Source organism: Pholis gunnellus (assembly GCF_910591455.1).
Source record: "Pholis gunnellus genome assembly, chromosome: 11".
NCBI classification, from domain to species: Eukaryota; Metazoa; Chordata; class Actinopteri; order Perciformes; family Pholidae; genus Pholis; species Pholis gunnellus.
Genome location: NC_136538.1, coordinates 8,763,258 through 8,907,134, shown reverse-complemented (window position 1 = coordinate 8,907,134; position 143,877 = coordinate 8,763,258). Strand labels below are relative to the sequence as shown.

Below are 143,877 nucleotides of genomic sequence, written 5' to 3'. Positions count from 1 at the left end.
GCGTGCGCGCACACACATCCATATGCAGACTGAAAGGGGTTACATAAACAACGGCAAATGCAAAATAGTTCTGCATGCATAGGCTGTCATAAAAATAGTGCGCATGAATGAATAACATTAAACGAGTGGGGCAGATAAGCTACCCCCTTATGTGCTCGCCTCAGATTCAAATTTAGCTTTGCGTAGGGAATTGATGAGACACAGAGCTCAAAGCCAAAGTCTTCAAAGACCTCGGTTACACAAGATGCAAGGCGTCAAGCGCACTTTGTAGTTCTCGGGTGAACGAGTGGGTTGTAGCTGCCGAGCCGCGCTGGGTGATACGGCAACAGAGTTCTGCGAGCCCGAGAAAAGATGATAAAATGCAAAAAGTTACAGCAAGGTTACATCGCGTGAAAAGGGAGAGCAGAAGCCACCTTTTGTTTTTCTTGTTTTTCTTTTTAGTAGATTGTAGTTGTGGGAGTTGGGGTTGCTCTATCATGCTTCAAGGTTAAGCTCCCCTTTATCGTCGCCATAAAACCCAGCAGGTGTGGGAGAAAGGAAAAAAAGGCGAGGGAGCGCAAGGGGAGAGAGAGAGAGAAGAGAATGACACGGAGAGATAAGGAGAGAAATCAAGGGCTGATGGTATAATAGTGCAAGTGAGGTTTCATCACACTCAAATCAAGGCCCGCTGAGGGAGGGGAGCCATAAAGGAAATGAACGACTTTTGGGAAAATACAATTATCGCATTCTTAATGAGAGTTAGATGAGAAGAGCTATACCAGACTGTATGTCGGTACGCCAAATATGAAGCTACGGCCCGCCGCAGTTAGTGTAGCTTGGCATAAAGACTAGAAACAGCGAGCCAGGCTCTGCCCAAAGGTAGTAAAGTTGGCCTACCAGCACCCGGCCGCTCAAGATTTGGGAACAGCAAACAGACACACACACGCACACAACCCCCATAAAAATTGGCATTTTAACACTTTGTTTACCTTGTTAATTTGGGAGCTTAAGTGTGTGTTCATAAAAAACACAAAGCAAATTCTAGAGGCGGATATGAACGCATACAGTCAATGGAAAGACACGATTAGACGCAAATTATCCTGAGGCGGCACAAATTGAAGCATCCGTGCAAGATGCAAATGTTTTAACTTGAGTGAAAAACTGAGCATGTAGGAATCTGCTTAATAAACAGAGAGACCAGTGGAGTATCGGTGCAGTCGGAGGTCGTGATCGAACGTCCTTCCAGTGAAATCTGCACAAAAGGATGCAAGGTGAAAACTTGCTTCGCTTTCTGTATGATGGTGGATTTTGCTACCTTCAAACAGAGCCAGGCTAGCGTTTGTTTTTTTTCCTGTTTCCAATCGTTATGCTAAGCTAAGCTAACTGACTGAGAAAGAACCATTTCAGTCTAAATCACTACGTGGAAACTAACCCCGAGATGAATCTGACTATTGTCTTGTCCTGCAAACTGGAGGACGCACGCTTTGCTCCATTTGACTCCCACCCGGCCTGTTGTTGAAATCACATTTCACATTACTCACATTTATTAACGTTGCCTTCTTAATGGAAGTCTGCTGCAGCAAACTATTTGTCTTGGTAACACTGAGAGCACTAAGCGGAAGTAGAGGATTGCTACATTCTTGCGGAGGGCCCCCACATTCCCCAGAGCACCACAGCAGGGTTGTTGTAGCTCGTACAGTTCTTCCTCCGCACACCCCCCCCCCCCCCCACCCCCCTCCACCCCAGCAGCCAGCTTCCTGTGCAGCAGCATGGCCGCTCAACCGTTCCCTTTCCCTGCGCCGAGCTCGGTCAAGCTCCAGCTCCCTGTACCCCGCAGCTCCAAATACATTATTTACACTCCCCTCCCTTCAGCTCAGCTCAAAAGAATCAGGGCAGAGGGAAATAACACCGCTGCTCAACCCTCCCCTCCCCTCCCTCCCCTCCACCAGCACCACCCCACCTGCTCGCTCTTTTCTCACTCTGCGGGATGAGAATACAGTGCAGGACTGGGGCTGCGACAATGGGAAACTGTGTGAGGGCCCCAGCCCTCCCATTAATCCCCTCTGACATGCCTCCCGAGGGCAGGGATTTGCTACAAGTCAATGCAGGAGACCTACAGTATGCAAAACAAGCCTGTCTGACTCTCTCATGATTTTCAAAGCCTCTGCACTGCCTGTGAGACAGGAAGGCAGATCAGAGAGAGAGAGAGAGAGGGAGGGAGGGGTGGGGGGAGAAATAACTGTGCACACAGTCTGCTTAGTTAACCCTTTCTTCACCCTCCTGCTCAGTGTACGTGTCACTTCCCTCTTCTAGTTTCACTCCTAGCCTAGATTGCAGCGATAACGCTGATGACAGATGACAGGATGAGAACCGAAGCTGTGCGAGATATGTTTTTTTTTTCTTCTCCTTCTTCTTCTTCTTCTCCCGCTCAGCCGTGCCGCCTTCATCCTCTTTGTTTCCCTTCATGACAAATTCAGCTCCAAGAGAGAGGCTTGTTACCAGACGGGGTGGGGGGGGGGGGGGGAATATGAAAAGCACACAACGTAAACAGGAATCCACACAGGTCACGTGACGCACTCACTGTTCTCGGGCAGAGTAGTGCTATTGAATTTCCGCCTAATCGTGAATCTCGTGATGAGGAGATAGGTGGAGGCTGTGGGTGGGGATGACATTAGAGGGTGTTGGTGTTGGTGGAGGAGGAGGAGGGGGGGGGGGGGGGGGTCGTCTGTCCACACCCTGCAGCTTACACTCACTGGGAATGTAAACAACAGAGCTGAATAGACAGGCTGGCTTTTACACACGGAGGAGGGAAGAAACCTGCATGGAGGAAGGGCAGCAGAGTTACTGCGGGGAGAGCAGCTGAGAAATGGAAAACAAACAAAAAAAAAACAGTTGACAGTAAGACATTGCCCAAAAGAGGGAGAGAAATCCGCCAGGATTTGTAGCCTGCTTTAGATTCACGTGATTGGCTCCACTGTTGCCCCCCCCCCCCATCCCCCCATCCCCCCATCCCTCATCCCATTCCACCCCTTCCCTTTTTTTTTTCCACCGGTCCTTTGAGATGGAAAAATGGGTCATTTGTGTGGAAGTTAATACTCTGAGCACGTACAGTGCTGCTTTATTTTAAGGACGTGCCTTGGAAATGTTTCTTCCTTCACCCCCCCCCCCCCTCCGCTGGTGAATGACAGAGAAGGTGCTGGGTAATTAATACGCCGTGTTGCTGCCGTGCACACAAGTGGCAGTGCGGAAGAGTTCGAGCAGCAGTCTTTATTGTAGACGCGTCTCATGTTGCTCACCGGTCTGCCCTCTTCTTCCATGACAACGTACAGTAGTAGGCTGCAGACTCTCACACCGCAGCCATGACATCAGGCCCAGACTCATGAGCATCGTGTGGGCTGCAGAACATGTTCCAAAACACACGTGGGCCTCTGTGGACGACCTCCATCTTAACAGTCAGTGATCAGCAGGCTATGGATGGCAAACACCTCCCCGGGAGGTTATGCTGCTCGGAGCCGGTGCAGCACAGCGTGCCGGTTCGCAGGGCTACGTGAAGATGCTATAGCAACCCCATACAACATAGTTATTTCTGTCCGCCTTTAAAACTCCCAAACACAGCTGCTCCTACATAACCGGACGTCTCCACACGGCCCAGATACCAGATCTGTGTACGGTATGGCTTTCGGTATTCAGAGCGAAGTAATCGAGCTTTTGACATTCAAGCTTTGCAAACTGGAATAACACAGCAAAAGGGTAATTACTGCTGTGGATCATTTTTGTTGACAGGATTTCCAGTAATGAGTTGTGGAGCTCAAGCGATTATAAAATTCCCAATACAACGTTTGACATACGATCGGAATCGGTGCAAACAGATTACAATGGCAGTCAGGCCGCTGTTTGCTCCCCTACGCCTTATCCTGGGATTTTAATGTTGCCGTCAATAACAGGTTATTTCCTGCGCCTGTAATGAAGGAACAGGCCGCATCTGTCATCGTGAGCACATTAGGAAAAAGGATTACAAACTGTTAAAAAAAAAGAAGGAAGAATCACCCCTCCCGAGCACATGGTCTCTGTGCTGCAGGCACCGCCATTGTTATTGCTGTCAACTGGAACTGTTTTGCTCTCAGCTCTCTCCCATTCAGTTGTCCTTCAGTGGCCGTCTGCACACACACACGCACACACACACACACACACACACACACACACACACACACACACACACACACACACACACAGACAGCCTGGAGCAACAGTTCCCCCTACCGCACAACAAGAGGGACTTTATTTATTTTTTTTTAAAATTGTTATTCCCCTGTCGGCTTCATCAGATATGAAGAGCTGACTCATAATCCATTCATGCAGACTCAAATAAGAGCACGGGTGCAATAAAATAATTACATTAAATTAAGAGAACAGCTCATTGATTACACAACAGGTCTACTCAGGATTAAGGCAGACTTTGTTTTAGATTGAACAAAAAAAAACCCTAAAGATTTGCTGTGTCATCCTGAACTCAAAAACACAACGTCATGGCTTCATGTCAGGCCGGTTTCACTTGATTTATTGTATGATGGCACGCTTCCACGGCAGACAGTATACCGGTCTGGTATCCTTCATCGACCCAGATGGACAGAGTGTGTGTGTGCAGTAGAAGCAGGCCAGTGGTGCATAAGGGAGGGGGGGGGGGGGGGGGACCACAGCTCCGGCTTGACCTCCAACACAGTCCGTTATTTTTCTCCTCCGCCTCCTCAAAGGACAGATTAACAACGAGTCACTTCTTCTGCACACGCACTCGGTGCCAGACGACTCTGCAGGCCTCTCGACGGGCTTCTCCTTTTCCACCAAAATGGCAAAAAAATAAGCACGAGTGCTGAAGGAAAGGCTGCAGAGTGAGTGCATGAGTTCATGGAAAATGGAACACCGTCTACTATTTAGTCTTAACTCGACATTTCTGGGCCGCCGTTCAAGTTTCATTCCTGATGTAGAGAAACCATTTTCGCCCTGCTCTTGTTTCCTGGCAACCTCCAGGCCCGCGCTGCTCTCCGGCCAGAGCCTTTTGGAAAACAGCAGCAGACAGGGATAAAAATAATTACGGGTCCATTTCTCTTCCAGGAGACACTTTAAACCAGACCCACTCCCTTCCCCAACGACCTGCTCCACTTTCGCTCCCCTGCACGCACAATAAAGCCATTCACAATAAAGACACGGCGGCTCATGTGTTGGACACAGAAATACTGTACTGCCAAAATGGCAAGGCAACCGTGTTCCTGCAGCGTCTGCATATTATTAACGGTGAAGGGTTCATTAACACGTCGGCTGTCAACACTTATATGTAACGTACCTTCCTCCGTGTTTTCTTTTGTCCTGTGGTATTTTTATTGAATCTTGAGGAATATTTGTCCTCGCCTTCTGCACATAATTTCTATTCATCAAAATTAATCTCCAGCCTCCCGGACACATAATAACTGCCCCTACGCCACATTTCCAAACTGTAACGGCTTTACATTTTCCTGTGCATTGCTACTGCCATCTACTGGTGAGTGAAAACACAGAAACTAAAAGCGTGTTTTCATGTTTTATTGTAGGATTTTACACACACAAATATTTCCAGATATGATAGACTGGAATATAAAAACAATATTTTACTCGCATTGGAAAAAACAAATTTGAAAACTTGACAATAGGCCACAAACAGATGTCACACTTCATGTTTAAACTGTGCAGCAATATGTAACAAATCAATTACATAAAAATGTTTTAATATTAAATACATATCAGCCCCCCCCCCCCCAAATAAAGCACAACATTCCATTTGACAAAAATTAATAGAACAAACCGATGGGAATATGATTAGAAAGATGGAATGGTTAACATCTCCCAGAAACGTTTATTTAACCTCAGAGTGCGATGATCGAGGGAATCATTGTCCCCTAATGTCCAACGGTTGAGCTCTGTCATGTCCTCATGCAGACAGATACTGCAGGCACAACCAGACAGTGCAAAAAATATCAGTGTCGGAAATGATCAAGGCGGTCCGAGTAGCAGTTTCCCATCTTACTCGCGATTGCACACAGTCGTTCCACGTCATCTTCTGTTAAAGACAGCCGACGATTCTCTGAAATACAGAAAACAATATATTTCAGAGGTTATGCCAAACGTGTATTGAAGCACAAACTACAGAACAGCTTAACTTGAGGAGAACGTTAGTATTTCTGTCTTAGAGGTGAAATAGCCAAGAGCTACTGACACATGGCTCTCAGCTTTGGATAATTCTAAGGTTGATCTTGCACCCTTTCTTGTCCCAGAGACCACAAAAAGCAACCGGGGGGTTTATTAAGGATGCTCACACAGAAATGTAAATGGCGGATGCAGGAAATCCTCACCGTTCAGAGTTCCATCTCACACACACTCATTCGACGTCGTCTTCTGTTAATGGCTGAGAGCCGACGATTCGCTGAAAAACAGAAAACATTATGCTTAAAACGGTACGTGGAGGCACAAATTATAGAATAGCTAAACTTGATCTTTCTTAAATCACACTGGAAATCAACAACCAGCTGTTTTTAACGATAGTATTTCTGTCTTAGAGGTGAAATAGCCAAGAGCTACTGACACATGGCTCTCAGCTTTGGATAATTCTAAGGTTGATCTTGCACCCTTTCTTGTCCCAGAGACCACAAATGGCAACCAGGGGGTTTATAAAGAATGCTGTGCAAAATAAAAAAAACTACACACTTAGATTTTAATGGGGGATGTAGGAAACTCTCACCTGGCTGATGGAGGGCAGTTTGGTGAGCAGCATTTGGAAGACTGGAGGCGGCAGCGTCTGCTGGAGCACCTGAAGAAGCTGCTGAGGTTGACCGCAGACCGCAATGGCGTTGGTCAGGTGGTCCACACCTTTCTCAAAGTCACCTGGAATGAGGGTTGGGAAAAGTTTAGAAAACAATCAAGGAATGAGAAGTGAGTCAGGAAACTATAAAAAGGAGGTGCGGGTTAGTCATAGATGGTTAAAGTGTTTAAGACTTTGTACGAGTGTGTATTTGAGTGAAAGATCGAGAGTGCCTGGAGACATGAAGTGCAGCACAGGCTGTGTCCCTGAATGATTCACATGTGTATGTATTATTTGCTGCAGTGATCTCTAAAGCTCTTTGAAGCGTCTTCTAAGTGTGCATCATGCACATACGCGAACATATTTTATGCATGAGTAAACTGAGCAGACACGTGACTAACCTGTTGCCAGGAGCTCCTCGCCCAGCTGGATTTCCTCCAAAAAGAATTTCTGAACAGCTTCCGCGTCCTTCAAGTCAGGTAGCTTCAAAGTCAAACAAACAAAAAAAGTGTCAGAAATGCACATTTAGGCCCCAGTGAGCCGCCAAAATCTGAAATAGATTTTGTCCTACCCTTGCCACTCCAGAACTTTCACTAGAAACGTTTTGCTTTCTTCTACCTGCGAAACAAAAGCGGCTTTAGACTGTGCTGGTGCGTTTGGTTTGCTGCGGTAACGTTACATGTCGAGAAACACGTGGTCTCAAGTTAAACTGTTAGCCACCGCATGTTTCTTGCGTAAGATATCTATCCTGGGACCTAGCCGAGTACAATTAAATCACCGCTCGTGTTAACTCTTTCTACGCTGTAATTAATTCCCCAAAACAACAAAGCTTTCTCTGTTAATACTTCTGTGTCCTCGTGGCTTTTTTTGCCGCATGGGAGCTAAAGTGCTAAGTAGCCCATTAAGCTAACGCTAACTTAGTCTGCTCCCTCCAGCTCAAATACTTACGTTCGCGTAGCTTGTCCTTGAAGAGAGGGTCGCTCCGTCGCTTTCTGTCAAAATAAATACAGTATGCGAGGAAAAGGGCTCCACACGCCCCGACAACTACCGCACTCGTCTGTCCGCTCATCATATCTGAAGCTACTGATGAGCGAGGCACGCGGCACACTAACTGGTTAGCAGCTAGCACGATGCTAAGGAAGTGCGGACCGGAAGTACGTACATCGTGACGCATTAATGATGTCTCGTAGTTCAGTTTTAGCTTTATGGCCCCTAAATAACGTATTCTTTAAGAAAAACATGATGTAAATACCAAAGTGTAAAATGCTCTGTTGCAAGTACACAATAACTACCGTGATGCACTTTAAGTAGCAAAAGCAACATTTGTTATAATGTTGAACGCTTTCATGTTGAAGCAGCATTTTAATGTTAAATTTAACCACTTTTAAATATAAATGTAACTTTGTATGTACTGTTGGCTAGGTAATCTTCGATGCATCATATTTTGTAAGCTTATCATGTTTTAAATGTAGTAATGTAGTAACAATAGCAAAATAACACTTACAGTAGTTAAATGCATGTAGTGGGGTAAAAAGTGAAAAATGTTCACTCCGAAATTAAGTAAAGGTAAAATAAACTAGAAATGAAGTAAAGTTGCACTACCTCAAAGTTGTACTTTACAAATAAGGTACTTTCCACCACTGAAGCCCAGAGACACACTGAATACTTCACAAACTATGGCATTTATTTCAAACAGAGGCTTCTGCTTAGCTTACATTTTTACAATAAATTACACAATGATCATCTTCAGATGAGCCTAATAAATACTATTGAGCATTTTTCAACAAGCTTCATTACTTTCTCTTAATCTATAATCCAGACTATTTTCCATATACAGGTTCATACAGACCATGTACAGGTCGGAAAATAGTTCAGCCGCGTCCAAAACCACCATTCTTCTCCTACAAGCACAAGCTATAGAAAAATAAAACAATACAAACTAAAGAAAAACATGACGTTAAAAAAAAAGGGAAGAAAAAAAAAATAAAGTATTCAAACTTATGAAAAGAGGCAGAACAAAACAACATAAATGAACTCAAATAAATCTGTTCCTAGAAGAGAACAATGAGGACAAAGGGGAGAACACATGCTGTAACCCTCAGTATTTACACTTAAGCTGCAGTTAAAACCGTAAAACTGTCTGTACAGAAAGGTACATGTTATTAACAGTGCAAGATATTAAATAGCTTGACTCAAAACACTTCTCAATATACAAATGTATAACAAAAGCATACAATTACATACAGGTGCCAAACAAAATGTAACGTCAGGTTATCGTACAGTAGGGGGTCTATACAAAGGAAACACTGGAGATGTCTTCAGAAATGTATACACATACGTCACTTTATGATATAAATGTACATTTACAATATCTTTAACCTTAATCTTGTCATAGTACAGGAAACAGAACCAAACCTTTTTTGTAGGGATGAGTGAGAGAGAAACCTTTTTTGATCATGAGTACAACTAGAAAGATGCCAAAAGAGAATGCGTTGCTTTATTTAACGAAGCAAAAATACACTTGATTCAATACCTTCATGTGTGTTTAAAACACTGCAAAATGTGGGATTCAGCTTCATTCATGTGTTGCGCAGTACCGAGTACACGCTGTGAATACCTCCTATGGCTGCCTTCACGTTAACTTGATCCAGAGAGTGAAGACAGCGGGACAGGAGGGGATTAAATGGCTGATGGAAACATAATCAAATAAAGCAGATGGGTTTTTAAAAAGGCTGAAGAACTGGAGTAATGTGACCATTGGATTCACCACCTCCATCATTGCACATTTTATACTGCCAAACTTTAACAGCTGCACCCAACCTGGATGAGAATTCAGTAGTAGATTACAGGTGATCCAGTATACGTCACAATTATACTTTTTAAATATCACCTTGCGCTGATTAAAACCATCGTTATCCGTCAGACGCAGCCCTTAACTGCCCGCTCACTCACAGGGCATTCTTCAGTCTTTTGTAAAGGGACACGATATTCCGGCTGACCCTCCTGATTTGAGAAGAGGATCAGGGGGAAAAAGAAAGTGTGTCCCTTTCTCAAAGTGCCCCATGGAGAAGAAGAAGAAGGCACTACAGTATCATTCCACATTCATCCACTGAGGCCGTCAGTGGACCTATGATGGTCTGAAACCCAATCCGCCAACACCTACATGACTCAATGCAAAACATGTGCAGCACCACATGCCTGTACGCGAGAAGAGCATCGTCAACCACATGAAGGCCTTTTTTTTGAACGATGGTGGACAGAGAAAACGCGGCCAAGTTACATTTCGTACGCTCTTAATGCCAATGTGGCCGTGCTCCTCTGGGTTCAACATGGCAAGCACAGGCTGTACCTCGATAAGCTATGAGCACAGAGGGGTCTTCACTGGAAATCATCCCTTACCAATAACAACTTTATCAAATGGAAACGGTTATTGCTTGCAAAAAAAACCAATTCTTATAAATGTTCAATTAAGCGGAGCGTAAAAGACAATTTTGTATTTTTTGTTTGGACAAATGTTTTCCCCCCTACACAATCTTCATAAAAGTGCACTTAAGTGCCATTAGCTTGCCAAGGAAACAATTGTCAATAGAAAATAGTGCTTGTTTCTTGTTTGTCTCTGGTCTGGTTTTTGGGCCCCAGTAGTTACAGTATGTAGGTTGACTTGTCCGTCCTGGTGGATGGGAATGGGGGCAGTGACCCCGGGGTGCTGGTTAAGTGCTTAGTGCGGTGGCTTTTCGCTGGCTCGTCCTGTCACCTGCACTCCACGGATACCCCAGAGTTCTGAGAAGAGGAGGATGAGGATGACACCGGCGGGTCAGCCAGGGTCAGCATGACTGCCGCAGTCAGTGAGCTGGAGGACGGGGACGAGGACGAGGAGGATGAAGAGGAAGCAGCCACCGTGCCTTCAGAACAAACGGAAAGAGGACTTGGTCATCGTCAGCTTAGAGACACGTATGGTTTTAATGGTGCAACCAGATCTTTACACACAGGCTTAAGAATTTAAAAAACAGCTGAGAGCAACACAGGCCTGGTAATCAGCGATGTTGAGGTCACAAAGAGTTGACTCACTTTCCCGTTCCTTCTTCTTCATGCGTTTTCGCCGCCTGTCGATGGAGGCCACCTCAGACTTGAGGGAGAGGTAGTGGTTCCTGATGTCCTGCAGCTTCTCCTGAAGAAACGAAATTCTCTCCAGACTGCTCATCTTTTCCAGGTCAGCTAAGTGGAGCGAAAACAATGCATTTTAGGATTACAGGATTAATAGAGCAGAGACATGAACGCATATACATCTCAGCTTTAATGAATAGGATGAAAAATAGTTGCTAAATTAAAGAATAAGTTCATCCAAATCCCCCCCCCCCCCCCAAAATGCACTTTTTAAATATTGTTGATGTTAACACCTAAATAGCCTGACATAACAAATTACCATACAAAAACAGCTTAATTGTGCTCCACTTACACATCTGGAAGCTCCACTTGTACACGCGTGACGATCTTCCATGGTGGTCTCGGTGCTGGGTGTGGTCGGCGTCACTCTGCTTGTGGTACTTATGGCTCGAAGGGGGAGATCGTACGTGACACTTGGGCGAAGTGGCGGCCTTCACGTCTGGTGCGTTGTTCTTCGAGGCGGTTGATTTGGCAGTGCCCTCAACAACAGACTGGTCCTCGCTGTCACTGCTGTTGGCTGGAGGAGAGAAGACAGCTGAAGTGAAGAAAAGAGAAAAACGGGAAATGATCAGGCAACGAGCAAATATGAAATGGAAAATTCCACAGCTGATAAAAGTGCTGCTGGCTTTTGAAATAAGAAGGCTAGCAGGGCGACAGCAATGCCTTACCTGTTTTCCTATTCTTTTTGGGAGGCACACCTAGGCTCTTGCGGTTTGGCTTGTGTTTCTTTGAGGGTCCACCTGTCTGTGGTTCCTTCTGTCGCTTCTGACTCACAGAGGCTACAAGGAAAATGCAAGAAGACGGTGAGGATGCAGGCGGACTGTGAAATGAGTTGTCAGCGGGTGTTTATTCAGTATTCCATCATAAAGAAAAACAATGACTTCTGTCAAGGAAAAAACAACAAAGAGCGGAGTAAATTGGCTATTACTTGTACCTTTGGACTTCAGCTCGCTCTCCTGTTGGCTGCTGCTGCTCAGCTCTAGACTGCAGCTGCTGCTGCAGGAGAGGCTGACGTCGAACACCTTCGAGGGGGAACCCGCCCCCTCATCCTGAGGGAGGTCCTGCAGCTCCCCGCCCAGACTCTCCACCTCCACTGTGCTACTGTCCGTCTCACTGCGCCCACCTGCCACTTCCTCCTGCGTGGGTCCCGGGAGAAGAGCGTCAGGAACCGGCTCTGAAGGCAAGGCGGGCGCTACGGACGGTGGGGGGGAGGAAGGCTGTGCCGGGCCGGAGTCCTCCGCGACACTGCCCCCCCCTGAGGGCGACTCGGGCGTTGTCGGCGGCGTGTTGAGTACAGAGTTGCTGCCGCTGCTCGGAAACTCCTGCAGCTTGTCGTTCTCCATCTGCTCCTCCGAGGCTTCGTCCTCGGGTCCGGCATCCTGTTCGACGCTCGGCTCCTCCAGACACGGGGGCACAGGTGGAGGGGGAGAATTGGCGGCCTCTGTGTCCGAGTCGGAGAACAGTTCTTTGAGAGTCTGCTTCGGCCACTGGGCCTGGATGCTGGACCACACATCCTTTTGGCCTTTAGAGCGGACAGCAGGCCTTTCCTCTGCGTTCCCGGACATTTTGGCCCTCTTTTCAGGGATCTCCCAGAACCCAGCTTGTCTGCCACCTTTGGTCTTCTCCTTCATCCCGTTGTACTTCTTGGAAGGCGAACCTTTGGGTTTTGGCCGGCTTCGCTCACTTTCCTCAGCTTGGGACTCGGCCAGCGCTGCGCCCTCATCGTCTGAGCTGCTGCTGGACGAGGCCCCCCTCTCCTCCCCGGGACCAGCAGTTCTCTCCTCCAGTTTCCTGGGAGAGGCTCCAGGCAACCAGTCGGCACTCCTGGTGCTCCGGGTCTTAGCTTTAGATTGGCCTTTCGGGGTCCTCTCTGCTGCACCGTCAGATTTTCTCTTCCTGTTGCTCTGCTCTCCCTCCAACTCCGACTGGCTTCGGCGCTTCCCGACATCTGCGCTCTCTGAACCGACCGAGTCCTGGTTCTTTCCTGAGACCGGAGGGGGTTTGGATGCTTCAGGAGGGGTCCCGCTCTCCAAGCACTCCGATGTTTGCGGGGTCTCCGGTGGGGCCTTTCTGGGGCTGCCTCTGCAACCGGGGCGATCCTCCTCATTACGCTCTCCCTCCTCATCATCGTGCTCGCTCTCGTCTGTGGACATCTCCGAGGCTGAGGTAAACGAGAAAGAATTTCCGTTAGTTTCAGCAGGATATCAACAGCATAATTAAAACCACTTCAGAGTGACACAGTCCTAAGCTGCTGTAAGTGCATTAGGACTACAGGCTAATGAGTGTTGCTACCTTGCAGGCCATTGAGGATAGAAGTAATTTCTATAGACTTGACTGGAGACTGCTGAGTCCCTTTGTCCTCACCCTCGTCCATCTTGGAAAAGACATCCTGACTCAGGCCACATTTGGAGCGCGGGAGGCGGTGAGCGTGGGGCGAAGGGCCGAGGACGTCTCTCTCATTGAGCCTCTCCAACCGGTCCCGCTCCCTCTCGGCTTTGTTCTGTCAGGATTTAACACAGTCAGTGATTCTGCTCGTGACATCAAAACCGGACTTAAGGTTGAAAAGTGATCGCTCTCCAGTCTCGTACCTTTATCTTTTTGCGGTGCTTTATTTTTGGTACATTCTTATTGGCTGGGCGCACAATCTTGTCTGCTTTGATCCATTCATCATATCTAAAATCGAGTGCAAAGACAAAGAGAGAGTTTCATCATTCAGATCTTTGAGAGGAGCCGAAAGAATCCTCCTCTCACACCACACAGACCAAACAGACTCTACTGTCTGACCCCAAACATGTTGCTGTGACACAATAAGCCTCGACAGCAAAAGGAAGAAACCCCATGGTGTTTAGTGGAAAAAGACAAACCTTTACGATGAAGAAAGAAACAATATTAACACCGACCACCACACAAATCATATTCAACAAAGTTCCAACAGTACCAAGGTTGCTACTTGGGTTGTATGAGGAAAATGAAAAGTTTCACGACATCGCACACGACAGACACAATGCAGAGAACATCCCACTGTCTTTTATAGAGTGCTAGAGGACCACACAACAACATTGAGACAATGAAATGCTAGTTGCACTAGTTAACCTCTGTGTCATGGTACCCTAACACTCTACTTAACACTGCATTAACCCTGACCCGCTGGGGAGGGGGGGGGAGAGGGTTGAGAGGTAGAGGTGAGTGTAGCAGCACTTTGGTTGGCCTTTCAGAGATCCAAAGGGGAGCTCACATTAAAAATCTTATCATCTTGTAGGATCTAAAAAAAAAATAATTGTTTAACCAAAGCCACTGGTTGGCTATGCCCAGAGTCAAATTGGTTCAAATTTAGCCTGTCTGTGGATTTAGTTGAGAGACAGACAGCCGGGGGACAGACAGACAGGGGATTCAGTCAAAACTGAGTGAGGGAAGCTGAGGAGTGATCCACATCGACCCGACACTCAATTCTGTTTCTGCCACTAGAGGGCCCAGTGTTCTCCATGATCAGAGTACTGACCATGGGACTGGATCAAGTGAAGCAGAATTGCGAGGAAGGGATGTATCTGTTATTACTGAGGGGATACCCATGTAGCGGTGATCCCTTTGCGCTGAATTGAAAGTTAAAAGATGTATTTTTTTTTGCTTTTTTCTTTTTTTTTAGGGTGAATATAGACGTTAGGTGATTTCTCCCCAGGTCCTGTCTTACCTGACGTTCCAGCCACAGTAGTGCACCAGGTAGAGCACCTCTCCCCCCTCCACGTCTGCCTCTTTCACAGTGGCCTCGTACGTCTTCAGATTGCGGGCTCGCCCATACCTCACCTGCACCTTCATCCCCGGGGGGTAACACTCAAACTCCTCCCCTTCCTCCCCCTCCTGACTGCTGTCATCCCTGCAAGAAAAACAGTTCAGCACTTCCTGGCCCTAGGCTGCCCCAATGAGCACCACAGAACCCCGCCCACAGCCGCCCGCCCAAACTCTGCTACCTGCTGCTAGGAAGCCTGTGTTCTAGTCTATTTGCTCCACCCTCGCCTTCCCTGTCCCGTTACAACACTAGGAACTCTCCTATACAGAAACATAAACTTCCCATTTCTGTCCTTCCTTAACTCTAGTCCAGTGTAACCTACAGCAAACTGCAGTATAAACAACTGTTCATTTACAGTATGCCAGTCAAAAAACAGTACATGGGAGTGTACAGTGAATAAAACATCATTCTTTCATGGCTAAAATCAAATCGTCTTGCATGGGAAATAACACTACTGTAAGGCTATCTAACCCTATGTCCACACACAGCAACATACTTGGGATTCTCACTCACACTGACACACACACACGCTGTAAGAAACAAAGCAGCCACAAGGAGGAGCTAGTGGGAGACAGTCAGGAGATGTCGAAGCTGGAGGGTATACGGGCGGTGCAGGAATGCCAGTAAGTGGTTTAGGGCGCAGGGGCCACAGGGGCAGGTTAGCACAGCAAAGCACAACTTGGCAGGCAGCGCAGCAACTTAAAGCAAGACCACAGCGCTGAGAGGAAGCACGGCTACCAGATCCAATTTGGTCTGCCGCCACAAAACAACGGCGACGACACAGTACTCCACACAATCCCTCTCATACCGAACTGCTCGGAGCGATGTGCCTTCTGCTGGCAGCTAATTTACACAAACACACCACAATGAAGAGAGATGCACTTCTTTGTGCAGCAGTCCAAGTGTGACAGCCGAAGACGCCGCCGCCGCCGCAGCCGCCGACTGGGGGACACGCTTCGACTTCAAAATGCCAAATGATTTGAAAAAAAACACGCCGCACATAAATCAATTCCACAGACCTTTTCCACCTCATCAGTGATAAATATGGTCACGGAAAAAAAAAAAAAACAAGTACAGGTACGGTGTCAAACACTGAGATACAACACATTAAGAGATGCAACAATTGGTCGAATAATCAGTTAGTCAAGCCAAAGAGAATAACTAGCAAGTATTTTGAAAATTGATTTATCGTTCATGTGATTTTTCAAGAAAAATGCCAAACATTTGTTGGTTCCAGGTGCTCAAATGTGAACATGTGCTGTTTCTTCTTGGTCTTAGATGATAGTTAATTGAATATTTTGGGGGTTTGCACTGTTGGTTGAACAAAACAAGACATGTTGTGACTCTAGGAGCTTGTGGTGGGCATTTGTCACTGTTTATGATATTTTATAGACCAAACGATTAATCAAAAAACTGCCAGAAAAGTAATAAATAATCAAAATAATCATTAGCTGCAGCCCGTGACAAATGATATTATCCAAAAGCATCCCTTTGCTTCAGGACTTGCAATTTCCTCAAACCTGCGGAGTTCAACTTCAGTCAATGTGCAAGATAGTATGCACTCCAACATCAGCAAAGAAAGCCTGGAGCACACGTTTCAATAGAGCAGTTGATTAGGCTTCATCAAGGGAAAAAAAGGAAAATAGCACTTAGGCAGTTACTTAACAATCACTGTTGAGTTTCCTTCTGTTTAATCACTTGCTCTCCCCCCCCCCCCCCCCCCAAATGTCCCATTTAGGCTCATTGTAAACCAGCCACACTACTACTACTACTACACATGGTCGGTGCTGCTGGAATGAAAATGTGCTCCACACACACGCACGCACGCACACACACGCACACACACACACGCACGCACGCACACACGCACGCACACACACACGCACACACACACGCACACACGCACACACACACACTGCACGTCCAGATTACAGGCTGTAAACAGTGAACAGGTCTGATATCATCAGGAAAGATGAGATAAGCCTGCAGGTTGTCTGCTGTGTGAATCTGTAAACCCTCACGCTGCCACGTAATCTGCAAGGACCACTGATCCGGACAGAGCTAAAGGATCAGGGACCATCTCGAACCGTCAGAAAATCCACATGTGATGGCAATCAGCACGATCGTACTGTCGCGAGCCCACGGCTGATTAGAACTACAGAGAGGGGGATAAGAAGTTGTGCAATCCCTTTGACCAGACACAGAAAAACCTGTTGTTTCTAGCCCAAACAACCCTAACACACGAGTCAAGGGTGGGTGGTGGAAGGTGAACAAAACAGGAGAGTGTGATCTAGAATGCTCTGGACAGCAAACAATAGCTGACTGAGACCAAACCGTACAACTTCCCAGAACTATTTGTCATTTTTCAACGCTGAAGTCACTTTTTCCTCTCAAAAGGTTACTGCCTCTGAAAGCACTCTATTGCATCTAGTGTGCTAATGCATCAGTGACAACACTCACACACATGGAACATTTAATAAAGCTGAACATCGAAAAGCCAAAAAAGAATGAGAGAAAAGATAGAGAGAGAGAGATGAGGAAACGGTAGAAATCGAGAAGAGCGCAGCCATGTTGTGTGCACTGAGAGGCTGGCTGCTGTCAAACAATCCCAGAGAGAGAGCGAGAGAGAGACAGAGACAGAGAGAGACAGAGAGAGAGAGAGACAGACAGACAGAGAGACAGAGAGAGACAGAGAGACAGAGAGAGAGAAAGAAGGTGAGAGCGAGAGAGAGAGTGAGAGAGCACAGCATGACATGCCAGGTGAAACGTAGCAGTCTGGCTTTGGTGCTCTAAGATGTCTCTGCCAGCTGATGCCGACTAAGCCACGAGAAATAATAATAGCACAGAGGGCAGTGGGTGAGAGATTAGAGAGAAAGAGAAAGAGAAAGAGAGAGAGAGAGAGAGAGAGAGAGAGAGAGCGTGAGAGAGAGTGAGAGAGGGGAGAGCTTTCCTCTCTCTGGTTAGCAGGTAGAGGTGGATTGTGGGTATACTGGGTATTAGTGTCATTAAGGTCAGAAAGGTCGCTGCTCCTCATCTGCTAATGGTCTTTTAGATTTCTACTGCCACCAAGGAAAGTGAATGCCTCAGGTCCTTTAGTCTGGTGAAACTTTTAGGTGTTTAAGGTCCGATTGAATATTAACACAGTTCCACCATGCAGGGGCCCTGCACGGAGCTTGTGTTTGTGCCATGAGGATATTTTTACCACCCTGGTGGAGGGACCATCCTTTCAGACCACCTACCCAGAGTTGTCTTTGCTCTCCTGCTCCTCGTCGCACTCCTCCTTCACGCTCTCGGCTCCGAGGCGAGACGTCGACGAGCCCTCGTCTGCGTCCCCATTGGGGGGGCCGTCCTCCTCGTCGTTGTCCTTCCCGCTGTCATTTCCCTCCGTTTGTGATGGTTCAGGCTCCGTTTTGCTTCTTGCCAAGTCAGGCTTCTCGTCCTTCGAGAGAGGGATAAGTTCATTATAATTATTATAATCAACAAGGGAGGCCTGGAGGGTAATTAATCCAACATGCAGTTTGGATAAATATCAAACAAAAAGGACAAAGATATATTTAGGAGAATGCACCTTGCAGACTATGGACTGTGTGCCACAAGGGTCTCCATCCACCTGGGCTTTCTGCTCCTCCGAGCCGGAGGAGGTGACAGGTGCTCCTCCTGCCTCCCCCTCAGACTTCACCTCCCCCTTGGGAGCCTGCTTCAAAGGGAGGTCCATCCTGAAGGTGATGGCGGTGGAGGTGCAGTATTCCTCAAATCCATTGAGGTACCTGGGTGATAAAACATTACTCGTCAACACATCCTGAAAAGTCTTATTTCTCTGCTCCTCCTCTTACATCACGCACTACGAAAACCTAATCTTGCAAAATATAAAAGTTGAGTTTACTCTTGGGGGGGTTGGAAAAAGGAGGCTGTGAAAGTAGGACAAAAGACATCCAGATGAACATTAAAAGAGTGGAACAGACTACAAACTGCTTGTCTTGGTAGAAAAACAACTACTAAAGAAACAAAAGCTGCATCTGCCCAACAAGGTAAAAGCTCCGAGCAGCTGAGGAGGCAGTGCCTGTACGTACTTGCGGTAAGCACACTTGACATTGTAGCCAGCGGCTGAGTTGAGCACAGGGATTCCCAGGTCCTGATAGACTTGCTTCCAAACGGAGCCGCTCTCAATCTGCTCAAACACGGGACAACAAGGGACGACAGATCCAGAGTCAGTCAACGTCGCGCGAGGCCAGTGTGACCGAAAGTCACGCGACATTGCGGGCTGTCGAGGTGGCACTCACCTTCTCAAAGCCTCCCAGCTTGTGCACCAGCCTGTAGAGCTTGAACAGGTTCAGGTTCCTGTAGCCCAGAACAGGCCGTTTGTTGATGGGAGTTCCTGAGGAAGAGGAACACGTCACGGTTGAGATGGTAGACAGGAAGTTACAGTTTAAGTAAAAGATGGCTGGTTAACCTCAGTCTGCATCACAATGCATTTATAAAGCAGTGTTTAGATGCTTTACTTAAAAAGAAACGTAGCAATACTGCAAAATAAAAATACTCCCTGTATGTATGTATGTATGTATGTATCATTTTACATACTTTTGAGCTGTTAAATGACTTTTTATTTTCTTTCTTTAATAACTTTAATAACAGTACATCATACTTTATAAGCTGATCATATGTTTTTGTGTAAAATCTTGACCTGATAGGCGCTAAAGCTGTCAAATAAATGTAGTTGAGCAACTATTGCCCTCTGAGTAGAAAATGGAAACATCCAAGTAAAGTACCTCAAATTTGTACTCAAGTACAGTACTTGTATTTAGAAACATCCCGTCACTGGTTTTCAGATCATTTTAAGGAGATCTTGAATCAAGGTGGCGCTGATGACGGCTGCCGTGTCTCGAGCTCCTCTTAGATTCTCATTTTGCTTTCATTTGCATGATTTTCTTTTTCTATGTACATATTTAATGAGCATTGCTGAAGGGGGCCTACAGAGATATGATAATAAAGAACTTGAATCTTGAAAGAGATATTTATTGTTGTAAAAAGATAATCAAAGTTTCAGCTAACTTTGAGCTCTCCCTTGACCTTAAAGTGGGAAGACTTTGTCACAACTGGTACTCGAGTCTAAAGCTGCCCCTTGAACCTTAAAAACAAAATGTTTGTTTTAAGGAAACCCTGAAAACATCGATTGTATCTTCACCTCTGTCTTCCATGAACTTGTAGAGCTGCTGCAGAAAGTTCTCCCGCTCCTCTGGGAACGGCTCCACTTCCTCCTGCAGACAGGAAACGAGACAGTTTGAGGTTTTTTCTTTTTTTTTCTTTTGTGGGGATAAGAGAATGTGAAGGGTTCCTTTTTTTACCTCCTCTTCGCCACTGGCATCTTCTTCCTGCCCTTCCTCTTCCTCCTCGTCCTCGTCCTCGCTGCTTGAACTTTCTTCTTTCACTTCCGTCTTCCAGGTGCTCGGCACGACAAACTGCTGCAGGAACTCCAAGGCTGCATCCAGTGCTGTCAAACACACACAGTGGTATCACATTAACACGATTTACACGATTATAACCCATCTAACGAGTATATCATGTCATGCTAAATGAACAGGGATAAGAAATGAACAAATGTTTCTATCAGATCGCTCTTTAAATCTTGTAGATTAAATAAAAACAACAATTCTTAAACTGGTATCAATGGAGTCAATAGAAACAAGGCAAATAATCTAAATTCAAACTGATCCTTCTTTAACCTCATAACATCTGTCACTTGGTGTTTGGAGCGTATGAGGATGTGTGACTCCCTTAGTGTACGGCAAATGGAGAGAAAACAGTTATTTGACTGCAGCGAAAACGCCAACAAATATGGATTGAAATAATATTTTGATAGTTGTGACTTTGGGATATGATTACATCTAACCTTTTTCAATAAATTTAGACTTCTCAACGCTCTGGGGTTATTGGAAATGTTCGGATGACACGAGTCAGACACAATCCTACGCAGCCACCACTGGAATGTCATTATACAAAAAGTATAAATATTAACAATATTGTCGTAGCCTGATCTTTATCTGCAACTGTGCAGAAACACCGTGTTTGAACAGAACGAATAGACAAAAAGAAGCTGCGCAGCATCAAATGTTGATTTAGAATCTGAATGTCAACGTTATGAATGAAGCTAATATTCGGTTCAGCCCTGGCACTGAGGCAATCAAACAGTGTATTATACTGCATGAAACCAGAGTATCAGAGTTTTTACCATCTTAAAACAATAGACCCGTATACAAAAATAGGACAGAATAAAAATAGAATTTGACATAAACATGACAAAAAGCAGCCGTGGAAAAAAAAAGAAGCAGAATGAGAATCTGTCGGGCGCATTCACAGTGACGCAGAGCAGCAGAGGCATCCAGCCACAATGTCACAGGTGGCTATAAGTAGCATCCAACCACCATGACAGATGCTTGTTTTTACGCGTTTGTAATGCAGAAAATGTCACAGTTGTGAGTCAACCACCTGTGAATACTAAGACTGGGATCATACGAAGCGGTTTCCTAACTGTAATTATGAAAGAGTGAGAGCTCTGCAGCAGAAAATCGGGGGCACTGTATAAAAAGCCTGGTGAGGACTTCAAATAAAAATAGACTCGACAGTGACGGGAGCTCTCAGCCGCCGCATTCTCCCAGAACGAAAAACAAAACCTCTCTCGCCTCAGTCTGTCTCGCTGCAACTCACCTCTACGAGCGCTTTCTGCCAAATGTGTCGACATCCAGGCCAGCCCACAGATGTCGAGGTCTGGCTACGTGCTATGCATCAGTTCCGTGAGAGTCACCTCTCAAAGCTTTACTTTCAACTCACCTGGTTTGAGCCCTGCGTCGGCCTTTGGAGGACAGTCACCGTTCATCTCGCGGACGTCCTTCCGCAGCACGGTGTTACTGCAAAACACGGAAAAAATCGGATTAATGTGTGACAACATCAAGGTTCAGCCACACGGTGTGACTCTAAGTTAAGCCAACCATGTAAGTCAACCAAAATCTAAGCAAATGTTTGTTTTCCCCGAGACCAATTTAGGACTATAAAAAAAAACAACCCTAAGGTCTTGTTAACTAAACCACTGGCAGGGGGGAGATTTTCATCTCACAGCAACAACAAATGTCTGGAAATCTGAGCAGACGTGACTGCATTCACAGCCTACTTCCTTACAACGTCCCTGCAGCAGCTGGGCAAAGTGCTGGTAATTTGGCAGATGTATGGATCAGTGGAGCTTGTAAGCTGAAAGCAGTCAGAGGCTTGGCGAGTGTGCCAGAGAGACGATTTGCTGTGGTATCTGTAGGCAGCTGATCCAATGACTAGATTTGTCATGGAGGGAATAAAAAAAAAAGCAGCTAAAAGAGCTCATAAGAAACAGACACATTGGTTTAATGATATTTCCTTTATCTTTTGTTTAAAACAAATGTATTGGGTATGTCACTAGCATTGGTTCACCCACGTACGACTATTTTCATTGAGAATATAAAAAAACTAAAATAACAAGACTAACAGCTCTGTGAGGCTGTACTTAAACACAGCGGTGCTTTAAGCTAAATTAAAGTTACTAAAATAAGTTACCATGTTCGCCACCTTAATATAGCATGCTGACTTTTGCTAATTAGCTAATCACCAAAGTCAGTAAGATTCATCCTCTGGGGACCACGAATGTCTGTACAAAATATTGTGACAATTCTTGTTGTTTAGTGATTTCAGTCCGGACCAAAGTGGTGGACCAACCGACTGACGGGGCATTTCCATCCCTAGAGCTGAACCGCTAGCATGGCTAGAAAATAAAGGCCACACATGGAAGTGCTGCAGACACTCGTACTGAATAAACGCAACACTTTAGTTTATTGTTTATTTAAAATTTGGTGTTCTAAACTGAAACTAGGGCTGGGCAATATGACCAAAATCTTCTACCACGATATAGGTCACATCATATCTCGATAACGGTATGTATCACGATGTAGCATGTTTTCTTGTGGTGCAGTAAATAAATAGTCTACACATGAAATAACCACATGGTAAAGCCTATTTTTTGTAAACCCTGAATTGACAAATGAAAAGCCCCGAGTATTTTCTCATTTAATTAGGAACTTTAGTGCAAAAAAACATTTTTCACTGTTAAAAAAAATGATTATGAATAAATATTTACAACTGTACGCTGACTATTTTTACACTGGTGCACACAAATACACAGTCATTTGTGTGCATGCGTGTTATTATCAATTTAGATGACGTAATTATAAATCAAGATATATCAATATACTATCTGAAACTGCTCCACTTCACTGCTTACTGGCTGATGTGAAGCAAGCAAACTACTGAATGAATTTTAGGTTACAGAATACAATATTTACAATGTACACCTCTCGCTCAGTTTCTTCTTAAAATATGTGTAGAACATTTATATCAGCCATTAAGATCATTTAAAAAAAATATTACGGTATATCAAAGAAGAGTCATATACTTCAGAACATAGCTGATTTTATAGTATATACACTCGTTTTGTCAAACCAAAGTTTTAGTTAAAAACTAGTCACAGTGATCAAACTCTCGTTTTTTGCAGCCAGTCGGACGAGAGAAACCCCCCCAGAAATGGCTTCTGTTTCCACTGTTACTATGGTAACCAGATCTGACTAAATAAGAATAGCCACTTCCTGAAACCCCCCCCCCCCCTTTTTTTGGAAGTGACCTTGCTTTCCCTAAAAATGATTTGGAGAGCCATTGTTTTTGAAAGGCGCGTTGAATGGTCATCACGACCAACAACACCAACGCCTGTGGAGGGAAAAGGTCACATGGCTTCTGGATGTGACCCCTCTTCACACATCACACAGGGAGCAGCAAGTTAGAATAAACTCGCTATGATAACAGATGAAAAGAGGCTGCCATGAATGATAAAATGTACAATAACAAACAATGACGAGTGGAAAAGGAAAGCGGTGCAGCAGTGAAACAGCCGCAGCGTTACTGAAAAGAGGGTACAGTCGAAATGTGGTGTTGATGCATGTGACACTTTTCAAATTTCATCACACTGCAAGATCTCAGCAATGTGGTCAACTCTGTGAAAAAAAAAAGACTTAGCAGCGTTGATATGCACTTCTCATCTTTGCTATTCCATCCACGTAATAAGCAGGAAGGATTGGAGGGAAACAAACCTGAAAAACTCGTTACGGATGATATAGATTTTCCGACTCCTACATTACCATTTGTTGCGGGTAGCCGTGGACACACTGTGCCGATTCAGTTTTTCGATGTAATTTGCAACAAAAAGCCATCACAGGGAGCCGCGTTCAGGGAGGAAATACTTCCCGAGTATATGACTTCCAGGTCTCCTCTGATTTATCATCTCTTATCGCTCTCATCGGCTCCACCTGACTATTAGCCAAAAACATAAACGATAAGAGGGACTCTTCACACCGCGTCTGCTGCAAATGTGTCTTCAGCTGCAGATTAAGGTTCGTGCTGATGAGTTACGCAGGAATCCATTTAGGAACGCAGACTCAAGGCTGCTCCGTCATCAATGCAACTCAAAACAGACAGAAAAGTCGACTTTGGAACGGCGAGCAAAGACCGGATTAATTCATGTCGAGTGTCGGCTGTGTTTCTACCCACACACACACACAAACACACACACACAGAAGCTGCCGTTTTCAAAGCACCAGCAGAGTGCCAAATCCTGACAGGACTTCTTCCTCTCATTGCAGACAAAACAATCTGTGCTGTGTGGTTCCGCGCCGAGGGGAAGGCTGCAGGGAAGCTACTCTACCTCAGCTGGCCGGTAACTTACAGCCTTAGGACAAATGACATAACAAAGGCAGGGAAGGCCCACAGCATCGCAACTCTTGTCGGGCCACACAATAAATGGGTCATTTAAAAACGTGCACAATTAACTGGTCGAGAGGAAGAAATGTCATCTGGCACAGCTCCCTCAAATAACGGGAAAGGGACATTGCAATAAATAAACAAAAAGGCATGAAAAAGAAGGAAAAAAGGCAGTAACAAAAGTAACTGAAATATTTGCAAATATTATGATTATATTGTGCAGCCACATCTTACAATTTAGTGCTCGTTTTTTTTCAAAGGTTCACTGCACATATATCCAATTAAAACACTTTCATCTCCTGATGAGGATGTCTTACAGTGGTACTAGATGATTAACTGATAAATCAAGAGCGACTTAGATCATTTATCAAGTGAAAATGCCAATCACTTACTTGTCTACTTCCCCAATGAATACTTGGTTTAACAGCATTAATCAGTAAGCAACGCTAAGGCCCTTAAGAAACGTTGTGCAAAGCCAATGACTTTTTGTTGACATAATAATTACTCCTAAACATAATTGATGTACATCAATAAATACGATGTATGAAATGACAGTGAGAATGTCTGATGACTGATAATCACTGCTGCAGGTCTAATTAACACGAGGTGTGACTCACAATTTCCCATCCTTGAAAGAGCGGACGAAGATGTTGTCCTTCTTCACAGTCACGTCATCGTGGCAGTCCGGGGAGATGACCTTGTTGTACAGAAACAAGAGACAGTCAAGAGGTCAGAGGAGGTTGTATTGTGTGTGTGTGTGTGTGTGTGTGTGTGTGTGTGTGTGTGTGTGTGTGTGTGTGTGTGTGTGTGTGTGTGTGTGTGTGTGTGTGTGTGTGTGTGTGTGTGTGTGTGTGTGTGTGAGACAGTAAAGCGGAGGAAAGGGGGGGGTGTCAGAGTTTGAGTTAATGATTTCAGGAAAAGGCCACGCTGATGGATGCTGTCTACGAAACGAAGACAAACAAGCGCGTGGGATGAGCAGCGATGTGCACGGGGTGCGCTGCTGCTGTTTACTGGAGTGGAGGAGCACAACAGTGGGAGTTGTTCCAGTGCCGGGGTCTAACCCACGGGAGGCAGCGCTGCCAATATGGAGATTTGATTTCCATCAGGACTCTGCCTGACGGCTCCTGCTCTCTCTGCATGTACAGCACACACACAGACAGGCCTGCGGGGTGGAGGCTTTTTACTTAAAACACTGTGCTGCTTGCTGTGTCATTTCTCTCTGTGACACATGTGCTGCACTGCAGACGTGCAGATGTAAACACGTGTTTCTTTTGACTTTCATTTTACCGTGCCTCTCAGGAGCACATCGTTTGTTACAGCCGTGCGTCATCTGTTGCATGAAACATCTCGCAGCGTACTGCTCCACCCCCTCTGCCATACGCTGCCGGTGTAAACAGTGGTATGCGACCGTGTAACGCACTTCTCCTGGCCGTCACAGGGAGGCAGCATTGAGCTCAGTCGACAGCAAGCCAAGAACAACAAACCCTGGAGGCGGGGCCCCGCTGACTACACAGTTAAAGGGACAGATTTCCCCACCCTCTCCCATTCTCCCAGTTCCACTTGCAACACTTACAAAAACAAACAAGGCCTGTCACCAGTTCACTGTGCCTAACGCTGCCTGAGAGTTACGGGTGGGCGGAAACAAATGGATCGGAAAGGACTGAAAAACATCAAACGAGTGTTTTGTGCTGCATTATTGCACACATCAGCCATAACTTGTTCTCCTCCAAAATAGGAGCTGAACTGTTTTGCTTTCTGAAATTCTTTAAACTACAGAAGGCGGGCAGCTACTGCAAAACGTCTCACTGAAAGGAATCAGCTATTTAACCACAGCATCGTGCACATTTCCAATATTTGACGATTGGTGTTACGCAATAACATAATCCCGCTGAGGTTACATAAGCGGGCGTTCAGATGAAATGGCACAATGCTGCGAGTGTGCTGGAAGACCAGCAGCAGTGGTTCCTGTTCCTGTTTCTTCACTGCGATGGAGCAGAGAGCAGTGAGTGAAGGCAGACTATGAGCTCACCAAAGCAGGATACCACGTGGTCTTCTTTTTGTCCCCGGTGGCGACCCCCTCCACACAGACCACTTTGCCGAACAGATCCTCATTCTGCCGCTGGTTGCTCTCCTCTTCTTCGCTGGAGGATGAAGACAATTCTTCTTCTTGGCTGTGGGAGATAAGGGCAGTTTACTCAACAGACAAGGCAATTTAAGGTAGGCACGGTGAGCACGTGGCTTCTCATTTAAAAAGCATTCGTCACGTCTGGTTGACATTTGATTGAGAACATGTTGTGCTGTCAATTTGTCGCACTGCTGCTTAAAAAAGTAGAAATAGGTTCTGGTTGCTGATAGAGCCAGAAAGATGCTGGCATTTCATATTTAATGAGGTTAGGAAAACAACATTGTGCGCGCTGGTCTCTCTCGATACAGGCAGAGGATTCGTGCTGACCAATCATCTTTCCATTTAACATCAAAAAGCCTCCAACTAACAATCCGCAGCACAACAAAGCCTTTCTAGTCGTGCCGTTGTGCAGCGGAGCAAAAACATAAAGCCAGCTTCACTGACGAGCTCCCTCATTAGGATCAGTGTATTGACGAGGCGCCTCATTCTGACCGCGGCCGCGCCTCGGAGTGAACGTGCAAAGCAGCAGCAGGCGAACGGATCCTCCGTCCTCTTTTTATACTCTGTGCTCATGTGCATGCACAGAGTTTGGCACCATTCAAGAGCAGTAAATCAGCCGGTCTGTTACTACTACTACTACTACGACAACAACTAAGCTGTGAATCTAAGTCACAAACAAAGCACTTTAGCCACTCAATGAGGAACACAGCGCATTTCCCAAAATGTCAAACTTTTCCTGTAAAATTACTTTTCTTTGTGGGCGTTAGATGAGAACCAATCTCATATCTGTACACTGAATATGAAGATAGGGCCAACAGCCGGTTAGCTTAGCTTAGCAAAGCAGAGAGACTGGAAACAGGGGTCAACAGCTCGCCGAGCTACGTCAAATGTTAACTTCCTTCCAGCACCTCTAAAGCTCAATATATACACATTAAAACGCATGTGCTTAATACTCACAAAGAGCATAAAGTGTAAAAACAGCAAATCTGAGAGCAGTAACTTCTCGCTGCTTCCCTGGAAACTAACTTAATTGTGAGATTTAGAGGTACCAATCAGTTGATTATTCTACCTCTTAACACAGCCAGGCTAGCTTTTCTTTTCCTGTTTCCAGTTTTTAAGCTAAACTAAGCTAATCCGCTGCTGGCTGTAGCTTCATATTTAGCATACGGGGACGAGAGAGGTATCAATCATCTCATCTAACCCCGAGCAAGAACGCAAATAGCCGCTATGCTCTAAAAATGTTGAACCGTCTCATTTACAGAAGAAGAAATCGTACGACAAGGAAATGTAGCGGTCTTCTTTTTCCAGTGACGTCAATCTCCACTGCCTCGTTGTTCAAGAGTCAAGAGACCATTAGCGCGCAGGAAGATAACAGGTCCATGGTGTCAATGCGCAGCTGGGACAATATTACATCAATGTTTGGAGAAATATTGACTTTTCTCCGAGTGCCATTAGCAAAGGGGTGTGAGAGAGTGAGATTACGTAGCAGAGTGTCCTCTTTATAACAGAGAGGAGCCACAATTATATCCAGCGGCAAAAAAAAAAAAAAGCCCTCAGCACTTCCTATTCCCTGATGAGACCCATCAGAGCACAAAACACCCACTGGAACATTTGAGTCAAAGCAAAAGAAGATAATATTCAGCAGGACCGTCCCGCGCTAACACTGCCTCTGCATCCCGTTGTGATAAAGGAGCTGGAGGAGGAGAGGATAGGCTCTCTAGTTCCAGGTCTCGGGCTCTGTTTATGAAGGGATGGAGATTCACTTCAACTGCTGTCAGCATACTTAGAATGGGGGAGCCTGTTACAGACGACTGTGGGTTAGTACAGGAAATCCCTCGCCTCCAGCAACACCGACCTCCTGATATATTAAGTTTGACGTGAGCCCTGTGGGATGTGCAGAGACGGAGGGCGATACTCACATCGGGTTCGACCGTCTGCCGCGGTTGCCCTTCTTGCCGATGACAGGCGTGCCGAAGTGCTCGGGGTTGGTGAGAGGGAGTCTGTCGAGTGTCTGCAGGGGAGACAAACAACAGCAGTGAGTCTCAGTGCTGCTTTGTCAGACAAAAAGATTCATCTTTTATACCTGGAAGAAATTCTCTTTTGTGGGATTTAAATCAGTTGCAAACGGAGGGATTTAACCAGCGCTTTGTTTTTGGCAAACTTGCCGCGATGTGCCTGGAAATGCATCACAACTAAAACTCTGAATGCCGAGGTGGGAGCGTTTGTAAGCGGCGTTTTAATTTGAGCACCACGAGTAAAGATGTGAGATGGTTGGTGACAAAATGAAATGAAATATGAGCGTTGCTTTCTCTAGAAAGCTGAGAGACCGAGGCCGGTATGAAACTGCACAATACTCGCCTCGCTCTCTGCAAAGTGACGCGCTCCTTTCAGGCAGAGAGAGGAACGCCTCAGGGTCTTCTCGTCGCCGTCGTCAAACACTGCAGAGATGAGAGACTGTTAGGCTGCTGTAGGTGGGACGGGAGTCCACAAAAAACACACACTTAAGCACAAATAAACTCCGGTCTCGGTTACAAACTGTCTGCTTGGTTTATGATATGTGTGGAATTATGCCTGTGTTTTCTTTAAGGCTTAGATAATTCCTCCGGCAGGCAGCTCACTGCTTTATTACAGCTTCAAGGACTCTCTGTCAGACACAGAGCGTACACATGGTAGAATAAAAGAGACGTAAGGGAAGTGTCTGAGGATTTACTGATTTCATTTATTTATATATTAACTGATATCAAATCCCCCGCGACATAATATACATAATATTACAGATCTCAATCAACCAGAAGTCACAATGCTCCCAAAGATCACCCACATGTTTAAATCATGAAATCCCATCAGGCACTGCTCGCTCAAATATACTTGGCGACAGCGATGAAAGAAGAACACTTGAGGTAACTTCAACAGTGACTCATGTTTTTGTTGATGAATGAAAATGTGCCACGCCGAGTGTTTGGAGACGGGGACAACTCCGCGGGCTCTCTGAAGTGACGAGCAGCCGCTGAGAGACGACAGATCTGAGCAGCAGTCTGTGTGCTCGGTGTACTGTGGATGATTTGGGAATTTAAAAAAGTCCAGCTTCTAAAATATGACAAATATGCTGCTTTCACATTTGTAAATACATTACGTTGGTTGGACAAAACAAGCAATTTAAGGAAGTCAACTTGGACTTTGGAAAATATCAATTACCTTTTTATTATTCACACATTATGGACTCAACAATCAATCAATTATTTGAAAGAAAAATGAATCAATAATAAAAGTTATCTTGTGTTACATTCCTACATGCAGCATTTATCAGCACTGCCTTTTGGAGTTCCTATTACACGAGCATGTTTTGTAAGATCGCTGCAGGGAGAGTACAAAGGGGGAGAGACACCGTTTGCTCCGGACTTACCAACAGTATATATACTCGCATCGGTCAGCTTATTGATCGTGGCCTCCTGGTAAACTCCATCCTGATTCTTCACCTCTACAACAGCCCCCACCTGTGGGACGGACACACCGCTGTTATGTGGCATCCTAATGTGCTGCTAATGATGAACGGAATGGCTTTTTAAGTAATGAGACAAGAACATCGCTGACACAAGAATCATGATTGACTGAAATAAATGTGCAAAGCAATGCCTTTATGGCTCATTATGGTCTTATAGTCTGAGCTATAAAAAAAAAGACTAAACAACAGTAATCAATGGTAATTAAGGACAACATGTGTGTGATGACAACGTTCCATCTCCTCCGTCTTTCCTGCCTTACCTTTAGAGGTCCTTTGATGTTTTCATCATGAACCTCAGCTGTGGACAGATCTGGTTTAAAGGTCACCTGCGGACGGGGGGGGGGGGGGGGGGGACAGAATCAGTAACGAGGATAAACAAACAATTCCCCAAGGGCCTGACCGGGCGCCACCATCCTCCAGTTCACAGAGGCAGCACGTCTCTGCACTGATTACAATGATGGACTCTTTCACGCAGGTGTGCTGCTTTACATCGGTGTGGTTTGAGATATCATTCTAGTAAAAACTGGCAAGCAGCCGTGTGTGAATATTTAATGCGACGGCTCATTTCTGGCATCGCTGAGTGAGTGACTGACCCCCCCCCCCCACACACACACACACACACACACAAATTGGCAACTGTGCCACATCTGTTGGAGCCAACTGCGGTGGATTCCTGTTGCGATTGTTAGGGCAACACTAACTGACACCACCCCCCCCCCGCAACTGCAGCCTCCCCTAAGTGAGCCACAGTAGATCATAATCTGATCATGCTGTGGTAATCTTGCATCTGCATGGCGACCTGGCAACGCTGAGTGACAGAAAAGAGCACAAGGCAGGCAGACGCGCACACACACTTTGTAATCGTCACATATTTTCCAGGGAGCGTGTGCGTGGAAAGAAAACGCCCCTCCCCGCTTGATATGTCAACAGGCTCGTGTGCTTCCTCCTCGATTACCTGAGGGAAATTTCGCTCATTTTGCGAGTAAAATAGTGACATACTTTTAATGGAAAACTGGCTTCGCTTTTATCGGCTGATTTAGTTTAGAATCAGCCGCCATACGGTGGGCAGAGAGAGACGTTAAGCACCCCATCTCAGAAAAAAACAAGCCTGCCGGAAACAAATTCAGACGGCTTTCCAACAGCAGAGACGAGCAATCAAAGTCTCGCTATGAAGGCGGCATCAAGACAATGAATGAAAGAAATACATAGTGTAAGATGCTGTTAAATTGTCATCTCATAAAATTAGATGGCAGAGAAAGGAATAAAACGCTTCCTGAGGCTGAATTTCACCAGTTCTGGGGATAATAACAATCCCGCCCATCAGAATAAAGGACTCCCTTTGCTTCTCAGAGACGAGGCGTCCTGACATTCTCATAACTGTGAGCCTGGTTGCCGCACGGTTCAACAGAAAGTCTGGAACCGCACACACAAAGTGTGCAGCCACTTAGACGCAACATCAAATATTGGAATAAGATATGAAGCCATATTTCTGATAAAATAGAGCCTCGAGCAAATGTATGAGGTGATGTGAATAGGTTTGTCAGGAGCTCACAGTCCATCACGTTAAAAGATCCTTTCTTCCAATAAGCCTTCAAATGTTACTGAGCTGCAGCAAGTTTCAATGCACTGAATTCTAAAGGGGGGGGGGGAGCGAAAATTCTCCAAAATTTGAAAATGCAAACAGTGAAAGGACATGATGCCCAGCTAACAACACACCTCAGTAATCCTTTGGCCGAGGGACACCAGCTGAAAACATTTGGAACTTTAGCGTATTCGCCTTCACTTTGTGCATCTCCTCACCTCCGCACTCTGGATTTCCACTGACTTTGTTTGCATTAATACTGCCTCCAGTTAGGGCTTTGTGCCACGATGTATAATGCAACTAAAGGGAATTAATCCCCTCATTTACTTTCAAGAAAACAGAGTGTGGATATCACTTTTTTCGAGTGGTCCGGTGGTGAACAACAAACAGTACTCTAAAACTTGATTGAAATGGATGCGATGTTTTCATTCAAGCGATTCCTTTATTTACATTCTGCAGTGAAATCTAGAATAAAAACTGCTAAACATGCACTATGAACGTTGAATATATCACGCATCGCTCTGTTTCCAACACAGTACTTGTTACTGCACCACAGTCTTGACTGATTAAACACGTGCCGAACATGTCCCAGTGAGTGATGCCGACATGGTGCTAAATGCTAGTGCGGATCGTCGTCATAAATAAGAATGCCATACGGATCTTTTACTGGGCTTTAAAAATCACTGAAAACACACCAGCGCCATATGCTGCCACCGTCGACTCTGTTAAACAAGCAGACCGGGATTAATGAACCAAAGAGCTAAAGAGGAATCCATTACAGCGGGATATTCAGATTCACAACAACCGCTGAATAATTGCCATGTTCTCCGTTTGTGTAACAGAGCCTCACATTCATATTACAGCTACTCAAACGCAAACCCACACTCGGGCCAATTAGCATGGTAATTAATTAATTTATGAGATGAGATGAGACTACCCTATTAGCTTCATTTTAGTCCACAATATCTAAACTAAGGAAATCACATGGTCCAACATGGCATGTTGTTTTGTCTCCGTCCGTTAGACAAAAAGTCCTCTGATGGTTTCAGCTGGAGCGCCGGGATGGCAGCACATCGCTGCTCTTTTGTCTCTACAGGGGGAACTACGGTGCATTGACACACAGTGAGAAACAGCCAGTATCTAATCTTTGCTCCTCCCACACACTCCAGCAGAACGAGAGACGAGCGATCCGTCTCTATTGTATTATCCAGATGCTTTAGCCCCACTGGGAAATGAGACACTGTACTACGTGCATCACGCAACGCCTTCATCGGCAAGGCATCAAACCGTCGGGGGAAACGGCAATCACGCCGTCCCCGCGACAAAACATGAAAGCAGTGGGCGGGCGCGGGGGAGGGGGGGCCTGAGGATGTGACTGGTACCTGGTGGGCCAGGCCAGACGCCTGCATCTGTCACATCTGGGGCCCCCCGATCAGTGTTTCAGCTACTTGAGCAGTACTAACAACCTAAAGCAGGTGGTAGAGCTCGAGCATGCAGGCAACACAGCTGGATTTTGTGCAACATCACAGACGAGAACATTATTTAAATGCACTATTGTGAGGAATTTCTAATCATGTTTTGGAGGGCATCTTTTAAATGTGACCATCTCCAATCCAATCCACTCAGATTGTACATTAAAGCTGAGTTGCATGATCTTCATCGTTGCACCTTTCGCACAAAGACAAGAGCCCTGTCGCCCTGCTGCGATCCACTTCACACACACACAAAACACAGGCAGATTATGCATTTTTAATTGTGGATCATGAGCACTTTGAAATGTGACTTACCTTGGCCTTGACTAGCCTCTTGGCCGTCTTGATCTTGGCCTCACAGAAAGCCCCTCGGTACTTGGCACTAACATCCGTCCCTACCGTCAAGTAGGGGGGCTCCTCCAGAGTCTGAGGAAAATAAAAATAAGAAACCAGTTCAAAGCCTTTCTTTTTTTTTAAATATAGTTTACCGACACAGGTGTATTCTCACAGCTAAGGCGGGAGGACACACATTAAAGCTTCACATAGTGTAGGCCAGCTATGCAAAAAAAACCACCCGCCTCAGTGATTCATCCACAGAAAACACATACCATCTGCTCTGGGTGTTGGAAAACAAGCCTCTAAGGGAGCAGACAAAAGGGCCACTTCACTACTGCTTTGATGACTACAGAGAAGAAGCTATTCGAAACAAATAGCACCATCCTGTGTCATCATTGGATGTTTATCAAACATTTTTATTCTTTTTTTTAACCCCCCCTCAAGAATGGATTTGCGGAGGGGTCGGGTACACAGAGAAAGAGACTTTCAGAGTGTGGATGAGGGCAGAAGATGTTTGTAGTTCATGTAGTGTGGAGATGGATTTACTGAGGGTGTTTCTCTAAGGCTCCACTAACATAGCGGAGGTATATTTAGACATCTTTCTCGAATAAGACCCAATGTGTGGGCATGCTTCCTGTTGACAGGAGACCAAATGCAACATGTCATATTTGCACTCCACTTGGCCGATACGTTTGTGTGTTACTTAAGGAAAACATCAGCTCCTCTTCTATAAGCAAAACTGCAAATGTACATTTTAATTGGGAGGATGCACCGACCCGACTTTTTCAGTCCGGATACGGACACCTGGGCTTTGGATGTGAGCCGATACAGAGTACCGCTCTGATGCCAGGGTTTGATTAATAAGCGGTCTGCCTCACTGTGTGGAAGTGAGCAACATCAGATTTGATTTAAATTGCTTTACCAACTTTGTAAAAGAAATTGTAACATAAATACATGGATATAGATGTACTGAATTGCTATTTATCATTAAAATAATAAATGGTAGACCAGCAACAAAGGAATAACAGGAATTACAATTAAAGTGTAAACCTTTTTCCAAGTATATGGCATATAAACATAGAACTGTACTGAATAGATCGGCCCTATTGTCACAGATATCCCATCCAGCCATTGAGTCATTTGTCGGCCTAATATCGGTTAAGGTGCATCCCTGCCTTTTTGTAGCAGCACTAAATACAAAAACACATCTTATTTTCTGAATGGATGAATAAAATGTACTAATGCCCAGTGGATTGAACAAGCTCCCTAACAACTTAACATCAAATTAGCTACAAAAATCCCCACAGAAAGATGGCTCTGTTCATTTAGCACTAATTTCTCCAAACACTTTATGCATATTCAATTTCATACTACAAGTTAATTACTTGTAAGACTATGTCAGATTTCTTATCCACAGAGATAAACATAAAATACATAAATCTTTATTTCTAAGCACACAACAGCTGTTCATTGTTGCCATTCCAACTACCAACTACACCAGCGATGTAAACTTAACGCTGAAACCAGCTGCAGAGCTTCTTGGCAGGACCGCCACACTTTAAGGACTGAAACGGTAAAAGTCCACAGCTGTAGATTTGAGCACTTTGCCTTTCTTCAAGTGTTTGCAGGTTAAAATGTTCTTTCTTCCCGTAAACCAATATGCTGGTTTTATCCTCTTCATCAATCCTGCTCCTTTGTCTATTGTAACCCGTTAGACTCTGTGTACTCAGAGATGACTTACAGTACTGCCTTTGTGTGAACGCGTAAGCATGTTCCTAACGTGTGGCACGTGAACGAACCCTTGAATGGCATGAAAGAAATACATAGTAGCCAACAGTTTAAAATGGGGAGTTCCAGTTAACAGAGAAAACAGCTGATTTGACTCCTAAGTGCTAGAACTGATTGAATACTGCGTTTGAAATTGTGTATTTGTGTACTCTGAATACTGCTCATACCTCAGTCCTACAACCATTTCACACCTACACTCCCCTCTGCAGGGATACTATACATACTGTCACATGAAGGACACAAGTGTATTGGATGTATTTATGTACATTAGAAGTAGCTGTACAGCTGTTTTATGTAGAAAAATATAAATATTAAATCAGGATTTTCAATGTCGGATGTCTCAGATCAGTGTCAAGGTCACATAAACATGATCTGGAATCTGTGTCCCTGAACTGATAATGATGCTCGGTGAAATTCACTGCATATGCATGAGCATCATGTTGCCCCGCTGATAGAAGAGAAACAGGTGAAACAGAAATAAGGTTAAAAATACCCACCGTCCAATTATCCAAATGAACAAAGGGTTTCATGTCCCTCTTCAATTTATTTGTTACCGGAGGCTAAATCCTACATTATCTTATCCGACAGACACCGGAAACGTGTAGTGATTTTGGGCCACAAACCACAAGACCAAAATACTAATCTTATTTAGGAGACATGAACAGAAAGATTATCTGGATCGGCAAACTAGAAAACTTTGGGTTCTGAATCCCTGGTTCTTTGAATACAGACTGAGGTTCGTCACTTTAAAAATAAGAAATCCAACCGCTTTTAAATGAACCCTCAGCCAAGTATTCATGCAGAATAACCAGAGTTTGGCTGTTGTGCTAATAGGATGCTTGATATCAAAGCAGAAGTACAGTGTACTGTATCCTACAGATAAGCACAGTGATGTAACAACCCAGTCCAGCTTTGTGAGAAAGTGGTAAAGATCCTCTGTTGACTTAAAAGTAGTGTTTCAAAAATAGTCAATGTTTATTATCTATGATATAAAAGTGCAATAAAAAAAACTAAATAATTTTGAGATGCAACACTGCAAAGAACATTTTTAATAAATCAAACACCCAGAAAAAAAAATTATTTGAAAACTCAACTCAAACTGACTGCAAATACAAAATTAGACAAGAAACAAGTTTTTTTAACGGATGGACAAATTGCGTCTTCCGTGTTAGGGAGGCCGTGGCTCAGCCAAACCAGGACAGGGCGCCTCTCCTCCGGTGTCTCATGGATTCTGACGGATGGGATTCAGGGGCAGAGTCCAGAGCATCTCAGCCTCCCCAAACTCTCGGATAAACACCTCATTAGTCTCTAGTGCGGTCTGGCCTCAGCACCAGCTGCCCCAGCCAACGCCAGGTTTACATTCCCACGAGCGAACCAGCTCTCTCGTCAAAGCTGGACTGCTACTCTGTACACACCACTTCTATCTCTCCTCCTTCACGCCGATACTTCTCCTATACGTCTAGTGCGTCTCCTTTTGTCTTCCCCCTGCTCTAAGCCTGTTCCTTTCTCCTCTTCTTGGAGGACGAGTCATGCTACCGACTCATGGAGGGGCAGCTGGGGTTATCTTGACAGCTGCGGCTGCCAAACCACCCCAGTTTAACAAGACAGGGGTGATAACACACTGCTGAGGCCAGATTTACATTTGTCATGCTCGCATGCCGACACAAACAGAGAGCCGTTTGTCGTGTCCACTGATAATGCCCCGCCTCCTAAATCTATCCATGGATCAGATCACACTGGAGAAAAACACATCACTCCTGCAGGCACTGATCGACAGACACGCTCAGAAGAACAACCAATCAAGATGACTAAGCTCAGGGAGGCGGAATTCCTGTGCCTTTGTGAGGTGTAACATCCTTTCACCGACTAAAAATAAGCTAGAAAACACGCCACACACACACACACACAGACACACACACACACACCTCACAGGCTCTCATCCAAGATGCTGCCACATGAAGAGCAGAGCAGTATTCATCACAAGCGCTGCTTCAGCTGCTGCATGCAAAAGTCACCGTAACGGTAATAACAGGGGTACGATCAAAACCAGCTCTGTGGCCATTCACCTGGTGCCACTGATACGGAAAGCGCTCTCCGGGCACATGTACTTCATTAAACACACACAAATGGGAGTTTGGCATGGGGCGACAAAACGCAACTGCGGCTGGCACGGAAAGACACAAACCTAAAGTGTTCACAGAAGTGCAGCTCCACTGAAGGATTATCGACTTGGATATCAGTCAGACGCGCACAGATACCATGTTAGAGAACAACTTTTATCTGTGTGTGTGTGTGTGTGTGTGTGTGTCCCATCCACAAAGGAACGACCTAAAGTAAATCCCAGAAGTTGACGGTTAACCGGTGTTGTTGTCCGTATTTTACGTCTCTCTAGTCGGGGAACGCAACAGATAAAGCTGCTCCATCAAGTCGCAGCTTTGAAATCATTCAAAACTAAATATACCGGGGTGACACTGGCAACAGCAGAATGAGATCAGTTTCGGCTCAATAAAAGACTCTTGGGTCATGAAAAATGTAACAGCCAGCTCCGCCGAGCGCCAGTTGAAAATAAACTGCTGCTGCTGCTTATAGTGCATTTCTTGGACAGCTTGAGGGACTATAGCAATTTTATTCTACAACTCAGTAAAAAAAGACACTCTCAGTAGGTAAAAAAAAAAAAAAGAAGACGAATACCGATAGCACATTTGTGGGGTGATACATAATGTGCTATGGTGTTCGTATCGTCATCGGGGAGGGGCTCAAGGGATCCTGGTCATTCTCTCAACAGACCACTGGCTGTTTCTGGGAGACGGTCCCGTGGGAGCATCAAGAAACCCATTAATAATCTAGTGAGACACACTTGCACCAGTCTTTGCAAATAGCCCCGCTTTCGCTGATTAGCTCCAACTAAAGCCAAAGTGATGGTCACGTCTACGTATGTGTTTCAGATTCAGATATGCTGCACATTCATCAGTCAAAGCCCACCGTTGCTGAACTGTTACCTATAAAATCTGCACAGTCAGCCAATGTGTTGTAATGAGTCCTATGGCTTGGAGAGTGTATTAGTGGAGCAGTCATTTATTCTAGCTCCACGTAGTCCGCCGTAATAGACCGCGGTAGACAACCAATGATTGCTCAGATCATCATTTCCAGAAAATCTCCAGCCGACCTGTTAAATCTTCCCTTTCTGGTGTGAAGTGCAGGACTTCATACTGGACCCAATCCAAGTCTGGCCCACCCATATTTTTGATACAAGCATGTTGGAAATGTTGAAGTGATGCCAACTACTCCACTCACATTCCACCACCGGGGTATTTGTCCGTAGCGATGTAACTAACTACATGTACTCAAGCGCCACACTTCAGTACAATTTACTGAAGTGTTTCCATGTTATTCAGCTTTTTACTTACTACTGTTATAATGAAAGGCCAACCTACTATCAACAACTTACTGTGGACTTTCACTGACTATTTCCCATCGTGTGTATGAGTGCATCGTCTTGTTGATTCTTGTGAATCTCCTCTTCTGGCACCAGAGATCCGCCTACATTACCATGTGTGACTTCCACTTCAGAGCAGAGTTTCACTTCGTGTCGTATTTTCACACCAATGATTTATCTCACTCTCGCTGTATTCATTTTCAAAAGGAAATCTGAGGTCACTACTGTTGCCATTGTCCAGGATTTCATCCAGATGTTGTGTCCTCTTAAAGCTAAAATGACACGTGCTGCTGTTAGAATGGATGTGTCACTATTGTATGTGTCAAGTTGCACGACAGTGAAAAATGATGTGAACATAAATGATGTGAACATAAACTGGTTAATATTCAGCTGCACCAGGTGAGGGTGGTGTAAACACAGGGTGACGTAACCGTTAAGTGTCTGTATCAAGTGGACCAAATCAAAGATCTTCAGTCTAGGAATTACAATGTAAGACATACAAAACCGCACCTTTAAGAAAATACTAGTCAGGCACTAATCAGCATTACGGAAATATCATAAACGACAGTTTCTGACCCATTTTATTGTGCTATAATGAACAGGCGTGTAGGCCAAACAAAGGAACATGCAAGAGGCATGCAGGAAAGAATTAAGCTCCCTCCCGGCCGAGCTCACACGTACAATAATCCTGCTGTGAATCACCTCTTTGTCCAAACCAAAGTCACCACAATTCCAGTGACTGGTGCTTTGGCACGAGTTGCCTTGGCAATGCCATGGCAGCTTTAAACTAAAAAGAAAATCTTTATACCTTTTGTTTACCCACTTATTCCCCAAAACGCAGGGCTGACCAGCAAATTCACTCCCCGGGTATCACAAACAATTCAAACCAAGTACACCACTCTTAACATTTTACATTTTCACAGAAGCTAATGCCCTGACCACTCACCAAACACCAGGACTTCAAAGCACGGACAGCTACAAAGTGCAAATTCCCAATGTTTGCATATGCCTGCTGAATGATTTGTAGCCGTCTTTTAAGCCTTTCAATATGGCCTCTGTGGGGGTTTTAGTAGAATATAATGCTGATGTGATACACATACATTCAATTCAAAGCCCCCCCCCCCTTCCTTAACAAAGATGTTTACAGCTCTACATATGGTCACGCTTACACACTCTACACGTTACCCATCTCACGCTCGTCAGTCAGGACGCCGTACGAGAGCAGCGCAGAGCAGCCGTGAGCTAATCGGTGGGGCACGCTCACGTGCACTAAAAGCAGCGAGCGCTATGTCAACAAAGCAAGGAGAAGCTCTGACAACAACACACACAGAAGAAGAGCAACTTTATCCTCCGCTCGGGTAGACACCACTGCACTATATCTTTACATAGCAAATAGTTGTTTGCCGCTATGTTAATGTTTAGAATGTTAAACACAGCTCCCTTAAAGTACTTGGTCTCCATCTACAGCAGCTGACCTGCAGCGGGTCTCTTCCCAAATGCTTTAAGTACATACAGTACCGTATCACCACAAGCTGTCAACTCATCTAAATGCAGATTAACTTAACTAAACACATTTCACTCCCGCAGCGCAGCAATTTTCAGTTTTCATCAAAGACTGTCTGAACAGTTCCTGTTTTGACACATTAGAGCAACTTTGGACTGACAATTACAGTTAAAAGAGCACCACAGCAATTTAGTAACGCACTTCCATAAACAAAATGGTCAAAAGTGAAGCAGCAGGCGCAGATATATCGTGAAATTTAGTCCCTAAAAAGGCTGAATTCTACATTTACCTAAAGACCTCCCATGCCTCCTACATGCACACTTCTTACAAACCCCACACCTCCAGTCTGTTAACGCATATATTCCTTATGTTATATATATACATCATATTACAACAGTGTGAGAGTGGTCCTTTAACTTAACTAGGCAGTAAATAGTCATATATACATTAAGTCACCATTTTTGTTATCACTGTTAAGTTTTAGAAGTCACAGGCACGTCGGCTACACATTATGCTTAAATCTGATATTGTAAAATATTTAGTGTATTTATTAAATCGTGCATTAGCTGAGTGCATCTACCAGACTGTTTTGCTCGAGCGAGGACTTTCTTCATTCACTTTTAAGCAAATGTATTTACATATTAAGTTGATTTCAAACAATTATCCAACACATTAGTCGACTCTTAGGATGTTTATCTAAGTGTCTTATCCAGCACACAGTGTTAAAGCAGTGTGTGTGTGTGTGTGTGTGTGTGTGTGTGTGTGTGTGTGTGTAGTTGATGGAGGATGGCTGTGGACCATAAGCCAGAGTGACATGAAATGGTAAGTGGTAAGTGAACATAATGAAAAAGTTGTCCCAGTTACAGAGCAATCTACAGTTACGGCATTGAGCAGATGCTCCTGATATACAGAGCAGTACAACAAGTGGGCAGTCCTCAAGCACCGATAGATCACGATGAATCTGAGCACTATGAAAACAACAAACGCTGCAACATTAAACCAGAAATGTCAACGTGAAAAACATCGCTCCCGTCAGCGGTTATGACAATTAAGCAAGTGCAAACACAATCGTCATCTAATAACAGGCTACTGCTATCCAGCTGGAGAGAATAATAACTGCAGAATGGTCACGGGCCCCAACGGCAACAGTTTAATGAACTTTCACATATTTGGCTTATTTAAAGAAGACAGTATGAAATTAAGCAGCAACGCTAGCCTACGGTGTGAATTGGTTTCTATATAATCCCGGCCTGGATGCTCTCTGGAATGCATTTCTTGGCATGACAATCAGAACTCCATTGTCTTCCTGTGGCACAAACTATTTATTACATAACCACGAATCATCATGCAGTTCAAGTCGGCGCTCCTAGTCGGACAAGCAGGAATGCAGGCAGCAGAAATGATTCAGAAGCAGAGACAAAGCCTCGCACCAGATCTAAAATGATTTTTTTGGTTGATGCTCTTGGTTGCATTGCAATTGGCTGCTTTGGTAGACTGCTAGTAGTGGGTGGTGGTACAGTGATTAACCACAATAAGCACAGCATGATTAGGGCCAAAGTGACAGACTACAAATCATTACGAGACCATCTTTTAATTCTTCCACCACCAACTCTCCCATCACAGAGCGGCTGACATCTTGCATTTGATTTAGTCTTTCCCCATAATCCGGTTAAACTGCATACAGTCTCTTGTCAAACTTTATGTAGGTCATAAATGTAATCAAAAAGTGAAACACACATGCGTGTTATGACTCTACGTTTGGCTTACGTGGCAACAAATGACACAACGGCAGCCTGCAGGCATAACAACAGCCACAACTGTGTTGATCCATTGGATCTATAAGAAAGCGAGCACCGCAGAACATTTACCAAACAAAAGAAGAAAACACTGTCAGAGCTTTTGAGTTGTAAATGTCACCGCTTTTCATATATCATCAGTCATTCAAACATCATTTCGCACCACACCTTGAGCTCTCTATGAACGTAGTTTATAAAATGAAATTCACACATGTCACTACATGCCCAGGCCCCATCTCAGCATGTAATTCAATAACATTGCATAACAAAGCGCAACATCAACATTAAATTTCCAAATATGCGTTTGCGAATACAGCTTGAGACACTCAATGTCATACTTGTGAAATAAATGTTTTACTTTGGCCAGTGTCCAAAACACTTGCCTCGCTGTGTTTGAACAAGACCAACATTGACATTTAGTAGAAGTTCACACCAGCTTTATTCATGACAACAAAAGGATGGAGCCCTGCATATCAAATAATGATATTACATTTGTCATTTTATGTGCCTGGTTAAAGCTTGCTTATGCGGGAGTTAAATGAAACTGGGCTAAGAATGCAGACGTGGTAGTGCTCCAGTGGCGTTAAACACATGCAAGAAAGGGTAAAGAACATACCTTCATCTCTCGATGAGTCCTCTAGGTGACCCGTGGAACGAAGCGGAGGCTGAAACAAGAGGTGGAAGAAGCTGTTGAGACATTACACAGAGTGCTAACTTCAGTCTGCCACGACAAGGCACGGTTATGTTATGATGACATCACTTCTTCTGCTGGATGCCATGAAAACAAAATAGCAGTCTGGGCGGCAGACCCTCACGCTTTAACATCGTCTCCACACATTAGATCTCCCTTTAGGTTGTAAATTGATTTAAGAAAAGTTTAAAGATAATTTGCAATCCTGGCTAATGCATTGTGTTGATGGTGTCTGTGCTCGAGATTTCAAGCACCCCCCCCCCCCCAAAAAAAAAGATATCTGTGTTGCAAAGTAAACCGTGGCAGGCTGCTGATCACTCTCATTCGCAGAGCCCTTAAAGCCGTTTATGTAACGCCTCTGTAGTCAGCAGCCACAGTTTGCTTGTGGCATCGCAGGGCGAGCGAACACTGAAGTAACTAGTTACCAGCCCCTCAAATGCACGGACGACCAAGTGGTTTATGGGGTAAAGTGATAGATTTACGGTGATGTCCTCGCTTCTTTAGGGCACGGCAGCGTGGTGCTCGCTGTCTGTCTGCGCTGCACCGACTAACCCAACACCACAGCAGAGGATGACGCCATTTCTGTAGCGGACAAGTCGGCAAAAAAAAAAAAAGGAAACCGAGAGACTTCAGCGAACAAACAGTGGAAATTGCGGGAACGGTGGTCGCCATTCACCTGCAACCCGTGAGAGACTCGAGTCTCTTTTGTTTTTACGGGAAAAACTGCCCCTCGAGACCGTTCATTTTCGTTTTCGCTTCTCTCCCCTTGTCTCTCTCTCTGCGGAGAGGAGCACGCACTCGACAGCGAGGAGAGAGCGATAGTAACATTACGCTTTTAGCCGCTAAACCAACACCGTTATAGAAATGCCACACGGTGCTAATAACAGCGTCAAGTTGAACAAAGTGAGTATCGGGCCGTGCAGCTAAAACTCACTTTCTATCCTCCCACAGTGTTCTCCTCATCCGCTGGTCTCGTTTCGCTGACTGCTCACTGAGTGACGAGGAGTGAGGTCGCTTCTGACAAAGAAACAAGTCGATGATAAACGGCTCGCAACAAGGTCAGGGCTCGAGGAGGACTCGTAACGCAGCGAGATCGCGTTAACACCGAGTAGGTTTCATCGTTAAAGCAGAAGGTCGCAGCCCTCGTTTGTGGCTGAATGATCGCGGAGGATACAATGTCACCCGCCCAGACGAGCTGCTAGACCAGCCGCTGCAACTCAATGATTGACCACCACCAAGAAAATAAAAATGCACATACACCGCCTGAGCCTCGGTCGTCTTTCCCCGCTGTTCTTCAAGCCTGGTACCGTAGTTAACTACAGCATCGAGTCCATTTAAACCCTCTTCAGTACGCAGTCCTGCCCAGACAGTTTGTCAGCGATGGGGTTGCCAGTTACGGAAATGTGCAAAATACTGGTCACGCACACACACACACACACGCACTGAGAATAACGTCCTATCCAGCAGGGGGGAACTAGTCCACATCGCATCTGGTCAGATAAACGCGTGAATTCCTCCGTACAAGATACAAGATAGCCCGTCTGGTCCAACCTACACTGGACGAGTATTTAGTGAGGAGCTAATGGTACTGGTGGCACAAAAGAAAACCCTGACGATGCAATTTACCTGTTAAACTACACCGTGTGGTCGCTGGTCGACTAATCTCATCCTGCAGCGATGTCGAGTGTATATACGGGTCTCTGGTGGTTTCGTGTAATCTCACTTCAGACGGCTATAAAGAAACACCATGACAGGCTCGTCGAGGATTCCTCCGCTCAACAACACAACACTCCGGAGAAACTATTCAGCCCCGGAGCAGCGCAGCCGTTCACCGTGCTCATCAGATTAATGTGGCTGACTATAACTTTATTATGCATCTGACTAAGTTTATTTAGTAATCCCGGCCGTCCGTTTTGTGCTGTCGAGTCTCCTAATTCATTCATTCCACAAAACCCCCTAAACACATCACAGCATTAGTTAACAAGTTAGCTAGCGTCAAGGTTGGCTCGATGGCAGCAGGGACGCAAGCTAGTAAAGAAAATGTCCAAAATAGCGATGGCTTTGCAGAACAAAAGCAGGCTTACCTATGCTGTCAAGTTGAGAAACACCTCTGTTTTTCGACGAAGGTGTATTAGTAATCCATAGGAACATCTATGAGAGACATCTGACAGGTTTTAACGTCGTCTGTAGGTGGATGTTGATGGTAAAAGTGGTTTCGCAGAGCGCTGCTGTTGTTGAGTAGCTCCTCGAGCTCTTTCTGTGATGCCCCGCCCCCTGATCATGATTGACAGTCGTATAATCCCGCCTCTCCTCAAACTACACTCGCCCATTGGATTGCTCAGCGAGGAGGAAGCACCTAAGAGGTTTATGATTGGCTGATCGAGGAGAAAATATCCACGGTAAAATGTACGAATTCGTCCTACTGGTTTGGTCTCACAATACAGAGAGAAAAACTACAACCCCCAGCTTTATAACACGTGTGTGTTCGATATGTATTACAGGCCGTCCCGACAGGACGTATGTGTGTTTCTCCTATTTTATCACAGGCCGGAAGCTTTTACCGGGCAATGTAGAAATACAACTGCAACACACAATGCACGAGGCACCCCACCTACTCTGCGCGTGCTCTGTTCCGACACCGAAGCATATATAGGTAGCTCATTACAACTAGCTCGTGTTAAAAAGTGTCTGTACAGTGCGTAATAATAGCGGCGTTAGCTTAGCATAGCATCCGGTGAATTGGTCAGTAACACGGACCTAACAATAATGTGAAAGTGTGGATTTGACAGTCATATCGCGTGCCTTAGTCATCCAGCGTTGAGGTGGAAGTTTTTTATTTTGAAAAAGAAAGAAAGAAATGTGGTTTATTGTCGCCTTTATGTTAGCCTGCTAATGCTAGCTAACTAGCAGCCTGGCTAACAGGAAAACAGCACCGGCATCAGCAGACTGACAGCGGCCAGGTGGGTGGAGTTAAGAGCTCTGGAGGGTTTGTTGTGTTAAATGTTTCAGCAGCATTTTAGCATTAAAGCTCCGCTGTGTATGTGTCACTGTAAATCAAAATTATTTAATTTTGTCGTTCAAATTCAGAATTAAAAGTATGCACATTGTCAACATGATGGGAGAACTTGTCCCTCCTTTTGAATTTAACTTTTAAATCTACATTACCTTTTTGGTTGAATTTCAATATCACAACATTTTGAAGTATGAAATATGCATATAATTGATCTTAGTAATGGTTCTATTTAAAAGTGAAATTGACATATAAATAGGAAAGAACCTAGGTTATCATAATTCTAGTTTGGCACTTGTTGCAGACAATATGACGATACAAGTGTTTATTTGATATATGTGTTATATTAATTAATGTAAAAGGTGTAATTATACTGTGCACACAATTACCAGTTGCAGGGCTCTGTTAGATAGTACAGTGCCATTAAATGAGTAACTATCCACATACTATGGTGTCAGCTATAAGCCACGATGACTCAGTAAATAATATGTGACGTCTTCCTCATATACCATTGTACCGTCTCTTGGTTGAAATGAATTGCAGCATTGTGTTGTATGATGGAAACTTTCTTTGCAGTCTGATAATTTGATTATAACGTGAGGCTTCACATCAGCATTTGTTCACAAGCAGAGCTACAGTGAATGGTAACGTTTTATATATGTCATTTTCTCAAGGTAGAGGTTTTACACTTTTAATGATCTAATCTGGGCCTTTTATACATATACATACATATACAACCCCTGGGGATGAATAAAGTATCTATCTATCTATCTATCTTTTTATGAAATTAAACCTCAACCGCTGTCTTATGCAATGAATAAGTGGTTTTTATTTGAGTGATTGTGAGTGAGTCTTCTTATGATGATCACTAGCTGTCACAGACGACCCAACCTTTCTATTTTTAATGCTACATCACGAGTTTCTGTGATTCACCAGGAATGTGATTGTTTTAACTTATCCAATCATGTGATAAGTGCGTCACAATGCATACGGGGATTTCGTTGCTCAGCACATGCGTCTGACACACATTACATCATGAATCAATTCTTTTTTTTTTTTTTAGATTTGTCAAAACCTTTTATTTTCTTGTTTTGTTGATGAGTTAGTATTCCTTTTGCATTTCCTGTGTCTCAATGACGTGCTTATTTAAAGGAAAAGTAACAAAGTAAAACTACTAATGCACTAATGAATACCCAAACAGTTCATGTGTATTACGCTGCTAAGTGTGTAGCAGCATTTTGCAGTTATGTCTCTGATGTCATTTACACTAAGATACCCTTCAAGTCTGACATTGTTCCCGTCAACTCTCCTTTCTGCAATATTGTTAGTTGAGACAATGTCAATTGTTTAATTTTGTATGTTCTTTTTCCTCCAGTACAGATTCGTGTAAACCAGAAGAAATGGATGGCAACTCGGAAGCTGCTTCTGAGCGAATTCTGCTGGAACCATACAAGTACTTGTTGCAACTACCAGGTGAGTCTTTCTCCATGTCAGTGACTGCAGAGAGGTGGACACTACGCGTGTGGAGGCATGCAGACATGCAGCTAAAAGGTCATTGGAAGCAATATACTGGTGATGAGTCCTAGAGCTACACTGAGCCCTGACCTGCTCAATTACTGTTAGTCACATAGTATCAGCAACATGCCTAAAGTGATGAGTATGGTGAAAGGCTTCAGTGGACACACAGCAGACGTGCAGTGCATGCAAGATGAAAGTTTTTCATCATGTTGATCCATTCTAATACCTGGTGTTATTTACTTCTGTGGTATTAAATTCCTTCATTTTTGATGCATTCAGTTCAGTTTTTAACCAAACTACTTTATGTTTTACACGGTGCATTTTAAACACGATCACGACAACTGAGCAATGTAATACTTATATTACAAATGTCTAATTTGGGAGCAGCATATGTTCTCACTATGTTAAAGGTGCAAAATTCGATATTCAGAGCCGAGGGATTACCTCCCACAGCTTCAACATGGCGATGGCTGAGCCGGCAGCTCTGAGCTAACAGTGCTGACGGAGCTAACGGTGTTTACCTGAGGGGGAACCGAGTGTGTCGGTCGGGACGACGTTATCGGCTGCAACCGCTGTTTGAGCTCAGTGCTAAGCTGCAGCTAGTGGGGCTCGCTCGCATGCACTAAAATAATTTAAAAAGATGTTAGGCTACATTGTTCATGTCTAAATAATATGGTTTCCATGTTATTGCAGATTTGGTAGGCAATGTTTTTAAACATTCAGCATATTAGTAATCGATTTGTCATATTGGTAATCTAGTGTTGTTATATATGAGGTGGTATTTCACACATTTATGATGCAACATGGTAATAAAATTAAACTGTTTTAGAATTTTAATACCCACAAATCCGCAAGCTGTGAATCATTGTTTAAAATCCCTTTCTGTGTAATATCTCCTGAGTGCACACTCGCTGCTGTTTAGGAGACTTCTTTATTTGGTTCTTGAGTTTTGATTGGTCACTTTTTGTCAGTGGAGAAGTGACTGACCTAACATGAGAGTTTAATTTTGGGTAAATAGGACAAGTCCTTAGGGCAGGGGTGGCCAACCAGTCAGAGACCAAGAGCCACATTTTTTACTGTGTTACCGCAAAGAGCCACATCATACACATGGGCACACATGAACATCACCCTATCCCTTCCTCACACACACACATACCTTTGCTCAGCCAGATTTATTGTAAATGTCACACACCAACATGATAATGACAGAAATTGACTCCTACAGTACTAAGACCACAGGCCAGTCATTTTCAACAATGAACATTGTGTACACTGTCTCACACAGACAAACTCTCAGTTCAACCAAGTCCACAAACAAAAATATAATAATTTACAATAGTGTTTTTCTTTTACTATGCATGTTACTTAGTGGGACTTCTGGCATTCCTTGCCTTGAACAATCCTCTTCAAATCTGGCTTGTATTCCGTTGTTGCCACTCGGAGCAATTCTTTAACATGGGTGTCAGTCAGTCCAGATCGATGCTTTGATTTCACGTGTTTCAGGGTAGAAAACACAGACTCGCAGACGTATGTTGACCCAAACATTGACAGTATCTTAAGCGCAGCCCGTTTGACATTGGGGTATTTTTTCATTGGCATACTTTTCCAGAACTCAATGGTCCCGTCCCTTAAAGCAGGTTTGAGTTGGTCCTCCTCACAAAGATCGATCATCTCCAACTCAGCCGCATCCTCATCTGTGACTAGCGGGGCTTTCAAACAGTCCGTCTCGGCGTTAAATGGGTCGACGAGGAACGTAATCTGTGGCCGCACATGCGCGTTTGACGAAAATACCGTATTTAATTCAAGCGAAGCGAACACGCACATTAAAAAAACACAAATACAAACTTCGATATGAACGTAAGAGCCGCATGAAAGCGGGCAAAGAGCCGCATGCGGCTCGGGAGCCGCGGGTTGGCCACCCCTGCCTTAGGGTCTCCGGAAGTTTGGATGTTTCCTCTTTATCAGTGTCACAGTGCCATTCAGGCTCATAAGATAAGATTATTTAAGCCTTTTGTGTTTTTGCTACAGTTTTCGCAAACGTATCTATAGGACAAAGAAGTTTAAGATATTATTTAGACTAAAAGACACATTTTAACTAACAAATGTTTATAAATGGCAGACTTTGATTGTGTAAATCAGAAGATTTAAACTGTCACTGCCCATCTAGAGAATGATACATCTGACTTAATTACACGTGTGTAATCTATTAAATGAAAGTGTTGCTTAGAGGATGTTTTTATATTTATTTTTTAGTCCGTTTTTTTAGTCCGTTTCACACTGTCGGGGTTGCAATCAAAAGAATAAAGCTAAAATATTGTCATCGACGCCATAATAATACATCCAAGCAACACTCACTTAACGGAATACACACCTATACTTAAAGTCAGATCTATCACGCTCTCGATGAAGCCGTGACATTAGAAGTCTGTTAATTCACACAGTCAGTGATTTCATTTTTCGCCAGCTGTCCTTTCTGCATTTGTCAGTTTAAACTTTGTTGCTTTTAGTCTGGATAATGTGTTTAACTTCTTTGTATTTGTGTAACACTGTAGCTTTCTCCTGGTTTGTACAATGTGCCGCTCTGCTGACAGCAGACTTGTCCATGTTTGGGATTGGTCATATGCAGCAAACATCGCCCCCTCTTTATGTGAACGCCCTCACGGCCAGAGTGAGATTGGTCAGTTGACAATCAGCTTTGTAGGACGGTTTGGTGGGATCTCCATTGTTAACCCAAAGAGACCCTGGTTATGTGGAACTCTCTTTCTAGTACAGGGCCAACAGAACACTTCCTGTGCTTCATTGAGACCAGCTACAGGACCTTTCTTCTTTATTTGACTTCTCAGTTACTCTCGTCAGGTCAAATCTTATTTCCACTGCTGCCTAAAGAGAGTCGTGTGCCTCAGGCCGACCTGCAAGTTCACCACAAAGTTGGCTCTGCGAGTATAATAAACCTTTTAGAAAACTGCCTGCAATAGAAATATGTTTTACAATCTGTATGAGACTCTTTAAGTCTCATTGTCTCTTGCAGAGCGCTGTCTACAGCAGTGAGGGTGATATCAGTGTAAGGTGATTACTTTAGTTATAGCGGCAGAAATTATGACAATAAAACACAGATTCTAAAACAACGTAGTTTTCTTTTTGGTTTGTTTGGTTCGGCTTCTCTTGGAATTAGGTCCCACCCACCAGCTGTTAATATAGACTTCAACAAAGTGTGTATTTGAAATATCAGTGACAAAAGCAACAATAATCATTGTGAAGGATGCTCTTACTTTTTCCTTTGCATACTCGTACACATGTCTTTGACTATTAAAACGTACACGTTTGTTTTTCCGCACTCTTCTCAGGAAAGCAGGTGAGGACAAAACTATCACAAGCATTTAACCACTGGTTGAATGTTCCAGACGACAAACTGCAGGTGAGGAATCGGTCTTTTCAAGCCTCTTAACATTCAGCGTTGTCTGATGTTTGTTGTTGTGGACAAGTCCAAAAACGTGAGTTCATGCTGTGCTCATTCTGCACGGGCAATTTATTCTGTAATGCAACCAGAGTTTGTGTCAGATGAGTTGTTTCTAACTGAATGTTACTGTAAAGCTTGGATGTAGAGCTTAGAGCATCCATGATTTATTACAGGAGGTTGTTAATGCATTGGGGGGGGGGGGGGGGTAGTTTAGTTTGTTGCTGAACTTGTCCGTGGTTTGGTGCTCGGCAGGTTGTGAACATTGGGTTGTTTTTTTGGTCCAAAAATGTCTACTTGCTGCTGCTGCAAACAAGTTTAAGACTGAAGTGAGACTGAGCCATACAGTTAAATTGTGAGCCCTTAAATCAAGATCTGGCTCTGTTACTACAGCACTAGTGACCCCATTATCATTACGTGTAGTCAATCGATTAACTGTTTTTAAAAGATGAATCTGAGGTTTGACTGCTTAAAGGCACAGTCCATCTGCCCTCTGAATAGCGGCCCACATCACTTATTTTGTAAAGCAGAGCGATCAGAAAAGGTCTGGTGTTGCTCTGGCTTTTTAGCCATCTGGAGGAACAACCGAGTCCTTCACAGGCTTTGCATGTTTGGACTAAAGTTGATGTGAGTAACAATACCACGCTGTGTGAGATCAGGGCATCTGATGTTGTCTTCTTCAGTGTTTCAGTCCTCATAGCGATACGTGGTTTGGGTTTTGGGTACCGATCCCATACCGGTGTTTAATTAATAAGCTGTAATAACTTTATGCAAGTCACTGGGTTCATTCTTTTATGTGTAAGGCAACATCAGGCTTGACTTAGGCATCGCTTTCCTAACTTTGTAACACACAATTCTACAAATATACTGTAGACATGGGTACACGGCCGCTGTATGGATCTTTATTATCAAAGTAATAAATCGTACACCAGCAAACTTGGTAAAAGTTTAAATGAGAGGCACAAAAAGGACATCTTGTAGTTTGCCCCAATTTGCAGTTGTCAGTATAACTTCCACTGCTGCTTACAAAGTTGGACATTGACACACCGATGCATCCGCTCCTGTGCTGCATGTAGATAATTTAATATTTCACAGTCTGTTGAAGACTGTTTCCCTACAGTGTTGCAACAGAATAAACACACCTGTGATTAAGTGTCATGTAATACAAAAAATCCCACACTGTGAAAAAGGATGTGGCTCTAATGCTAAACACCACATTTGGAGATCATATCAAAAGAAAACCAATGTTGGGATGGCTCCATCATATTTTGTGTAGTTATGAATACTTTGAATCAATAATTAATACGTAGCCTAAAACTCAATTCCTTGTCTTCAACAAAAGACAGCTTTTGGGGTGTAAAGTGCATTATTCTATCTTTTATTGTGACCCAGAGTACATCTTCAAACATCTGGGAGCATCAGATCAGCACGTGAATGCAGCATAGCTGCCGGCGACGTCATGGAGTCCGTTTAGCGAGCAACATCAGAAGCTATCTCCCCCCCCCCCCCCCCCCCCCCCCCTGAATAAAGCCTGGAACAACAGAGCAGTCTGGTCCTATAGATACAGGTTGCTTCTAGTTATGATGGAGTTTGCCTCGACTGTGGTTTGTTTTGTTTAGTGTTTATAATATTGGTGTGTTTTGACAGTTTATAGTGTCCATAACTAAAATAATTACTTGTTTTGGTTTTAGTGACAGGTGCAAAATTATTTTTAAAAAATGAATTTGTGTAAAGCTTAACTGCCAAAATGTGTGTGGCCAAATTGACTGAATACACTTCACAGTATTTTCATTCATATCAGCTGCTATTTGTTTGAGTGCTCACATTGAGTTTCCCAGAATCCCATTAGGTTTGCACTTTTAAGTTTGATCGAAAAAGGAAAACACCAACACGATGCTAATCACTGCATACAAAATGACATCCGTTGCATTAGCTGTTGTTTCTAATCCAGTGAGTATAATGGGGCTAGTTACCAGGAGATTTAGTTCATTGTGTTCTTATATTATTACATTTATAATTGCATTCAACACTGTGTTTGGGAAGTGGGATGCTGCTGCTGCAGTGAGTATGATGACCTGTGTAGCTTTGAAGAAAGCCTTAAAATCAGTATTCAGCTTTAGCTTGTTGAATGAGAACGTGGAGGTCATGGCAGCACATCTTTTACTGTAAAGTGTATTCCAGATGCTGGGCTGAATGGTACTGAGAGGAGAATATCCAGCAGCATTTAGGGATTGTTTGTTTGTGTATGTTCAAACGTAATCCACCGTACCCACGGAGACTTCATGTGTTCCTGATCACCTCTGTGAGCAAAGGATGAACAGACGGCTTCCCAGACAAACGTACACCTCCACTCAGCCGTCCATTACAGTGGTGTTGTTGTTGTTGTCACACATTCTTGGATGCTGCCTAATTAGATTCCAGCAGACACATTGAAGTGCATGTACAGATAGCGGACTGATTGGCATTCCTGCGTTTCCTCAGCCAGATTAATTTCAAATTAGCCATTTAGGATTTATTGGTTTTATTGAGCAGGACCCTCGCCAGTGTCACCGTAGGGAGATCAGGCCATTGACCTTATTATACTGATAGCATTACAGTTGCAGTGGCTGAACACTTGTCCAGTCATGATAGGATGGAGACTGTATTTTCTGAATCTACATGCCTTTTGCAGTGCAGAATGCTAAGTGCTGAGCCTGTCAGGTCTCATTAGGTCTCCTGTTCAACAGGTTTCCCTTGGTCCTGAATGTTTTATAAACCCTCCCCGAGCAGAGGATTCATAGTCCTGCAGCAGAGCTCAGAGGTCACACTCTGTCTCCTGTGGTCGATTCACCTCCCAGCGCACAATAACATCCCCCTCTGAGACGACTGGTGTCAGTCCTCAGCAAAAAACAGACTAGGTGTGAAGTTGTCAGTCTCTTCTGACGAATTATTTAATATTAATAATCGGTTCTGTCATGTCACATATTTAATCACAGCCTTCGCTCTGCTACCAGCACAGTCAGCTGTGCATCTTCAACTGAATTAAATCAATTTGCAAAAGGAATAAAAGGAGCGACTCGGCATTCGTTTTTGATTATTTTTGCTACGTTTCTTGTCTGTGAAGTGCTGACATTTTCATTTCAGGAGCACATGTGCTCCCCGAGGCTAGAGAAGACTCCTGAGAGTTTTGAGTTTGACTGATCAGTTTCTGATAAGTTGGCAGTTCATATGGCCGACACTAATGTGCAGATTGTAACCAAATCCCCCAAAAAACAAATTCATCTTCAGACAGAATTTCCTCGTTTGGCATATCAAAGAGCTTTCTCCCCCTCTGTCTCCCCCTCTGTCTCCCCCTCTGTCTCCCTCCATGTAGCAGCTCTGTAAACTCCCGCTGAACCCGTCTCAGACTGAGGGCGCTCCTCTTGTCATCATTAGCACTTTGCTGCCAAGAAGTCTCCGCCATGGAAACAACCGTGCCTTCAGATAGATGGAGGCAGTAGCAGTGCCACGCCGTCTCATTCAGTTGACAATTATTATTATTTTTTAAATCACACTACAGAGCTGTTAGTGGAGGTTTGGGGAATTCAGTGGCCTTGAGACCTTTAGCGGCTTCCTTCTGTTCTCTGTGACGATGTGGAAAGCTTTCATGTACTTTTATATTATGTCCTCTGTCTTTCACCTTGAAAACACGAGTCACTCATGACAGTGTCTGCTGCCTCAGGCGTTTGTTTTTATTCTCACATAAATCATATTATTCATTACGGTTTGCATGAATACATAACATACGACTCAGTGAAACATAAATAGACAGTAAATGAAATAGAAAAATAAGGTGTTAGAAAAAAACATTTCTAATAAATAATAATAAAAGTGACCTAAAAGAAACACAGAAGTACCTACCAATTGGATTCATAGCAAGTAAAACTAGATTGGATGGGTAAGTTGGTGTTATCAGTACATGAACGAGCCCGTCTGGATAGTATAGTAGTTCTAAATGCTTCGGTCAGGCCACGAGGTCGGCTCATAAGAGGACTCATCTCTTAACACATTTAATCTTTTGTTACCTGAGAGAGAAGCTTATCTCTCCATCTCCATTTTTGGATCCACACATTGTGCGCTTGTGGCTCACAATGATTTCACCAACCGATAGAATAGTTGCTCTCAGTCATTGCTGTAGTGATTAAGATCTGCAGTGAATACGTCTTTTGTGTTTTGTTAAAAATAGCTCAACTGTAAATACTTTTAGTTTTAGGGAGGATAAATCATTTTCTTAATTGTTGAAATGGCTTTCAATTATTCCAATCGCACAATCGGTGAAGATAATTGAGTTCATATTCTGACCATCTTTTGAATCTTATAGTGTCTCTAGTTGGGAGGACGTGAAGTTTCCAATTGAACCGATGCTTGTCAGAGGAAACTTTCTTTCTGGTTTAGTTTATTATTTTATTATTTTGAAATTGTTCCAGAGGTAGAGCATATTCACATGAGTGACCTGGAGTATAAGCCAGTGTTTTTAGTGAGCATTGTAACTGCCACACGTTTAGTAAACTTACTTAAGTTACTCATGTGTAACACATCACACTAACAAGGAGTTTGTGTGTAGAGGGGGTCTGTGAGTTAAAGAAACATAGCGGTGCTAATGATGTCTAACAAGAAGAGACCAGGTGACGTTATTGTACCGTCAGCAGTGATCGGTGGAGACTCCACCTGTAATGAAGCTGAGATACTTCATCATGAGCCCTGCATCATTTTAAAGAGGAGGAATAAACCTGGAGTTAAATGTGTCAATACTAGGCTTACCGGTACATTTCAGTCTTTTTTTTTTTTTAGAAGACCATCTTGAACGGGAAGCCAGAGGTTGCCGTCATTGGCTTTATTTCAATGTGAAGCCGTTGTGTATCTGTCGGTTCACTGATCCGTGCTGGCAGAGCTTATATCTGCGCCGGCCTTTAGTAATGTCTCAGAATCAGAATCAGTCCTCGTCCTCCTGCAGTTTTTAGAAAGAGGCAAAGTTTAGTTTGACTCTTGGACATTTCCCTTTCCAAATGAATCTAGAAAACAATTGGTCCCATTTATCAAATGTGGACTTTGGTATCTGAAATGGACGGATCATACTGAAAGGTTTGAATGTGACTCTAATGTAGCTGCCTCCATCAGAACATAAGGAGAAACTGGATTGTAGGGTTAGCACTTCAAATATGAAACAGAGCAACTCATAACTGCTGGATAGTATAATAATACAAGTTATCCCTTTTTAAACCGGTCGAACATCTGGATACAGCCTGTAATGTGACGGTTATTGTTACACGAAGCAGATTAAAAGTTGTGACAACAGCAGTGAAACCTGGACCAGTTTAGACGCTACATTCTTAATACATTTCTATCACAGGGGTTTCCCCAGGAAACGGTTTAGCTGCAGTCGTTAGCAAGACAGGTCCTGACACATCATCGCGTGATTCATTTAGTTAGTATATGAAATTATAAACAACACTCATTAAATATAGGACCTTGCTGAAATTGCTCCTCCTGTTTTATTTCATCAAAATAGCAAACATACATACAGGACTGTCTCAGAAAATTAGAATATTGTGATAATCCCCATACGTGTGATTTAGTTTACTGAACCAAGCTGAGTGTTTTTCAAGGCTCAGGAAACCCTTGCAGGTGTTTCGAGTTAATTAGACGATTCAAGTGATTAGTTGAATACCCTACTAGTATACTTTTTCATGATATTCTAATATTTAGAGATAGGATATTTGAGTTTTCTTAAGCTGTAAGCCATAATCAGTAATATTAAAAGAATAAAAGGCTTGCAATATTTCAGTTGATTTGTAATGAATCCAGAATGCATGACATTTTTGTTTTTTTAATTGCATTACACAAAATAAAGAACTTTATCACAATATTCTAATTTTCTGAGACAGTCCTGTATATATATATATATATATATATGTTTGTAGTTTTATGATGACTATGATTATCCTGGTTTCCCCACACACCATCAAAAACAATACAAGTCAGTTGATGAAGACAAACAGGGACACAGCATCGACAAACAAGATTTTAAATAACCATAAATCCCAAATTCAACTGGTAGGACATCTGCCATATTTAGCTGTATTTGTTCTTGATGAATGACACAACCCAGTAGGTGTGGTGGTGTATCGTGTCAAAACCTTGGCCAGACATCAACAGCCCTGCAGTGTGACTAAGAGGGGTGTGTGTGTGTGTGTGTGTGTGTGTGTGTGTGTGTGTGTGTGAGTGTGAGTGTGAGAGAGAGGCGGGTTTATGCACATTACTTACTTGTCTGTTTCAGAGTTGTTCCCCCTCAATAGATTGGACTCGGTGCACTTGTTTGTTGTGAAGGAGTCCCTGCTTTCCTAATGGATCACTGATTGTAGCTTCGGCAAACAAAGTGAGTTTCTGCATCAGTTACCGCTGGTGATAATCAATGAGGTCTTGCGGAGCTGTAAAGGCACTCGGCACTTAAATGGCGGCATTATACAGCGACAGTCTGACTCGTTTTCTTTTACTTGGAGACACTCAATGTCCAGAACTTAAAGAAATGCTGCTGCTGCTTGTCTTTAGGTTTGACAACTGCTGTATTTATCTGATGATTGTGTCCTGGCAGGGAATTGTAATTCATAGAGACCACTTTTTGCAATGAGCCGTTGAATCCTTGAGTACGTTTTTGGCAATATTCCATTTTCCCCTTCATGTGTGCATTCATTGTAGCTTTACCCCCCCCCCCTCTCTTGTAAGTGGCTCACTGAGGTTGCAGGGTGAGCAAGTGTCGGGACCCTGCCGAAGAAAAGGTTGCGTTTGGCAGATAAACTGCTCAGCTGGCCCGGCCTTGGCCATCTGCCGGACCCACTGAGTCTCTCTTTGTGCTGCCCGGCCCCCATACAAACAGCTTTCATTACCAGGCCACACCACTTGTCTTTTAAATCAGCAGCGCACTACAGCAGGCTGCACGGCCAGCTCAAGACAGCAGACCCTGGCTGTTTAGTGTCAGACGTAGACCTGAAACAAAGCCATTTTTTGGATATTGAAAGTGGCTTCCTGCTGGACACTAACCATGGCTTTACTGGTTTTTCTGAACAAACTGGTTTACCAATTTGTTCATTGTCAGCGTAGCCTTTGAGGGTCGTACTGTAATAAAGCTTTTTGAGCTTGTCAATACACTCGTTATATATGGCTACGGAAAAGTACACAGCCCACATCAGCCTCTCTTTGGAGGAGGTGAAAGTGCGCTAAGCTTAGTGTTGTCACCTGTGATTTCTTAACTATGTGAATAGTGAAAAGTGTCGCTCTCTCTTGGGCACGACATCCGAGTTGTGAATGTGAAAGAGCTCCAGTCCAGAGTTTATCTTTGCTGAACTCTTCATTCTCTCCGATTGACTGCCTGCTTTGTTTCAACAACATTTGTTTCTGCTGACAGGAGTGTACACATGGCACCCTCTGCTGTATACCAGTTGTAATGCATAATTTACTCAGAGCTCCCAGAGAACCTGTTACTGTCTGTCTACTAGTCAGGAGTAGGAAAAGGAAGTTTTTTTTATCAGCATAAGCATCGTTGTTGCAGTTCCTAAAAGTTTGCACAGCACAACATGAAGGCATGACTTACTATGAAATGGAAAAGCGGATGCGAATGCACACTAATTCTCAAACTACGTTGTTAATTTCTGGCGTAATGATCACATGTGTTTTTCAGGTGATCATCCAGGTGACTGAAATGCTGCACAACGCCAGCTTGCTGATAGACGACATCGAGGACAGCTCCAAGCTGCGGCGGGGCTTCCCCGTGGCCCACAGCATCTACGGCATCCCCTCCGTCATCAACTCCGCCAACTACGTCTACTTCTTGGGCTTGGAGAAGGTGCTGACCCTGGAGCACCCCGAGGCCGTCGGAATGTTTACCCGGCAGCTGCTGGAGCTGCACCGTGGTCAGGGCCTGGACATCCACTGGAGGGACACCTACACCTGTCCCACCGAGCAGGAGTACCGCGACATGGTGCTGCAGAAAACCGGCGGGCTGTTTGGCCTGGCCGTGGGCTTGATGCAGCTCTTCTCGGATTGGAAACAGGACCTGAAACCGCTCCTGGACGCGCTAGGCCTGTTCTTCCAGATCCGCGACGACTACGCCAACCTGAGCTCCCGCGAATACAGCGAGAACAAGAGCTTCTGCGAGGACCTGACCGAGGGCAAGTTCTCTTTCCCCACCATTCATGCCATAACGTCGCATCCGGAGAGCACCCAGGTGCAGAACATCCTGAGGCAGCGCACGGAGAACATGGACATCAAGCGATACTGCGTGGACTACCTGGAGAAGGTGGGCTCGTTTGCCTACACCCGTCACACTCTGCGGGACCTGGAGGCAGAGGTCTACCGCCTCATCCGGGAGTTTGGGGGAAACCCTCAACTGGAGAGCCTCGTCAAGCACCTCAGCAAAATGCACCGGGAGGCTGAAGCCACGGCAGAGTCCAGTAGTGAGCCACAGTCCGGCCAAATCCCCTGACCTCCTCCAGCGTTCACTGCGATACGACTCACATGCTAGCCCTGCACACTCTGCTATCACAGAAGCTTTGCTAATACACAGATGCAGATATTCCCCAAAAAGCTCAACACACATACATGTATGTTACATTCACAAAGTACTTAATGATCCTGGTAGACAACGTTGGCTGCATTCAGCAGCTACGAGACCCCAAAAACAAATGTTGCCTTTCTCTCTTTTTTTTTTGTGCTCGATGACGTCCTTTGAGTGTTATTTGTACTTAATAAAGTACACATCTCCAAATTTTTTTATCTGAATTGTAGCTGTTCAGTCTGTAAAATGAATAATAATAAAAAAAGAAACCCACTTCCTACGTTGGTTGTATGTCTGCTCTTCTGAAAAAGATTAACAAGATGGCAACAAAGCTTAAAAGCCTTCCTTTTGATGTTCACTGCAGTGAATATAAATGTATTCTTTGTGTTTTGACACCAAATGAAGACTGTTTATCTAGAACCGAGTGAATGCTGGGTGTTTTTTTTATTTATTTTTTATCTGAAGTCCCTGTTTAACATAAGACGTCTCCAGTGTATGATGTTTGATTTGGAGACCCTCAGTCATTAAGCCTCCAGAGTGCCAATCCCGTAGAACAGACTTCTGCAACTCGATTGCCTGCTTGTTATGTAACGTGGTGGCATTATATGCAAAGCAGTGCTAACGCTGTCGATGCTCGGCTTTACATGAATACTGATTCAACACAGCTTTTCACATGCATATCATCAGGGTGACTTAGTTATATTTGTGAGTAGGATGCTGTAAAGACCTTTTTTCATCTATTGAATAAAAAACCCTGAAAGATAACCTGTGGACTTGTCTAACTTCTTGGCAACAAGCGGTTAAAGATGTTGGATGAACTGGACATTTTCTATTTGGGGGGGGACCCTTCTCCAGAGATGAGCAGCACCATCTACTGAGCTCATGGGTGTACTTGTTAATCATGTTACGGTAGTTCTAGGCTTCTTCCCCCACTGGACCTGATGTCTTTATTTCTGGTCAGGCTCCCACACATTGACTCTAAACACACACACACACACGTGGCTTCACCATTGCAAAACATGAGTCGTCATGATCTGCAGTAAGTGTAATCACAAGCTTTCCCCCTGTTGCAGCAGATGCATGTTTATTTTTCAACACAACTGATACTTGTGCCACTCCATGCTGAATAGTACAGGCTTGCTGATGCAAGTTATTGCACAACCCTCCTTTTGAGGAGCCCTGCCTGTGTGAGCGCTGATCGGTGGCTGGTGTTTGGTCTGAAACACAGGGCGCTATCTTAAATCCTGTATTATTATCATCAGCCGCTTCTGTTGAGTTGTTCCTCAGCTGCGGGAAAAGAAGCGAGTGGACGGAGGCTATCGGCCCCAGACAGCTTTGTTGACTCACTGAAGCTCTTGACATCTGCAATTCAATTAATTATGTGTCGCTCAGATTGAATTGTGGCTTTCTGAAAATGCATCTATTCATCAAAATGTCAAATGTCTTGGAAAAATCTGTGGAACCGGTGCCTCTGCTAATTTTCAGCTACAAGTGCAGGAGAATGTGACGCAAATGCGTTTTTGGATTTGATAAACAGCGGCGACGTATGAAGTGGCTTTGGCAGAGCTGACTTAAGTCTATTACAATAATCAAGCCTCTCACGGTGCTCATGGCTTCCATCTCTAGGTTGACTCGATTGGTTTGTCTCCGCCCACAGTGTCTGAGTTCTGCTTGAGAGTTAAACAGAAGAGCGACACGGCTCACTGTCTCCCTCATCGTCTGCGAGCTTTGGATTATTTATCACGGGGATGCGCTTTTACGCATTTGTTTTGTTTGGGAGCGCTCGTATAGATATTTCATAAATATGCTTGTGGCAACAACAACATTTTGAAATCCTTCATTGCTGAGAATGGAAATCGATGCGGCTTAAGATGCGGGGTTGTGCTGAATTGATATATTACTGATTTGGGTTTATTCTATTTTCTTTTGTTTTGAATGTTTATTTGGGTAGAGTTAGATTACTGCACCTTGCTTGTCAGTCACACATATTGGAAATGCCACAACGCGTATATTTGATCCTAATAACCTCTGAAGTAAACCCTGAAGAGGAGCTGCTGCTTACAGAGCGCCTTAAACCGGTCTACACATTGAACCGATGATGCTCCGTGACCAGATGTTTTAAAGGACAATCATTTGCTCCCAGCTACATTTAAGAAAAAAGTCGCGAGTTTTTTTTATATTTTTCTCATGAAAAGACCAAAACCTACTTTCGCAACTCATAAATATACACTTTCATGTTTAACGAGGCTGAGAAAACTGCTGGATACTTGTTGGGGACAATTTTCAGCTGTGGATTCGTGCTAGTGAGTAGTGAGGATGAGGTGCAAGCAAATAATATGAAATAAAACACAATGCTCTTGGTAATGAAGCAAAATGTCACCCATTGCAACAGTGGGGCACAGAAATGTTTATTAAATTCCTCTATAGTCCGGAAAAATAAGCAAAATCAGCTTCAATTCATTGTTGGTTTGGTCTTCTCGTGGCATTTGTTGACAAAAATAAAAAATATAGAATATCGACAGACTTGTCTTTGAATATCACTTGATCCACTGGCTTAATAAAAAGCTCCCTTCAGTTTATAATATTCATGCCAGTGTGGTTATCATATTCATGTGACTTTTCCCAGAATAACACGTTCTCATGCATAATTCTGCCAGCACTCACTTGTTTATAAAAACCTCAGTGCGCCCTCATGTTCCATTGGGGATAAAGAGGAACAACAAAGTACTCACTTGTTTCCACCTGCAATCACTGTTGGCTGCATGAAACTGTGTTCTTTGAGTTTATTAAAACCCTGATTAAAGGGGAACACCAGCTAATTTACCCATTACGTTCAGTTTAGGCATCATCCAGAGTACTAAGCCTGTGACTACAGTTGTATGATATTGTTAGGGCTTCTATTTAGGCCTTTATTAGTCCAGCTGGAGGATGACAGGAACATGGAGGTATTGAGGGGGGATGTCATGCAGCAAAGAGCAGCGTTTCGGCATCGAACCAGAGCCGCAGCCAGGACCCAGTCTACATAGAGAAGTCTACCTCTAGACGTCATCCCACTGAAGGAACTTCCTAAAGCCTGAGTAACCCGGATGATGTCAGCAGGGTTACCTCGGCTTAGATTTAGTGCTTCCAAACGAATAACAGAAATACTGTAACACAAACTGGGACATTTAGTTTAAAAGATGCAGATCATTTACCAGAATCTAACAACAGATGCTTTTGAGTTGCATTATGAGACACGTTTTTCTAACTTCACCCATACTAGGGAATAAAAGTCAGGACATCTCTGATGCATCCATTGTTACCATTCTTTTTAAAAATCGCTCTCCCAACCTCTTGCAAGTGCAATGCCAAATGGCTGAAGTAAAACGCTGCACTGGGAGCAAATGGATTACTTAGCTGACATTATGACACTTCTTCCATATATGGTGTTGCATCAGGTTACATCAGATGATTGAGTGGTTTCCAAGAATCTCATCATCAGACCAGTGAGCTAATTCATGATCCTCTTAAAACGGAATGACTGTCAGTAATGGTTCGGTAATAACTGAATGGCTAATTATCTTTCACAAACACTATCAGAGTAAATCTGCCATGTTACTGCAGCGGGGCTCGAAAGGGCTTATGAAACTCCATGATTCACCCGGAATATTTCCATCACTTTGTCAACGGCGTGTGTAATTATGTGTACTCTCGAATAGCCAACCTTCTACTGAATGTGTCATCTGCCAGATCCACAATGTCACACAGCTGTGTTCTGCAAATGTTTGCAAAAAGTGACAGCCGTAACCTTAGCCGGCTGAGACACTGTAGCCGCTGTGGAAATGAGAGAGAGAGAGAGAGAGAGAGAGAGAGAGAGAGAGAGAGAGAGAGAGAGAGAGAGAGAGAGAGAGAGCAGTGGATGTGATTTTGAATTGGGAATGAAAATGTTGCCCCATCAGGGCATAGTTGTGTGTCTAATAATATCGCCTCATTCCCGTGAATCAGAATCCGTCAGAACTTCTGGTTTTAGATGCCGGGCGTCATGAATAAATGATTTCCTCCTCGTTTTAGTGCACACAGAGGAGGAGGAGGGAGAGGAGGAGGAGGAGGAGGAGGAGGAGGGGGTGTTGGAAAACGAGGAGGCTGATTGACAGAAATGTGTTATGCTCAACAAGAAAAGTCTAAGAATCTGAAGTTGTTGGAATAAGTATGCAGATGCGCACCACTCAGCAGACTGTATGCTCCTCTCTCAAAGATCTGGGAGAGATTTGTCCTGATCTGAATCAGGGTGTGTTCACTTTAAAACTAGAGGTAGTTTAATCCACGATGTACTGTATGTTTCCACAGTGCTGTCAAATAAGACACGGGCCACACATGCCCTCACTGGTAGCACATCATCTATAGTTTGGACTTTTGCTTAAATAGTTAATGATATTACGAAAGCTCTGCAACAGTGAGTCCCTACCTGGGATACTGGCAATAACAGCGTCGTTTAGCAGGTGGACACAGGAGACATATTTGAATCATGACTGCACGGGCAGACTGTCGGAGCCTGCTGCAGTATAATATGAGGTTTTCTAAAAGTTTTTGTTCACTTACTATACTATGACTTTTTTATACTTTTTTCAACATACTAATCTATGACTTTTTTCGACATACCATGCTTTGACTTTTTTCGACATACTATACTATGACTTGTTTATACTATAATGTGACTCTTCGACATACTATACTACAACTTTTTTATGACTTTCTTCGACATACATTACTTCTTTTTTTAATTTCGACATGCTACACTATGACTTTTAAAATTATTTTCAACATACTATGACTTTTTTTGACATACTATACTATGACTTTTCTATTTCTTTGTTGGACAAACTATACTCTGACTTATATCATCGTACTGTTAGACTTCTGTTTGGACTTTGCATGTTGACCCCTTGTCAGCGTGGGCTTTCTCCGTATTCTCCGGTACAGTCCAAAGACATGCAGCTTAGGTTAAGTGATTACTCTACATTGCCTGTAGATGTGAATGTGAGCGTTAATGGTTGTCTGTGTCTATGTGGCAGCCCTGTGGCAGTCTGATGACCTATCCAGGTTGTACCCTGCCTTCGGCCCATCTCAGCTGGGATCGGCTCCAGCCCTGTGGTGACCCCTATACAATTGCTTGTGTAAAATTGTGTTTCTAGGAAACACTAAATCGTTTCTTAGTCTTTGGCAGCGGCGGCACACTGACCTCTCCAATATGATGAGTATAATCTGCACACAGCTGGCACTGTAAGGGTGCTTTCACTTATCATTTATGTTTTACTAACCTGGCATATTGTTGCATAATAGGGTGCAGAATTATTGCCGTAATCACAAAGCTATAATTAGGTGTCATTGTAAGGTTATTTAAACCGATAATAAAGTACTGTGCTGGTTATAATCTAATATTACAGTCCACAAGGATAAACAAGGATATTAGACATACCAAAAACATGTTGTTAATTAGTGTCTACAAAACTTATTTCAGGCATCGAACTTAAATCCATTCAAAAAGCCTATTGACTTGATGTGAGGGACCCTGAAGTGCAAAACTGCTAAATCATTTGGAGGTTTATATAAAGTATTTTTTGTTGGCCAACCCCAGAAGTTAGCATCGCTCCCGTTCCCTCGACAAAAAGCCAGAGTGATGCTTCCATTGGATTTTGGATTATAGTAGAAAGTAAGCTCTGTGGCAAAAGAAACGTTTATGATACTTACGTGTTGTTCAGCAAAGTAATATTCACAAATAAACACAACTTTCATGATTTTTGAAGTGTGAATGCAATCAAAAGTGAAAAAGTTAACTAAACGTAATTTAATTAATAGTTGAAATAATTAACCAAAAGTAATGGATAAGTAGTTTCAATAGTTAAGTTGAAATAATGGGTAAATAGTTGAAGTAGTTAAGTAAACGATAAATAGATGAAATAATTAGCTGAAATAGTAAAGAATTAACTGTAAACATTGGCAAACAATTGCATGAACAAATATTACAATACACACTTGTATAGTGTCTAACAGCACCCAGTTCATAATCCATTCAGAAGAACATATTTGGAACATGCCGAGTGCTGTTCATTGTATTTAAACTCATTTGAGGAGATGTTGGGAAACTATAGACCAATAAAGACTCGAGGACACTCATTGGTAGACACGTAATTGTGTGTCTGCCAATGAAACCAGACATGAAGAATACGGGACTCCAATTTGTAACGTCAACATATTCTTGTGTTCAATCTGCAGAGGAAGAGGTGAGACTCGAGATGAAAAGGATTTTATAAATACAATTAACTCCAGCGCTCAAGTTCTTCCCGAGCAGTGCTCGTCAGAGGCCAAACGGATGATTGCACTTTCATGGCAAAATATGAATAGAGTGAAAATAAGTCAGCGGTTCAGGGAATTGTACTCTCGATGCCTCTTGGAAAAGATTACACACTTGCTTCAGGGCAGATGATTCAAAACGTGTGGGGTTTATTTAGATCAAACATATGGATGAATCAGATATTCTTACTGGCTAAGCCGAGATCTTTTCATTAGCCTCTGTTGTGTAGTCAGAACACTTCTTTAAACATCCAGCTTTGGGAGAGACTTCATGCTCACAGATATTGATCTCACACAGAACAAAGGAATTATTGAGTGGTGTTCCCCTTTGACACATCATTTCACAGCATTTTTTTTTCACCTTAAAAAAAATACGAGGCAATAATCTGCAGAAGAGTACTCTCCACATGATGTACAGTTAATACCCCGCATTGTATATTGGCAGGAAATGAGGCGAGTTGAAGTCTTAAAAAGTCGCAAACAGCTAAATTTACATGCCTAGACGGAGGCTGCTATTTATAGGCAAACATTGAACAATTTGTCTCAAGTTAGTGTGATGTGGTTGATTTGATTGCCGGCTTGGATGGGTACGAATGAGAGAACAGAACAAACAGAACCAAGGAGGCAGAAGATTTGGAGCATATCTCTGGAAATAAAAAATGCTGATAATATATAAATTTTACATACAGCAGGTGAGTGACAATATCCCCACAGCACTCATCAAAGTTCAGACCACTTCAATAACTTCGTCTTCAGAAGCACTTGAGCTGAGAGGAGAGGGAGCTTTCTTTCCCCCCCATCTGTGTTATTTCAACACTTCCCTCTTGCTTCACATCGAAGGGCTTCGAGCCAAATCACCGAGAGGCTGATGCGGGGAAAACTGCCGTCCTTATCGACGTAGGAGAGCTGAACAGATGCAGATATGATTTGTGTTATAATGCAGCTCACTGAAGGAGCAGCGGTGAAAGGATAAGATCGGGAGGGTGAGGAGAAAAGAGGAGCGGCAGGTATGACAGGCCTAAATAAAACAAGCGACTTGTATTAGTAAAATATTCAGCATCATCTTTCATTATTTACGAAAAACAGAGAAAAGCTCTAATTCTAGTCAGACTAACAAATCACTGCAGGCTCATTAAAAATCACCACATTTACTTCATTCCAAACATCTTAAAGAGGCACAACGTGTACGAGTTGAAGGCTGGATGTGTGCAGTGCTGTTGATTCGAGATGACGGCGCGGATCAATTTGGGGCCAACAACACTCCATAGGTCTCCCTGTTCATCATTCCAGCGGCGTCTGAGCCACTGTCTCAGGAAAACAATCCCCAATAGACATCAAAGTGATTTCAAAATCCCTTTCAAGTTGAAGAAACCAGACTTCTGGTAACGGCACGAGCAAAGTCCGTTTGCTGACTGAGCAGCACTATGGGCTAAAACAACGTGCACAACAGGCACAACATGGATCCAACACAGACTCAGCAGCCCCCGTGACTTCACCGTGCGCCATGTGCCCAAAAAAAACACAAACGACGAGGAAGTCATTCATCTCTCTTAAGTGTACTTTATTACCTGTGAGGAGGGTTTTTCATAAAACCAGTGTTAAACAAGTGAGTCTTTTCCACAGTCACTCCGACTGCTTGCTCAAGCGCTAAAATATTTAGTTGCAAAAGACGTTTATTCAAATATGTGTCGATATCACAAGTGTTAACATACATACAGTATGACGCCTAACAAATACAGTAAGGCCAGATCACTATTTGCACAATGACAGTTACAGTTCAAACTGTGTGTGTGTGTTTGTGAGAACGCTTGTCGTGAATCTACAAAAAAGGTGAAAAGCTTGAGACAAGAATTTACAAAACGTAGCAATGTAAAGCAGCCAGTCCATCAAACATCCCTTTTAAACCACAAGGTTTAAGTCAAGTATCAGGGTGCCAATAATTATAACATTACAGAGTACTCAAGTCTTACAGCAGTGATTCTTTACATGATGACCAGCACATGCTGGTATTGCAGATGGTTCTTGTCCTTATCACACACTATATAAGAACTGAGTTCATGATACAAATGCACAATGCTACAGCTGCACGGGAGTATTTAACGTATTCTCAAGCTGCAAATGTTTTATGACCTGCAATGAAATCTAAACGTTTTTAAGATTATACCCCCACATTTCAAAACTCCTAATTGTTTTATCATAAAATTGTAGCTGATAAAACTCTGAAACTACTCAGTTTGGGGTAATAAGGAAACCACATAACCGAACTGACAACCAGTGCTGAGTGCATTTTACCCACAGCGCCGCGTGGCGATTGTGAGTCACATTTAGTGGCCCCATGGACAACCACAGGGGTCTCCACAGGCCCTCTTCCTGTCCCAGAGGGTGAGCAGCTCCTCGGCGGTGTGTTGGGGTGACGACAGCATGTCCAGGTAGCACTCTTTCTCACACAGCCAGCCGGGGTCCTGGCAATAGCAAAAGGGGGGGCAGGACAGTGGCTGTGTTAACATGCACAGGCTGATTGGGTTATTAGCCTCACACACACTCGCCAATTAATCTTGTGTGTCGGTCACATGTAGAGCACTTTGAACTGCACCAACTTGTGTAAAAGAAGCAATGCAAGAGAGCTGGGTGGATAACCCACACTAAACTTATTATTCACAAGATGAACTTTGATTTAACAAACTAAAACCACAACATTGTAAAAACCAGAAACGCTTGTAGAATTGACTTTAGAGGCTAATATTACAATTCAGAGAAACATCTTACATTTTTTTTTTATGTTTTCCCTTTCAATTGATATTGCATCTTAAACTATGTCATAAAATCCTAGATGTGCGACTCCTTCCTCGAGAAACAAATATTGTACATTGTATTACTACTCGTTTTTTCCCCCTAATAATTCCTAATGTCAGACATTGAATGCGTATCTCATCCAGATAGATAGCGGACCGTGAAAACACCGGGGACAACGATGGAGCGTGTAGGACTTCATCTTTCTATCGCTGGCAGTCTGATCAATTGTATTTCACAGACACACATAAATATGTACCAAACCAAATTCATTGGATATGCAGTTACATTCTTTTACCTGATATTTCTGTGGTCCAACAGCTGCCATCCATATCCCCATGCTCACGTCTTCTCCCTGAAAACAAGAGAGCCGGGACAGACTCCTCTCATTATATTCACGACTATCTGCCACCATAGCCCCCCCCACAGTCTCTAGCCCTCGGGTACTGTACCTGGTAGGCCTTCAGTTTATCTGCATTACTGGCGAGCCACTGGACCAGGTCACGAGAGACCACGTAGCCCGAGCCGCAGGCAAACGCCGGGTATGCTGGACTAGCGTACTCCAGCTCCTGCCACTTCCCAATGCGGTCCACTGCCCAGCTCTGCCTGAAACTGGGTCAGGATGGGAGAAAACATTATCATCACATCCCGTCTCCCTTTCAACGGACCCATCATTGTTTTTGACAGAGAGCGTTCCCGAGTCTTTCATCTCGAGTTTAGCTGACACGGTGCACTGAAGTTCACTAAGTGGACTGAAAACAACAGCAAAATATACGTCGTCAACAGGATCAGTTTGTACTTACTTCCCCCACCAGAAATTGCTGCGCTTGAGACCCTTATGGTCAATTTTCATTAATACCGAGTCCACGTCGATGTAACAATCATCATCCGTCTTCAGCAGCAGATTAAAGTCAGCGTTTCCCACAGACCTGCCGGAGAGGGAATTTGCAACCTTTATTAAAGCCCACCTTCTGATTTTTGGCAATATCCCAAAATGGATTTACATTCAAATATCACCGAGAGTGAAGGGCGGCAGGTCTTGCAACTAAATAAAAATACCCGATGACTCACAACTGTCCTTTTTCCGACTGAGTGATTGCAATCGTGTTTCTAACAGCGAGACGTTTTGAGGCGACGACACACTTTCATTTCAGGTTGCTGATTTCCTCAGAGGCACCGGGCAATTTGGAGACAGAGAATCGAGTCATTAGCACTTGCCGTACCATTTATAGAACTGAAGCAGTTTGGAAGGCACGTTCCTGTAGGTGTCGACCACGTCCACGAACACCATGTCGCCGTGCCTGAGGCTCTCCTGCTGCAAGGCGGCATCCTCCTGCCTCAGCCTGGAGGCGTGGCGCTCCATCCTGGCCGGGCGGCCTCGCAGGAGCCCCGACAGGCCGTCTTCATCTGACACAGGTGGGGTGTGGGGGTGGGTGTGGACATAGGGAGAGGAAACAGGACAAATTAGGCAAAGGGTTTTCTTCCGGAATGAGATTTTAAAAAGTCACATTAACTTTTGTTTGGATACATCAAGGCACTTTTGAAGGATGATAACTTAAATCACTGGCTGCTAAAACAATCAAATACAAGTGTAACATTTGACAGAATGGACCATTAGTTCTGTTCTCAGAGATATTTTGGATGGTATTTGTTTCCCCCCCAAAAATGGCTACAAATCCGTTCCCAGATAAACTCAAATGCAAACACATGCAGGTATATCAATAATGCAACACAACAGGGTAGAGAGGAGAAAAAGAAATGTGATTTCGATTTGGCAGGTATGAAAAAGGAAAAGGAGCTAATCTCATAACCTGCAGGAGAGAACAATGGGTTGTTTTTTTTTACACAGGGACTCATTTTACAACGGTTGGCTCATTTGATTGTGATCACACTGTTTTCATTAAAAAAAGCTCTGACTTAAATTCTGTTGCTGGACCAACCATAGATAGTAAATGTGAACCCTCCAGCCAAACCAGGAAATCCAAGCGCACTTCTATGAGGCAATACGCCCTCTGCGATCTGCAATTCAAGAAAACAGCAACAAAAAAAAGTATGTCTTTCCTTCACTTTAAAACTTGAAAGGGAATATTCTTAATACATTTATTTATGATTCCCTGTCGGTACGTACAGATGAGATCTTGAGGACTCCTCCGTCATTGAGCTGCACGGACGAGTTGACCGTTGTCAATCCAGCAGAGGCCATATTCTCCCAAACCAGCGTCCCCTCAAAACCCTGGAGAAACAGCAGACATTTCATTCTTTGCACATGTAGCGTGGTGTTGTTCTGTCAAGCCCTATTTAAACTGAGCAACATTATACTGTACGATACACTGAGCAGCATCGCTACCGCGGAGGACAGTGACGTCATGTCCTCTGTACAATTTCATTATTGCTTATTCATTGTCATAAGATTAACTTAACACCCTGAAAATCTTGTTTTTGCTGTGGTTTAACGTCTCACTTTGTAGCAGTGATGTACAGATGTACTCCGGGACCCTGTGACATCACTACTGGGTGTGGTTGGAGGTGCAACAAAGCACATTTTTTTTATGATGGACGTGCTAAATAAGCTTGAAACTTTCAACCAGAGACGGCAGCAAAACACTGCATTTTAACCGGGTGTTAAGTTCCTCTTTAAAAGGCATCGTGGAGAAGGCTTTGGAATAACATTTAGCATTTTATTTTCTGTTGGGAAATATCGAAGTTATTTCCTGAGATGCTTCCGGGAGGGAACTACGCATAGTTATGTTACCAATTCTAGGAAAAGAATAAGAGATCAATTCTGAGATACTGTGATTTTAGATAGTCGTGTTCAGCGTCGGGTCTTCAGAGGGATTTTCTTTGAAGGAACTGCATTATTTAAATAGAACTTGACAGAAAATATATTTAAACAGTTTAACGTAAAAGAGCTAAATAATTGAAACATTTTGAGACTCTTCTTTGGAGGGGCGGGTGTCGGTTGGGGGGGGATTTGACTCATCATCTCGGGGTTGTCGGCAGGATATTAGAAATGCATGTGAGGAACTGACCTTAGGCAAGATGAACTGCTCCACTGGTTTGTACCACAGCCCGCTCACCATGGTGCCTGTGCTGATGGCACTGAAGCGAGCAGTGACCACAGCCTCCTGCAAAGAAAATAAAAACGAGATGCAAATATCCCTTCACCTAAAGTGAATACTACACGTCTTGAACTGAGGCAGTAAAAAGCTCCAGCAGCACCGAGTCCTCCAGCTTCCCCCAGGCTGTGTATCCACCAGAAACACAGCGCAGCACGGGATACAATATGCTCAGGAGGTGGAGGTTCTGTTACCTCCTGGTCCAGCTGGAGAAGCTTCACGGTCACATTGCTCTGAAGCTCTGGCTTGGTCCCGCTGGGAAACACCCCGAGCCTGGTGATCACCACCGGGTGGAGGACCTTGAAATCCAAGGCGATGGCCGACACGTCGGAGGGGGCGAGCACCGAGGGGTCAGACACCCTCACGATCTCTATCTCCGCATCCTGGCCTGCCACTGGCACAGAGGGATGGTCAGAGATTACCGCACGAGCACACATTAAATTTATTACAGTCCCAACATGCTGACCGCCTCTTTCCCGTGATGAAGACGGAGCGATTCGGGTAGAGAAGAAGGCAGACTCTGGTAAAAGCTACACCATCAGCACTTTGACAAGCCGGTTCTTGGGACCGCCGTCTTCAAAAGCGAGCTTGTGCTCGTGAGTGTGGTTTCTTAATTACAAAAGAGCAGTTTATTACCCAGGAGATCAATGAAAAGATCAAGGCTGTTAAAGGGAAGCAGGCTTTTTTTTTTTTTTTCTTTATGCATTCTACACAAGTTCTGCTGCTCACTTCCAAATAAAGACAATTCGAGGTGAAGGACACGGACAAAGAGAAAGCAGCACTTTATCAAACCAAATGTTTCTCACAGTGACTGAGTGGGTTTTACCAGTGTGTGTGAGGACATATATTACATAGTCCTGTGCTCACCACATGATTAGTTTGTGCCCATTATCAAAACAAAGCCGTGCTTCTCTTCGCACTGGCCAGTGCGAGATTGCTGGTTTATTCTGGTGAGAAAAGTAACAGAACTTTGCATGACTCATAAATAATTAAGAGCAAATTTACAGTTATTTACTGTATTGGAGATTCTTTTCAATATTAGGCAACAACTAAAAGGGTCTATAATACTCTACATTGTTTACAGTTCAACAGTTAATTATGCAATGTAGAAATCAAACCACATTAAGGGCTGCGTTTGACAAATATTAACATTGTTGGTTAATCTGTCGATCATTTTCTTGATTAATTAACATGTGGCCTATAAAATGTAGGTAAATACTAAAACACTTGACAAAATGACTTCCTTGAATTACTTGTGATTGACCGATTTGTTCTTTTTTCTATATTTCCGTGCCACGCACACAAAGTACCCAAACCCCCATAGGTTTACAAGACACCAAAAATACATTTGCAGCGGTCATACACGTCATTACATTACAAAGTTATCGGTTATTTTACCGCTTGGCCTTTAACAAAATTATCTGCCTTCTCTCCTAAACTTGTCTTATAAAATCTGCTACAAAAAAAGTTATTTTCCTGAAGCACAACTCAGGTTTTCTATATAGTCCTCCAGCCGAAAGAGATCAACATAAATGGAGGTCACTTTACTACGGACTACATCCCTTATGACCTCGCGGACGAGACAGGAAAACAAAAAGGGAACCTCATTCTCAAGTCCACCTTACTTACTACACAACAAGCAGAGTCGGTCCTCCTCTGGAACTTGATTTGTCCAACAAACGGTTCAAACACACAAATTTATATGAGCTGTATGTATGTATATGAGCTGAAACGATTAATCAAACATTGTTAAAAAAGGCTTTATATAAAGTTAAGACTTTTTTCTTTCAAATACAAAACAAACAAGAATTATTAAAACAGAGTCGGAGAGGCAAATTAGCATTCATCTTACTGTAGTCCCAAAGAACAATCCCTTGTGATGAATGCAGCACATTCATATTTCAACAACAATAAATTGTGCGCTTAACGTGTGCTTTGACCTGAATCCTAAGTCAGGTGCCCAACCGTGCTTAAAAGCAGCCGTTGTCTCTTTCTCTTCCAATCACAACGAGCATCTCGCCGCAAAGCCGCCCGCCCGCCATTCTGAAGCAAATCACGTCAACACTTACAGCCATTAACGCGGCGGAGAGCAGAGACTAAAACGTCACCGTGACCCTAAAGGCCGCCGCCTGAAAAAGCCCATTCTGATGAGCAGTAATTGTGTTTTCATGAAGGCGGATAACAATGAACCGGCCGGGGGGGGGGGGAAGTAGTGAAATGGCTGCATTGAACTGGCTTCTGTGAAGGTGAGAGACGTGACAATGACTGTCGTTCTTCCTTCTGACAGAAAGCCTGTTCAATTATTTCCTATACGGCGCGTCGGTGCTTCGTATAGTTCTCCTTTACAAGTGTTAACACGCAGTTCTAGCTACGGCTGCAGCAGCAGCAGCTGGGAGAGATGTCTGCGTTGGCCTTGGGTACGGAGAGGATAAAGAATGGTGTCCTTGAGCTGTGGGTGAACATGAATACGGTGTTTTACTTCTTCTCTGAATATGCATTCTTTCAACTTATTCTGCCTCCGCTCCACTATTGACGACTGCACAGCCAAGCAACAGATTGCACAGAGTATCTTTCCATAGTACAGCTGCTACAGTGGGTGAGGCAAATCATCATTATCATTATTATTAATATTATCATTATTATCATTATTTTACCTGGCTGCGTGACGTTCAGGAGGGAGCAGGAGTAGGGATCCTCTCTGTCCTCCTCTGGAATGGGACACCCATGTTCGCCCACGATGAACTTCACCCCCACTCTAAAAAATAAGCAAAAAATAAAAAACACACACCTGCATTCTCCTCCTTTTTTTTTTACAATATTAGGCTGTAAGATTTTCTAAAGCTTGTCCATCTTATCCGCCCTCCGTTGCCATGGTTACAGAGGGTTGCTTAAAGGCCATCGCACCGTATCTTTGCTCAGATCTCTGAATTAGAAGGAAATGGACCAAAAAAAAACCCCCCAACAACAACAGAGAATGAAAGAGAACAATATTGGCCGCTGGTCAGGTGAAGATGAGAGGGTTGGTGGGGCTGTCAGTGATTTGCTGACGGCTGCAGGCTTTATTCCCACCGTATGAATCTGTCCTTGAGAAAGACAAGTGTTGAAGTTGGAGCTGCACCCTACAGACCTGTGCTGGTAGAGAGGGTGATCTCGGAGGTAGCCCAGCCAGGTCTCCCTTATCGCTTGTCGCAGTTCATAGTGGTGTCTGGCTGACAACACTCCCACCAAAACTTCAGAGAAAGGTAACGATTCATCTGCATCGGAGAGACAGAAAGACATGCTGAAATATTGAGATGGCAAAACAACAGGACGTCATTTCTTATTCAGTGAGGAGGTGGATGAGGAGAAGAGAAGACACACAGTTGGTGACAATGACAGGGCAACAATTAGACATAAACAAAATGATACAAAATCACACTTTGAGGAATGCTTGATGTGTGCTTCCCATTCCTGATTCTGACAGCAGGTTTCCTCTAATATTTAGTTTGAGCTGACTTACTTTGTGATGCATCCTAGAATTGACATCATGGAAATTGTCTTCATGCATCAAAAGGTGGTTAAACTATATTATTAAAACTATATTATTTAACTATATTCCTCCCTGATCAGAAGTGATGGTCCGTGTGAAAGCAGCGCAGAGATCCGCAGTAGTAACAGGACAGAAATGCTCAGCTCGCTTCGGTCGGTTTCCAGACGTTAGACTATCCCTTCAACGCCCAACACTACTGAAGTGTTACAGTCACATCATTCCTCACCAAAACGCCACACATGAACACACACACGCGCTGCAGTGCGGTCACACAGTCTCACGAGCGAAGCACAAACTACCTGTTTCCCACACAAACTAACAAACAGCAACAGACACACCGGGGCGGTGAAAGCAAAGTTAGCCAGCCGCTCGGTCGGATGTCAAAAGTTGCGAGGCTTTGAGGAGGCGAAGCCCGGGATTGTGGTAAAAACAAAAAAAGTACCGGAGTGTGTGCTGTTGTCCAGCGGCGTGGAGGACGGTCGATGTGCCAACCACAAGTGCACCAGGACGGCGACGGCACAGGGCAGCAGAATGAGCGCTAGCCTCCGCATGGACGGAGCCCTTCATTCAGCCGGAGCAGCCTTCAGCTTGAGCGGCGCGGAGCGTCTTCCTGAGCCGCACGGCACTGCACGGTGTGAGCCGCTCCGTGTGTGCGCTTGATTTCAGCTCCGCAGCTCTCCGCCGGGCTCTCACCACTACCTCATGTCTGCCTCCGCCGCTGGGAGAGAGCAGCCAATGGGAGACGCGGAGCCCTGCCGCGGTGCACTCTGGGAGATGGCGTTTGACGCTCTCTGGCCAATCAGAACAGTTTCGTTAGAAGGTACAATAAAATATGAATATAAAAGTTGGTAAGGATATAATTAAACTCCAGATGCAATAGTTTGTTACTATTATTGTTATTATTATTATTATTATTGTCATTATACAAAAATCTTTCTCCATATAGCTCCATAAAAAAATAGATGACGCCATGCAGTTTAACTTTCCACTCAAACTGCATATAAGTAAACAACATATATTAGTAAGCACAATAAATAGTTCAACACATGTCCTCAGAAGTCAAATGAAACATTAAAACATTGATTAGAGCTACAAACAGTATCTCTGTGGCACATCTTCCCATGTTTATCACATAATGAAGAGTCGTTTTTTTTCTATGTCAGTTCATTTCCAATTAAGTGGGGAAACAGAGCAGAGTAAAACATGAACAGAATCATTTTGACCCAATAAAACCCAGGTGACACGTTGCAGCTTTAAAATTAGAACACAACTTTAAATCTGTTACCCTGCGCTGCTCATGAATCATTTAAATGGAATCTATTGTGCATGGAGGAGGGTGTTTGAGGAGGATTTCTTCTGACTTTGAGAGCACCAGTGTTTCTCCTGGCCACGCCATCAAAAGAGCGCCTGCTTCCATGTTTGTAAGAATGCCATTTGTACTCCTCTTAATGGAGTTCCAATGTTGCATACATGTTATCTTTGCCACCTCTTTAAGGGACCAATTATTATTTAATGGGGAACACTGGCATGCAACGCACTGTACGCCAATGGTATGAGTAGAAATAGTATGCTGTGAGTGTAGATAAATAATCTTATCAGAAAGTATTATTCTCATGTATATTTTGCATATACACTTTGGGGGCAGCACAGATTCTCCGTATTAGATAACCTACTGCCCTGGGGATAATTACTTTCCTGTGCATTATATCATTATTTTTGGAGTCATACTCATTGCAATGATTTATTTCTCTCTCTCTGCAACACATTATTCATTTGAAAGAAAAAGACTATTCTTAGCATCGTCAGGATTTCTTGAAACACAAACTAACATCCTGCTCTGCTGCGGAAATCCAACCTTTGTCTTTTCTAGTTTGTTGTTGACATGCTCTCAACTCTGAATTAACTTTTTATTTATTTGTCAAAACTTATTTATTTATTCTCTATTCATGTTATTCCAATTCAATTCATTTTGTTTTTCTCGTTCTCTTTTCTTTTGCAGGGTTCAGAACACACAGCACTCACTGAACCTTTTTTGGGGATCTATATAGATTTGTTTTTATCTAGTCAGGTCCCATCTGAGAACCCTGTGCATACCACATAATATTAAGACTTCTTGAATTTCTAATTTTAGTTTTTGGTACATAAAAGTTGTTGTCCTATCCAAACTGAAAGCTTGCTGTACAATTCTAAATATTTTACTTATTTTCAATAATCTCAATTAGCCATGGCTAAATGATTGACATTTCAATTTAACTTTAGGAAAATAAACTTCCTTTATTACGAAACACTAAAGAATTCAGCTGAGGCGCTTCATGGGGACTGTGTGGTTGGATATTATTGACAGTGACCAAACAGCCATTCATTGGTGATGATCATATACTTATCCAAATGTTGCTAAAAATTGGTTTACTGAACGTTACGACATCTTTTTTTTCTGAAATACACCCTGCTCCCTTCTGTGAAAACAGCTCAGAAAAAAAACTGCCCTAACTTTACGAGACAACGCTGTGTTCATGTAGGACATCAGTCACAATACAAAGCTGATAGATTTTCACCACAGCGCTCTTTAATTACATCCTGGTCCTTTGGGATTGGAAAATCAATAAGGGATACCTGATTTGCCTTATCAATGTCATTCATCATAAGTGTCCATAAGTGTTTTGAACAATCCCTTCAGTTTTTATAACTTGACCTATAATAAGAAAAAACTGATTTCCTCATATAGCCATGATGCATTAGGTCAAAACAAGCAATTCTGACTCCGATATGATCACCAGCCCTTAAAGTGCAGTGAAAATAGTACCAAACTTGTAAAAAGTGAGGCTGTAAATGCTTTTATGATGGAAACATGAAATAGCTGCAACAGAAAGTGAGTCAGTGGCAGATACCCTGAATCATTATAATGGATATTCTTCATGCGCCCTGCGGTGTCGGAAGACACTTTTTTTCTATCTGCGATGTAAAAGACAAACTGGCTGAGGCTGAATTGAATCACGGTCCTATGAAAAAAAAAAAAAAAAAAAAAAAAAAAGCCATGGCGCATGAACAGTGCATCCAGATGGCCTATGGTTCAGCTCAGCCACAGGAGGTCTCCACTACACACCAGAATATCATGTTCATCTGTGAGACCCACAACGATTTGCGGTGGCCTTTTATGTTATCAGTGTGATCAGACAGACTGCAGCTCCAAACGTCAGTGAGAGACACGAGGCAGAATTATTGAAGACACAGCACATCGGGGTTTGCCGTTTTCCTTTAATTCATTTGATCCATCAAAGGATTTACAAAGCCTGCTATTTAAATGCTATTTTTTTTTTTACCAAAACGATAATACCATTCATGAATACAGCTGCACATTGTCGACATATCCGTACTCCAAGGAGATTATTATGTGCAAAGTAGCACCCAGAAAGTCAACGAAGAGGCAATATTTCATATCATAATAGTTCTCTCTGTTAAAGATAGAAATAAATCCATGCAATATTCATCTCTAACCGTTATATTTCTTGTTTCAGATTTGGCACCATCCTTAAGATGAGGTCAGTGGGAGCGCCCTGAGGTCAGTCTCAGGTTTTTTTGATTAAGGAAATAAAGACAATAATTATCCTGAAAACAATTTGAGTCCAATAGTTTGTGACAGTCTAGTTTCAGTTTGATTCCTAATGCGATGGCTCTTACCAAGTGCCAAGAGGACATTTCTTTTAATTTTTACAGAAACGATAATGCAAAAAGCCTCAACCACCGAAAGGGATCATATTATATTATGTAAACCGACCCTTACCGTTATTCTTAAAAAATAGTCAGATAGTATCAATAATTGCATGATTTATAAATGTTTTTTTTCTCCTAAGTATCATACAAGCTTAGTAGCACTACACGTCATGTAGCTGTCAGTGCTGTGCAACAAATATTCAATAATACTACTGATAATAACAATATTAATAACGATCATAACAATTCATCGTAAAAATTAGCAAATGCTATTCAACTACCATGTAAAGGAAATGTTTCGACAGTGTGCTTTTTCTTCCAAAAACAAACAAAACGGGGGGGGGGGGGGGGGGGGGGGGAAGGCTGTGGGAGCACAGTGTGAAGATCACACTGCTCTCACAGAAATTGGCACTGTAACATACTGTACACTCTAAAAGACTGACAGCCCCTCGGAAACAGAGGAGGCTGTCAAAAAGGAGCGGAGGAACATGCAGGCCTCTGGTTTGGCATTAATGTCAAAGGCCTTGCCATTCACTCTAGGACAGGCAAAAAGAATCAGGCTCAGGAAACATGCCCAGAAAACAAATGAGACCGTTAAGGAAACAAGGGGAAACGATGTCCTGCAACTTGTACAAATATTCCAGTCAGGGGCTGCAGGATTAACCGATAGTGTCTCTGATGTGATGGGTAAATTAAAGGAGCCGCAAGGGTAGAATGCATTAGAGTGGGCCTGAGAAGGAGGTGGCAGATTCATAAATAATTCTTGACCTAAGGGTTGTTTGCACACTGATAACCCTGAGGAACTCGTCTCGCTGTTGAAACATTAGCTCTGCACCTTCCAATAAACACAGAGTCTATTTATTTATTTGCAGCAGAACTGATGTGCAGCCACCTCCTTATTACCGGAGCAGTTGGCACAAACAAAATAATTGACTAAGCAAGATAAGGTTTCTGTTTCCGGGCTCTAATCTGAATCTGGCTGTACTGCGGCACTAAAACTAGCAGATTAATTATTTGTGACTCGAGGCAAATTGAAAGAGAAACCACTGGTGAGGAATGTGTCAAATTTCAGTCGTACTTTCAGTAATCTTTGCTACGAATAGCCAAACCTGTGCACTGAAAGCAATAAAAACTAACTCAAGTTATGTTCAAGATAACAAAAAGATGAATGCTTTTTTTATTCAGGTAAAGGGAAGGGAAATAAATATTTAAAAAAGTCAGAGACACTGGGCACATTTCTGTTTCCTGAGGCATGTTAAGATCTAGCACAATTAAAGAAAAAAAAACATCTCTCATCTCATTAAGCACTGAGCAAGGCTGTTCTCTAATAACAAAGCAATAACAAACCTATTTAACAAGACATGATACGCTCATTGGGTTGCCAGTTTGGTAGTTGACTCCCCCAAAACCTTCAGCCACCAGGACAGAGCTGACCAACAACAGAGTGTCCACCTGGCAAAACTCAACTCAACGCCTATGGCCAGTAGCTTCAGGTGTGGTGAAGACAGAGAAGACAGGCAACGCCATGCCTGCACCCATACAGCTCGACCGGCAGGTCATCAGAGGATGGTGCAGAAGAACTTCTTCTCCCGGAAAGGGTTCTCGGAGGCGGGGACGGGCATGATGAGGGGGTCCTCGCGTATGTGGGCGTCGCAGTACGCCATCAGGTCTGCAGCCGCTTTGGAGACCTGGAATGTTGAGACAAAGGAAAAGGACACGCACAGGTGATTAGATGTCTCTCTGATTATTACATAATAACTATTATATAAATTCAAGATGCGTGTCTACCATTGGATCACACAGATGTCTCCTTCGCATTACTCCATCTCTTTACCTGAACCTTAAATGATCTTTTTGGAACTATTCAAATTGAAACTAGTCACACTCTTCTCCAGCACACCATGCTTGTATTACAACATTTTCAGCTATAGCGTGGTGTCTGAGATTGTTTCCGTTTTGTCTGATATACAATTCATCATGTGACTTAAAAGTTTTTGAGAAAGACCTTTGCTGCATCGTTCTCTCTCCATCTTTTACTCTTATTTCCTCCCTGTTGCTATCTAATAAAGGCAGAAAATACCCCACAAATAGTTGGAACACTCCAGAATGCAGATGCTGCTGTGGATTTATTTTGACTGATATGAATTTTTGTTTATTGAGTTAAGTGTTAAAGTAAAACCCAAAGAAACGCTGAGGCTGAGGAACACCATTAGTTTTGCATATATTTAGTCATAACACAAACTATTTTTGATAAACTCATCAACGTCAGAGAAGGATGCTTCGGGATTGGATAAGCTGCAGCAGACCAGAAGCCAATCATCATCCTCCGACCCCCTTTGGACCTGCCGGACCAAACGCCACAGAAAGTGGAGTCGACCTCCCCTGGAGGAGAGAGCAGATGGACGGGATTGGGAGCTAAGCGTCCCCAGCTGGGACGTAAGGCGACTTCACTACCCAGCCTGCTACTGGCTGGATGATGTCCGGCCGCAGGATAATAAGATGGATGAGATGTGATTTCAGGCTAACATAGCAACGGGAGATCGGTGACTGCCCACATCTTTACAGAGACCTCGTGGCATCAAGCTGCACTTGACGGGCAGACCGCAGGACTCCAGTGGGACGAGAGGTGGTGGACTCTGTGTTTACATTAATGCTGCTCAAACATAGTCAAAGTTGATGGACAAGGTTTTTGCTGTTTACATTCCCCCAGCGGAAAATTAAAAAACAATGCACATTAACGAATACACTAGTGTTTTTGCTTTGACATGATTTTCTTGTGTAGCATTATTGTTCTAGGCTACAACTGCATTTGGTTGTGCAACTCTTTGTTGCAGAATGACAATTCATCATCCTTGAACCCCTGTATTGGACTAGATGACATTTTGGCCTGATGGATGCACAAGAAGAAATGTCCAGGGATCAGCAAAGTTATCAGGATTCATCCACTGGGGACCATGAATGCCTTTTCTAAAAACAACAGTTGTGGCAAAGTTGCAGACAGAACGACGACATCACCATCCATTTAGCCACTACCACTACCACTGATGAATGATTGTATTTTGTGAGGAGCATTTTGAAAAGTTGGTTTGTATTGCTATTTTGTATTCATTGTCATTTGTTTTTCTCTTGTACTTTTCTTCATTTGTTGAAAGTAAATATTTTATAGATGAATTTTGCAAGGTGAATGAAGCATGGAGTACTGGAGAACAATTGTGCGACTCTTCTTGTGTGTGTTTTGATAGATGTGCATTAAAGTCTCACTGTGTGTTCGTTCTCAGAGAAAACGTTTTTGGAGCCAAACTTTGAAAGACGTCCAAAATCTTGGAAATTGCATATTGTCTGTGTTTCTGATTCGTCAGTGCCTGTGGCGACTGCACTGATGCCCGTTGGCTTAGGTTCGGCCTCAGGCGATAAGAAGAGACAGCTCATGACTGACAGGTGGTAAGGCGGGACCTTGAAATAGCCGAGGGGGAAGGAGGACGGGGCAAACAACACACTTTCTGCCTCGTGTAGTCTTTTTCAAAGTCAAACAGCGACTATACATTTTTACAGTACGGCCAGACTGCATGTGAATGTAGGTTTCTACGCGGGAGCCGAGTGGGAGGTTATGGGGGGGGGGGGCTGCAAATGGAGAGCAGAGGAGCAGCTGCATCAGAGGGACGGCGAGGGCTCAGGGATCCACGTCGAGGACAGAGCCATCTGATCTCCTGTGTGCCATTTCACCTCACCCACTGCTGCTCTCACAAGAGAAGTAAACGCACACAATCCATTATTCAGCTTTAGCCTTCAATGTGGAACATTACATTACCATTTTTACAGTCTCACAGCATAAAATAAGATGTCTTAAGGGTTGTTTCGGTCATAAGGAACAATAAGGCTGAGGTTATTCTACAGTTTTCTTATTGTCAACACTCCCATGAAAAGACCGTAACCAACGACGCGTTAGTCAGTCTCTCAATTCTTTCTGACTTCTGTTCCTACTGAAGATTTAAATCTACTAAAACAGCTCTCAAATATATACATTCCCTTTTAAAAAAGGCTCTGAAATCTCCTCAAACAGCCGGGCACTGTCGGTAAATTATTGTGCATTTGCTGGGGACTACTTTTAGCCATGGATTAATACACATTTGGTGCGAGACACTAACATATAGAAAATATAGAATATCACATGATATAGATATCACAAGTATCCTTTCAACTTGTTAAGACGCCTTTCACGTTAAAATAGACAGCTATCTAAGAATAAATACCAGAAAATAAAGGTAGATTTTTTGCATCTTTGAAGCAAAATCCCTGAGGTTTTTGTGCCGTGTCTTTACGTCAGTGGTCCCCCACCAAGGGTTCAGGACACTGGATACTTTTAGCACAACAGGGCATCTAGAAATCCTTCAAAAGAGGTCATTGCTTCATTTGAAGGGGTCAAATAAAGTCAAAAGTTTGGGAACCACTGAGTATCTCATGCTGTACCAGTAACTTTGAAACAAGATGAAGGGTTCACAGCCATGCTCGCTGCTCTGTGGGGCTGCACTTAGACAAAACGAAAGGCAGACGATCAGACTGTCAATAGTTTAACAGGTATTAGGTGAGTTAGACCTGCACCTATTCTGATCTAACTGGGCTATTGTATCAGGGCTGTTACATTAGTCACATTAGAAGACAGTCATAGTAAAATTCTGCTCACTCAGAGGACACAATATATACAGTAAACAATATTTATTCTGCATTTTTATATCACATTTCTGTCTCCATTGGACCTTTTACCGGCACTAATTGGAGTCTGCACAAAGTGGGAACATTACCAAAGCTGGCTCTTGCGATGCAACTAAACAGCTTAATTACTCTTATAATCAAAGAAAATGCAATAATTATACTATTGTGTAACTGCAGCCAGAGTTTCTGCAGACAACGGGAGCCCCACAGGACAAAAAGTGGTATTGCACAGTGTGTCATTAGGCCCAGACTGACTGTAATTACACTGCAGCTCCGTGATGGAAGGAGAGTCCTTCTAATTAGCACAGATCACATTCCTTTGGCTGATTGAGCAATTAATGAGAACGTGGTGATCCCTCAATCAGCAGCACAGAGACTCCTCTTGTCACTGATACACTCTCTCCTTCATCAGATCCCTTAATTAAATGGAAGGGATCGCCTGACGTGGCCAACTGTCTGTGTCTTTGTACTCGTCTCTGCTTTCCTTTGCAGCCACGTTCTACTTCAGTGGCTCTTTGTTGAGGCCGTTGAGAACAGTTGAAGAATGACTTGGATCTCCACATCTGATGTGGAAGTATAGTTGTTAAAGCACAAACAGCTGCCTGCCTTTCAATCACCCAAATGCTGCTGCTCAGAAAATAATACAGATGTGAAATCATGCTGATCACGCAAAAATGCATTTTTAGAGGGACACACCAACATCTTAAGTTATTTTCTCACTTTCAAATTAGAAAACATATGTATTTAAAAAATGTAATATAATATTTATAACTGCCTAATGTGGTCTGCTGTCTTATTCAGTGGAAACTTTGTTCTTCCTTAATGCATTCATTCTGTTTTTCTAATAATTAGTGAACAAATGTGAGCACTGAAACAAAGAATATGTGAATATGTGAACCCAGTGCCTCGTGCCAAATATTTGAGATCAATGTCCTCGTAGTTGGCTGAACACCAAACTTTATTAATGTCATGTTTTACTTGATTACAAATGTTGTGTTTTTTTTTTAAAGAGTTGAGAAGTTCTGGTCAGATTAAACACAAACAAAACTCATTAAATGAACTCAAATGTGCCGATCAAGCAAAGAAACAAGTTTGTCTTCCTGTAAAAAGAAACCAACACAGCTTTGTCTCTTATAAGTCGAAGTTGTGGTTAATCTTGCTAAAAAAGGTTTTCACATGAGAGCAAAGATGACCCAAATGAGACGGCAGAAGTCAATTATTCAGAAAGCTTAAATATTTGTCAGACCCACTATGGAGCTGAGTGGAAGCGTTTCAGATATAGATCAGATGTGACATTTCAGATTCATTTACATTCAAGTCTGCCGTGTCTTTTTCCATGAAATGCTACGGTGACACTAAAACTGACAAGTCAAATCTTAACACAATGTTATCTGAACACTTCTCAGCTCATTTAACAGAGCATCATTTTACACTTTTTATCATTTACACTTCATTTTCAGCAGCACTATAAAGAAAGAAAGCTTGTTTGCCTTGCACGCAATTTTAGGCATGATAGCAAGCTATTATGAATGCTAATAAACACCTTTAAAGACTTTGTTATGCTTGATGCTTGTGCTATTATTCTTGCTCAATGACCCATACTGATATTCTTGGATATTCAGTTTTTCTATTGTCAATCATAATGGCTATCACCACTAATTGTATTGCATTTATTATTTTCACTCAAAACAAACTAGGAGTGCCAAACGCGTGTTTCTGGTTCATTTTCTTTTCATTCCGTAACAATGACGTGAACGTGGCATCAGTCCTCGTCTTAACTCAAGTCAGCCAGAGAAGAACCACAAGCAGCACATGAATCAACAACTTTAACTACCAACTACGACTCAAATTATTTCTATTCTGCTGAAACAGCTAAAGTCGCAGGCTCCGTCTAAAATCTGGAAGAACTAGAAGCCACTGTTCGCCCAATACCCCCAAAAAGAGAAGACCTCCAATATGGCTGCCGGATGCTATGTCTAATCCCTGTATCCAATAAAGTACCTTAAAGGATAAATCTTTACTACCATATTCAAAACGAGTACTAATATAATAATGTCACAGACTGCTACTATTAAAAGGAATTACCATTCACTCATACACAAATACAACTGAACACGTTCAGGCTTCAAGATACATATTCTGATTTGCAAATTAATGCCAATATTGATGTGGTTTCACTAACTTTACTGTTTTGAGGTGAAAAACAGGGATTAAACCTTTCTATTAATTGCTAGAATTAAATATTGTATTATCTAAACATTTACTGGAAAAGTTGGTTGTAATATTGTATGTTTTGTGTTTAAGGTTTTTTATATTTCTTTTGTACATTTCTGTATCCACTAAAAGTAAATAGTATTTTTCTTTTTTTATACGATGGTAATGTTGCTCTAACAATCAAAATGAAAATTACTTCTTGACTGACATGATTATATATGAATAAGAGCAGGTGTATAATAAAGGACCAGTGTGTAGGATATAATTGCTCTTAAGGCCGTTTTTGGTATGTCCATTCAGGGCTACCGTAGAAACATGGCAGACTGTGAAACAGGACCTGCTCCCTATGTAGAAATGAAAGGCTCATTCTAATGAAAACACAACAATTCTTAGTTTCAGGTGATTATACACTGATGAAAACACAATAATGAATACTTTATTCCAATTTCTGACAATAGATTCCCCTAAATCCAACACACCGGTGCTTTAAATCCAACTCTTCTCATTAAAAAAACATGTAAATATCTGAAAGGATTTAAATGAGGCGTTGTGCCAAATAGTCAACTTGTAGGTTAAATTAGGGGTCTTCCTGACACATCTTTCAAACCCTGATTACACGTTGGGGATAATCACTTGGTTTTTTGAAGAAGAGGAGGTTTTCTTGTAAGCAGCCTTTGTTGTGCTGAGTAGGGATGATGGTGTATGGCAGGTTTCCAGGCCCTGGCTATAATGCTGAGCGAACAGCCTCTGGGCTGTGGGGCAATCATTCCCTCAGCACACGGAGAGCATACCGAATGAGATGGTGACACAGCCTTTTAAGTTGCACAAGAAGTAGTTCATGAACAGCCTCCACCTTAAATGGTTCGATCTAATTAATGGATAATAGAAATCTCTATATGCAGTTAGAATATTATTACATTTTAAAGTATGGTGACTGAACTCAACCATGAAGAGCATAAAGGGCTCAAAAGTCAATGTTTAACCAGGTGTTTGATAAGGACACATACTCTTTATGAGGCCTGATGGAGCTGCAGGAGGTTATGGGTGTCAGGAATATGATTATTATATAGAACAAGCAAACAAATTTGAATGTCCACAATTTCTTTGCTGCAACTGGGAATTTGAACCAGGGACCTCACTGGCAATGCAAGTTGAGAAGAAGCCTGCATGAGTGCTAACAAAGGACAATCCCTGCGATCACACTCAGACAAGATGAGCCACATTGGTGGAAAACTAATGTCAGCAGTGGTCAACAGTCACCGAAGCCCAGCATGCCTCTGGGTTTGTTCCTCACAGTTACCACAATGGTGCTACTCGGGTCTCTCAGCTGTTCACCGTGGATGAACTCTGACAGAGCGGTGGCGACACCGGTGCTTACAAGGTGAACTGATGCTTCATGTGACGACTGTCAGAAGAAACTGCTCTGAACTAAGCTGGGAAACATACATTTAGTTGTCATCTCGCTGTTGGCTGTTGGAATAAATGATGAGAACTCTACTTATGACCATGTGGAAAACAACTTGTATTAACCCTTTTGAGGCTTCAGGGGGAGCTGCATAAAGTCTGATAAATCGCCTCAAGTCATGTCACTCGGGTCAGAGTTGAGGAGGCTGACTTTGAAAATGAAGAAAATGAAAATGAAGAAATGAAAAAAAAGATCTGGGCGCGTGGATTTTGAAAGAATGGGGTCTTACCAGACCTCTGTGGCCAGCTGCTTATCTCTGCTCGACGCCAGAGGCTTCCTTTTGACAAGGAAGATGAATGTGTGGAATATAAGATCTGATGTATATCTGGCTCTGCTTCATCAGTTTTGATCCTTTTTTTGTGTGAAAAAGTACCTTAAAGAACAGAAACTTCATGAAGGACTAATACAAGATGATGGTGATGATTCACTGCTACTGTACCAGCCCATCCAATATATGGATTAGTTCAGTCATTATGCACGTAGATGGCAAATAGTGCGCAATAGTGGACATAGGTATCAACATGAGGACCGTATCTAGAATATTTGCGACAAGTTGATACACTGCCTGTTTCTGCATTTAAATTTAAGACGTAGTACTATTTTGGGAAATACACTGATTCGCTTTCCGGTGGAGAGTTAGATGAGAAGGACAATATCATTCTCCGTCTCACTCTCAATCAGTAAATATGAGCCTGGAGAGAGCAGCAGTTAGCTTAGCTTAGCATAAAGACTGTAAACGAGGGGGAAACAGCTATGGCTGAAACTGAAGATAACAAAATTCCTCTTCCAAGCCCTCTGAAGTTCACTAATCAACACGGTTCTTTCATTTTTTTTTTTATCTGACTCTCGCAAACCAGGCTATTTCCCAAAATGTCAAATGTTTTATTTTAATTTTGTGTGAAGGTTTAAAATGGAATACTCTCAACATTTTCCCTGTTTAGGGTTTAAAGCATAACGCTGTCAAAGCCCATTAAAATGACCAAAACCCAAAATGTGTCAGTCTGTCTCTCAGAACAGTCTCAGCCTCTCTGTGACTCTCATGAATATATACTTTCATTTCAAAAAACAAAAACAGTATTAGTAGTAGCAGCTCAGGAATTTCCCAAAACAGTTTGGCACAGTAAGCTTTTATCAAATGTTACTCAGTCAGGACTACATAGTGTATCAAAAGGGGACTAATTTGAGAAGCGGATTAATACACATTTGGTGCACTAGTGAGTATATCTGGCAGCAGGTCAGTGAACAGTATGTGGGATTGAGTTAAAATAAGCGACAGGGATCCTTGTGATGAAGGAACATTCAACCAGAGGTGTTTTATAATTATTAGCATCTGTGTTTAAGCCTGGGTTAGCTAAATAAATATTTGCACTGACAGAATTTATTGTGTGCAAATTTTAATCCGTGAGAGGCAAGTTGGATAACGTTCCCAATTCTGAGCGAGACATTTTCTTGTGCTTTGTCTGGACAATAAATTCATAAAAAATGAAATGTTTGCTGGGAGCAGAAGTCGGTCACTCGTCAAGAAGAGGATATTGTATTGCTCCAAACACTCAATGTGTCTAAATCAGCGGGGGTTAGATATATACACAGATGTGTATCACGTTATTCACATTAATATACAGACCTAACAAAGCGTGTAGCTGCATAAAGTGGCAATAAGCAAAGCTTCCAACAAGTAATGACTGTATAATGACTGATAAAGTGTTTAGAATAATGTACACCAGCCAGATTTATTTCTACATTCGCACACTGCATGTTTGAGCAAACAGAAACCCATGCAAATATTTGCTCACAGACACACGTACAAATAAAAAGGTACCTTTATCCTATCCATGCAGGCCTCCATCTTCAGCTGCTCCACAGCTTTCCTGGCTTGGGAGATGCTGGCCGTGCTGTTGTTGGCGATACCGTCCTTCATGGTGCTCCTGTGACACCAAACACAGGCACAAAAAGGGGACACATAGAGTCAATGAACATCACATTAAATCCACAAAGGAGCATCCCCCCTGGCGATGTCTCTACCCCCCCTTGGAGCAGCCATTCTCTGCCACAACCTTTTTATTCAAAGGACCCATTTTGTCTGGGGGAATCTGTTTTACAGCAGCCAAGCTCCATTTTATCTGAAGAAAGAGCTCAAAAAGGCAGCAGCTGGACAGCGATTTGTCGTTTTACAGTCAGTGCTCATGCATGATTATCTTTTGTTTTTTGGTCAAGTTGTTATTATTTGCTCAAGGGTACTTAAGCACACATTTAGGGGTTTATGTCACCGCATGTCCTTTTAATTATCATTTCTAGGACCTTTCCAAGGGAATCAGACCTGCAACTTTGCTTCCTCTGCCTTGGAGAAGAGCACTCCACTCCACTCTTCTCCTTCATCCTCTCAACTTTCTCCACAGTGGGCATCAATGCAACTGCAGCGATTTAATCTGCCCCATTGTAATCAGCCTTTCTGTTGCATCTCTCAATATGTAGCCTCAATCTTGCTCTCATTTCAGGCCCCTTGACCCCCCCTCACTTCTGAAATGTCCCAGTATGACAGCCACAGCAGTGAGAGGTGACACCTGACCACAGATGTGTTTCATAATAATTTATATGAACATATGAAGCATTTGACTGCTGGGTGCAGTTGAATCAATTCACTCACTGTGCATTTTTTTTTTTTTTGGCAACGATATGCTTATTTATTTCATCTTCATCGCATCAAGTCGAATTTAAGTGTTTTCAAACGGATAATATCGGGCAGATGTTTTGTAAAGGGGGATGCAGACGGTGAATTAATTTTCCAATCCCACCCTTCATGGCTCTAAAGCCAATTTATAGCTTTTATTCACACCCTCGTAGGAAGCTACCAGGCCTTTTCCATTTAGGTTTCCCTTCGTGTCGCCCATCCTTAAGCTCACACGGCTACATCAGGGGCTTTAACGGGGTCGTACACCGTTTTATCCGAATGTAACGTTGCTAATTGTTGATGCAGATCTGTCAAACATGGGCGACTCTTATTTCTAAAGGGATTCAATTGTGCACACACGCCGTGCGAGCTGCGGCCCTGGTCAGAGCAGAAGACAGCGAACCACACATCACGAAAACAAAACAAAATATTTAGCATGAAGACATTACATTACCAAAAAAAAACACATCTTGATGCTTCGCTGCATTGCTCGGCTAGGAGCAGATTAATGTAGGCTACAGCCGCCGACCTACCTGAAATGTGCCAATGGTTTTCCAATTTGGAGAATTCCGGGTTGACTCCACCCAACACACACACACACACACACACACACACAAAAAAAGAGGATCTGTCAAATATCAAATGATAAGAGGAAATCCCAGCCTCGTTTCGGTCTGGACTGAACCCGAGGAGGTAAATCCTGGCGTTTTAATTTCGCCTCAGCGGTTCGCTCAGTGCGAGTCGTGCGTATTCCGTGTAGGAAGATGAGATCCAAGCGGTGAGGTCTTGGTGAGCACCACGGCTGGACTTGGAGAGATGTTACGCATGCAGCAGGGGGGGAAACCTCTGTATGACGATCAGATACAGGCTGTAGGGCAGGGAGCACTCGATCAGAGGACCCGTAGCTGCAGCAGCAACAAGCCAGGATGCGTTTCTGCTGTACAAACTGGCCCTAAACGCACCGAGACAGCCCATTAGTCGAATAAGCGTCCGCGGCTTTTTTTTTCTAATTTGCGTTATTGCTGCAGAAGGCACCTGAGATCTGCAGGCTTCCCTATTTCATTTTTACATCAGCTTTGACATCACCGGGTTCCCCCCATAGTAACTGCTGGGCCTCATCCATAACAACACTGCTCTTTGGGGGAATTCGCAGATTAAATAGCTCGATTCCATCAATTTGAATCGTAATCAATTTTTCCCCCTTGTCGTGCTTCTGATCTAATACAGTCATTTTTGCAGTTTCACCGTGGTTCCTTCTCACGTTAGTGCCCCTGAACGCACCACACAAATAGACACAAACCACAAGATGTTGTCATATCTCTTCAAATATTTATATATATTTATAATATACTCATCACTTTTCTTGTCCATACACACACGCACGCACACACACACATATATATACAAACAAAAATAAACATAAAACATGTCCTTTCAGAACCTCAATCCATGATGCCAAACTGCAAAAACAAGCCCAAAGAGGTCAATTATTAAATGACACAATTTCAGCAACTCAATGATCTTAAATTAACAGAAAAAATATATTTCCTTCTGTGTCAGATAGCACAAAAAAAAAACACTTTGCCAATAATAATATTTTCCTCTCGTCTTTTTGCCACTTTCTCAATAAAAGGGGGGGGGGGGGGGGGGGGGGGAACATTCAAACAATCCCACACGAGGATGTCCGAGAGAAGAGAAAAGGTTGTGGATCTCGTAGACATACACTTTTATAAATGTCAAGGAGGAAATGTATGTACACATGAAAGCAGGCGACGCAGTAAACAAACGGCAGCATCATGTCCTGGTGCTGCACACAAGGGTCCTGGTGGGCTGAGAAGGGAAAAAAAAAATACCAAGATAACAACACAAAAGGAATGACGTCATGATATAAGAAGCTATATTCCCTTTCTTGTAAACAAGTCAAACACCAGGTGTGAAAGTTAAGACATCATTTCTCATCACAGAAGGCTCATTACAGTCAAAACAAAAGCCAAACATCATCTTCACAGCTGTGTTAAAACAAACTCCATATGAAACATGACAAAAATGACCTATTGCGTGTCTGATATTGCTTTCTTGAGAAGACTTATTTGTGGAATGAAATCAAAGCTTAGTTCATGTTAAGACCACAGATCATTAGCTCTCCTTTAATTAAATGGTAGCTGATAAAAAAAAAAAAGAAAGTGCTTTGACCATCATTTCACACATATTATACAGACAAACTGAAAGTATCGTAGGCAAAGAGGGAATGTAAAGAATAGCTGCACGGACACATGGATGGGTTAAGGAAAGCAAAATTTGGTTGAGTGTTTCCTGGACTGATTAGTGTAGTGTATAAGATTAAGAAACAAGCTGTAAACCTCATCAGTGCAGGAAACGCCAACTGTTCTAACCTCAGTCAGCTGGACATGATGCTCATCACTACGCCCACCCACCTACTACACTCTTTTTCGTAGCTCAGCGACGGGGCATTCAGGAGATTCCTCTTGGCTTCTTCTGCAGCTTTCGGGCATCTAATGCTGTTTGGTAATTTCTCAGAATTTCAGCAGACTATATTAGGTAGTGAAAAGGTTTTAGTGCATTTGAGCAGCCGACAGCTTAAGTCAGTAAAACACAAGAAAAAGGAAAGAAGGAAAGATGAGCCTCCGAGGTGCTTCTAATAAATAAATGAATATCAACATCTCTCAACGCAAGAGGACAGGCGCAACCAAGGCAGGCCTTAATAAAGGAGTATCATGACAGTAAATGTCACAACCACATACGTACTGTCAAGGTCAGCATCATTCGAGCATGCAAAAGTAGGACATAACAGGCAACACAAGGAACAATTCATCCCAACGTCCCCCCCCGTCCCCCGTCCCTCCACTGAGCTCGAATGCAGCTCAGTGATGCAGGGCCCCCGTGACACTCGTGTGCAGACTTGAGTGGAGCAGACAGCCCAGCATTGCGGCGTCTCACTCCCACGGAGCAGGGCCATCTCCTGGCGACAGACGCGAGGAGGGGCTCCCTCTCGCCTGGCCACTGCAGCGTCAGCAGGACGCGTTCGCCGAGCTCCGGCAGCAATCTGTCAGACGACGCGCCACCGGGAAATACGAGCTCATCACGAAGGCGAGAGACGGGGGTCTTAACACTTTGGGTCCGGCTTTGGCCAGAAGATAGCAGCTTACCAGGAAACAGGAAAATCAACAGGCAATCAGGCAAAGATCTGCACAACAATAGCTCAACGGCAATGAACAAAATAATATCAGACTTAACAAATCAAACACACCCTCAGAAATGCATTTTGTATATAAAGTGTCTGTTGCAGCCTCAGCCAAATATTCATCCATTCTCCCCAACATTCCACTTCAGTATGTTTATAAATATATATTTATATACATATATTTTCATAATTATTTTATGATGCTGGGAGCGGCTTGGGTAGAGTTTGCTCAGCTGGGGATGGCTTTAGTTAAAAGATAGGGAGGGTTCAGGGAGATTGAGGCCATGCTGACACATCCTCCTCCCTGTCAGTGCAGAGAGGAGGAGGAGGAGGAGGAGGAGGGGGAGGAGGGAGCTCCTCTTGCTGAGAACTGGACGGTAGTAAACATCAGAAACACAGTCAGCCTGCAGCGTAGCTGCTCAGGAAGGAGTAGAACATGGGCAGCTTCATGCGCTGCTGGTCCCGCCGACACCACGCCATCACTGTGCCCTCGCTGTTGGCTGTGTAGAGGTGGTGGCCGTCACACGAGTACGTCAGGCTGAAGGGACATTATCATCAGTATTTCCAACAGAATCACACATATATTTTGAATGGTGATAGGTGGCATCACATAAAAGCAATGAACAACAATCTTTGGAGCGCTGATGAGATACCTGATGATGGGTTTGCTTGACTTGGAAAAGGTGATCTCTCTCACTGGTTTTAAATCCCAGGTGCTCCACAACCTGGAAATATTTCACACATTAAAAAACTAGTGTGAATAATTCATTGTCTTGAGAAAGGAAGCAAACGGGTGCCTGCTCACCGGACGACGCCGTTCTCCAGCCCGCCGGCGATGACGTTGACAGACACGCCCTCCGGCTGGTTGGAGAAGGCCACGGAGCAGATGATCTCTCTGCAGTGGACGTGACCGATGAGGTCCCCGTTCACCGTCCACAGACGCAGGTCGCTGCCTCCGCCCACTGGGATACACAGAATCATGTGTCATAAGTCACGTCAACATTGTGTCAGTCTGGAAAAGTGGCACGATGAACTCGGAGAGGAGCCGGAGCAGAGCGGTCTTCACCTGAGTCACAAACTGTTGCAATGTCCCCCGTGGTCTCGCTGGCAGACACTGCAGTCACGGGGCTTTTGTGGCCTGTGAGGCTTTGTACGTAACAGAGCCTGAAGAAACACAGAGCATCAGTTTACGCACTAAAAAGACATACAAAAGACACCTTTTCTTCTTTTTTTCGTATCTCTCACACACTGACCTGTTGAGGTCCCAGAGGATACAGGTGCCGTCTTGGCTGACACTGATGAGGACGCTGTAGGGTTTGCAGACAAACAGGCTGGTGACTTCCCCCGTGTGTCCGTATAGATGAACCTTAGATTCCACCTCCATCTCTGACGGCTGTGGAAAGACACATATCAGAGACCGTATACAGAGGACATGTGACTCAGAGGTAGCATTGGATGAGGTACGTCGGCTTTTACCGTTTCCTAAAAAAAACACTACATTAATGAATCTCCAACCGGGATTTTCTGAACAGCACAAATCAATTGCTTTTGGAACACCCTTCAGAGACAGGAAATCTAGATGCCTATTGGTAGGGACCGATGAAAGTCGGAAAGCCTCTCTGATGACTGAACTCCCGGACCTCTAAGCCCACTTGCAGGCTCAGTGGAAATGTGTTTCAAGGGCAACTGTGATGTGGCTAATGAAGCCGAGCGTTTGAGCACGGTGAGGCGGTATAAAGAGGGGCAGGGGTAGGAGGGGGGGGTAATGGGAGGTGGGTGGGTGGATTGGGTGTTGATGTGGAGGCGGAAGGTTAGAGGGGGACGTCGCCATGGAAACCCACCGTGGTGCTGGTGAAGCGGTTGCTGTAGGCGGTGATGACTCCACACTTGCTGCCTGTAAAAAGCTGGCAGCCATCAGGCACCCAGGCGCAGCTGGTCACCTGGAGGAGAGAGAGAGACAGACGGTTGGACGGAGGAAACGAGAACCCTGACATCTTATTGGTCGATCCTCAGTGTAGAGTTGCGCAACACTGAGAGGAGACCAGTGAACCCTTTCACTTACAGGTGCTCTGGTTTGTTTTTTAAGCTCGAGTTGAACTCGTGTCTACCTGGTGCAGTTGTGAACACTGAATGAAGTTGATGGGCGGTTCACTCTGCTTGCTCTTCAGCCTCAATATGTTGTCGGCGTAGCCCCAGCTCAAGATGGCCGACCACTGGATGTCTGTGCTGTGCATGCTCCGAACACCTACGGAGTAGAGAGCATTAAGTTAATTGAGTCAGCAGGACACTGTGCAAACAATTCATCCAGGCTGAGCGACTGGTGGGCGTCCTACCCTGCTCCTTGCTGTAAATCATCATAAGGCAGAACTTGCGGGACAGCCCGCAGATGGCTCGCGTTGGCAGAGCCAGCAGGGATCCAAACCTCTCCCCGTGCGGCTGACTGAAGCACACCACTGGGTCTGGAGCAGAGGGCGAGCCCACATACTCGCCCCACTTCAGACCTTTGATCCACGGCAGTGGGCTCTGTTGGGGAGGAAGAGGAAATTGCCAGGTGAGCAGCGGATCATTTCATAAGACGACGCATTATGTCATTCCTCAGCGCACAGCGGGCTGCCAGAGTCACTACCATCACAGAGCAGATTACCGGGCAGACTATTTCTTTGGCCTGTTCTCGGGTTTCTCTGAAGGCCAGCTGAACTAGGAGACCCATGGCTGCCGGCAGCTCCCCCTCCATCATGAGTTTGGGGCCGGCCCTGCTGACATGAGAGGCGTTGAAGAGCTGCCTGGGTGTCTGTCCGTATGTTTTGATCATCGTCTCCAGGGCCCGTCGCTGCACCGGGTCTTCTACAGACGAAACGTCCATGCCAAAATAAGTCTGTGAAAAATGATATGAAGGCTTTTGTAAGCAACAACAACAACTTTCCCCATAATGTCTATCAAACGGGAAATACGCAGCTACTTACAGCTGGGTGGAAGACATTGATGGCGTGGACAGCTGCTTTGCCTTTCTGCTTGAGCCCAAACACCAGGTCGATCCACTGGCACAGTGTCTGGGAGACCTGGTCCGACTCAAGCGCTTGCCGGTGGATCAGGATGAACAGACGTGGGTCGTTGCGGGCCCAGGGCGGCAAATTCACATGATTCACTCTTTCACCATTTTGACGAACACCAAAATCGAAACCTGTGAAGGCAATTTTAATTTATTCTTTCTACCACTTTTTAAATGAATGAGTAGATATGAAAAATGTCTGCTGGTGTAAACTATAGGTGTATAGATCAAAGGTTTACATTGCAGTGGAAAATAATTACCCTCTCTGTTGACCAGGAATTCTGGGAGGTAGAAAAACTCAGGGATGAGCTCCTTAACGTCAGTCATGGACTCGAAGGAGGACAGCCGCCACGTGGTGTTCATAGAGTGAAACGTCCGGTCCGGGATATCAAAGCTCTGGTCTGATTAAGGCAGAAAGACGACAATCTAATTACAGATTCTACTCACTGATTGAAAAGATCCCCTTTCATGACCTTAGACACCACGCTTGCTGAATACATTTACAATCACATGAAAAGATGCCTCAGAGGATCAGAGGAGAGAGACGGATAAATGAAAAAAAATAATTAACAAGAAAGGAGGACATAGGAAAAAAAAAAGGAAGGGAAGGGGGAGGAGTTGATCAGAGGAAAGTATAAAGATGAAGTAACCTTTTATGGCTGATACATGAGATGCCACGCAACTATGGCAACGTGCTGCTCAGTCAGATCTGAGATCAGGACGTTCCAACTTTTCAGTACTAAAAGCCTCTTCATCAACCAAGATGGAGCAGTCAATGTAATGCAGACAGGCATCACTCTGTGATGCTAAAAGCTTTTTGGAGGTGCATGAAAATGACCCACTGTTAAAAAGCACTGGCCTGTCAGTCGGGTCACACTTACTTTTGGAAACTAAAGATGCTGTAAAAGACAACGCAGCTGGATCATTTTTAGTAAAACTTAATGTGTGACTCACCCTGGTATGCGAGGAACATCTTGGTGAACGGAGGCATTCGAACCAGGAAGTGCAGCACCGTGCCGCTGTTGGAGTAATGTGAGCCGTAGTGGTAAGGCTGGACAGGAGGCATGGGGTCGTCTTCACGAATGCCCTTCTTGTACTCCTCCTCAAGGTACTGCACAACACACAAACACATGTTTTCTTATCAGAGCATTCACTACACTCAAGAAACGCATGCTGAAATGCACAACAGGCCATACCCTGTAGTTATCCACGTAGCGATCTTCTTTCTCTTTTGATTGGACTGCGATGGGTTTGATTAAATTCCTGCATGACAACAGAATACAAGCAAAGCTGTAATGAACCATGTTGTTCAACTGTGACAAAAGAAAATGGACCTATTATAAATTATTCCTGTGTCATGAGTCTTGACTTTTAGTTTAGCGCATCAAAAAATAAATAAATTCCACAATAACTTAACTTAATTTGTCTTGATTTAAAAATCACAGCACGGAATGGCTCTGGCATAAACTGGGCAAACTTAAAAACGTTTGAAAGTTATTCTTATTTTAGGACCTACAGTATGTACATCAAGGAGGTGCATTTACATATATTTTACACAGTGCCCAAGAATAATCTTAATAACATTATATAATCTTATTTCTTTATAAAACCAAATGAAATACCTTAAATGCCTTTCCAACCACTGACCTGTAGATGTTTGTGTCCTGCAGGTCGATCGTCTCGCTGGTGTAATCTCGCAAAATAAAGGGAAACACCGGGTACTGCATGAGGTCGTTGAAGGAGCGGCCTGCGTGCTTGTTGAGATGCGTCAGGTACTCGAAGTTAGAGATCTGACCCGAGCCCCACAGCTGAGTGAGCGCCGTGATGTTTCCGTGCTCCAGCAGGTTGGGCAGATCAGAGGTCAGGATGTTGTGGTAGACGTCGTCACGGAACTAAGGCGAGAAAAGAGAGAACCGCGGGATGTTTCCATCTCTAGAGTCACGACTGAAGTGAAACACGCAGAAAGTACTAACTGACAAATGCAATGTCAAGTCACACCTTTGTTTCCTGTCATGCCTCTACTGTCGACTATCAGTAAATGCATAACATGCTGAGCACAACCTCACAGCCATCCAACAAGTAGTTGAAACATTAAAATGTGTTCATCCAGGAAAGGTTTTTGCGAGTCCACAGACAATCAGAGGACAGGTAATCAGTTTGGCCTCCATGTGCTGAGCACGTCTTTACTTCCTTTGACTCTTCTGGATTGGAAATACCTGCTGCAACACGTAGACTTGCTTAAATGTCTGTTTTCCAACCATATCATAACACGATTTCATTTATTACAAATTATTAAATAGCAACAAGTAGTATTATACGATATGATTTTATTGGGGAATAATATATTGTGACTTGATTATTTATCATCTATGTTGATCACACCTGGTTATATTATTTTAGTATTCGTAACTATTGTCGACATGTGTATTTAAGCATGTTTATGTTTATGTATATATGATCTATGTTCTATGTGTGCAAGTGTATTTGTGTGACGCAGCAGCTTGGAGCCAAAGACAAATTTCTCTGCGGGACAATAAAGTGAATCTTATCTTTATCTTATCTATTTTAGTAATTTACAGAAGTGTTCTTCCCGTAGAGTATGACAGTACTGTATCTTATCGTCATGACTGATGGCACAATTATATTTTTTCAAGCTGCGTGATTTTGTCTTTTCATAAAAAAAGTATTCTTTGAGCATCAGTAGGCTCTTTCATCTTTTCATCCCAGTCCATTCTGTGTAGCTTCATTTTTATATGAATATATTTATATAAATAATAATAATGAATATATAATAAAACATGGGCTGAATTTCTCTCTTAGGATGATAAGCCAACTCAATTCTTTGCAATAATGAAATGAAACAGCTTAAGGAAAAACACGACAACATCTACTGTATGTCATTAATAAAAAAAAAATGTTTCTTGAATAGCCAACTTTCCAGTCACAACATGGCGTCCTTCATTTCCATTCTAAGCGCCCTGTGTTTTTGCCTCACCTTCGTGTTGTCAAAGGCTAACAGCAGGGTCCTGCCGTTGGTGAGGAATATCTCCACAGCGTTGTCTCTTAGCTGCCACCAGCGCTTGTGCACCTCCTTAATCTCCTCGTACGTCCAGGAGAAAGAGGGTGCCTCGGTCTCCCCATGAAGGCTCTGTCCAAACACATAAACACATCCGGGCTTGAGACGCCAGGTGGTAAAACCCCTTTTGGCAGAGAATAATCCTGAGCAGTCCTCTGGCTTTACCTGGTTGTCATGAGCATCAGCAGCATTGTCCTCCACAAAGTACATCCCAGACTTTCCTGTGACACAACAACAGGGTGAGTGAGATTTGGGGGAACTGAGAACAAAACAAACAAAAAGCTTCCCCTGCTGAATAACTAACAAACAGGGAAGAGCAATAATCAGTAGTGCCTCAGAGAGAGCACATTACTCTTTGTGCCTTGTGACCGGCTGAGTCCATTATGCATGGAGCAGCTGTGAGAGATGGTCAGCGTCTTACCCAGAAGTAGCTCCCCTGCTGTCTCTCTGGAGGGGGCAACGCTGATGCACCGTCTGGTGAACCTAAGGCCAAAGAGACATTTATCTTACAAGAAACACACCATCTGAATAAAGCATAGACAATCATCAATGTAGCACAAGGTAATGAGACATTTATGTGACTTCTAGAGATCACCCTGTCCTTCTGAGAGGGATTTGATGCTCACTGAAGGCTTACAGGCAGGAAGAGAGAGAGAGAGGTTTAAAATAAATAAAATGTACCTGATGGGCTCGCTGGTGGCTTTGTCTTTGACAGTGGAGGAGAAGGAAGAGTGGGTCTTATCCTCAACCAGGAAGGACAATGGGGGCTTCACTGTGTCTTAAAAAAAACATGGAGGTCAAAATAAGAACGCTGAAGGAGACAGACACACTAGCACAACACAGAATTCTGCCATACTGCTATAAGTAAAAGGGTTTATTCACCTTCAAACTTGCGTCTGTCTTTGAGCAGGTATTTGTTAGGAATGGTGAGGTAGCATCTCTGTAACCGCCTTCGCTCCCGGTTTGGCCCTTCGGTGGGGTCCAGCTGCCACGACGTTGGGTAGGATGTCTGGTCGTACCAAACCGCACTGAAACAGACCATTAAAGTCCTCTCAAACGCTTTATCATATCAATACAAAGGTAACCTCACTACAAAGCCGTAGCTACCACTGAGGACACCAAGATTCAAGGATTTGAAAAGGAACACGGATGCCAATGTCGGCCAGTCAGTCAACCACTTTGTTCCAGACTGAAATATCTCAACAACTACTGTAGGGACTGCCATGTGCTCCTCTGAATCAATAATAATAACTTTAGTAATCTGTTACCTTGTCATGTATTGCTACCAGCAAGTCATATAGTAAAAGTTTGAATTCTAATACACTAAACTAAAAGGTGAACATTCTAAACGTCGTAGCTGATAAACATCAGCATGTTAGTATTGCCGCTTATGAATATGTTAGCGTGCAGATATTAGCATTTAGCTCTAAGCTGTGAATTAGTAAATTAGAAATTTGCGTAAGCCCCTGTGAGAGATAAACGTGGATGCCTACCGGTCATGCGTGAGTTGTTGCACCAGCTCCTGCCAGTGCCGGCTAGCGCTGAGGTCAGTCTTATAGAGTCCCCTGATGTGCTGGATGACTTTCTTTCTCTCCATGCCTTGTCGCAGAGACACATTCTGAGTGATGTCAGCCGCAATCTTTGAAATGTCCTTGGACTTTCCATCCAGCCTTTGGATAAGACTGCAGAGAAATAAGAAAGAATGGAGTGAATAGAAGTGTGAAATGATTCTTACCAATATGTTCTTCTACTGAACATCAATCTCACATCAGGGAAAAATAAAAAGCCCCGACTCACTTCCTCTGAGTGTTGGTCATTTTCTTTTCCCACGCCACTTTGCTTGTTTTCTCTTCTGCTTCATACTTTAATTTTTCCTGTATGAATAAAATCAAGTAAGAAAGATGCATTAGCTTAATTTTGTAGCTTTTCCACCTGCACACAAGTAGTCATACCGCTGAACTACCAAACAGGCTAATTGAGTTTGGCTAATAAGGCTTAGAAACTGTTCACAACGAATGTTTGTCTTTGTCGGACTTAACCTCTTTTATGGCCTTGAGCAAGTCTTGTTTGTGTGGAGTGTTGGGTGGGATGCAGCGATGGCCACAAAGCTTGAGCGAGGTCATGAAGACACCCACGGCGTTCTGATCGTCTTTGGTGAGGCTGTCCTTGTGATCGTGCAGCATCTCATACAGGTACAGTGACAACTTTGGTCCATGCTGAAAGACAGAGCGAGAACATAGCACAGATACATTTTAGTTAACCCTCAGAAAAGCCTGCGAGGAGGACAAGTGAAAGACTCCCATGGGGATACAAGGGGGTTGCTGAACAGCATGAAAACATCTATCAGAGTACTTTTAGAGCCAAAGCCCGACAAGCAAAGCTAATATACTGAAGTGCAGCAAAGGCCAAATTGACGTGTAAGGTGACAAATAGACTAGTGATAGATTTGAATTTAATGAAGCAGTTCCTTCACACTCACCTCTAGACCCGGGCTGAGGCTCTCCTTGAGGATATCCAAATGTCTGGGATCAAACACAAACTCCAGCGACTCCTTCCTGTCAGAGAGGGGAAGCGCAGGGCTGAGCGTGTGCACAAGGAGGCGGCCGATTTGGACCCGAAAAGTGTCCCGACACGACCACAGGATCCTTCGCCACTGCTGATGTGGGGCTCCTCCTCGACCCGAGCTGCCCTGTGAGATCACAACCAGTAACACACAATCTCACAATATAGCAATTAAAACTTCACAGCTAAAAAAAAAAAAAAAGGGTTCTCAGTGCCATCATACCAGGCTTATTTTGATCCCGTCCATCATGAGCTTGAGGATGTCTTTCTGAAAGCTCTTCTTGCTGGCAGGCGGCAGGGTGAAGGGAATGGGAGAGTGTGAGAGAGAGGCGGAGCCACTCTCGTCCTGTGGCTGATCAGCTGGATCTGGGGTTAAAAACGGTTGGTCTGGAGAGTCGGGGATATTCAGCAGGTCAAACAGGTCCTCACTTACATCTGCAACGGGAGAACAGACCCGGGATTAGACGGCGACTTCAGTTTACGCCCATGGAGAGCGTGAAGGAGAAAATAGACAAGATTAGAATAGATAAGTTGGAGGAGTTTTTTTTAACCATGGTAAATGAGTCTGTTGACAGCAAGAACCACAAGCCTCTGCAGCCGTTGGACGAACTCAGTCTCGCTGGCACGAATGGGGTTTTCCTGGCTCATCCTCCTCTGCATCATCTGGTTGAGCTCATCACTGGCTACGGAGCGCATCCGCATCAGGAGAGAGTCCGTCTGGGCCAGAGAGAACCGGCGCCGGCCTACAAGCACACATGACGGTCGCTTCTTTGTAAGTATGAGCACACATTCTTTTCTCCTTTGAAGTTCAGAGTAAGGTTTTTGCAAATATCCTGTGAATCATTGAACACAGAAAAGATTCTAATGATTCACTAATCAAAGTGCCATCTGTGCTAAAAATACTTAACACTGATTTGGTTAAGCATTCAACCATGCACACACACACACACACACACACACACAAAGGCACCAGTAGCGCACGAGGGTACTGGGCAAGTTAACACCCGAGGTGAGTGCAGGGCAAAGGGTGAGTTCACAGCAAAAAAACGGGAGACATGCTCCATGACAGGGGAGGATGATCTCCGCTGTGGACTACAGTCCGAGCTACCTGCGTCACAGTGGAGCATGTAGGATGGAGCTCCAGTGGGGGAGGGGAGGGGGGAGTCCTGAGACAGGAAGCTGAAGGGAGGGGAGAGGGGTATCTGGCCATAGGAGCAGTAGTGCTGTCTGGGGATGCGGGGAATAATGGAGTCTTTCATGGCAATGGAACCTTCAGACCAGGACGAGGAGAGGATCAATAAACAGACAGGTGAGGGTGGACACAGGGTGGAAACACATGATGGTCAATTCTATCTCGACACAGAAAGACTGCACACCAGATTTCTGCTGCTGCATCAGTATGGAACACTCACCCGCAATGCTCTTGCGCTTCTGATGGATGGCAATATGTGGAGAGCTCGGCGTATTAACAGAGCTGCTCAGCTTCTGAGGTTCCTGATTGGCTGTCGTCTTTATGAACTCAATCGCTGACTGAAGGACGCGGAACTGCAAAGCCACAGCCATCTCTGCAAAAAAAAAAAAAACAGAAAGAGACAAGGAACATTTTTAATCACAGAAACTTCGCCACAAACGGAGCAGAAAAGGCAGCCTTCCATGACAGTTTGGGGTAGTTGATTATGTTAATGGTCAAATCTCACAACACGCACCTCCTCACGGACTGGTGACATTCATCAAGTTGGCCCAATGAGGGCAGGCAGCACTACAGTCGAGTGTAATTACAAATATATTATAAAGTGTGCCATGCACAGAGCCATAATGCCTTTGTAACGTTTCTGTGATCACAGAATGATTATATCACAAAATAAATAAGTGCTAATGGGGAAGAGATACGTTTCAGAGAGCTAATTTATGGAAAAAAAAAATAGAAAATGATTTAGTTGGAACATGGGAGATATTTGTCAAATCATATTTTATTTCTCAAATGATTTTCCACTCTGCAGTTGTAGATAATGAATTTTGTTTCTGCAGCAGACATTGACAGCTTGATATCACTCAGAACTGCAGAGCGTAGTAGATGACAACACTGATGTCTTTCGCCTGTGTATTGATTTTTTAGAAATCCAGCCCCTCACCCTGTGTGCGACGCATCTTGCTGGTCTGCATGAAACCCAGCAAGGTAATGAGGTCTTCAATGATGCGGAAGTACTGGGACCCTGAAGAGCTGCAGGAGTGGATCGTCACAGCTACCAACAGCTGCTGGATGTCACACACCAGGAGCTTGTAGTCATTCAGGGGAATACTGCAGAGGAAAAGCAAGAAAATATGAAGCGCACGAGGTGAGTCTACCACTCGTATACGCCAGATCAATGAACAGTGAGAGGATTATTGATTCAATTCATGGCTCAAAGGTTCAAGACAAAACCTATGAATCCATGGAGGTGTTTGAATGAATAGTGCTCTGTTCTGGCAGCCGTACCCGTTCTCCATGCCATTGAGGGTGGAGAGGGTGTTAAAGAGGACGTAGAGCAGCCCGTGGTCTAGCAGGATGTCTGCCAGCTTTGGGCAGGCGTTGAGGAGCTGCAGCAGCATACACAGGATGTTGTGCACCAAGGAGTTTTCATACAGGGAGTTCTCAATAAGACCCAACACTGGGATGATGCAGCGCTTTCTGAAAGGTGAGATATTTTCCATTTCCTCCAGGTCCAGACTGGACAGAATTACAGAAGAGAAAAATAGTGTCAAACACACACATTCATACTGTAGACGATCCAAGACAAAACACTGGGCGATATGGCTTGAGCAATTTCTCTGGACTCACTCTTCCTCCAGGCCCACCGGCCGTCCGAACAGCATCTCCAGGAAGCATTCGAGGAGCCCCTGGCTGCCCTGGTGGATGTACAGCTGGTTGGCCAGCAGTGAGAAGCCGTGGTCCTTCAGAAATTTCTCCTTCTGCTCCTTTTGGGCTCTGCTGAAATATGCATCCAGCAGCTAGGAGAGAGGGGCAGAATAATATGACATAAAGGTACAGTCCCAACACTGGCAATAGAGTGGGATACTTTGCCAACACGCTGGCACCGATTTCAGACTTCAGAGTAACATATTTTTTCTTAATCAAATGTTTAGCACAAGCAATTAATGGAAGAGTTTTATGTTTTTTGGCGCTTATTTGCTGTCATGCTGAGTGTTAGAAGATTGATCCGACTCTCATGCCGATATGATAAATACTGCAGTTATCTTAGCTTAGCATAAAGACTGAAACCAAGGGGAAACAGCGAGCCTGGCTCTGTCCAAAGGTAACAAAATCTAACTACCGGTGCCTTTAGAGCTCCTCTAAGATGTAAAAGTGAAATCATTGTGATTGGGAGATACTATGTGATCTACCAGCATCAGAAGTGCAGTGGAATTTTGACTCCTGGAGCTAAATCAGATCCTCCTGCATCACAGTATTCAACAGTCATCAAAGAGGATACTGAACCAACCTTCATGACACCTTGCTGGATGAGAGGCGACGAGTGGTTGACTAGGACAATGAGGGCCTCCGGCTGGATGAGTTTGTCCATCACCTCCTCAAGCATGAGGTCAGGCAACAGCAGCAAGATGCCCCTCAGAAGATCATAGAGTCCGCAGCAGATCAGCACCAGGCAGTCCTCAGTGCTGGACCTGAGAAACACAGCTTAGAGTTCAGCGCGGAATTACTGTGCACCAACAGCTCGCTGAATTTCCGCTAATTTTAGGTTACACAGGATGTGAATGACAGAGTAGTTAAAGCATCAGAATATAAAACAAACACCTGCCATGAATTTTGGATGTAAGACATTTATCTCTCTCGAAGGTTTCCTGTATAACTTGAAATTCATCTACAACAGCCCACATTGTGTCTGATGAAAAGAAAAAGGTGACTTTGGTGAGAAAACAGGATTACAAGAAAAAAAATACTTTTTTTAATTTCCTATCAGCTCAAGTCGCTGGCTGGCAGGTAGAAATACACTGAAGCTGTCACTGCAGTACAAACCATTTTCAAAGTTGGAGGATTATTATCATCATAACCAAATGCTTTGTATTTAGATTATGCAAATCCCTGCACAGCTCCTCTTTATCGAGCAAAGAGCAAAGTCTTTATCGCTTCTAGAGTTATGTACCAGAACAAAACCCACATGGACATGCAATTAAAACAAATGTTGAAAGAGACTGTCAGTGCTCACTATAAGTCATTTATAGATTGGTAACATTTTGGTATGGGCTGACTTAATCAATATTATAATTAGTAACGACACGGAGCATTCAGTTAGAACATCCTGAGAGTATTTTTAATACTGTATGTGTTATAGTTATATATATATATATATATATATATATATATATATATACAGTTATAGCAACATACCCGTCATTAGACTCGGTCTTGCTGTGCATCCTCTCGTAGCCAGGAGAGTATGTGTAGCTCTCCCAGTCTTCAGGCATGGAGCTTCGGTCAGCCGAATTGGGCCAGCGGCCGATTGGCAAGGAGCCATTAGGAGCTGGGAAGGCCAGGCCCAGACTGGCCAGATTGCTGTGGCTCCTCTGGAACGATTGGATGCCTTTCAGGCTGTCAGGGCGGCGCGGCGCCTCGTCGCTGGCCCAGTCAAACCTGTCCTCAGACTCTGCCACCCCAATGCTGCCCTCTGCTAGGCTGCTCACCTCTGCCGCCTCGTCCCGCTCCTCCTCCACGCTGATGGAAGGAGTGCGCAGGGCTCCTCCCTCACCTATGTCCTTAGACTCACAGATTGTCTTGGCTGATTCACAGCTGCTCAGAAGCTGCTCGTCCGCTCCGCCCTTCTTGAGCGTCTCCGTGCTGCCAAGAGCCTGCTGAGTGGCGAGGGAGACCCCGTCACCTTCACCTGCCTCGTTTGAGATGCCGTGTCCGAGTCGAGGTGTCAGCAGAGGAGAGGAGTACGGAGACGGTGCCAGACTAGGAAGGCGTAACGACTGATTATCACCTCCGTGCTCAGGGGAAGGAGCGTGGAGATGGCCTGGAAAAGAGAACAAAATGATTCGGCGCTTAAGAAATGCTTAGACTTTATAACTGAAGGCTGCAAAGGGCCTCATTTACATGCAGAGAAAATCTTAATTTTTAGACTTGTGGCTGTGATGAATAACATGATGTGACAGAGCAGAATCACAGATTAGTTTACAAAACTGTAGAGTTGTTTGTTGTCAGTGTATCGCAATGCATTGTTGCAAGTATCACAGTCAAATGTATTCCATTTATAAAGCCCTTTCCCAAGGCATAAAGTGCTCTATAAGAAATTAAAAAAGCAATGTTATGACCACAATACGTAATGGTGTTTGTATTAGGTACTATAAATAAAACTCTGGTAACTGTAACTAATCAGAGAGAGAAAACAGAGCCGATACAGCTCTAAACATGTTCAGCATTTTGGTTTTTTGGTTGAGGCACATACACTCCCAAAAGCACTGCTAATCTTCCTTTTATAATGTAATTCCACAGCGACACACTGACGGTTTGGATTTAATCATCGTCACAGTGTTTGATGCCTTGGGGTGCTATACGGTTGGGGTAATTTAGTTGAAACAGCTGTACCTTCATGGGGAGCATCGGTGAAGACAGTTGGGGAGAGTGACACCACAGAGCTGCTGGCAGACTTTCCTCCACTGTTGGAGTGTCTCAGGTACATAATGGACTGTACCTTCTCCTGGTACAGCTTCCCATCTGACAAATAAAGAGACATCAAAAGAGCTCAGTGCATTCAATGAATGGCACTTTGATACAGAGGTGCTGCTCTCAACTGCACTGCCTCCTCACCGATGTGCAGGGAGAAGTAGAAGCTGGAGGGAGTGTGGCAGACGTAGGTGTTGGTAGGTGGGTGAACAGCCAGCAGGAAGTTGTAGATCAGTTTTAGCAGGTCCATGTCCGGGGGTGAGCCGAGAACCTCCTGGATGATTTTGACGAACGACAGACAGACTTCCTGCGGGATGGCAGTCAGATGCTCGTCCCGATGCTCCTTAAGACAAACACAATGCTGTCAGTGCAGTAACAGTCTCTGAAGAGGTAACGTGTTATTACAGCACCTGTATGACTGCGGACCTACCTGTAACACCTGGCAGGTGAGCAGGAAGCGGTGCACTACCTCAGCCTTGAGGAACTGGCGGATGTTGAAGACCTGATAAGGGTGGTGCACCCTGATGAGGATCTCTAAGGCAGCAAGTAGTGTTTCCCACACTCCACACTGACAGAAAACGACACAGACAGCGAAAGACTCGTGAACTGGTTCTTCATCATATATAGTCGGGTTGAGAGCACCATTATGCTTTTGGCTTCTTTGGTTTGATCAGTGTTCATTTTTAGCTGCAGCCCATTTGTGTTTCCACCTCAAACTTTGGGGTTTAAACCTATTTATTCCTTTAAAATCCTGGGTGTTTTTTTGAGAACATGGTAAATATCGTTGCTCCTGAGGTGTATGAGTTTATTACCAGCTCATCATTAGATGACGATGCTTTGAGTTTTTTTTCCCCTCATCAGGAATGGATGTTAATAAATTAAAAGACCGTAGGAAACTAGAAATATGCAGATTCAGCAAAGCTGTTCAGCATAATAAAAATTCTTACTATTCTGTACTGCTGTACCTTTAAGTTTCATGAGAAATACAGATCACATCTTGTAAATGTAGCTCATCTAGAGTATCAGTTTACTCTCACTGTAGTTTTACTTCACATTTGTACAGTATATTCTATCATGTTTCCTGCGTCTCCTGCTATTATGGAAATAGAATTGATCCTGCGACGTATGAGTTTACCTCCGCCTTGGCCCAGATCTTCCAGTCGAACAGGACGTCTGAGAGCAGTCTGATATCCTGCACCACAGCGATGGACTCAGTGTCCAAACGGAAGTGGCCATCGTCCCCCAGGATGAGGATGGGTGCACTGCAGCATCCATCCAGTAAAGTCTAGAAGGACAGAATATGGCCACCACGTCAGAAACACGTGTGCAGTGCTGCTATAATGGAGTGCTGGTCACTCTACTCAACATATTGATAATCACTATCTCTCCAGAAACAACAGAGAGTCAATAAATTCTCCATGACATTTTTTGGAATGCTTATCACTCCGTCAAAACCACGGCAGTTGCTCCCTGAGCAGCCCCGTCTGTATTGATCAGAGACATTTTAACCAGCTTAACTGCAGTGGTTATAATTCTTACAGTCCATTGGGTCTCTGGTGGACTGAGCTAAGATAGAAGTTGGCAGTCTTTTTGCAGCACAAAAAAGAAAAGAAACAAAATCCAACAACTGCAACACAGCATGTTCCTTTTATTATAATGATTATGGGTGTTTAATATCACTAATCAGTGCTGTTCTGGGCTGTAAAATACTGTGTGTGGAAGCCTAAAGTGTCAAAGGCAATCAGAGGTGCTGTGTGACTCTGCAGGAGCTCAGTGTTTCATCAAGTCAGACAGAATCCATTTCAGTGCTCAGCCATCACACGGCTCAATTACAGACACAGCCAGAGGGTCAAGTAACAGCAGGGTCACCAACACCGGCTCAGTGTGGCGGGCTGGATCAGATTCATGGTACAAAAAAACAAAAAAACAAGCGCCGGTGATGCATATATTTGACTGCACAGATCAGCAGAGGTTGTGGGTGCAAAGAGTTCAAGGTGTGACTCACTTTGAGCATATGATATCCCACGATGCATTTGGACTTGATGAGGACCTGGTGGATCATAGAGTAACCATGGTAACAGTCCATTTCATGGATGCGGTGTTGGTTAAACTTGGACAAAGACAGCAGCACCCGCAGGGCCAGAGCCTGGGTCTTCTCACAGTCACTCAGCTCCACCGTCTGGACACCGCAGACCCAGAGATGAGAGACGGAGGAACAGAAGGACACAGAAAAGAAAAAATAAAGAATTATAAATGTGAACAATGCAGGCCTGAAGATGGAGTTCCATTATTTCAAAATGTTCCTGCTACAGTTATTGTGTTCTCAAAGAAGCACACACGAGCCTAATATCAAACTTCGTCTGAAAAAGTGACATTAAACTATGACGTAACAAGTGCAACAAAACTAATGTGAATTTCCTCATCCTACACTGAATTAATTAGGTCACATCGTCTGAATCAGATGAGTGATGCAGCTTATTAGTTCAAACATGAGCTATTTCATTGCCTCAACATATGCAGTTATAAAAAATATTAAAGCTTTGTCAATCTTTTGATCTTTCCTTGCAGTGCTGGTCATATGGCATAAAGCACCTTCATAACTTGATTTTTTTTAACTGTAGAACTGCAACTAACGATTATTTTCATAATTAATGAATCTGCCAATTATTTATTTGATTAATTGATCAATTGTTTGGTCTATGAAACATCATAAATCAGTGAGAAATGCCAACCATCATTTCCTTGAGCCCAAGGTGACGTCGCCTTCTTTTTTTCCCGACCAAAATCCCCCAAAACAAAGATTTTAATCTATTATAATGTTGAGACACTTAAAAGCAGAAAATTATCAGATTTGAGAAGCTGGAATCATTAAATGTTTGGAATTTTTGCTTCAAAGTTAACTTAAATGTTTATTCAATATAAAAAAATTGGCTTAACATTTTCTATTGGTCAACTAATCTAGCACTATTAAACTAGCCCTGCACAACTACAGTGTGTTTATGACCCGGACTTGTAATCCTTTCCTTCTTTGTGATGTTTATCGTCTCAAAAAAGTTGCAAAGTTGACAAGGAGAAGTTAACGCAATCAATATGTGACGTTATGACGTACATTTTTCTACATTGCTGTGAGGTGACTTGTTCTTAAAATTCACTGAATGTTTCTGGTTTATTAAATCAAACTGTCAGTTTCCGCTCTCTGGAATACATCCATCTAAACCTACAGAAATATCCCAACAGCTGGGAATCATGAGCTCATTAAATACATGGACCGTCCTACCTGTGCGAAGAGGAAGACAAAATTTCCTGTTCCACCGATCTTGTGCAGGACGCTCTGCAGGCCATGAGTTTCAGTGGGGAGAAAAGCTCTGAGAAAGTTCGGGTCCAGGGAAACACTCTGCACTTCCTTGGAGCTGAAGGGCCGCTGGGTGACCACCGTCTTGGCCTGACCCTTAATTCTGATTACAGGCTCATAGATGGTGTAGACTCTAGGACTGCTGGGAGCATACACTACTGCCAAGCTCTCCTGTAAAGGAACACAATCCACGCAATCATTATTTTCAGGCAAAACTTTTATCCTGTAACTTTTAATTATTAAGTTTTAGGTATGTACAGTAGTAAATCTTGTTGAAATTCAATTAGACCCAAGCAAGGAGGCTAGCTAGGATTTGGACCTTGGTTAGACTTTTTTAGAGCATAACAGCAATTATAAAGATGTTGAGGGAAACTCAGCAGAGTTATTATCAACAAAGCCATTAGCATTAATGGGAGGGAAACTATTTTCAGTCCGAATCAAAAAAAGCTGCAGCTTAACTGTAATAGCTTTTTTCCATTGGGGAAAAATTACCTCTGACCGTGCAGTATCAGTAATGACAGCTAATTGGAACAGCACACAATTCATACACCGTGAAATGGAACAATATATAAAAAGCATAGGAGGGATTTGCTATGCTTACAGAATGTACAGGCTTTACCTGCAGAGTCAATCTGCATTTTATCATGCAGAAACTGGGTGAAACAACAGTGACAATAAAAGACTTCTATTGCATTTTTAAGTGCGTGTTCTGTTGTGATTTGGATGTTAAGTCAATGCTTCACATAAACAAAAGACTTACAACCAAAGCTGTTGTGTCCACGTCCTGATTCTTCATCAGAAGCTCCCGTACATCTTCACACTTCAGGCCTTCCAGAGTGACAAACTTAGAGACTGTCCCACTGGGCTTGCCATACTTGCAGGGCATGATTGAGGTGAGGTCAGGCCCGCTGGTGTACAGGTACAGGGCCTCCTCAGCTCCGATTCTAGATCCTGAAATATGGGGGGAAAAATAGTTACAAGTAATCTCCTAATGAGGAAAACAGGAAATCTGTTGTTACGGAAGCCCGAAAACATAATTGTGGAAAATCCAACATGGAAAATCAACCCCATGAGTAAATGATTCATATCATTCCATCAATAACCAATGCAGTAACAAAATATGATGTGACGCAAAGCGAGACGCCATGGTACACCTTGATGTTTTATTTCTTGTTTTCATGAAACTTTGATGAATCTCACGTCCCTCCTTTTCCAAGAAGAAACTGCCACCTACGACAGCAGAGAGGCTAAGCTTGTGGAAAGACATCAGTTAGGTTCACAGGCTGAGATCGCAGAGAGGCAAACCATTCACAGCCAATTAGAGGCAACAAGAGAAGTATTCAGTTAGCCTCCCGCGAGAATGCTGAGAATCTACAGCACGCAACACATCATACCAGCAACAGCTTTTTACAGCCACTAGACTGGTTACGCTTTAAAATTATAACTGCACCGCAAAACATTACCGTACATTTATGTACAGTACATACTGCTTATGAGAGAGAAGTTGGTAATCAGTGTAATGCACCACCAGGGAGCAGCACTGAGGTGGAACAGATCAAAATGATTACGACAGATTGCACATAAGAATGTCGAAATATGATGAGCGAGCGTCTGGTACACATTAAGTGTGTAAGAGCTTATAGACACACGTGATTCCAGTTAGATAAAGAAGACAGGAGGTCCTACCGTTGAAGAGAAGCACAGTGCCCATGCTCCAGCGTCTGCTCTGCATCGACGGATCCTCAGAGGACGGCGTACAGTGGCCCAACATGCAGAAGGTTTTGTTGCTGTCAGATGATAAACTGGACTTTTTTGGAAGGGTGTAGTCCAAAGACACCTCGCATTTCCTGAAACAGGGAGCATAATAAGTTCATTTACCAGATTTTAAACTAAACTGCAACAGTCTTACTCTCTTGCTATTACACGATCCTCACCTGATGCCGCACACCCAGACAACCACACGGCCATGGATGTTCTTCTTGCCCTCTGGCTGCTGGGTGTAAGTGAGGCCGAGGTGCTGCCATTGCCCCGCTCTCAGTAGTTCCTCACCAGAGTCGGCCTGCGCCAGCAGCCCTGCTTTTATCTCATCGTTTGGGTCTATACAAATCCTGGGGGAACAGCACATTACAGTTCTTCAAGGTCCATAAACTACGAATACTTGAGAAATAGCAGCCCGTTCTTCACACACATCTTGGAGACTTTAGTCTATGCTGGAGCTCACCTGAATGTGAGGGAGCCTGTGGAGAAGTCTGCCCACACTTGAAGCATCAGTGCCTTGGAGCCCATTGACAGGATATGAATGAGACCTTCCTCTAGTAATCTCGCCCCAGCCTGAGAGGAGCCATGGAGGGACTCAGCTGCAGGAACGTTACTCTCCTCTGGAAAACAATGATAAAACAATCTCAAAAGAAGTTCACTTATTTATGGACTTCAGGCATAAACAATGTTTCGGTGAAGGATCTGTGTCTCACCCTTGTCTTTCTCCCCATCCTTCTCCTGCTCTGCCACTCTTAGCCACATAGACGCACTGAAGCCGCTAGCCATGTGGGGCCAGCAATTCTGCCCTACGAGGGGCAAGTGGAGCGGAGCAATGTGCCAGGGAGACGAACGGAGGTGGCTTGGTCTGTACTCGGCATCACCCTCCCTGCGCGCAGGAGACAGTTTGCCCTTCCAGAGCAAACCAACACCTTTCCCTCCGGCAGCCCCGTTTGGTCTGGAGCCAGTGGACGCCCCTCCCGGGGTCGAAGCCCCGAGGATTATTGGAAAGGACAGGAAGTGAAGAGGTTCAATATTCACGTTGGCTTCAACAATTTGTAGGATGCCTTTCAGTAAAATCTCCTGCAGGCAACAAAGTAAACGGGGAGTGAGAAGGACAGTCATTTTAGATTTGATAATGAAAACAATAGATATATTTGTGCTAACTCTTTTTTTTTAAATCCCTAAATAAAGTGAAGCAAATTAAGAAAAAAACAGATACACACATTACTAAGTAGTATATTTGCTATAACAGTGTGATCAATCTAAAATAGCTAAGGCTGTGGTCACCCTGAGAGTCTTGATCAAATGCAGCAAAAATTAGAAAATGCTGTGAAGCAGTACAAAAAAAGTATAAAGAATCATGAGTGGCAACTGTAGTCACTGATTTGTCTCATTTTCATCGACGGAAAACAAAAGGTCACACGTCATTTTGTTCACATGGTTAAAAATAAACCCCCGTCTTCCCTTTTGGGAACCTACTTCTCAAAGACAGGTTATTAATGATGTCTGCTGCCGGGTTCCAATCAAACACCGGCCGCTACGTGGTGATAAACTGTAGCAGCACATCTGTTCTGCACACGTTGGTGTTTATCGTAAATAGAATGAAGTTTGGCCCAAGGGAGCATTATGTGTTGGTGAGTCTTAAAGAACCAGGAAGTGAGAAGAAGAGAGTGTGACAGGAAGGGTGTTGTAAGAATGAGTTCTGAAAAATTGAATGGGCAGACAGTGTGATCATAAGCTATCGGTGTCAACACCCTGAACGTAAGCGAACGGTACATTGCTGAGTGACTGATGGAGTTATTTACGGTAGGTGGGGTCTTCTCCAGGAAGAGGCGAATGAACAGAGCCAGTTCCTCCGCTGTGATTCGCTGGCTCACCATGGCAACCAGCAGCTCCACTAGCACAGTTTGGCAATCTGAATGTAGACCAATGAAGAGCAGATTACGTAAACAGTTTGCATTCACTTGGGCATGCACCAGAAGACCACAGGCAAAAAACGCAAAACAGCATCACTGCCTGCTTTGCTCTCAGCGAAAAGGACACGTGACAATATCTTACAACACCTAATGAGATAAACATAAATTCTCTATATAAAATCAATCCATTGGGTACTGATTTCCCCAAGAATTACTCAAATTATTCAGATCGAGTATGACTTTTGAACCCTGAGGACCCAGTCGAAATGTCAACAGCAGGGAAAAAACGGGAAAAAACCAGCAAACTGAGTGGACACAAATTTCTTCCCTTAGATGTCACACATGAATAATATCCTACACTGTCATATAATCTAAAAATAAGCCAGAAGAAATAACAAACCTGTAAAGGAGGGGTCTGTTTGGCTGAGGATGTTGTGAAAGCCAGACAGGATGGTTTTGACTCCTCCCTGTGAGGAACAGAACAAGGAGTCGGTCATGTTCCTCAGTTGAGGAGAAAAGCAAGACAAACAAGAGTAGTACAAAGAAGAAGGAGCGGTCAGTCTGACCTGGTCGTAAAGCAGGGCAGCATTGCGGTGGTTTGCGCGTACCGCACCCAGCAGGCTGTGAAACACATGGCTCAGAACCTCCAGGTCTGGGGAGCCAGTGGCCAGCAGCTTCAGCTCCATCGTGCAGATCTCCGGGAAGAGCAGCACGCCACCCCTGGACCCGTCCCCCACCGCCACAAACTCATGCAGCACAGCAGACTCCACCTTCACACCTAAGAGAACCAACACACACACACACACACACACCAGGGCAAGATCAGAGACACGACAAGAGACGAGCGCACAGACATGGAGAGACGGTAATCGTCAAGCTGACTGGCCCGCCATGTTGCTTAAACATCTTCCCAATCCACAGGCATACGTTGCTTCAGCTCCATCCTCGCATCTTGAAGGCAGCACATGAAAATGAATTAGCCTTAGTTCTGTGCTCAGCAGCCTCAGAGCAGCATAGGAGTCCCCCTCATGATTTACAGGAGAGCAGCTCTCACACAGCTTCTGGGACCTCCTTATATTAATGAAGCTGGCTCTCTCTCCCCAATGCACAGCTACACAGTCTGCCTCCATCGAACACTCACACATCCAGATACAATGTATACCACTGTATACTTGTGTGTATATATATATATATATATATATATATATATATATATATATATATATATATATATATATATATATATATATATATATATATATATATATGTCACACACAGACTGCCATCCTAGTATTCCGTAATATCATTTTGTGAACAAAATTGCCTGTTTGGTCCGAGGTTGAATTTAATTGCAGCAAACCTTTGTAATTTTCACAGTTGTCTGTGATAGATTAAGACACCTGTCAATCAAGCAAAACCCCCCGGAAATACTTAATACAATTACATTTTTTCAAAAGCATTACTACTAAACCACACACTGGCAACCAAAGTTTTGGAAAAACCAAAAAAGTTTTGAAAAAGGGCATTTAAAATAGATTATATTTAATTTACAGGACGTTCAATGACATAGAGAGATAGGCTGTTTGATATGAGAGGAAGAACAGACTATTACTGCCTGGGTTGGGATTAATTCAAGTATTTGTCACTCGACCAAACCTGAGCTGCTGATTGTTGGAACAGTGGAAAGACTAACGGACGGATACATTTGATGAGTTATCTTTGTTTCTGTTCAGTTTGAATGAAGTGTGCTTTATGATGAGTTAACGAGGCAATTAAGTCCGTCTGTGTTCGGTGTAAGAGAGAAACTTGAATTCAGAAGGTGTACGGTTGTATTATTTATCAGACGCAGCGAACTCGCAGCTCACAATGCATCCTGGTACATGTAGGCAAAATCTAAAGGTTTTTTCTTTGGTGGACTACATTCCCTACATCAGCACTGATTAAACATCCACATAAAAAGGCGGCTAATTCTCCCTTTAGGATCCACTGTTTTCCAGGACCAATACGATTTCCAGGAAGTTAAAGTCTCTATTTGATGGCGTCTTAAAGTCACAAGATCCAGCTCATGAGGCCACAGAGTGTAGCTGCCTGCAGTTGTAAAACGTAAAACAATGATTGTATTCTGAGGGGATGAAGAAGGAAAAAAGGCTGTAATGAGGCCACGTTCTTAACCGGTGAGACCAGAGTGGAGAGACAGAGCTAACACAAGAGGCTGTTGTTTAAGGGAATAAAGTGCTCAGGCCCGTTTCTGCTCTGTCATATGTGCGCAACAGAAACTAGCCACTTGTTATTGCGAAACATCCTCCACGGCAAACCAAATGAGGATGTGTGTTTTACACTGCAAATGTCTTAAGAAACCATGATGCTGTTCAACACAAAATCCTCGGGGAAATGCAAGGAAATGCATTAATGAATAATAATTAAACAAATGTGTTGAGTGATCAATTCAATAGTGGGAGAAGCAAGATTTCCCAGGGACATAAATCAGCAGGTTTAGAGGTTGAGGCCTCTCAATCCATCAAGATTAGTCTGTTGACATTTATCGCAAACAAAAACAAATGTTGCAGAAGACCGAGTACATTGAGAAAAAGAGATTTAAAGCCTTCCTTAAATAATCCCGGGGAAGTAAAAAGAGTGAAAAAAAGGATGTTGTTGTAAAGCAAACAACACAAGTAGCGTTTAACCAGTCTGAGACTATCATTAGGAGCAGTCAGGTGTGTGCGGTAGCTGTGGATTCTTAAAGAGGAGTGTGTGTGTGTGTGTGTGTGTGTGGACCTACCCTCGTCCTGCTTGGCCATGTCCTCAGGGTTGCTCTCACTGTCAGCGTCGTAGCCCTCCTCCTCCCCCGGGGGCTTGACGCCACAGCTCTGCACCTCGTCCACCTCCTCAGACAGATCGCCTGCTGGAACCACCTGGAGCTTCTGGCGGAAACAGAGTGCAAGAGGAAGAAAGAGGAGGGGAGGTGAGAAAAAGTCACGAATTCTAATCCCTCACAATCGAAATGCAACAACATCATCGCCTGGTCAAGCTGTTGGTAAGATAAAAAGAATATTTCGCAAGAGCTTACCCCAATGCGGTTATTAAAAAAAGGTCCTAGACTAAGAATGTTATGCTAAAATATACTACGCATAACAAGCAGCGGTCCTATCACTAATACAGCAAATAAATAGCCAACAAAATGTTTTCAAGTGAGGAGGGGAAAAAAAACAAAAAAAAAGTACACGATTCTGGTCATGAGACGAATATCAGCTGATTTGCAGGGCACTCACACAGCCCAGTGCCTTGACGTGAACAGTCAGTCATCATATGTGCACGTAGGCAAACACACACACACACACACACACACACACACACACACACACACACACACACACACACACACACACACACACACACACACACACACGTAAACAGTCAAACTCTAAACCGTTTACTAGTTCAAAGAAGAGGCTTACTGTAATACACACCTCTATGCCTTTCAGCATAATACGAGGCAGCTTTGATATTCAATTGTGGGTGAAGAGAACAGTCAAAGAAAAGTCCTTCAGTGGACAAACTTTGCGGTGGAAGACTAATCTTGACACTTCATAGCACATACTTGTTATGGTTAAGTGAACATCACGCTCTGCTGGGCTCACTGACAAAGAACTAAGCTCTTAGGAAATAGGTAACACTATTATATAAAAAGCTAAATCCTCCTGTGTTGGAACAGGCTTAGTCAGACCGGCATTTTAAGAATTGTGAAAAACAAATCTAAGGCTGTGAGAGAGGAGGCAACGACTACCAGGCGGGAGGTCATTTTAGTGAGTAATGAATAATGATCTTTCTAGAATGTTGTTTTTGTATTTGTCTCACTTCCCAGGAACAAATGAAAGCGGGATGTCTGGTCCTAACCATATATGGTCTTGAGAACTATTCATTAATGTAGCCTACATTACTAGTGCGGCTACTAAGAAGGCGGAAGTTGCAGTGACTAAAGGACATGTGTGAATATTTCAACAGAGTTAATCTTTGATATGTTCGTGAAGACTATGTCGTAAGAACTTATACTAACAAGTAAACATCTTTGAAACAAAGCACCATCAGGGACCTTGTTTGGGTTTCAAACTGAGACTCTGCTCGCTCATGTTTGCATCCACTGCTTGGTCTAAACGAGGGCGATCGTAACGTACGTCTGCTGTTCTGTTGCACGTCGGGCAGATAACGGATGCTTAGCAACGTAGCCGCATTGACGCTCGACTCGGCTGGAAAATGATTTTCCCTTTCATTGTACGGTTTGCTCCTCAATAAACACCACTGCTCTTTAGATTTTGCCGTGGCGTTCAGCCAGAGAAGCAGTGTGTGGTGACTGAACACAATCTGCTTCATTCGACTGGGGGGGGGGGGGGGAGCAATTAAAACTTTATCAATCAAAGACGCATTGTCCCCTTGACAGCGGCTCATTGGGCACATTGGAAGATAAGTTCATATCATTGGTTAGCACACAACAAGATGCCGTTTGGTTTCTGCTTGTTTTGATCTCTCTTTGCCCTTTCCAGCACTCATCCCTGCTTGACACCATTTGCCCGTTTGTCACCTCGTTGAGAATCTGTTTAATGAAAGGGCATGAAAGTAAAAAAACACGTATTTTTGGTCCTTATTTCATTGCAATTAGTTGCTACTCTTTAAAGTATTTTGGGGCACTATAGAGCTATATTATATAACAGGAGATAGACAACAGGAAACAAGGGGAGACGGACGGGAAATTATAAAAGATCAGTAGAGTAACGCTGGACATGGAGAGCACCTCCTGTAGCTTCAGAGCAATCAGGTCTGACTGCCCACAACCGTAACTCTTTATACACAAGTTGCTTCAAAAACTTGAGAACATAGAAAAAGGTGCAGTAACTTCACTCACAGTTTCTCCCAAGGCAGGACTCACCCTGTCTGGCTTCTCCTCAGGAGGGTCAGGACAGGATGACACCTCTGCCAAGGCCACTCTCAGGAGAGAGTCGAATAGAGGAACAGCAAGGTCAGAGTTCACCACCCCGGAGCGAGAGAGCTGGTCTCTCACCTCGAACAGAGTCTCTTCCACCGACTGGAGCTATAAACCAGAGGAGACAGAACAGTTTAATTGAGGCCAGAATAAAAGTTTGTTGTGTGTGGATGATGTGGTCAGGGATTAAGTTGATTGATCAGTCGGATATTAAACTACATACCCGATAAGAAAGCTCAGGCTCTAGCCTCTGCAGGGCCGAGTTGGCACTGTGCAGACAAATCGCCAGCAGGGCCTCGAGGAGACGAATACTTTGTAGTTGCCACTCTTCCTCCAGCCTCTTTGCTGGATCTTTGGTCTTTCCCTCAGCTGGAGAAGTGCCGAGGGCGTCGGGCGCATCACAAGTCGTCTCCTCCGGTCCCAGTGAGGCCGCTGGGGCTGTGGTCTCAGGGCTGCCTTTGCCCTTACCGTCCCTCTTTTTCTTTGCTTTCCCATCCTTGGTCTTACAGGAGAGTTTCTGAATGACCATGGCCATGAGGCGCAAGCAGACCTCCAGTCCTCCGAGCCTGAAGAACTGCCTCTGAAACAAGGGGCTGGCCAGGTAGATCCACCGGCACACCGACCAAACATCCGCAGCGCAGCGTAACTGCTCTTTGGAGGGCAGAGCCACGCAATCTGGGGACAGGTAAGGCAGTCGCCCGCCAAGAGGTTCACTGGCTGTACTGTCGTAACCTGAAGTGTCCTCAGAGTCGTTGGCCGAGTCCCGGTCAGAATCGGCCTCTTTGCTGACGCAGAGGAAGGCCACGCACAAGAAGAGGTTGACGACATGGAGGTGGGTCTCTGCTCGGCTGCGTCCTGGACCACGACCCTGCCCGCTCCGGCTCTTGTGACGCGGACACGCCTCCTTTAGGCCTTCGTAGAACTTACTAAGGCTCTGTGGGCCCTCTCCAGCCCCCCGGGACCCCAGTTCCTCGGCCAGGCCCAAGACGGCCTCCCTTTCTTCAGCATCGGCACTCTCCAGCTCCTGAAGCACCCCATCAGCCTGCTGGTGTCCGATGCCTATTATCAGAGTCTCAAACACCTTCAAGGCCAAAGAGCGCGTCTGGTCTAGGTAGACGAGCTCAGTCACCTGACTGAGCCCGTTGCAACTGACGAAAAGGTCTCTGATCACCCTGAAACAGAAAATATTGGAAACTCAGCAGAGTAAAACAGAAAATGGACGTGAACACAAACTCAATATAAATACAGGCAGTGTGCCTCTCACTGGTCAAGGAAAGGATTCATATGGTGACAGAAAGGGTGGATGTGAACTCCCCACGTTTAAACTCTCCCAGCAATTAAAATAAATGGCAGCACTCTAGTCTAATCTAACTCTGCAAACTAGTCAATCAGAGGCAAAGCCACCGCCACCACACAGGGCCCGTCACACTCCTTCCTTCACTGATTTCATTTCCTCCCATCGGGTTGCAGATATAATTTCCCCGAAGGCACAACAACTCCTTTAAATATATTACTCAACTTCTATCAACATGACAGATGAACTGTGAAGGACACTACACGCTTACGTTGCTTATGAACACAACCTGCTGTATTAGTAAAGTTCCAGCTTCATACACTGCATTTGCTTTGTTATCTAATGTGGGTTGTTTTTTTTAGTTGTGCGTATATTTTACTGAGCCACAAAGACACATTTCCGACACATTGTGTGGAAGTTATCGGCACGTTTATTTAGCAAAACAAAGCTGACATTTTCCTCTTTTATATTTGTCTTCTACTGGTAAACACGAGCTATTGAGACAGTGATTAAAAAATGAACTATACTCCTACAATGGAGGGTAAACTACCTTAAAGAATAATGCGTCACCTCTGAGTGAAGGTTAAATCAACATTTGGTAAGAGAGAGAACACGGAGGAGATGTGCTGACATTATACACCGACTGAAAAATAAAAACACTTTCATCTCAGCATGAGATTGTTTACAGAGTATGTTAAGGAACTGAAACAGATGTTCAATCAAAGCTCTGAGCTCAGAGCATGTGTAAATTTAATAAATAATAACTTAGCTGATTTTTTCTCCAATTCAAACCCTCTCTCTAGTCTTCCTCCAAATCAATGGAGAGTTGATTAATTCAGCTTTTTCAGAACATTTCCTCTTTTCATTAGTGGTGTGCAAGTTCATCAGAATAACTCTGCATTAGCCTGAATATTTAATGCTCTCATCTGCAAAAGACGTGGTGTTCTGTAATGCAGAGAGCTACGGGAGCAGCGCAAGCAGATGAAGAGGCAGGTTAGACGTCAGAGGATGTGCAGCTTTGAGAAGATTTCTTGTCTTTCAGGTCATCTTGCAACAGCATGCTTTGAAATCAGTCCGTACACTGTAGCTGCTGTACTTCTGTGGCATTCAGGGTGCAGGATGAGATCACCCAAACTTTAAAAAAAATACACTCATCGTCATCTTACCCTTTGCCATTCAAGACACTACTGAAGTGTGTGAGTCACCCAAACACTTTACAATTGAACTCTCATTGTCTGAGCATTTTCCCAAACTACCAAAATACACATGGCAGCCTCAGAGGGCAGAGAAACTGTGTAAATGTTTGAATACACAGCAGGTGTACATCTATATTTACCTCAGCTTCTCCTATCCTTGTACTCACTGACAATAATTTGAACATGACAGTTGGGTTCTTCCTTCAGGCTAGTGTGGAGATTGTGCTTACGGCCGGGTCAATGTCACACATAGAAGGTATACTACTGAGCCCAGAGGTAATTTGGCTAAAAGCGCAGCTTGATTATGATGAATCTTCTGTTTGGAGACATTTTAAAAACAGCTGACTTTTATTCAACAGTTTGGGAGAAGGCTGAGGTGGAGCGGTTATAAAATGTGTAATTGTCCCACCAGATTGAGCCGTATATATTCTAACCTAGTGACTGAACATATGCGAGGATGGGTCGTTCTGAACTGTACAGAAGCAGCAGTTCAGTAAGCATTGCGCTACAAGTCATCCTTTTATTGATCTCGCTGTGTTGTAATTATTCATAAGACCAGTTGTACGTTACATTTGAGCAACCGCTGTTCTATTCACTTTGTGTGCTGCGACCTGAAGTTTCAATAAAGTTGTGCAATTGTGATAAAACAGAGTAAATCTAAATGTGTTAAATAAACTGTATAGCGGACAATTAGAAGCTGCATTAAGTGGAATTCTCAGAGCTGTTTAGAACAACAAAGATTAAAGAGACATTACACTTTATAGCAACAGTAAGTGGTCTTTAAGAGCCGATATGGTTTTATTCCCTGTCATAGGGGTGGATTACTGTTGTTAGTGTTTCAAAGAGTATGGGTGAACAAAAAATGCATTGAAGTTACATGAAGGTAAAAAAAGCCAGCCTCCGGTTCACTCTCGTTTTAGAACGAGCACCGTCTGCTTGCTATTTAATTGTTTTTGGCTCTGTGTCCACCGTTTTGTTAGCCTCCACTTGGATGCTTACGATCTGGCACATGGTTGCTACGTTTTTATAGGAGGTTGACGCCCTTGCTGAACAAAGCAAAATAAGAAAATACAGGCCGAGGGCTGCAGAGTCTGCGCATATACAGACATTTACACACACTTCTAGTAGGTCATACGTGATGAGAGGGATTGCTTTTGTATCAGATACATTGTCTTTTTTTAGGAATATCCTACTAATGATTGGAGATTTATCAGAATATAAAAAGTGTATATACTTTCATGAGCAAAAGGACGTACAATTGTCTCTATAGTGTCTTTTGAAGCGGCTCAGATGACAAACATCACAGCTGTAAAAACTTTCAATGCCAGTCAAAACCTTCAGAGAGTAGAATGACATACTCTGAATTTTATATGGAAACTGTACGCCCACCGCTGACAGACTGCCTCAAAGCACCCATCCATCTATTTTCCATTCACACTGATCCCGTTTAGGGTCGCACGGGGATTCAACCTATCCCAGCATGCATTGGGCACGAGCCGGTATATATGACCGAGACAGGTCTCACACAGACAGAACAACACACTCACACATATGGGCAATTCAGTGTTTAACGACATGCGTGTCTCTTGATTGTCACAAAGCTGAGAACTCAATATTCAACCGATAAAAAACTAAGTGATTACAGTATCATACCAATTCTATTTTGGCAGCATTTTGTTAAATGTGTTAGGACAAATACCACAAGCACCTGCTTCTGCCAGAACACTCGTCACACTGTTACATAAACAGTCACTAATCTGCAATCTGTCACTCAGTACACAAAGCTGTAATAAATTATTGATTAGCATCAATTAGCAATGACCTGGATAGACAGGTCTAATGACAAACAATGCCCAAGTGGATTAGGTGTCGTCTTTGAGCTGGCTGATTATATTTGCTTTATGTGGTAGCATAAAAGGAGCAGAATCCTTTTCTTGAGTGAGAAAGTTGCCGAAACAAGTTTCAAAAACACCCACCTGCATCACATTAATGTAATGAGACATCAGTCAGAACAAATAAAGCGTTATTGATGCTTCTGCACATTCACTGACATCAAGAACAGCTTGCAGCTACAGATCTTTCTACCCAATAGAAATACAATTCAAAACATCTTTGGCAGAAAAAAAGACAGATGACTGAAAATAGGACTCAAGAAAAATGTAAAACCGCTCACCTTGATTTGAGAAGAGCAGGTAACGTTTGCAGGTAAATGAGTAGTACCTCCACAGGCAGGCACTGTGTGTGATAGCTGCAGACTTGAGTACAGACAGTGGAAACCCCCAGCTGTTGGGCATGGTGGGCCAGCTCTACCCCTCTCTGCAGCACAGGGTTGAAGATGTGCGTGTAGAGCTGCCACTGCACTATAGCATTGCCCCGCAAGGTCAGGTGGCACACATGGCCAGCTATCTGCTGGCTGAGCTGCCAGTCCTCACCAAACACTAGCTCCTGATAGGCCTCCAGAGCGTTCCACTTCCACAGCATGTCCTCTTCCCCCCCACCGCTTGGCAGAATACCCTGGGAGCGGTAGCACAGACTGGTGGACACGGCTGAAGGTTCCCCGTGCTGCAGTGTCTCCTCCAGGCCTGGCAGCTGGCTGCTGTCCAGAGTGCAGATGTTACAGGAGGCCAGCTTGGCTTTCTCTGAGGGTTGTCCCCCACCAAGCTGGTCTAGGATCAGTCTGCTCAGGACACTGAGAACATGGGACTGGTAACTACGCAGACCTGGTGCTTGGAAGGCATGCAGCAGGGGTCCTACGACTGAGCAGGGGTCCATGCAGCAGCAGATTCCAACAGCCTGCACCCCAGCCAGTACCTGCAACACAGCCGGCCCGCTGGGGGACAACCGCTGCAAGAGCCGCAGACATTGGTGAGCACAGGCAGCCAGGCAGCAGCAGCGCTCGGGGTAACGCACTGCGTCCCCGTCCGTCCCTTCCTTGCCTTGTCCATCCTCTTCAAAGGGGTTGCGCCGAGCAGCCTGCTTGAAAGCAGAGACGGGCAAACCTGACAGGTCTCTGTGGTGATGCAGGAAGTGGGAATATTCACAGCGACGGTGTCGCCGTCTGGCACACACGGATTGATGCAGCTGCTCCGACTTTGCCTTCTTGACAGCACTGATGATCTTAAAGATTCCCGCAATGAGACCCCGTAGCCTCTCTGAAGCCTCACCTCCTACTTCAGAATCCCTGGCCCTGCCGAGTCCCTCCAGCCGCAGCACTGTGGCCTCAAACAGCTCCAGGCCGCGGTGCTGGACAAACTCATGGATGAGCTCCAGCGCCTGGCTAAAGAAAAAGGGGTTGGGTGTGGAAGCCTGCAGGCAACCCAGCAGCACTTGTAGTACTCCCTCTAGAAGCTCTGGCAGCAGTAGCGCCCTGTGGCGATAGCGGGAGAACGAAAAGTCATCCTGGACCTCCTGCAGGGTCTTCTTCGGCCGAGGGGCAAACGGGTCACTCTGTCTGTCCAAGCAGCTTCGGATTTTGAGGGTGGCTCTCAGCAGGTCTGTCAGGCTGCGTCTCAGGCTGTCTGGGAGGGTCTCACTCTGACTCACATCCACTGACATCAAGTGCAGGATGGTGCGTAGAAGCATCCTCTGGACCAGTGCAATGGGCTCTTCCGTCCAGCCTCCAGCAAGCTCCTCGGCCCCCGTTCCACCTCCACCACCTCCCCCCGGACCACAGCAGTCTCCAAACTCAGTCAGGATTTCAGTGAGAGTAGGTACGACACTGACTGCCAGGCCAGGGTTGTGGTTGATGCTCATGTCAAACTTGCAGACCTTCTCCAGCAGGGAAAGCAACACATGGCAGAGATCAAAGGGCGAGTTTTCCATGCGGTTGAAAATTGATATTGCAGCTGGGTCTGTCAGGGTTTCCGTGTCCACCATCTGGGACCCAGGGGCTCGGGGGTGTGGGTATGGTGCACTCATGGTTTCTGCGGTGGCAGCGGCGGTGGACGTTAACTGCTGTGAGGCCTCTGAGCGATGATGCTGACAGCTCACCCGGATGGTGGAGCCATGTGACCGTCGGCTCCTGGCGCCACCGGGGCCTGGGCCAGCTTTGTCTTCAGGGTTGGCTTCTGAATCGGAGGTAGAAACCTGGGACTTCCGAGCATCCTTTACGGAGTATCTCTGCGCTGTTCTGCGTGACCTCCGTGACTTCCAGGTGCCACTGCCAACACGGGGCCTCTTCCCAGAGTTCTGTTCATCTGTCGCAGCCTTCTGTCCTGCTCTGAGAGGGGCGGCCTTCACCTCCCGGCTGAGGAAGACCTCCAGTAGGGACGGCAGGGTGAAATCTGTCAACATAAAGAAATCCGTCAGTTGCATTTTGGACATTCATGAAGACCTCGAGAGTTAAATACTGTTATTTTTTAGTTTCACCAAACCTATTTTGAATACTGCTGAAGTGATATAGGATTAATGACACATGTGTCACATTTAAGATCACATTTTTAGGAATTGAGACTCCATTTTCACTTTGAACTGTTTTTCAAATTCTGTGAGATGAGTTACATAAAGCTTAGCTGCATGTCAACAGCCATTCTGTGTTTGTTAAAACACGCTCAGTGAGTAGGAATTAATTAAAGTAAAAATGTCTCGGGTCCATGTTAGCTAGGATCAGCAGTCCTTTACTAAATACCAGTGTCATCCTGAGGTCACAAGCCTCTGCAACCACTACTCTTCTCCTGTTGTGTGACTGGCTGCTTGTGTTTGTAAGATTCAACGTAATGGAGACGTTGGCGATAAAGATCAACCACAATCCATCCATCACCAAATGAGCACAGTACACTGTTAAGCAAGTCAAATACATAAGAAATGAGTCACTTGATTAGAACCTCACAGACACCGTTTACAGTCAAAGGCAATGTGCACACATTCCACTGCCTTCACATAAACCCACCAAAGCTAATGCCAGAACATGGCTTAATCTTAATAATTGGCATAGAATTATGTAAAAGATGGAAAAATATATTTTTCTGTAAAAGATATATTACCGTACAGTTTGCAAATTACAGAGAACAAACATGCACAGCAAATGTTACACTCATAAAAGGAAGTATGTAAATTGAAGACATTAGTTACAAGCCATGAATAAGAGATAAGTCACATGCATTTACAGCTGGGCAGTGAGAGGAATGTGCTGTTAAAACTCAACATGAACACGAACAAGTGATAAGAGTTTGTGGTAATACTGACCTGGGGCTTTTTCCTCCTGCACGGGGATCTTCCAGACCAGTGGTAGTAGAGACAGCAGCAAAGTGAGCAGCTCCTCCCGGCAGGTCAGTTCCTGAGAGTGCAACAAAACAAAGTGAGGTTACCTAGAAGGTTTCCCCCTCTCCCTTCGGTCACACTCTGAAGTCACACCCAGACACTCCCACGAAGATCGACTCAGCACAAATGTCCCTTTTGTGTTTCACTACTTTCAACAAAGAGAACTTAGCTACTTTAAGATTAGCTTTCACTCTGAATTTCACTGTTTTCCACAACGTTTTCCATTCCAGGAGTTAGATGTTTAATTGTGTGCGTTTAGCTATAGCTGGCTAGTTAGTCCTCAGTGAAATGTGTCCGGGAGCAATGTAGCAACTACACGACGGCCTTACTTCCAAGACCTGGGGGATCTCATGTCTACCCAGGGCATACCTCACAGCAGAGAGAGAACCAACTCCATCATGCGTTAATTAAAAAAAGACAACGTACTCCTTCATGTGTGAATTATTTTACGAGAGTATTTTCTATTCACTGTATAAGAAAAACATCATTAATTCATTATATGTTGGGTCAGTCACCTTTGTGGCGTTTATGCAAAGCCGATGGCTGCCAAATATTGACCGACATCGACTTGTGATGTCTAATCAAGTAGGCTTTTTCCTTAGTTTTTGAACACTCAAACTAGAGCCCGGCTAATATTGGATTTGAGAAGCTAATATTGTACTGATATCAGTATCTGATAGCGATATATTGACCAATAGCGATTATTATTTTAATAAAGGTCTCCAGCTGGAATCAAACCGGCATCATCCAAGTCACACGGCATGCACTGTAACCATTCGGCTACCAAGACCCCGACATACGGAGGACATTTTACAGTGTCAAAATAAACTATGTGATGGTCACAAAAATGACCTCAAACCTCGCTTAGCATTTCTGTTCACTGATACGATATCCTTAAAAAGCTAAGATCAGCCTGGCAGATCGACTGGTGTCTCTCAACCTCTAACCACAGACTGTAAATCATTCAGCTTTTTATCTGGTTGTCGCTAAGCATTTGCCTTTTGAATTATTCAGTTGATGATCTACTCTGAGATGACAGTTGCCTGACATTTAACACTTGGTCAGTGAAAAAAATATGCATAAACATGTATCCCTGACATTCACATAACAAATAATTTATAGACAATGTTTAAACATGACTCCAGGAATACTGGTTGTGCGTGGAATAGTTTTACTAATGTAAGGAAAAAAGAGTCTTCCGTGAGGAAAATCTTACCGAGACAGACTTGAATCACAGTGTGAACTAAATCGACCAGGTGGCACATGGTGGGAGTATTATTCTTCTAAATTCAGACACAAGATTTAGGATTTGAAAGCACATTTTGCAAAACCCCCAAGTTCTTACAAACCACAAAGTGTTTATAAAGTGCCTGACCCCGATTGCCACCGAAGGCTCGACTCCATCCAGCCCACAGCTGACGCACACAGTCGACACACACACACACACACACACACACACACACACACAGCTGTAGCTTGTAATAAAAAAACTAACACATGAATGCATTACAATTCAGTACTGAAGGCTCCCATTAGAAGGAGAAAATATCATGAATGTGTGTGAAATTAGCTGAAGGATGTGAACGAGGGACGCCGACACACAGGGTCACATGCAGCACATTAGAATATCTCATTCAACAATGCATTCGTTACTTCAAGTCAAGAGGATTATAAACTTCATATTGAAAAGACCGTTTGGCGGCAAAGTAACTTAACTTGGTGATCCAGTCTTTCACTCTGCAGCCGAGAGAACCTTTTGAAAGCTACATGATTCAGCCTGGAGAGGAGCATCTACTAAACTGTCACTTGACCCCAAAACACTCACGGATAAGATCGATACACAAACACAGTGATTCCAGTGTCGCCTGGGCTCCGCTGAACCAGCACAAGGCAGAGGAAACACTGGGCTCCGTCACAGTCTGGTGCCATTTAACAGAGCACACAATACCTGCTTCTGTGAAGCCCTTCCTATCACTTAACACGAGCACCTAAATAAAGTGCTCACAACTCGCTGTTGTAGATAGGCGGCAACAAACAGATTGGCCACCTTTGCCCTTCATGGTACAGTTTTTCCACCAAACCAGGTCCAAACAATATCTGTGAAACCCATTTTAAACGAGAGTGATAATGATATATTGTGTGTATTGTACTATAAAAACATCATCATATATATATATATATATTTTATATATATATATATATATATATATATATACACACACAAAGTTAGTGCTGTCAACTGTTTTAAATGGATTTGCATATCAGCGTCAACAACCCGCGTGCAACAGCAGCAGAGCAACTTAACAAATATAGAGACAATAATGTCCATGTATTCGTATAATAACAGGGTTTAGTGTCTTGAAATTAAAATGGGCAATAGGGCTGTACCGAATGTAATTTTGAGGTTTTTCTATTTACGCTTTGAATGTTTCTCAACATATTTTATGATGGCGTCACCTTAAAAAAATCCTCGAACTACATCCTCAATGTGAATAAAGTGGTTCCTCAGATGAAAAGAGTGTTTATTTTAAACTTTGTGAAATGACTTCCCCCTCGACTGTGCATGCAGCAAGTTGGAGAGCAAACTGTTTTCTGACCGCAGTGAAGTTATCGTATATTTTTGGATCACAGAAGTCAGAAACAATCCTACGCAGCCACCACTGGAATCTAACCTTAGCACCAAATACCAAAAACATTAGTGTAGCCTGATCTTTATCTGCAATTGTTTGGTACGGCCCGAGTGTGTCATCAGATACAAAGATCGGTTGTAAACAGTTACGCGACGCTGCTGTCAACTGTTCTAAATTTGCATATCAGCATCGACATCCTGCGTGCGACAGCAGCAGAACGTAGAGACCAACTTTCTGCAATCAATCAGAAAATCAAACAACTTATGGGCACTGCAGAGCTCATTTCCTTTATAGATTTATAGATATGATCATCGGCAAACTTTAGTAGCACCAGCCACAGACGTAGAGAGGAAGCCTAACAGGCCACTAAACAAATACAGAGACAATATGTTCATGTGGCGGTAAAATAAATGTGCGTTTTGAATCAAAGTGGGCAAAGTGATGTCTGAGTTTAGGTACAGGCATGAAAATATAAGCATCTCCTAATGTGAAAAATTAAATGCCAGCAGGGTATTAAAAAAAATGTTTGTTCTACATGTTTCACTGATGGGTTTTATTGCACTGTGGCCATCGAATGCCTCTTTAATCTTACCATCTGATGTTATGTTAGCATAATCCATGTTTCTTTTATCACGTGTTAGCATTACACTGGATCTCGTTTCCTAACTCTATTTGGAATTTCCTTTTGATGAATGGAGATAAGTCTCAGCATTGGCTCATGTGCGGACATTTGAATTTGTCCTGCTGATATTAAACAGCTGGAGTGAAAAGTTTAATAGATTGATTTAAGAAAAATATGAGGCAGGATGTGAAACTAAAAGCTGTGGCCTAAAGCTTAGTGTGAATATTACCGAATTGAATTACAGTTTACATAAGTTACATAAGTTACATAAGCATTTACATAAATGTGTGATTATAGCTGAAGTCTATATATATATATATATATATATATATATATATATAGACTCATACTGTATGACGTGGGCTCAAGGGAATGAAGAATGCTGATCTTGACTGATCAGTATGGACGTTTTTCATGATGATTCATTTGTGGCCGTCCTCACCTGGTCAATGATGGAGTCCAGGGTGCTGAGCAACAGGAAGCCCCGCCCCCTGACCAGGTACTCTCCCAGCGCCACCATGTGACTCTCCTCCTCATCTTCCTCCCGTGCCTCCGCTCTCTGGGCCACCGCACTGCATAGCTGATGTACGTCAGTCAGGAACTCTCTCGCCAGTGTGTTACTGGCCCCACTCATGTCTGAGCTGCAACAGAAGACAGAAGACATCTTAAGAGAGCGAGAAGGGGGGGGGGGCTTGAAGCTACAATGTGGGAGCATGAGGTCGTCCTTCATGAGAGAAACCAATAAATGTAATTTTTGGGTAGCTGCATGATTTTTTATTTAATACTGTGAATAAAAATGGAAAGTTGTGAAATAATCTTCGCCTCCTTAAAGATACCAAGTCCCATACTTTGCTTCTTCTACACTGACCTCTTAATAGAGACATTCTTTGGCAGTTAAAGAAAACCCAAACAGTTGTATGTAAATGTAGAAAGCTGAGGTTATGCAAGGGATCTCAAGGAAAAGCAGTAGGTTCAGAGTTCACATTCTCAATAAAAACACAATAATCACACTTATCCTGTGATACTTGTATTTGACAGTAGCAGATACACATTCACTCATCTTGTCTATTAAGTGTTAACTCTCTGAGGTTTTTAGAAACGAAACCTTTTGCCATCGTATGTCGAGATGAAATGCTAAGTATGAAACAAACAGTTTACAAAAACTACAGTTTTGTGAAGTTTATACAAAAGTTTCTTTGGGATTGTATCTTTAAATTGTACTAATGTGATAAAGCTGCAGTTTATCAACACTAGTCGTTCTGTTGGGGTCAATATAATGGGAACGCCTGGATATCAACTTAGATACAAGTACAGTGAGATTCAAGAAAAACTTCAACTCCTTCAGAAAGCCTAAGCATGGCGATGTCTAGATCATCCAGTTGTTCCAAGTACGCTTATGTCTGCCACAAGCATGAGCTCCTCTAAACATACCTGACAATAAGCTGTCGAACTCAACACAAGACACACACCTCACATTGCTCTCCATTCACTGTTGAAGATGCACTCTGCCTTCACAGGACAGCCCCAATTACACAGCTCAACATGAATAAAAAACATCAGGACTGAGTCATAACTGATTCCATCAGGCAGTCACCAAATAACTTTTACTTATTCACATTGCTGCTGTTACGGTGCTGCTCTGAGACAAACCTACTTACAAAATAATACCGACGTAACATAATGCGTAGAGGAGTGCTGGGTTAATGAAATCTAAAACAAGTGTTTAAGTCAAGAAAACCTAATTTCTTACCAAATGTTACTGGGCCGAACGGTTTCCTTCCAGTCATCTTGTGTTTGCTCCGAGCATGACTGCAGCTCTGCTGGCTGTATCGGCATACCTCCTCACACGACTGCTGACTGAATTTTCTGTTCTGCAGCACAAATTCCATTAAATTGGAATTTCAAATGGAAGCTTTCCAGATTCGCAGCAGATCAGCGTATCACATGAAAGCATGTGATGTCACATGGTGAGGGGACTGCCCTTGGGAAGACTGACGAGCCCCCGTTGCCCTGTGTAAGACCTCAGTAATCAACCACGATCCACAGTAACAGCCTTTGTTTACTGCACTACAACTGTTTCGGGAATGTTTTTTTTAGGCACAAACAGGCCAACTAGGATCAACTAGCAAAAGCGCCAAAAAGAGACAAGTTAGGCGTGATGAAGCATTAAGTACTCTACATGAAAAGATGAAACCAACTGATGTACACTCGGGAGCCCACTCCCAAGGCTCTAGGACCTTCCAATCATCTAACCCTAACCCTTATCCTGTGCTTAAATTAGACAAATTGTCTCATGAATGAGATGTTGAAGGGCTTTAATTTTGGAATCCTACATCAGAATGTCCTGGTTATTTCAGAGTGAGACCTTGAAAAGATATTAGTGTCAGTATCTGGATATAAGAAAAGTTGAATTGTCATCTGAAACAACGATGCTGTTGCAGTGTTTCATTACAAAGTATTTCGTGACACAGTGTAAAATTCGAGCTCACCGTGATAATTCAGCTTCAGTCTGAGTGAAACATTCGTCGCCACTGAATGTAGCTTATTTAGGCCACAGGTCACTCTCAAACAGGCCAGACGCACATCTAAGAGGCTTTGACATGCTATGTTGGGTTTGACTTCTTAATGTGTGAAAGTTACCGTAGTTTAGAATGAAGCCAGTGTTTGTATTGCTTTATCAAACACACACACATGCAGTACACGCCTCAATTTAAAAGGCGAGGGAGAGGAGAGATGTATCACATGAATATATGAATGTATTACACAGTGCCTTCAAAAGCAAACAGCCGTCATATTGACAGTTCAGGCTGCATCGCCAAGAAATATAGAAACATTTAAATAAGGATAGCACAATGAGAGAAATACCTGTCAGATTTTGCTTTGTCAACTATTCAAAGCATTATCTCAAATCCATCCTCAGTCGTTTTATCACTCCTTCATAACAGTGATTACAGAACTAGAAAACAGGGATAATGGTTTCCATGATATCTTCATGCTGCAAAAAGACTAAGAAGCTTATTTTGATGTTCTTTACTCCAACTGAGTTACTTTGGTGGCGGAGGCTTCGTTCACAACTGGCTCCTTTCGATGTGGGCAAAAGTAATGAAATACCCGTTTTGATTGGTCATAGCAAAGAACATTCTGGAGAAATGAAAGGACACCTAAAGCAACAAATACTATCGTCTGGGTTAGTATGGCTCCATATGAGAGGACGTCATACAGTGTTTTCAACCTTGATTCCTGTGTGCACGGCGCACGGTTAATAGAGTGTCAAGAGCTATCATAATTTCATGGAAGCAAACATGATTTATCCACATGATAAACTGCTGAAAAGACTTACCCGGTAAAAACACGTTAACGAACTTACAAACTGACCGTTTTATACAAACTACAAGTATAACATCATAAATTATCTAAATCTACAATCTGAAAACAATGTGGGTAGTCAAACTTAACAGAGAGTTTACAGCTGCGGATTTTGTGATCCATTTCCAACAACACCTGGTAGCTAAGTGCTCAATTATTGCAGATAAAAGCTCCAATGATTTAAAGTATGGAACTTTTTAATGGCTGATCTCACAGAGCGAAACATTAAACTGCCTTAAGCTTGGACATTATTTCAGGCATTTTAACCAAAACACCATTCAAACGAATCACTTCTCAGTTGACGCAACACATAACTCACAAATGCTAATGCGCTCACTTAACTCTAGTGTGTGTGTCTGTCACTTATTTACACTGAACAGAACACAAACAAGAGGCCCTTGAGGTGCCTAACGTCTACAATTTTCCTCATCAATATGGTAATCTATGCAGCAAGGTACTCCGAAATGCTAATGCCCCATGACTACATAATGTCTGCAGCCTCTACTCTAGTGGCGGGACATTAAATAATGATGAAAATAAATCACTCCTGCAGTTACGTGTCTTTGGTCTTTACTAACGTAGCTGCAGGTGTGTTTCAAGTTGCCCACTTTTTCCAAACTTTTTTCCCTTTGGAGGTGTTGATATAACACCATGTACTCTGTGAGACAACACCTCCATCACAACACAGATGAAGAGGTGAAGACAATAATGAGACCTACCAGAATTTCAGTGCATCTTTGCTGTTGTTGGGGTGATGCTGCACATAGTGGAAGAGACAGAGGAAATTCTCCAGACCCTGAAGGCTGACCTGACAGGAGACAGATGAGACAAACGGATTAATTACCTGCGCTCACATGACAGGGTATTGAAATGACCAATGCGCTGCACAGAAACGCTAACCTTTCCCTCGCTAACCCACTGTGACATTACTCCCAATGATTTGATGTTTTGTAATCGTTATAGCTGACGGTACAGCCAGTTAGACTGTGACGTAACGGCCACTAATGTCCTTATATGGAAATATTGCTGCAATATTGATTTATCGGGTCAGACGCGGTGCTGAGTGTCAGTGTATTTTAGTTCTCCTCTCTAAAAACAACCTAATAGAAAAGCACTGCAACCAAAAAAGCACTCCTTTGTTCTTACACTCAGATCTTCTTCACAATGACACAAAGATAAGTCAGTTCCCAGAACCACAAGTAATATTTTAGATATTGCATTTTTATCTCTGAACAAAGTAAAAGCTCATTACTTTTGAACGACAGTCTGGTGGACAGCAAAATCACATATCAGCAACGAAATAATAACACTGGAGAATCCCTGATTCTGGGCAAACAAAGATCAGATTAAGATCTGCCTCGTCACAGTGCAGAGGTCTGACTCTCTGACCATGATCCAATCAAAAAATGATCTCACCACCAGGGCTGGCGAGGCAGTCGGGACTTTCTCAAAAAAGGGAGAGAAGCCAGCTGACTGCATTAGCGGTTCGAGGGTAGTGTGTTAATGTCTTCCCGGCAGACGTGCCCCTCGCTAAGCAGCGTACTGCTCATCTGACACCACTGACTGGACTCATTCAGACAACACTGATCCCCGACTGACCACCGGGTCACAAAGCCAAAGACGCCACACAGTACGCAGTCTGACCTACGGTGGCTGTACCGTGTTATTATTGTCATTCTTATTATACAGGAATGCATACAGAGGGGAAGTCTGTGGGTTCACTATGAATCTGGCAAGCTTAGTCAATAGTATGCACATGCAAAAAGATAGATAAATAGCAATAGATGTCAAATTCCGATCAAGTCAGATACCAATATGTAGTCCGATATCAAAAATTTGTCTTTTTAAAGTTTTGATTTTTTTTTTTATGAAGATTTTGTATTAATTTTAACCATTATTGTTGAAAATAAACCACACAGTGCCTTCATATTCTCAGAGACAACAACAATTACATTTTTTTTCAAACTAACCTTGCATAGCCCATGACTGTCACCCCACTTGTTTCGCAAAATCCCCAAATCCACGATATTCCTAAGAATGGGGTTAACAATAGTTTTACATCCCATGTGCCAGTAGTTCACCTTGTGGCAGTCCAATCAAATAGTTGTATCTCTCCCTTAAGAATCCACTCAAATGTGACCTAAACTCACCATTCATTTTGTTTTGTCAATTATTTTTGACACCCCAGAATAACAAAATGTTTTCCATCTTGTACCGTTCACATTTTAAAACAAGCCTTTACTTAAAGGTACCCTGTAAAGTTTTTGACCACTAGTAGTGCTATGAAGCAACGTGTTTACAAGTTTACAAGTGGGTCCTGATTTCGTTTGCGTCACGTCTGAACAGAGGAGAGAATGCAGGCAATATGGTGCACACTATGGTGCACACTATGGTGCACACTATGGTGCACACTATGGTGCACACTATGGTGCACACTATGGTGCACACTATGGTGCACACTATGGTGCACACTCTTGGCGATCGTTTCACGCGAGCCTACTGATCGACATTTTTACAAGGGTACCAAAGAGAGGTAGCAAAGGTTGTGAAGAAGCAGACCTGCTAGAAAGCTCACAAGGATGTGAAACGTGGTTTAAAATATTCAAACATTGGATTTACACATGTCTTCAGAGGATAGGATCGCATGTGTTTTTGTGCGAAACACTGAACAAAAACATAGTTTCCAAGAAATATCACAGAGCACCTTTAACTCTTCTTACTTAAAAAAATATGCTTCAACTAACACTGGCACTCAACTTCACAGCTAGCCTATAACCAGCACCGGCCATCAACAAAGATTATACTGTATGTATTTAGTACTTTCAATTTGAGTGTACTTGATACGTCACAGTGACACCACATCAAATCATTTAGCTGCGTGGACACAGATCTCTCCAGAGGCTGCTCTGGAATCTAAAACATAAAGTGAAAATAAAGAAAGAAGTAAATGACACATAAAACCGCCCTATAAAGAGTAAATATGGCATCATTTACGGTTATAGTGTCTTTACTACTTTCTGTCCTCTTTACATACCCAACTGTGCATGTCTGTGAAACTGATTCACCCACTCTCCATGACTAAAAAAAAAGGAACATTTCAAATCGGTTATTCAGGTGTTTGCAGTTTGGTCACACGTCGGCTTTTGCTGTTAACTCTCACGGCTGAGGACCGAGCCCACCCGTGTGCGGTTACACGGTGAGTCAACTTCCTTCCTGAGTCACAACAGCCAAACGCAGGTTTTGCGTTACTTGCCGTCACTGTGAATGGCATTAAAAGAGCTTTAACTCGAAACCATGCAATATTACATGGGCTAAAAGATGAGCACATTCATGTCAGGAGTCCTAAAATATTGAAGTGGCGGGTGATGATGATGATGGAGAGTTGACCACACTCACCGGGGTCAAGGAGGGGCAGAGAGGGGGACACTTCAACCGCTGAGGCAACAACCCGCCCGAGCAGTGAGGGGATGGGTGGGGTAGATAGCATCGTGAGAGAGAGAGAGACACACACACACACACACACACACACACACACACACACACACACACACACACACAGGAGGGGACAGGGGTAAAACATGAAAAGCTGACAAGACCATAAAAAGGTGAAAGAAATAACTGCAGCAACAGATAAGAGCAGAGATAAACTGGGGGAGCGACTGGCAGGAAATCAAAGCTTCAAGGTTGCCAAAACTGTCATTAGTTTTGATAAATAAGCCCCGGAGTTGTGCCGGAGTTGTGCACTCAGTCTATTACCGTTAATCTCCCGAAATGAGCATCTAAAATGCCTAGATCCGTCCCTGTGTTATCGGTGGATCTGCTGTGGACGTACACCTCGCATGGGAAAGGGAAACTAAGCGCTTCGCGATAACACTAATTTCCCGGCAACGAGGTTGTTTTTCCTCCCGAGGCTCTAATCCAATATTACAATGCACTCGGCACCAACCAGCCGGGGTGATTTGATAATGGAGAGGCTGCCAATACTGATTAATACAGCTTGGAGGGGAAAATCAAGGTTTTCACAAAGCCCCGAGAACACAAAAAGCAAGCGTTGACCTTTTTCCTCTCTGCAGCGATGAACTTCTTTATTTGTTCATTTGTCATTGAGGCAAACACAGGCTACATAGTTCACTTATTGCCACTTGTAGGTTAAGCTGCTCAGCTGTTAAGCTTTGTTATGTTTTATGATTTGTTGACAGGAGAATTAATATAATACAGCCATATATAATGTGGGAGATAAAGACCTGCAGGCTGCCTGGCCAAAGGGGAATTAACACAAACAGCATAGATTTGATCATATTTAACTACGACTTAATATTTCTTGCCCGGTCCAGGAAGGTCAAAGGTCAGATTCTGGGCCAGAAAAGCCTGCTGAAGAATGCTGACACTTGCTTAAGGACACCTCAGAAGGAAACACATTTTGCTTACACTTGCTTCGCTTGTATTCTCTCAACGTCTCTGTGTTTTTATCGGTGTCTATTGTCATGGGGCGGCTTTACACAAGATGAATACTGTAATTGCTTGGACATGGTGGCTGTGTGACCGGTGTCTTTTTTTTACGCTGCCTTCATCCAACAGAACAATCATGGGAGGCCTAGTCATGGGAGTCTGATGGCTGAGTCACCCACACTGACTTGAGAAGTCTGTACCGGATAATTGGGTAGACTACAACTTGGCAGAGGCAGTGAAAGCGATGTGATCCCGTCCTCGTGAGAGAGGACATGGGGCGTTGGTTATGCAATGTTTTTCCCCGGTTTGCGATCACTACTGATCTAATTTGACATTTGAGTGATGAGCATCATGAGGAGCCCCTAACGTTCCGCATTTCCTCACAAACTACAGTGAGAGAGAGAGCAGAGCCGCTTCGCACAACACCACTAATAACTGCTTTTGACAAAATGTCAACAGGCGACCATCAACGTCTGCGTTTTTGTCAGTGTCAGATCCGCACCGTCGCAAGCGGTGACCTTTATTCGAGCGGAGCCACAGCGCAGGAAATGAAAATGTGTCACTCTGTGTTTCATTACAGGGGAGATAGAGAGCAAGCCGGTGTCGGTCAACACTGTAATCCACACAGCCTGCTCTGGCCTTTCGCTCCCCCGGTGGACTCAGAGAGAGAGAGAGAGAGAGAGAGAGAGAGAGAGAGAGAGAGAGAGAGAGAGAGAGAGAGAGAGAGAGAGAGAGAGAGAGAGAGAGAGAGAGAGAGAGAGAGAGAGAGAGAGAGAGAGAGAGAGAGAGAGAGAGAGAGAGAGAGAGAGAGAAGAGAGAGAGAGAGAGAGAGAGGCCATGGAAAAAGCTGAGACAGAGCGACGGTTGGACTCAGACTCGACACAGAGCCAGAGACATGAATTATTCATCCGTTCGGGCGATGGTTTGGAACGGCCCCCGGAGACCACGGCGAGTGGGAGTTTGGTTGAAACTCGGGGCAAGAACAACAAATGCAGATGTGAAACAAGTCCTGTGGTCAACCGGCAAGCCTAAGAACACCTCTTCACTTTAAAGAAGTATTAGTAAACAACACACTGGAAATCATGAAAATGATCAGCAACCTTTTTATTTATTATAAAGTAGAGCGACGATCACAAGACATCATGATCAGAGCATGACTGCACAGTTTTTGTGTTTGGACCGTAGCACTTGATTTTCACTCAAAGAGCAGCAGTGTCATGATGAATTCACTCAACAACAAAAAAAAAAGTGTCTCCATAAATGATAGTAAATGAAACAGCGTCATCACACTAATGTGTTGACAGATATGTTTGAAATGAGTAGGCCTATATTTTCTAGTGTGTGTTTTGTCAGGACTGAAACCTACATAGTGGTACGTGTGATTCTGACTATGACTGGTTTAAGGAAACAAACAATCAAAGAAGAGCTTTTAGTGGGAAACTCCCCAATCACTTGAGGTCAGGCATTACTAACCATGAAAACATCCAGGCTTTCACCGCTTTAGGCAAGATAGCTTGTTTTTAAGTTTTAAGTTTGCTTTACTTTCTCCACAAATGCACATAAGTCGTGATTGTCTACTGCTAAGACAGCTAACGTACTGTAATGTAATGCACGTCCATTATTGTTCAGCTGGGGAACAACGCTGCCTTTAGGCTGCACATGATAACAGATGCAAATGCAGCAATTACCTTTTCCCCCATTTCACTGTGCCCTCAGTTGCTCAGGTGTGGAATGTGATCCGTGCACATTACCTTTAATGGCTGTAGATAGCAGTCAAACATATCACAGCTGACCTTACATGCCACAGGAGACAATGCCTCTGATAATGCAAATAATGTACCCAACACGGTCTTCTACCACAATATAGCAGGTATAAGGGATGTTGCATTTCCCCATTGTTCAGTCCTGACAAGCCAAATAGTTGACTTTGGGGATGGAGGTGGAGCAGCGCTGCCATAGTTACTCCCTCTTTAGTATTCACTACATTTAGCCTCGTGCTTTGCTCGACAAGTTTAATCTTCTTCAGACGAGGATTTCGAGGATTTACCACAGAAGGAATGTAAAGCACAGAGCCGAGCTCAGAAAGCTAACGACAAGTAATGTGGGTGGAATATATATATATATATATATATATATATGACAAGGAGTTGTCCTAATTCAGATGTGTTTAAATCCGCTTTACACACAAACATCTGTTGTTACAGATGAAGTGACAACGTACAGGCAATGGACATTTAGAGTAGCTACAAAAAGGATACTTACAAGACGAGTCCGATCACCCCGCAGGACAACGTCTCATCAAATGCAGGACGCGGTCGTCCATTCTTATTAGCCCAAAGACTGCAACTGACTGAATTTTAAAAGTGACATAAGAGTGAAGAAGAGCCCGCACCAGAAAAACAGAAAAGTGAAGTGTGAGGAGTTTTGAAACATCCTGTTAACTCATAATGAAACTGAACAATCCACGAGCAACACAGCCTGCTTGGCTCCCGGCCAGGTAAGCATTCTACTAAATGAACTCAGCTCATCAAGATTCAGAGAGATCGGGGCGGAATGGAAAAATCTCCAAACGGACACTTTTGACGCGAGCCCAAGGCAGACTTCCATCATGGCTGAACACACTAACGCAGTAGTTCTGACTCCTTAAAGAGGGAAGAAGTTCTAAAGAACGGAAAGAACGGCTTTATGCCCGGAATCCCATTATACTGAAGCTAGAATGCAAATATGCTCACTTAAATGTAAATGCGGAAGATTAAATGCAAAAAGTGAGTTTGATTATAATGGATTCCATATGATGATGTTATCTAAGGAGCATTAATGTACGGTGATGCTCTCCTTTATAAACAGAGCTGTGTGGATCCTACACGACAGTTGGCTCCATCAATCCCTATTGAGTCTGTGGCTCCCTTAAAACTAGAGGCAGTGAAAAACATTGTAATCTTTTTATGGCATTTCTGCTTTCTCAGAGACGGAAACCACAAGAGGAAGACCACGGTCAAGCATCAGGTCAAGGTTAGACCCCGACCAATGAGACATCCCAGTTCTGCTACTGGCCTTGGTCTTTGTGAATAAGTGACAGAGATACGAGCGATATTTGAATCCCGATAGAAATGCAGATGGAGAGCACAGAGAGACGAGAATGCAAAGACCAAAAGATGAGGGGGCAGAGGAAAAAAAGAGCGAGGCTGCAGCACCAGCACTTTCACACTTGTTTTGTGTGTGTGGTACGGATCACTGCAGGAGAAGGTGTCTTCTTTTGCTGTAAAGTGTGACCGCAGAATTGGACACGGAGCGGCAGAGCAGAGTCTTGTTGAATGGTGGGTGTTAAAACCAGCGCCTTTTCAGTCGTGGGACACTTTCCATGATCACTCTCACCTGTGTGGCCACAGATGGTGGGGGATGTACCGCATACACTTGTGAGAGAAATGTAATGCGCAAGCAGTGCAATGGTATCCATGTGTGCGCTGTGGCCTGTCACTGTGTGTCCACATCAGACTCAATCAGGAGGGAAAGCTATGGTATCAGCAGACTAGAGCGTACAGCTGTGCTCACTTCACCATCTTTCTCTATCTCTCACACACACACACACACACACACACACACACACTTCCTTGATCACTGCGAAGATGACAAATGGAAGAGCACACAAAAGAGTCGTCACAACAAGACGTGACATAAAAAGTTACCATTAATAGAAAGGCAGAGCCTGCTTGGTGCAGTTCAAGGTGGCGTTGGTGTTATTTATGACGACTGAGGACAAGCCGGCGCCGTCTCTACAGCCGATGTCCTAATGAATGCACACAAACATGATTAACAAAAGCAACGGCGCACACGCGCCATCACAGACTCGAGGACTTTAGAGGACGGAAGCTATTATTTCCAAGAATGAAAAACCCTGCAGGCTTTTCTCAGCACTCATTAGCTTTACAGATTACAGCAAGTCTGTCTTTAAAGGAGACTCGCACATGATAAATCACAAATAATGGACTAGTGTAATGGCTGTATCAGATCAGCTCGTCCGTCCGTCCGTGTGTGTGTCCGTGTGTGTGTGTGTGCAGGTCAGATCACTCGGCCTGCAGTCCGATTCTAATCCAAGTCTCGTGATCTGGCTGCTGTTAGTACTCTGCCAGCAGGAGGAGGAGGAGGAGGAGGGGGGGGGGGGGGGGGGGGGGCTGCAGTGGCCTGACAGAAATTTTAGAAACATCGCCACTCACTGCTGTTACAGGCCGACAGAAGAACCAAAGGGCACTTTCGTAACGCTCATAATGAGCAATCTGTGGTTTACACCTGCCTCCATCTCTGCGCGATGAGTCCCTGTTGGTGCTTCTGGTGCTCGCGCTGTGCATCAGTTACAGTTCTGGCTCTGAGAGCGGAGTCTGGGGACCTCCAGGAGGACTCGAGGCATCCCATCCCATCCCATCCCATCCCATCCCATCCCATCCCATCCCAAGCAACGAGAGGAATCCGTTCTCTTTCAGTTATTTTGTACCGCTTGTTTCTACCACACTGGCAGACCGGCACATTCTGAATGACTCACCATCATGTGGTTATCCCCCCTCATACAAATAAGTATAATTCTGTGGAAAATAAGTCACATCTGAGGAGAAACAATCGTCGACGTTTATAAGGATGACGTCTTATAATAACAGCATTTGTAGTCCTCTGCATGTCTCTGTTTAGATGTTTTTTGGTGGGGGTCTGAATTAGTTTAATAAACAAACACTTAACTCAAAAGTTACTTACGCTATCTAAATTCCACATATCCCTGACAGTTTTTATTTTATTTTCTTACTGTATAATTTTTCTACAGCCTCTTCCAGCTCATGGTCACTTACTGCAGGAACAGCTGAGGCAACAACTGTAGGAAGCTGAAATGACAAGAAGCTGACTAAAAGAAAGTCTCTTAGAATCCAGCACATCTCTTACCGACACGAGCACTCAACTGTTTACATGCAGAAACGTGTGGATATTCTTAAATTCTACACACACAGGAAACCCACATTATTTCAGAGTCAGCCACTTTTGTTGTATTGCATGTTGCAACAAGTGCAACTTCCTATTTAGATCACATATTGTATATATGGCACGTTTTGTAACTTGAACATGATGAAAGCCTGCATCTCACGGGCTCCTGTCTAAAGAGTGACTGCCAGCAGTGCCTACCTGCAGATCCGCTCCTTGCAGTCTACAATCCATGTACTTTTCCCACGCATATGACAAATCAGTCTGCTGCAGACTGGCCATGTCGTCCACGCCTCCAGCTACAACGGCAGTCAGGGCGTCGAGGAAGTCAGGAATGACAAAACCCTCCTTCTGGTGTCCTCCCTGATCCTCCAGGAGACTGAGAGAGCCCCGGACAGCAGCCAACGAAGCCCCAAATGATGTCCTGAGTCATTCATAGCAGACGCATGATCCCGCTGCCCTGCTTCGACACTTTTAAACTGTGCTCCTGCAGAAAGATACAAAGTGTTATGTGTTAGTTAGCATAACACGGTCAGCTGACAAAGTCGTTTTCGCTTTCGCAGTCTGAGATACTGACAGTTGTTTGAGGAGCACTTTAACCTGACTTGAACCGGAAGCTTCACGACGAGCCTGACACACTGTAGCATAACCAAAACAT

General features: G+C 43.7%; 6 protein-coding genes across 15 annotated transcripts; 1 reads left to right on the top strand and 5 right to left on the bottom strand.

Moving 5' to 3' along the window:
* Positions 1-5,538: 5,538 nt before the first annotated feature.
* On the bottom strand, positions 5,539-7,931 carry tomm20a (translocase of outer mitochondrial membrane 20). The gene is made up of 6 exons (XM_079168438.1): positions 7,754-7,931; positions 7,377-7,423; positions 7,207-7,288; positions 6,746-6,888; positions 6,360-6,430; positions 5,539-6,091 (listed from the first exon to the last, which is right to left on the bottom strand). Exons 1-5 carry the CDS (start codon positions 7,875-7,877, stop codon positions 6,386-6,388), a joined length of 441 nt encoding a protein of 146 aa, XP_079024564.1. The 5' UTR covers positions 7,878-7,931; the 3' UTR covers positions 5,539-6,091; positions 6,360-6,385.
* Positions 7,932-8,468: 537 nt separating this feature from the next.
* Positions 8,469-45,028, bottom strand: arid4b (AT-rich interaction domain 4B). 5 transcript variants are annotated; one of them, XM_079168741.1, is made up of 24 exons: positions 44,892-45,028; positions 42,733-42,781; positions 33,572-33,682; positions 30,463-30,528; positions 30,104-30,194; positions 29,059-29,138; positions 28,620-28,711; positions 26,605-26,746; positions 25,193-25,272; positions 21,579-21,655; positions 20,096-20,241; positions 19,936-20,008; positions 19,034-19,128; positions 18,824-18,921; positions 18,322-18,520; positions 17,993-18,192; positions 14,658-14,840; positions 13,558-13,642; positions 13,262-13,469; positions 11,904-13,130; positions 11,638-11,748; positions 11,262-11,504; positions 10,874-11,020; positions 8,469-10,707 (listed from the first exon to the last, which is right to left on the bottom strand). In XM_079168741.1, the coding sequence occupies exons 2-24, from the start codon at positions 42,736-42,738 to the stop codon at positions 10,556-10,558; spliced, it is 3,912 nt and encodes a 1,303-aa protein (XP_079024867.1). In that variant the 5' UTR covers positions 42,739-42,781; positions 44,892-45,028; the 3' UTR covers positions 8,469-10,555. The 5 variants fall into 5 exon arrangements, with proteins under 5 accessions (XP_079024867.1, XP_079024864.1, XP_079024866.1 ...); XM_079168738.1 differs by having other exon boundaries at positions 19,936-20,241; XM_079168740.1 differs by having other exon boundaries at positions 13,334-13,469; positions 19,936-20,241.
* A 444-nt stretch (positions 45,029-45,472) lies between these two features.
* ggps1 (geranylgeranyl diphosphate synthase 1) lies at positions 45,473-60,079 on the top strand. 4 transcript variants are annotated; one of them, XM_079168681.1, is made up of 4 exons: positions 45,473-45,767; positions 47,198-47,290; positions 50,680-50,750; positions 58,483-60,079. In XM_079168681.1, exons 2-4 carry the CDS (start codon positions 47,218-47,220, stop codon positions 59,284-59,286), a joined length of 948 nt encoding a protein of 315 aa, XP_079024807.1. In that variant the 5' UTR covers positions 45,473-45,767; positions 47,198-47,217; the 3' UTR covers positions 59,287-60,079. The 4 variants fall into 4 exon arrangements, with proteins under 4 accessions (XP_079024807.1, XP_079024806.1, XP_079024809.1 ...); XM_079168680.1 differs by having other exon boundaries at positions 47,193-47,290; XM_079168683.1 differs by lacking the exon at positions 50,680-50,750.
* A 7,797-nt stretch (positions 60,080-67,876) lies between these two features.
* Positions 67,877-75,674, bottom strand: b3galnt2 (beta-1,3-N-acetylgalactosaminyltransferase 2; the record flags this gene model as incomplete). Of its 2 annotated transcripts, XM_079169438.1 has the most annotated exons (12): positions 67,877-68,150; positions 68,777-68,833; positions 68,931-69,090; positions 69,282-69,407; positions 69,702-69,885; positions 70,419-70,497; positions 70,607-70,711; positions 71,508-71,603; positions 71,789-71,988; positions 74,249-74,349; positions 74,722-74,848; positions 75,566-75,674. In XM_079169438.1, 12 exons carry the CDS (start codon positions 75,672-75,674, stop codon positions 68,013-68,015), a joined length of 1,482 nt encoding a protein of 493 aa, XP_079025564.1. In that variant the 3' UTR covers positions 67,877-68,012. The 2 variants fall into 2 exon arrangements, with proteins under 2 accessions (XP_079025564.1, XP_079025565.1); XM_079169439.1 differs by lacking the exon at positions 69,282-69,407.
* A 4,719-nt stretch (positions 75,675-80,393) lies between these two features.
* On the bottom strand, positions 80,394-89,141 carry gng4 (G protein subunit gamma 4; the record flags this gene model as incomplete). The annotated part of the gene is made up of 2 exons (XM_079168532.1): positions 80,394-80,522; positions 89,043-89,141. The coding sequence occupies 2 exons, from the start codon at positions 89,139-89,141 to the stop codon at positions 80,394-80,396; spliced, it is 228 nt and encodes a 75-aa protein (XP_079024658.1).
* A 2,057-nt stretch (positions 89,142-91,198) lies between these two features.
* Positions 91,199-143,631, bottom strand: lyst (lysosomal trafficking regulator). 2 transcript variants are annotated; one of them, XM_079169393.1, is made up of 53 exons: positions 143,421-143,631; positions 134,528-134,616; positions 130,885-131,083; positions 127,116-127,206; positions 124,105-126,214; positions 119,665-120,613; positions 119,364-119,549; positions 117,246-117,387; positions 115,032-115,243; positions 114,866-114,932; positions 114,355-114,464; positions 113,263-113,629; positions 113,013-113,169; positions 112,726-112,899; positions 112,478-112,638; positions 111,552-111,742; positions 110,717-110,962; positions 109,445-109,618; positions 108,575-108,724; positions 107,870-108,007; positions 107,584-107,782; positions 107,362-107,490; positions 106,165-106,789; positions 105,260-105,440; positions 104,599-104,768; positions 104,257-104,487; positions 103,913-104,079; positions 103,193-103,345; positions 102,332-102,523; positions 102,004-102,215; positions 101,698-101,907; positions 101,258-101,434; positions 101,016-101,092; positions 100,712-100,900; positions 100,101-100,246; positions 99,900-99,996; positions 99,640-99,701; positions 99,384-99,439; positions 99,138-99,290; positions 97,790-98,034; positions 97,339-97,405; positions 97,097-97,253; positions 96,403-96,543; positions 96,057-96,274; positions 95,738-95,968; positions 95,427-95,616; positions 95,202-95,338; positions 94,935-95,033; positions 94,347-94,486; positions 94,160-94,257; positions 93,899-94,055; positions 93,747-93,818; positions 91,199-93,631 (listed from the first exon to the last, which is right to left on the bottom strand). In XM_079169393.1, exons 1-53 carry the CDS (start codon positions 143,499-143,501, stop codon positions 93,493-93,495), a joined length of 11,511 nt encoding a protein of 3,836 aa, XP_079025519.1. In that variant the 5' UTR covers positions 143,502-143,631; the 3' UTR covers positions 91,199-93,492. The 2 variants fall into 2 exon arrangements, with proteins under 2 accessions (XP_079025519.1, XP_079025520.1); XM_079169394.1 differs by having other exon boundaries at positions 119,388-119,549.
* Between the last annotated feature and the right edge of the window lie 246 nt (positions 143,632-143,877).

Coding starts and splice junctions, on each gene's coding strand:
- tomm20a (XM_079168438.1), bottom strand. CDS start 7,877: ATGATGAGCGGACAGACGAGTGCGGTAGTTGTCGGGGCGTGTGGAGCC. Junction 7,289..7,376: donor AAAGTTCTGGAGTGGCAAGG/GTAGGACAAAAT, acceptor TTGACTTTGAAG/CTACCTGACTTGAAGGACGC. Junction 6,889..7,206: donor CGAGGAGCTCCTGGCAACAG/GTTAGTCACGTG, acceptor CCCTCATTCCAG/GTGACTTTGAGAAAGGTGTG.
- ggps1 (XM_079168681.1), top strand. CDS start 47,218: ATGGATGGCAACTCGGAAGCTGCTTCTGAGCGAATTCTGCTGGAACCA. Junction 47,291..50,679: donor GTACTTGTTGCAACTACCAG/GTGAGTCTTTCT, acceptor CACTCTTCTCAG/GAAAGCAGGTGAGGACAAAA. Junction 50,751..58,482: donor TTCCAGACGACAAACTGCAG/GTGAGGAATCGG, acceptor TGTGTTTTTCAG/GTGATCATCCAGGTGACTGA.
- arid4b (XM_079168738.1), bottom strand. Junction 21,656..25,192: donor TCTTTCAAGGATGGGAAATT/GTGAGTCACACC, acceptor CGTGTTTTGCAG/TAACACCGTGCTGCGGAAGG. Junction 19,129..19,935: donor CAAGTTCATGGAAGACAGAG/GTGAAGATACAA, acceptor CCTCTTCCTCAG/GAACTCCCATCAACAAACGG.
- lyst (XM_079169393.1), bottom strand. CDS start 143,501: ATGGCCAGTCTGCAGCAGACTGATTTGTCATATGCGTGGGAAAAGTAC. Junction 134,617..143,420: donor TGCAAGGAGCGGATCTGCAG/GTAGGCACTGCT, acceptor GTCTCCTGTCAG/GTCAGCCTTCAGGGTCTGGA. Junction 104,080..104,256: donor CTCAATGGCATGGAGAACGG/GTACGGCTGCCA, acceptor TTTCCTCTGCAG/TATTCCCCTGAATGACTACA.